Source organism: Protomyctophum bolini, assembly GCF_963924005.1.
Source record: "Protomyctophum bolini genome assembly, chromosome: 3".
NCBI classification, from domain to species: Eukaryota; Metazoa; Chordata; class Actinopteri; order Myctophiformes; family Myctophidae; genus Protomyctophum; species Protomyctophum bolini.
Genome location: NC_137864.1, coordinates 42714046 through 42858224, shown reverse-complemented (window position 1 = coordinate 42858224; position 144179 = coordinate 42714046). Strand labels below are relative to the sequence as shown.

The window sequence follows — 144179 nt, the reverse complement described above, 5'->3', positions numbered from 1 at the left end:
TAAGGTGTGACTGTAGCTGTTTTTCATTTCATTTCTGACTCCGCCCCCTGAAGGACTTCTTCGACAACGGCGAGTGGGAGATCCTCAACGCCACGGGCGCCAAGGGCAGCCGGCGGGACGAGGTGTACTGGTACCCCTTCGTCACCTACTCCTTCATCCTCAAGCGGCTGCCGCTGTTCTACACGCTGTTCCTCATCATCCCCTGCCTGGGCCTGTCCTTCCTCACCGTGCTGGTGTTCTACCTGCCCTCGGACGAGGGCGAGAAGCTCTCCCTCTCCACCTCGGTGCTGGTGTCGCTCACCGTCTTCCTCCTGGTCATCGAGGAGATCATCCCCTCCTCCTCCAAAGTGGGTCTAAACCTTCTTTCAGCCTGCAGGGCGAGAATTTGTTTCTTTTGTGGAGAGACAGCTCTGATCAGCATGGTTGTATTATTATTATGGTCCTATAAGTAGGGTTGTCCCGTTCCGATCACGTGATTTTCATGTCAAGATGCATTATTTTTTTAGGCATTTGAGCCACGGACCACCAGTTGATATGATATGATATGATACAATACTTTATTGTCAGTTCGCACTGAAATTAGTTTTGTGACCCAGCGGCCTTGTATGCAACCCATATACACATTTAACATAACACAGGACAAAAAATAAAAAATAAATACAGTTACATACATAGAGACATAAGGGCAGAGAGCAATGTCCACAGCTCAGTCTATAGTCCTGCAGGCCAAAATCCTGATTAAGCCTCAGAGTCGACTGATGGACAAAAGACCTCTTCAGTCTGACCTTATTGTATGCTGCCTGGAACACCATATCTCCTTCCTGAAGGCAGCAACCTATACTCCCCATACAAGACATGGCTAGTATTAGAGGTGATATTCCTTGATAACCTTAGCATGCTGTTATCGTGTACGTGGATGTATAAAGTTTCTGAAGTTGTCGTCCAACAACCTTTGAACAAATGTTTAGTTGTTGCAGCATTTGTGACTTTTAAGGCTACAGAAGAACACTCATAATAACAGAAGTGAAAAACAAAAGAAGAATCCGTCTACTAGCGCCAAAGGATCTTAAACGGGATTTAGCCTCTTAGGCCCAAGACTTTATATTGTGTCGTCGTTGGATGAGATTTTGTCCACAATAAATTCCATGCTGTATTGATGTGGTACCTGAGCAATAACAGGCAAATCCTATAATGGTCCATTTGTTTTCATTCGTTTTCACTTACCGCTCTATTTCTATAAGGGTCCATTTGGTTACCATCTCTCCATCATTTAGCTGGGGACCACCTGGAACCCCCTCAAGGACCACTGGTTGAAAACCACTGGGGTAATCGTAGTCTTGCGTTGCGTAGACTGTTGCCTTTTCAAATGCTTCTGTCATACAGTCTATCCGTTTCGCCTTTACAGTCGCGCACATTTACCGTATGCTGATTTAAATAGAAAACACAGCTTGTTGCTTAGCAGAAAAGGAAATAAAAAAATAAGGTTTACTTCCAGAATCTATAGCATTCAGAGATTGTGGAATAGTTGTCTGGCTACGCGAGACTAGGGTAATAGCTGTGTGTTTTTTAGGTTCACAATGCATTGGTTGGCTCTTTGACATGATGTTTTCTACCCTAGAGAACAACACATATGAACTAACTAAATGTTCTGTTCCTAAACATCCTAAAATGTTCCCCTCTCAGGTGATCCCGCTGATCGGCGAGTACCTGCTCTTCATCATGATCTTCGTCACCTTCTCCATCATCGTCACCGTGTTCGTGATCAACGTGCACCACCGCTCCTCGGCCACCTACCACCCCATGGCCCCCTGGGTGAAGAGCCTGTTCCTCCAGAAGCTGCCCAAACTGCTGTGTATGAGGGGCCACACGGACAGGTTGGTTATCATGTATGTGAGGGGCCACACTGACAGGTTGGTGCCCAGACTGCTGTGTATGAGGGGCCACACTGACAGGTTGGTTCCCAGACTGTTGTGTATGAGGGGCCACACTGACAGGTTGGTGCCCAGACTGCTGTGTATGAGGGGCCACACGGACAGGTTGGTGCCCAAACTGCTGTGTATGAGGGGCCTACTGTGGGGCAGCTGTGGCTCAGGAGGTAGAGCAGGTCGTCCAATGATCCATGGGTCGGCGGTTCGAATCCCGGCTCCTCCTACATGTCGAAGTGTCCTATAGGGCAAGACACTGAACCCCAAAAAATGAACACCAACCAGATGTGCTGGTTGGTGCCTTGCATGGCTTGAATGGGTGAATGTAATGCGCCTTGGATAAAGGTGCTATATATATAAATGCACCATTTTCCTAAGACTTTCTTTTTTACTGGGGCCAGTTTCGAATTGCATGCTGTCCGTAGGCGCTCTTTGAGAGCGGTTTTGAAGGAGCCATGGGTTTCGCATGTCTTAACCCATTCTGACCGGGAACCCATTTTGGTGTTATCATCATGTTATGCTTTAGCTATTGAAAAATAGCAGATCTACAAGCTCATAGCGCGCCACCGAGTGGCGCGCTACGAGCTTGTAGGTCTGCTATTTTTGAAAAATCGAAGAACGACTGACATTTTTTAGAATCTGATCTCAGGTCAGAATGGGTTAATCAGACCAGTGTGTGTCCACTGGAAACCTCGTATGAATCTGATCTCAGGTCAGAATGGGTTAATGGCTGTTGGTAGGGTGTTCCACATTTTACTGGGATAGGAGCGGAATTAATTTAAATCCCTTGTTTGAGCCGAATCTGGTTTTGCAAAGTGATTAGTTGAACTTGAACTCCCTCTGGTGTTTGTTGTGAGTACTGTGGACTTCAACATGGACTGTGAATCCCCATAGGCACAACTACCCAGACATTGAGCTCCGCAGCCCAGAGCCCAAGCCCCGTGGCGGGGGTCCGGGCCGGAGGGGGATACCAGGCCACGGGGGGTCTTCGGCTCAGCAGAGGGGAGGAGGAGGACCCCTGGGAGGGAAGGAGGACGAGAACCACGCCTGGGTGGCCATGTTGGAGAAAGCCACCAACTCGGTGCGCTACATCAGCCGGCACATCAAGAAGGAGCACTTCATACGCGAGGTGAACACTGCTTATTTTTTTTATTTTTTTTGGGGGGGGGGGGTCCCAGATATAAATGGCTTTAAATGGGGGTTAGTAGTCTCTGCATGTCAAACTGGGGGTCCTTTTCAAATGGGGTCTTGCCCTGAAAATTTATTTTCAGGTCAAGATCTCGACCTCGTGCGTGCCGACGCGGCCCCCAGCCTGGTACCCTAGTCAAAATATGGCCCTTGAGGAAAATTTATTGGGGAACCCTGCCTTAACCCAGTGGTTTTCAACCCTTAAAGATCTGTAACTCTAGAGAGTGTAAAATTAAACCAAATGGACCCGTATACGGGTCGATAGTGTTGTGTGATATTAGTCTGGCTTATTATAGCCAGGCTACATCAATACAGCATGGAATTGTGGACAAGATCTTATCCGACAACAAAATATTCTTTCGTTTTGGGTCTGAAAGGATAAATCTCTCTGTGGTTCAAATGATGAATAAATAATCTGCCTTGATCTGAAACGGGTTGAAAACCATTGATTTAACACATTAAGACCTGAGACTAGATTCTACAAAATGTCGTCTAAATCCTGACAGTTTTCTGAAAAACCTTATGTTTCTATGTCAGTCGTTCTCCCCTAGAACCCCTAGAATTATCAGTATTTGCCTGTTGTTCCAGGGACCTCCCAGAAGCAAAGATTTGAATTAAAAACGTTCGCTGTGAAAGAATATATATTCAATGAATTGCACCATATTTTCACAAAAAAAAAAAAATGCAGACCTACAAGATCGTAGCTCACTATGAGCTTGTAGATCTGCTATTTCTCCACAGCTATAAAGCTAATTTTACTGTATGAAACCTACAGTAGCATTCCTATGTTTGGGCAAGCGTTCTGTGAAAACAGGTGAACATGCCCAAAAGTTTGCCAATCTACAAGCTCACAATACAATGTGTACAACGTGTTGTGTGAGCTTGTACATCGTCTGTTTTCAGCCAAGCGATTTGCAGTAACGGGGAAAACGTATAAAGTATCGACCCCTGGAGTCCACGTGGTTGCATTATTAGTTTTCAGATTTTCAAATGGATACGCCGAGGATGTTACTGTGGATGCGTGTGAGATTTAATATCTGAATGTCACTTATTTTCATGCATTTACGCTCCAAATGTTTCTCCTAGGTCAGGTCAGTTCTTGTTGAACTTCAAAATAAAAGAGTGAGAGTGAGAGTGTGTGTGTGCGTGTGTGTGTGTGTGTGTGTGTGTGCGTGCGTGTGTGTGCGTGCGTGTGTAGTGTAGTGTACCGAAAATGACAGAAAATCACTTAAGGTTGACACAGTCCCATAACAACACATGTGGACATGTCTGTCTTCCCCCCTATTCCTCTCTCTCTATCTCTCCTTTTCTCTCTCTCTTTCTCTCTCTCCTTCTCTCTCCTCTCTCCTTCTCTCTTTCTCTCTCTCTCCTTATCTCTCTCTCCTTATCTCTCTCTCTCTCTCTCTCTCTCTCTCAATTTCAAAAGGCTTTATTGGCATGATAAATATGTTTTACATTGCCAAAGCGTACAATACAACAAAACAAAAGTCAACAAACATCCCAACAATAATGAACAACCAGCAATACAGTAACAATGAAAATAAATTAACAAACAGAAACATAACAGAAACTTAATGACCCTGTTCAGACAGATATACCGGTACCTGTCTCTTCTGTCCACTGGCTGTCCCTCAGTTGATGACAACTCGACACATATTTTGCTGCCAAAACTGTGCAGTTGGACTGTTCTCCCAGAACATATTGAAATGATGAGTTATTAAAGCGCCACCTGGTGGTCACCAGTTTAGGCTCTGAGTGCCAATTCTCCCATTATAAAGAAAGAAATAATTTGTAATTATATTATGCATGTAATGTGCATGTCATCACCTGTACACCAGATTAGAGGAATTTTCTAAATATGGATGAAAATTTAAAAAATATATTTTTTTACGAATTCCCAAGGGAGAGAAGTCTTGACACCCGTGGCATCCATTACTTAATAGGCAATCAGACGTCTTGACGTTTTTGGCTACTAAACAGATTTAATGGTGGATTGAAATTCTTTATATTTTTCTTTAAATTTAGGGAAGAATGATTCTCTGATGCCTTTATATTTGTCGCATTGTTGTAACAGAAAGTGTAGTTCCGTCTCCACCTCCCCGGCTTGAGAGCAGAGTGAACACAGTCTGTCTTCTCTCTGGGCAGACAGTTCTGTCTGTGTCTGCCTGTTTCTATTGCCAGGCGGTGGTCGCTGAGTCTGTACATATTGTGATGTGTTGAGAAGGGAGTATAGAATAGATGTCAGTCCAGGTATTTCACACAGACACAGATGAATGTCACTATAAGCTGGTTTATTTGGCAGCCTACTAAAAAGAGCATTGATCCAGTATTGACCATATTACGCCAGGTCTCACGGCAGACAGAACTATAATATCATAAACAAAAGGTGAACGGAGCCTACAGTCATACTGCCTGCTAACATAGTATGCATATACTGTATATTGGAAGTGACAGATCTTCCACACACAACAAAACAAAAGGGTGCAGTGCACCACCCTGTGGCACCAACTGGCACTGCATACTGACTGTTACAATAGTCTTCCTCAACTCTCTCTCTCTTTCTGGTTGCCAGGTGGTCCAGGACTGGAAGTTTGTGGCCCAGGTGTTGGACAGGATCTTCCTGTGGGCCTTCCTCACCGTGTCCATACTGGGAACTATAGGGATCTTCACCCCGGCCTTGTACTTGTACTTCAGCACACCGCCATGAACACACGCGCACACACACACACACACACACACACACACACACACACACACACACACACACACACAGAGAGACTCACACTGCACTGTATGCAGATGCACACACGTCACCAGAAGTTCATCTGTCTTGTCTTATTGCTATAGCGTGTATCTCGTCAACTATTGATGTCACACATTCACACCAATGACACTGTATAGACATTAGAGAACAGTTCCACCTCACCGCATGGCAACATGCATAATAGAGCACCGAAGTCCACGGGTTCCTGTACTTTTTGATTTGTGTTTGAAAAATAAACAAATCATCCCGGCTGTTTCACTCATATGGATATGAAGAATCAACTGACTTAAGGCTCACACATATTCTGGATTTTCGGTGGTGAGGTGACCACCGAACTACAACATGACGTCACGAGCCGCGGTGAAGAGCAAACCACCGCCACCGCTCCAGCCCTTCTCTCTGTTTTTACTCACCACCGCTCAACGTTATTTCAGCTCCGGTGGTCAGTTCACCACCGGAGCGGTGGTCACCTCACCACTGAAAATCCAGACTATGAATAGGCCTTAATACTGCTGCCAAATTAGTTAAGTTTTCACTAGCAGACTGTATCAAATATGACTGACTGACTGACTGACTGACTGACTGACTGTCGTAAACGATACAGAGACACCTCCCCGGATTTTAAGATTAAGTTATTCTCCATAGAGAAAAAACTTCTGCGAACCTCTTGGAACCAGGGAATAAGCGAGTGACGTCAGGACTTTGGTGCTCAATACACTGAGAAACAAACTCTTTGAACTGTATTTCTGCTTTAAACAGTATGTGCATTATAAGAATGCGTAAGAATGAAAGCAATAAGACAACCTACTCCACGTCTTTATATCGTTTCAATGAATGTCTGAGATTTCCATTATCGATGCATAAATCACTACTTGTTACTATCCATTTCCTCTTCCCCACTCAGCTGTATCTGTCATGATACATTATAATGAATTAAAGCTATTAATAGCATTTGAAAATGATACGACTTAAGTAATTAATTATTATACAGACTGGTGTGGCTTTGTTTGTAAAATGTTGTATTGTGTGCCTATAGTAGAGTGCTTAAAAAATATTGGTTATTATTATAGGCCTATGGATAAATTAAGTATCCAAGTACAGTGTTTGCAGCGCACCCATTTTGGGGTGGTCTTTTTTGTGGGTCCCTTCTGCCATTTTACATCAGAAATGTAGTACATTTGGATGTCTTACTCTTATGCTAATGAAGAAAGATGTTCCACAAATCCACAATACCTTGGTCCATGTCATTGGTAGCCTGGCTAATAAGCCAGACGCAAATCAGCCGTTTAGTTGGCAATTTTTTTTAAATTTGCCTGCCAGTGGATTTAGTCTGGCTTATTAGCCAGGCTATGTCTAGTATAAGCAATACTAATATTCTCATTATCATGTAAAAAATAAAAAGGGCCACAGATGTTGGTCAGGAAAAGGGCACTTTGAGGCAAAAACGGGCAGGTTCCGAAGACCCAAAAGCTTGTGCACTACAACCCAGGGGTCATCACGAAAATGTGTCTGTGGCAAGACTTGTCCGCGGGAAATGTTTGATTTTCTGTTTTACACACCATTATAATGTTCTTATTTTTTATCATAAGACCCAATTACTGAATGTCAGTCTCTAGGTTTTTGGCATTAGGAGTCAAACTAGTACTATAGTGGTTCTCAATTTTTTTATTTGCAAGGACCCCCTTAACTCTGGGAGTGTAGCCTACAAATGGGGTCCATTGGGTTTGAACACTCTCAGAGTTACAGATCTGTTTATATGGTCATGCAGGGCTATATCTATTCATGTGTTATCGCCCACTCATTTCTGTATCATGTCCGTGGCAAAAAGTTCGACCACAAATGTCCACCACAAGCCATCGCAGCCATCATGACTCCCTACTGCAATTTACAATTTACAATTTAGGCATTTAGCAGACGCTCTTAATCCAGAGCGATTTACATTAAATTAAGCAAGAACAAAAAAGCATTGGAATACATCACATAGAAAGCATTTATCATGAAACATGCGTAAGCTAAGAAAGTAACAGTGGAATATCTATATAATTAAACTATACATATAGATAGACTGTAGGCTATACTGCTACAACCAGGAATGTGGAGCAGGCTCGAGTTTGGGTGCAATGTTACAGAGTTGCCCCTAGGTGGTGGCAAAGCGTTTGTATTCGTAGGAGAGTTGACAGACAAGCATTTTGCAGAGAATTTTTTTTCACAACAAATCATTTTGGACGCAAGGTACGTACGTGGCTCGTTTTCAGCGACCTCCCTGTAACAGCCACAAGAGGAGGGAAGGAGACTCACTTAAATAACGTACATCGTACAAGTGAAGTCCCTTTGGTGAAGACCAAAATCCACATCGGCTTTGTTGTTGTGGGTATGTATCTATGAGAGGAGACGTACCGGTATTCATTATACATCCATCCGTGTTCGACTTGCCGACCTGTCACCTGGCTATAGCTTATAAGCTCCCTGGTAGTGGCTAGCCTTCGGGCTGCAGCCTGCAGCCACCACCACTCCACGGAAATTTGTTTTTTATTAGTGACCCCAATGTTACAGTAACATCATGGCGTACGTGTACATGACCTAGTTTTTGTTCCCTGTCTTGTTAAAAAGAAAGTGTGAATGCCACCATGCACTTCCTGTGTTATCAGAGTATTGATCTCTAGAGCTGGGCAATATGCCTATATACATACATCTATTGATATTGTGATATGAGTTATGAGTATTATGATGAGATATGCCGCTATTTATAGCCTATGTAGCCTACTGTATATGTCTGGGATTGTGGATATTAAGTGATAGGCCTACGGTATATTGTCAAGTTGCAGTCTATTCCTGGCTTTAAAATCTGCATTACAGTAAATTGATGTATTTTTTACCTGACTTCAATTTATTTTTAGCCTACTTTTATCAATGTATTTAGTATGGCATTACTATACTGATGTTTATCACAAAGCTTATTGTGAAAGCAACCTATTTTGTGAAAGCAGGAAATGGAATAGTCATCTGCACAATACAACAGTGGTGGAAAAAGTACACAATTGTTTTACTTAAGTAAAAGTACCAATACTGCAATTTAGAACTACTTCGTTACAAGTAAAAGTACGGAATTGAAAATGTACTTGAGTAAAAGTACAAAAGTGTTGGCATCAAAATGCACTTAAAGTACTAATAGTAAAAGTAGGCTACTCATTGTGCAGAATGTGCCATTTCACAAGTTCAAAATGTGTACAAAATCTATTGAAAATAGCAGATCTACAAGCTCACAATGCGTGACGCATTGTGAGCTTGTAGGTCAAAACTAGTTACTGTACTTAAGTACAGTACTTAAGCAAAAGTACTTAGTTACTTTCCACCACTGCAATACAATATTGATATTGAGGTCAAACATATTGTATTTAATGTAGTCCATATATCACCCAGCGAGCCCTACTCAGCATTTATTTAAGAGCCAAAGCGTGCGTGCATGCGTGTGTGTGTTCCATTTGTACACTTAACAAATGGTTAAATTGACACCAAAGATTCCCCAATGTGCAGCGTGCGTGCGTGCGAGCAGGAGCCTGGGTCCTCTGTGTGCGTGCGTGCGTGCGTGCGAGCAGGAGCCTGGGTCCAGCCATCCTCAGTGAAGGTTGAGAGAATAGTTTTTCAGGGAAATGTTTTTCCTGTCCATAAAGTGTAAACAATTATGCTCCAAACACCTGCTTCTCTTTCCCATGCAGCAAAACATCATGTATAATTCACGTGCCTTCCTTCTGTAGCGCTGTTACACAATGCAGACATGATGTGTGACTGTGTAATGGTGGGACTGTGTAATGGTGGGACTGTGTAATGGTGGGACTTGGATATGATGTGTGACTGCGTAATGGTGGGACTTGTATATGATGTGTGACTGTGTAATGGTTGGACTTGGACATGGTTAGGCACCAAGAACGACATTCAAATCAAAATCAAACTTTATTTATAGAGCACGTTTTTAAACAACCAAGGTTGACCAAAGTGCTGTACATCAGTGGCAAAACTGGAGAACAGGCAGGAGAAACACAGAATATAAACGAGAAACACAATAATAAAAATGACAAATGTCATAAAATGGACTGAGGAGGGATTAAAAGCCAGGGAGAAAAGATGAGTCTTAAGGTGAGACTTAAAAACACCAATGGAGGGGGCAGAGCGAATGTGAAGGGGCAAAGCTCTTCCAGAGCCTGGGAGCTGCAGCCGCAAAAGAGCGTGCGCCCCTAGTGCTTTTGTTAGTTATTCAGTGGTGGGGAAAAGTACGCAAATGCTTTACTTACCTATAAGTAAACATATATACTTTGAGGCAGTGTTCCTGTCTGTCTGTCTTGGATTATGGAGACATAATCTATAGACATGCAGCAGCATCCACTATTGCACTCTTAAATCCCTAGACTCTGTTTATCACTCATCAATTAGATTTATTACAGGTGATAGCTACAGTATGGTACTCACCATTTGTATCTTATAGGTTGGATGGTCCTCCCTGACAGAGAGACGACAACTGCATCGGCACCTGTTGGAGATTGTCCTAAATACATCTCATCTGTCCTGAAGTGGGTCTCTGAACTCTACCACACCCGGGCCAAGTGGTTTCCCCAAATTCAAGGTAAGTAGCCTTGCCGAGCCATGAGGCCCATAGGGCAGGAGCCTATCTCCTGTTTCTGTAGCGTGAGGCAGCTTGATGTGCAAGTACACCCCCTGGACATGACGCTAGTCTGTTGCAGGGACTTACCCCCAATCCAACCCTTGATGCTGAGTGCCAAGCAGGGAGGCACTGGGTCCCATTTTTAGAGTCTTTGGTTTTTAGAGTCAAAAGTTAATTCTGAACTTGGTGTATCTGCTTTTATAGCTTCTGTGGCCCAAATACATGCGGAATGACCTGCAAACGACATTAAAACTGACCACATTGGTGCACCCTTGAGTGGTTTTAAAACCTTGGTGAGCATACACAGACCCCCACAATATGGAACTGTTTTTAGATCGTTTTGAAATTTGTCTTGGCTTTTATTTGTAACCTTATGCAATTCACATGTATTTTTATATATGATATTGTATTACTCGACGACACTGAAGTATTTTTTACCTTACAAATCAGTGTAATTTCGAGAATAAACAAAACTTGAATGAATGAATGTATCAATAGTGACTGGACTTTTACTCTGTTGCAAGTAAAAGTCCAGTAATTTACTTGAAAAGCATAAAAATGTAGTGGTGTAAGTGTAGAATGTAGCTAAAACGTACCAAAAGTAGATGGTATATAGGCTACTTATTCTGCAGAAAGAAACAAATATTACCCAGATAAAAAACCCAGGATAGTGTTTCTTGTGTCCTAAACTACATTAAATAAGATCTGGTTGCAAAAGGGGTGATTGAACGAAGTGGCCCTTTAACTGGGTGAGGTCATGCCTTGTAAACCGTACTCAAAATGGTAGAAGTAAATGGGACTCTCTCTCTCTCTCTCTCTCTCTCTCTCTCTCTCTCTCTCTCTCTCTCTCTCGAAACAAAAACAAACTCTGGGTTTTGGTGTCCCACAGGGAAGCATACTTGGGACTTTACTTGTTGATTATTTATGATGATTTTGAAGCTGCTGTGGCATGATGTGATCTCTTTCTGTATACGTGGATGACTCAGTTTTGATGGTCGCACACCAAGACAAATCTGCGGTAGAGGACAGGCTGAGCAGTGAGCTGCAGTGAACATGCATGGCTGGCTGGCTGACTGACAACAGGCTGTCGTCCCTAGATACTGTAATAGAGTTGATTTTGACAGCTAATTTTTTATTTTAGTTTAGTCATAGTCTTTGGAGTGAAACCCCCCCCCCCCCCCCCAAGTGCCAAAGCCAACTGCAGGGAAACAGAAAATATTAGCAATAATAGCAACCCTATTTTATAAACCTAAATCTAAACCCAAGTCCTCCATGACTGCTTCTACTTCATCTCCAGGCTAGTTTTGTAGCATTCGGTTTTATTCTTTATGTTTTGTGTAATGAAAACAACGTAACGATTTATTAACAGCTGGCACAGTTATTATTATAGATTTCATATAGCCAAAATAACAAAATATGTAGGCCTAGAGCATTTTTGTATTCTAGTTTATTTTGCTAGCTTTAGTTATAATAATAATTTCTTCTTCTGTTTTCTACATGAATATAACCATATAAAATGAAATGTGAGTTAAATGCTGCAATTTGTAAAAGATAAGGGTCCCAGGACACATTACATTGGAAACCTATTTACAACACTGCATTATAGCACACATACATTAACATAATCAGCATGACACGGCCTTAAACAATATTAATGCATTATGGTAAATAATAACCAGACAGGAACACAAAAGAAGAGACATTGCCTTAAGACGGTAATCTAAATGGAACAAAATTAAATAAAAATGACATCCTCCCGTGACACCTGTCATGTGTAAGTAAAATGACGAAAAACTGACTGATATCTGAGAGTAAATTAAGTAGCCTTGAGTTGAGAACCAATGGTTTTCCGAGCCACATTTCCCAAGCAACCCCCTGGACACTAGTCTGTCACAACCTTAGAGTATATTTAAACATGAACGCGCTGGTCTGTTGACCATCATTGCGCCCGTTCATGATGAGACGTGAACGGTGAACGCTGTTTCATACTTGAACGCACGTGAACGCGTGCAATGATAGTCAACGGCAGCGTGTTCATGTGTTTGGGCCCAATCCATCCTAGAATGCACTCTGTTCCTATACCCGGAAGGAGGAGTGAAATCGCCTCATGCACTTTTGAGCAAATTAATGCAAGTGGATGGGAGGAGAAATCTAAGGTCACAGCCCTTGATGCTGAGTGCCAAGCAGAGGGGGCATTAGGTGCCATTTTTATAGTCTTTGGTGTGACTTGGCCGGGGATTGAACAGAACCTTTCCAATCTCAGGGCAGACACTCCAACCAAAAGGCCACTGAGCTATTCTGTCTTCAGAAGCGGGCTCTATAGAATCTCTTTGTCTTTCTTCTCTCTGCCGTTATGTTTCTCATCTCTCAATCTCTTTGGCTTTTCTCTCTCTTTCTTTCTCTAAATCTCTCCACGCTTTCGGTGTTTATATTGTATGCCCGTGCGTGCAGATCTATCTATCTATCTCTCTATCTCTATCTCTCTCTCTCTCTCTCTCTCTCTCTCTCTCTCTCTCTCTCTCTCTCTCTCTCTCTGTGTGTGCGTGTGTTCCATTTGTACACTTACAAATGTGTTAAATTAACACTAAAGATTCCCCTGTGTACGCAGACATTAACATTAACCCAAACGTTTTCTATGAGAAGGGTTCTCTATTCTCTACTGGCAATCAAAATCGCATTCAAAGTGCAATTTTTCACTTTTTTCTTTTCGCATGATGAAAAAACGCCATGCACGGCAACACAGAATCTAATGGACGAGGCCTCTATAGAAAACACATTACTATACAGTATGCGTCTCAGCTAGAAGCAGCTGCGGCTGATTGTTCATATCTGTGTGTACATGATATTTATGGCGTATATAGCCTTCAGGCTATATTTGTTATTACAGTATGTGCTGATATGTTGAAGGGGAGCGGGGATTGTTGTCGCTTGCAGTCGGGTCGAGGTGGACAGCTGACCCAAAGTCCGCCGACTCATCACTTCCGATGTCTCCGATGTGTGTTTGTTACAGCCACACTGACAGTCCGCTACATGGTCAAACACACACACACACACACACACACACACACACACACACACACACACACACACACGCACAAACGCACACAAGTTAATGTGCACATGGATGATTGCGTAGCCACAACCGTGAGGCTATAAACACACACATGTATGCATGCAGAGACACGTATACACAAAGTACAAACATATACACAAAGAGACACATGCACACACTGTCCCTGCAAGGCCAAGCCAAGGGGACGCTGCATGGCTTACTGTAATGCAAGCTGAAGGCAGTCTTCATGTACGAGCTCAGGGTCCAGACGAGAGGGAGAGAGAGAGAGAGAGGGGGGGGGGGGGGTATAACAGTCAGTGGACAATACAGTAGGTACCTCTGCTGATGCTCATGGACAGTTGTGCAAACAGAGGGAATACTCAGGAATTACAAAAAAGATTCAGCGACACTGACAAATTACACACCGTATAAAATAAATGAACACATTATTGTTGCTTTGTTGCTGGTATAGTGTGAGCACTGAGCAGCACAGCATAATAATAAAAAAATCACACCCGTGTGAACCGAGTGGTGCAACTCCCCTCTCTCTCTCTCTCTCTCTCTTTAGCAGGCAACAGCACCCCTACTGGTACAGTCATTATTTGATGCTCATACATACATAGGTGAACGTCACATACATAGGTGAACGTCACATACATAGGTAAACAAACACGGACAAAGCTGTTCCTTGGAACACAAAAGATAGTGAACATGATGACCGGGGAGGAAAGAGAACAGTGTGACAGACAAGACAACTTGAAATGTAAAATGCTGACGCTGTCTTCACCTCAATACAAACGCACCCGCGGCGTGTACAATCGCAAACACAGCTACTGTAGATATATGTGTGGCCATAAAAATAGCTTGGCCTGCAGATGTTTCTCCTCAGTGCTACTGACAGATAACACATTGTATAACAGACTGGCTTTTTTTAATGGCAATTATATGATGCAATATGGGCAAACAACTGGCTACAGTGATCAGAATTTACCACACCGGATGGCTAGCCGAGGTGATTAAACTTGAAGTCAATGGTGCGGAACAAAATTAAATCATGTCCTTCTATAACTTCTCATCTGCGTAGTGGTAGTAGAGAATTGCTCATAAACATGAAGTTGAAGTTGGCTGTGGGTGTCTATGTCGCTGGATTATGGCAAAATGTTGAAATCCCTCCTTTATCCATCCACCCATCCATCCATCGGCAACCGCTTATACGTAGTCGGGTCACGGGGGCAACATCTCCAGCAGAGAGCTCCAGACTTCCCTCTCCAGATAACAACAATATAGCAACTTAATTCTGGGGGATTCCGAGGCGTTCCCAGGCCAGTTTGGAGAACCCCTTATCCCTAAACGTCTTTGCCTTTTTTTTTTTTTTTTTACTATTTTGAAAATCATTTTTGAATTTTTCAATCTACATTGACACGTTGTGAGCTTGTAGACTGGTCATTTTAACTATTCAATATTTTTTTGCTAAATAGTTTAGCGGTGACAAATGGAGCCCACAATCCCTCCATCTAATCCTTGGGTCTGCCTGGGGGTCTCCTTCCAGTGGGACGTGCCTTGAGGACCTCCCTGGGGAGACGCTCGGGAGGCATATCCTTACTAGATGCCCGAACCACATACATGTACATACTGTAAGCTGGCTCCTTTCCAGAAGAGGAATCAGCCGCTCTACTCCGAGTCTCTCTCGCGTGACTGAACTTCTCACCCTATCTCTAAGGGAGATGCCAGCCACCCGTTAGAGAAAACTCCTTTAGCCTATTCATATGGGTTCATTATAACGATGTGATGCTTTTTGGGGGGTGATTACATTTTCCCTGAGTGTGTGTGTCACTCCGAACTTGTCGTGTGTGTCATTCAGGTACATTTGTCGGATTAGCGCATGCTTGCTCAACTGTATATAGTTACACAGCATCGCACCTGACAGTGACAGAGCTATGTGCAGTATGCGTGCTGTGCCTGTATCAGCATCAAGGCAGGCAGGGAGCTTAAATTCCATATTACTTGTACTATTCGTCCGTCCGTCCATCCGTGTGCGTGTTCGTGTGTGTGTGCGTGTGCAGCTATTCTCCGACTCTGTTGGACCAATCTGCATGAAACACACTCACAGTAGTAGTTAAGGAAAGTTAGCGAAATGTGTGGCAACTCTGCAAATATATCACCTGATCCATTTTTTCCAAGCCAACTCCCTTGGGAAACGTTGTGACAGACAGCTGCTGAAAGTTGGGGTACCATTATATACGGCAACATTTAAAGTAGCATGTGATGTGACGCGTCAAACTAGGGCTTTTTCATCCATTTTGCACGGAAAAAACACTCACAAGTGGCTATGGCCAAATGTAGCCCAAGGAGTGTTTTTCATGCAAAACTAACGCTTGCAATGGTTTCAGAACCATGAAATAACCCCTAGTTTGACACATCACATGTTATACTTAAAGCATAATGACATTTAGAACATGTTAAAGGTTGTTAATGGTAGCCCCAGTATCAGCATCTAGCTGGCACAAGGGTTCCCAAGGGAGTTGGGTTGGAACACATTGATAGGTGATGATAGTAGACACCTCCTTTATGAACACATTTGTGGAGAAAGCTAGTGGTAAGCTTTTTTTGTTTTATTTTGAGGGGCTCCTATACACAGGTTTATAATGTTTGTCTTTAGTTCAAAGTGTGTTTAGTAAACGCATTGACAATAAAGGGAAACTTTACGTCATAATGTGTCGTTTACGTCATATTGTGTCTTTATTGTTAATGGCGTTTAATGTTTGTGTTGGCACCATTTGTTTTACATCACCATTACATCACCTAATCAACATGAGTTAGACTTTCAACAATGTATTTATTTTCCTTTTTACACACAAATGACAATACAAACATACAGAAAACAACAATGAACATTACAAGACAATTACTAATATAAAGAAAGCAAAACAACAATAACAAAAAAACAACAACAGCACAATACTCCTCTTCAGCTCCATCCATTAAATGTGACAAATTATTGTTAGACTAGAGTTTCCACACATTTCACCATCTTTCCCTAAATTCTGTGTAGGCCAAGAAAATCCAATCCGACACACATGGGAGCTGACCTCTCTGTGATCCGTAGCACAGGAATCCTGTCCAACCACCTATATAATTAATTATGCATCGTCTCCATTGCAGTCAACCATGATGTCTGATCAGGTTTGAACTGTGGAAGGAGAACCGCTGCGGTTTTTCTCCCAGGCTTGGGAATCAAACGGAGGACTCGCTGCCTGCCTGCCTGTCAGCCATCAGAGCCTAATGGGCCTAAGTGCCTCTAACCACTCACTTATCGCTGCCCTCATTGGAATGGATTTACTGGAGACATGACGAGCCATCCATGCTTGGTGGACATGCAGTCTGGACACCACTGGGCTCAGTGACACGCAGCCATGTTGCCCACCACAGCGGGCAGCCACAGCGTCGTTGCATCGACCTATAGCCAGCTGTGTGAAGAGTGCTTCTCCGTGTGGGTCAGCTGATCCGACACCACTATACCAAAGGACAGGGAACGCAATATATCCCCACGGCATCAGAATGCCTTGTAGTCTAGGACCTGGTTAAGATAATGTACTCATGCACATCATCTAGGAGATCTGTTCTTGGCTAATTGATTGATTGATTCATTTTTTAAGATTTGTTTTTGCGGCTTACGCCTTTTATTGGTTTTTTGAAGGGACAGACAGTAGGCTGACAGGAAACGGGAGAGAGATGGGGGGGAAGACATGCAGTAAAGGCCGTGTCGGGCTCGGGAGTCGAACCCACGGCACACTGCGACTGGATTACCAGTCGGGTGCCCAGACGGTTACGCCACCGCCTGGGCAATGGGTGCATTTCAATGAAAGTACGATGCACTGCCATCGGTGTTGTATGAATGTACGCGTGAATGGGTGAATGCATCTATGTAAAGCACCTTGGATAAAGGCACTATATGAATGCACCATTTACCATTTACCCCAAAATGACCACACCATTTTAACACACCCCATGTGTGCTACATCCAACGTGGCTCTGTCTTCTCATCTGAGGCGTTGGAGCTATACACATTTTAAAAGATGATGAAAAATGTAGCTCTATAAGCAGCTTAAATTCAATGAGGGAGATATATCTCTCCCACACTGTCATCTTAATCTGTATCGCTGGGGATGCTTCACAATCATCCTGTCATTCACGTGTCAAGTGTGAATGCCAATCTGACAATCTGCAGCCAATCAGGCATTTGGACCCTTTAAATATCACTGCCTCTGACACTTACTTGTCATTCTCTTTTCCGCAACGAGCAGAACCCACCTCCATCCCCAACACCCAAAGTCTCAGATCGTCTAGATCAGGGCTTTTCAACCCTTTTCATATCAAGGCCCATTATGAATTCAGCATTTGAGCCGTGGACCATTTTTGATAAGATTTAGCCTCGCAAAACCCCAAACTAAAGATTATTTTGTCATCGTTGGATATATTGGATATATAATAAGATTTTGTCCACAATTCCATGCTGTATTGATGTTGGTACCATTAGGAGAGAGAACAGGCAAACGTTGATCAAAATAACAATTATTCTACATTTTCTAATTGTGTACACTTCTTTGTAGAATTAAGTAATGCAGATGTTTAACAATAATTTTACTCTTGAGAGCATAAAATTAAACCAAATGGACCCGTATGGGAACCCCTCACCCTTCATCGTAAAAACAACACTGTAACAAATAATGTGACAACCAGGTATAGTCTGGTGACCACCGGAGAGACGGGTGACAGCCGGAATGTAAACGGCACCCCGGGAGCAGTATGGGTTAGCGCCCCTGCCTGCATCCTCCGTGAGGAGGAAGCCCAAAAACCTTTCGATTCGAGCCGCAAGTGGAGCCTGCAGCTGGCTGTACCGCTGGTACAGCCAGCGGTGGAGCCTGCAGAACCATTGCGGTTCTCAAGAATCCACCACTCCTGAATGAAGAGTCTGGTGCAACGCACAGGTCCTGGCGGTACTCCTGGTGAGAGCAGGAGTGGACCTGGTGAGACGTAGGAGGGGCCCGGACAGGAGACAACCCACAGACAGAGATGGGTTACAAAATACAAATCCTGGGTCAAAAATTTTATCTAAATACAAAATACAAAATACATCTTCCATCCCAGCGAAATACAAATTACAAAATACAAAAAATAGTATTTCAAATACGTATTTCAAATACATGTATTTCAAATACTGCCCATCTCTGCCCACAGAGCCTAGTCCCTCCACATAGGAGGGGCCCGGACAGGAGGCAACCCACAGAGCCTATAGTCCCTCCACATACCAGAATAGTACCTCTCAGTCCCCGGCATAGTAGTTCCGGTGTGGTCCCACCGGATTGTGCGGCCCTGTCTTTCCCTAGTGGGTCTGATCGAGGGTAGCTAGTGGGACGTAAGTCGGGACTTGATCACCCCGGCTGGGTCACCCGAGTGAGGGGTGTTGTGAGACCCGAAACCCTGATGACATTGGGATACATCACTGAGGATACGTCCCAGTTGCATCCAGGCAATGTTGTTTTCGTTCTGTACACCAGGGTGCCCAAAAGGTAGATCGTGATCTATACCAGTATAAAACACAAAGGCTGTGCAGGTAGATCACATGACATGACCCTAAAATATATAATTTAAATATAAAAAAGGAATCTACCACTTGAATTAAGGTGACTTGATTGATTGAGCTCAAACCCACAACCAATTCCATTTTCCCCCTTCTATTATGTAACAGCAATGGGATTTTATTTTTTTTGGTGGGTAGAGCTCGTTTAGCTTGGCATTTTGAAAGTATCTTTCAAGTCCAAAAAGTGTGGGCGCTCCTGCTGTAGGCTACACTATAAAAAGAATACCTGATGATCATGTTTTATGGTGGGGGGGGGGGGATAAAAATCACGGAACTCCATTTTACTTATTTTTACTGTGGTTTCTAACTGAGTATAGGCTACGCCGCTACAGGGTTAGGGTGGAGCTATCCCATGCACCAGATGGTGGGGGAATTGCATAAGGACAGCAAGGCCTGCTATCCCCAGTGGGCTAGCTTGCTGTAATTGATGCCCTGCTGCACAGGTGGTGCTTAATGAAGGCGACAAGGCCCTTCATTCATTCCACCGTGCTCAGCTCCAGATGATCAATATGGCTTGGTTTAGAGGCTATAACCCAGTCTATAACCAGACTTTGGTTTAGAGGCTATAACCTCTATAACCAGACTTTCCACCTCGGAGGAACGCCTGGTCTGTGTTTCTAAGTCGCTGTGTGATCCGGTCTAGAAAAGAAAACCTCTTATTCCGGTTTGTGGTTTCCGCTTTTTTTCCGGCGTTGTTTTGTTTGTTGTTAGTCTCACCAGTCGGGATCTTTGTTTTCCGACGTATTAACAGTCCGACACTACTTTGGTCCTATACGTCCTACCCCAAACAAACCCTAACCTAACCCTAACCACACGCGGAAGCCCCGGGTTAGTCTTAACCTGCCACGCATGTCAACCGGCCACATCAGTCAAGAGAGACCTCGAAGAGGAAGGACGAGTGGGGGATGTCACTCATGTCAGAACAGGTCAGCTCCACATGGAGATCTAAGGGTTTTAGGTTTGAGGTCAGATGTAGAGTTACAGTTGCTGGCCAGCTCCATATATGCAGATCTAGGTGACGATCCAATCTTCTCCATATATGGCTATCCATGGGTTTGATGAGGTCAGTCAGTGCATGTCCTGATCTTCATATGGAGACGGACATATAGACTATGGACCACTTGGTTCATAGTAATCTGCGACCTTTTATTGGCTTTTATTGGGTAGGCCCTGATGCCCTTGATCACAGGGAATTTTGGGTACTTTGGCACTTTTGGGTACTAAAAAAATACTTTGAGCAGAGTTGCACACTATACCCTCTTTTTTATACAATTAACTAACTAATTAACTAATTAATTAATTATGATTGATTGATTGATTGTCTTGATTCATTCATTCATCCATGTCATCAGTTTGGGTTTGGGGGCCAGCTGAGCTAGGGGAGTAGCCTAGCCCTATTGTATTCGGGACGGGAGGGAGGGGCTTTGCGCTGTTGCTCACATCTTCATAAAGTTCGACAGCATTGTGGCAGCAGGAAGGGCAAGTGGCGTGGACCGTGGACGCACCGACAACATCGCTGCGTAAACAATGCATGCGGGAGACTATACAAAAAGAGGACAACCACCACGGTGTTATTATAGCCTAAATAGGGGGGCCGGCCAGTGTGAATCTCAAGGTGAGGGGAAAGACAGGCGGACGGCGACAATCAGGTCAAATTAGAGGGAGAGAGAGAGAGAGAGAGAGAAAGAGAGGGAGAGAGGGAGAGAGGGAGCTCCGCAATCTCTCCGTTGACAAGAGGATAGTTTTTACGCACCGCGTTCTCAAACTGAAGTTTGGAATCTCCAGCCGTTTTTTAGGGGAAATCTTATACGTCTACGATGGAGCCTGCAGTGAAGTGTGTCGGAGGATCAGTACTTATTGTTGGGATGTACCTGTGCGTGACACTCTTCTGTCAAGGTGAGGATCATTGTTTGAGTTTATATGAACGCGCAGCAATTGTCTTTGACTCGTTTTATATGGGCTACTTTATTATGCATTCTATCGGGTGACAATTTGCAGTGTTGATGATGATGGTCAAGTGTCCTCTCAAATAGCCGACAACAATCCCATGGGATTTCGGGGGCGGTTTTATTAAGGACTTCTAAGGAGAGGTCCTTAATTAAGCATAAGCTTAGTTATGGACCAGAGCTAATTTTCTACCACGTTTCAAACTTTGGACATGTGGTGAATAAAATACCATAGGCTACTTTTCATTGAACACTTTTTTTTTCTCCCAGTGGGAAATCCTCTGAGTTTGACGCTTTATCCATATGTGGTCCTTAATTGAGTGATAAGCATCTGCATTCGGCTATAATAGCCTTGCCCTTTATAGGCATACAGTATCAAAGTCTAGATTAAAATCCTACTACTGTAATTCTAAATCCTGTCTGGCTGGAAATTCACATCAGAGAGAGAGAGAGAAGAGACCATCTCCTGGCTCTGTGGTTTGCAGAACTTTAGGTCAGTCAGACACTAACACACAGACTAATACACAGAGCCGGATATGGAGTGGTATGGTGATATGGTGTCTGGACACATATATGGACACATATCCACTGGATATGGACACATATGGACACGTATCCACTGGATATGGACACATATGGACACGTATCCACTGCCACTGGATATGGACACATATGGACACATATCCACTGGATATGGACATATATGGACACATATCCACTGGATATGGACACTGGATATGGACACATATGGACACATATCCACTGGATATGGACACATATATGGACACATATCCACTGGATATGGACACATATGGACCCATATCCACTGGATATGGACACATATGGACACATATCCACTGGATATGGACACAGATCCACTGGATATGGACACTGGATATGGACACATTATATGGACACATACCGTACAGTATATTATGGACACATTACAGTATATTATGGACACATATCCACTGGATATGGACACATTATGGACACATATCCGCTGGATATGGACACTGGATATGGACACATTATATGGACACATACCGTACAGTATAATATGGATACATATCCACTGGATATAGATAATCTGACTGTGACTGAGGAGGATTTTCCGATATTGACTGTAATGCAGTGTTAATTATTTTTCAGCAGATTTTGGTTTAGTCGTAGTCTTTTGATTAATACACCATTTAGTCTTAGTCCTATTTAGTCTTCTGAAACTGTTTAAGTCTAGTCTCAGTCGACTAAAATATAAAAATCTTTAAGGTCTTTTAGTCTTATAGTGTTAATGTTAATTTTGCCAGAAATGATTTCGTGTTAGTCCTAGTTTTTAAGTGGTGCAACCACTTCTACATCCAGCTTTGTCCGTGTACCTGTGTACCTGTGTGTGTGTGTGTATGAGCACGAGTATGTTACATATTTATAGCAGTAGGGGGCGCCAGAAACAGAGAGAGGGGTAGTGCTCTAATGAGAGAGAGAGAGAGAGAGAGAGAGAGAGAGAGAGAGAGAGAGAGGGAGGGAGGGGAGTTGCACCACTTGGTTCACACAGGTGTGATTTTTTTAATAGCACAACATATAGTCCTATTTAGTCTTATGAAATGGTTTAGTCTTAGTCTAGTCTTAGTCTTAGAGACGACTAAAAAGCAGAAATCTTAGTCTTATGGTCACAAAATGAACACTGCTGTAATGCATTCAGCATTGGGAGGGTGAGCAGTGTATAGGCCCTCACAGCATGTTTAATAATCACCCTAATAGGTACTTTGATCTGGAGGTTTGCAGTCCTTATGGAGAGCTTGGAAATGAATATTTTATTCATCAAATGTCTTATTCATGCACACACACATACTGCCCCGCCCAGTGCCCACCAGCACGCACGCACACACACACACATTCACACACACACACACACACACACACACACACACACACACACACACACACACACACACACACACACACACAGACGCTCATCTGGCCAGTGTGTCACCTTTGGCTGTAAGCAAACAACTGGCTCTCCATTTGTTGTCTCGATACTATAGCCTCGGAATCCCAGACGTTTTTATTACAGATACAGATAACAGTAATGGAAGATTCACCGTATATATTATATATGGACTTAATAGATACATTATTAAATATGTATATATTACACTATACTACTCAGACAGAACAGTTATGATAAATCACATCAAACCCACTTGGTTCATTCCATGCAGGTCACTGGAAGACTTCAGATTCAAATCTCAACTTTATTGGCTCATGATGAACAACAATGTTCATGTAGAGCATTTCATTAGAAACAGTGCAGTCAAACTACAGTATGACCTTTTTTCCAATCACATATTCAAACGGCATGTGTGGCTGGCCAGTGGTTTCTTCTGAGATTGAGTACACTGCAGACGGGTTACTGTATGCACTGACTGGCTGCTGTCAAACAATTAACCCATTCTGACCTGAGATCAGATTCATACGAGGTTTCCACTGGACACACAACTGGTCTGATGAACCCATTCTGACCTGAGATCAGATTCTAAAAATGTCAGTCGCTCTTCGATTTTTCAAAAATAGCAGACCTACAAGCTCGTAGCGCGCCACTCGGTGGCGCGCTATGAGCTTGTAGATCTGCTATTTTTCAATAGCTAAAGCATAACATGATGCTAACACCAAAACGGGTTCCCGGTCAGAATGGGTTAATAAGACAAAGGCTAAAAATGCATTTGTTACAGACTACAATGCATTCAGAAACAAAAAAACAGTTGTGTTACTTCCTTGAAGAGATGCATTTTATTTTATTTTAGCTTACTTTTTGAGTGACGCTAGCCCCTCCTATGCCCAGCTTTGTGTGTTTGTGTGTACCACATAGCGATGATTTGATTGGCTGAGCAATGTGCGTGTACTCCATACATAGCGATGATTCGATTGGCTGAGCACGGGATGTGACGTATGATGATGTATGAATTACATTGATGATAAGAGCGCCCCTCACTTCACACAAGTGTGATTTTTCTATGCCCAGCTTTCCGGGTTTGTGTGAACACAAACATTGAAGACGAAAAAAAGTAAAGACGGAAAAAGTGAGGACGCAAATTGTGATTGGCCGGTATGATTGGGTGGGTGATGTGCCATTGGTTGAGCCTCGCATAACGATCGGGACACCCATTGTATACAGTATGTGGCTGGTAGAGAGATTGCGCAATACTCGAGTCAAGATAATACAATACTTGATAATGATAATAAGGGTGCGTTCGGAAATGCGCACCGGGAATGTGGTCAGTTTGTTGAGTGTGGTGGGCGGTGACGTCACAGAGTGCGTTCAGTGTGCCTTACTGTAACACAAACAAATGCCATTGACAATGAACAGAGAATTTACATCATATGTGTCTGAGCAAGTCAGCTGTCGGTATGTCGGTGGAAACCCTCGGCCAATGAGGGGCCACGATTCTTGGTGACGTAACTAAGTTGTATGTTGTTGTTGTTTCAAGGTTGGTACAGTATATACGGTCAATAATTGTTTAGAGCGCCCCTCACTTCACACGGGAGATTCTCCTTATTGCTGTATTGTATACTTACCTTCTGGCCACTGAAATGTCCAAACCGCTCTATATGTGGGATTAACACAGTTTGATCTAAAACTACACCAACAATGGATGTCTGAGAAGAAATATGAGGTACAGTACAACAGCTAGTGGTCCAGCATCTGTCACTGTCCTCCATGAGTTGGAACGCTGCCCATGTACTGTATCCACCTCAGTCAACCTGAAGACAAGTCCACTGACTGATTTAACCCATTCTGGGCCCCCCTGTTGGTGTTTTAAGCGTTATGTTATACTTGAGCTATTGAAAAATAGCAGATCTACAAGCTCATGCGCTATACAAGCTTGTAGATCTGCTATTTTTGAAAGATCGTGAAAATGTGGCACAAATCTAAAAATATATATTCTTTCAGAGCTTCTGGGGGGGTCCCTGGAACAACATATTTTGAGATCGGGGTCGGCGGCCAATTACATATAAATTCTGGGGGGGTCCTTGACATGAAATAGTTTGAGAACCACTGACATAGAAACGTTGTTTTTTTTTCTTCAGAAAACTGTCATGATTTAGAAGACATTTTCTTACATTTTATGGGTTAATTTAAATGGCTTAAGACTTGTCTTTAGTATGCTATGCTTCCGTCTGCCCTTCGAACCTCCCCTCGATACATCAAACTAACACAGTCATTCTTGTTGGACGCTGCCAACATTGTGTCATCTCTACCAGGAAGACGCAGCTGGGGCTGATCGAGACCGATACCTATATTTGGCCTTCAAAGAAGAGCACGATGCAAAGTGTTGACTTGATTGATTGTTTGATTGATTGATTGGTAGTACAGCACGGTGGCGGTCAAAGGCGGATGACACAGAAATCAATACAATACAATACCTTGGTAGAAAACACAGTAGCATTCTACACAGGTATATTTACAGAGGAAGGTGGAGGATTAGTTCTGAGTTTGCGTAGGGACTGGGGAGTGCGTTTTGATTAATTCCACATTATGGTGGCAGCATATATTTCCAACCCCAAATTCGAGCAGAGGTTTTGGGGGAACGAGGTCAGTTGATCTTTGTCCCGTGTTATACCTGTGCAGGCATTGCTCATAATGTATTGGTTATGTTGTGGTTAAAAACATTTATTTTCATTTTTGATTTACATGAGTATATTGTTGTATAGATCAGATCCTGCTCATGAAAGACTGACACAAATATGACAGATTATGTAAATGTTGGTTGCAAGAACATTTTTGTTGTGAGCCTTAATTCTGTTCATGAATCTGCACACAAAGCATAACCTGACAGAACTGTATTTCCATCCAGTATAGTACTGCATTTTAACCCATTCTGAACGGGAACCCATTTTGGTGTTGGCATCATGTCGTGCTTTAGCTATTGAAAAATAGCAGATCTACAAGCTCATAGCGCGCCACCGAGTGGCGCGCTAAGAGCTTGTAGGTCTGCTATTTTTGAAAAATCGAAGAACGACTGAACATTTTTAGAATCTGATCTCAGGTCAGAATGGGTTAATCAGACCAGTGTGTGTCCAGTGGAAACCTCGTATGAATCTGATCTCAGGTCAGAATGGGTTAAAGTAGGCACAAACTCTCTCAAGATCACGTATTATATGTTGTGTCTAGACCAGGGGTGGGCAACTGTGACGATGGAGAGGAGCCACTATATTTACACACTCACCCCAGAGGGGCCGCATTGCATATTACTGTCGTAGCAAAAATAGCCCATCTACAAGCTCAAAATGCGTCGCGCTTTCATTGATTTTCAAATGGATTTAGTTTTAGTTATGATAACTTTATGAACTAAATAGTACAAATTGTACACGAAAATACAATACTACTTATACTAGTTGTTAAGTACTAGTCATTTAATACTAGTCATTAAGTATAATTAAAGCAGGTCATGTTTGCATGTTTGGAATTGCAACAGCTGAGATCAATACTATATGAGTATTCTGATATTAACCTGCGGGCCGCATTAAGTGAAGGTGGGGGCCCCCGTGCCGCCAGTTGCCCACCCCTGGTCTAGACTCTAGACTGTCTCTTAAAGGCCTATTCATAGTCTGTATTTTCGGTGGTGAGGTGACCACCGCTCCGGTGGTGAGCTGACCACCGGAGCTGAAATACCGTTGAGCGGTGGTGAGTAAAAACAGAGAGAAGGGCTGGAGTGGTGGCGGTGGTTTGCTCTTCACCGCAGCTCGTGACGTCAGCTTGTGACGTCCACCACCGAAAATCCAGACTATGTACACTTGTACAGTATGAGCCTTAACTGTTTGTTAGGAATGGAGTTGGGAAGCATGAGTTAAGTCCGTTGCTCTCCCCAGGTTGGCGGAGGGTGTGTAGAGCCCAGGATCACAGTAGATGATTGACACAGGGGTGAAAAATGGGTTACAAAATCGTGGGATAAAAAAAATATATATATATAAAAAATAAAAAAAAAGGAATGGAGTTGGACCTAATGGGCTATCTTCTTTATATCTAATTTCTGAAATATGCCCAAATATGCCTCCTTGAGGCTAATCATGTGCCCACACTGGTCCTGTTGTGAAATATTTAGTGAAACCTCAATAAAAGGAGACAATAAAAAGGAAAAGCGTCACAGCTGGCTTAAACAAATCAATATATAGTTCAATATATTAAAGGCAAAACCTTGAGGTGTCCAATAGCTTTAAAATAAATAATTAGAGAAAAGAAAGCACACAACACAACAATGGAAATTGGTGGCACTATTCAATAAACAGTTGTGGATTGTTTTGTATTTTGTATGATGATTGCTACGGTTCTCAGACCTCTTTTAAGCCTAATTTATCACACAAATCTAATAATGCTGGGAGTTTGCTTTTAGGCCCTCATAACGTCATGTGTATGGCTTTAATTTGGGAAAAGCTTATGCCTGATTTATATTTAGTTTTGCACCTCATACAGTAGCCTATGCCATGTGCCAATTTTGTCAGGTTTTATTTCATAGGGAGAGCTGTGAGTCTCATTGACTCCAGTGCATTCTGCCGAACTTCCAGGTGTAGTTTAGCTCCCATGAAAGCGTCCATGAAAGTGTCATGGCACATGTCCTTTCCTTCTCTAAGCTTCCTTGCCAGGAGGCAGGAAGTGAGGCTGTAGGCTAGGGATTCCATTTTGTGTACTGTGAAGGAGTGTTTGGTGTGGTTTGACAAAGAGACTTTAAAGTCCACACTCCAAATCAGAATTTTATAAAGATATAAAGATATTCTGATGGTGGATAATTAACTGAAATCGATTATAGGAACACAGGCATCTCCATGATGGGTGAGAGGAATACAATTTATTATTTTCATGCAATGCATTTTTCTTTTGGGACTTTAGAGGATTACTTTATTTTTGGACTGTCAGGCAGTTTTTGTTGGATGTTACTTGGTTACTTTGGAATATAGTTTTATTTGAAGCATTCAAGGAGTTTTTATAAGGAACATTTTATGAGCTGAAGTAGGGACAATTATAGCCCCTCTCGGCACCCTCCGTAAAGTTGTCTGAAATGTGGATGGTACTTTACGTAGGGTTCCTATGCATTTATTCCACGCGATATGGTACACAGTACATACCCTCCATGCAGGGCACTGCAGGCTGTGCTGCGGCCTTTTGGTGGTGGTGAGATGGCCTGCACGGAGGGTATGTACATCTGTGTACCATATCGCATGGAATAAATGCATAGAGAGACCCTACGTAAAGTACCATCCAAATTTCAGAAAACTTTACGGAGGGTGCCGAGAGGGGAATTAAGATCTGGGTTTACACATTTTCTCTTAATTTGCAAATTGGAAGTCAATGCACTGATTGCCTATTTTGAATTGAATGATGAGAACAGTTCTGTGTTCTCATGTTGGTCTGCTGCAATAGTAAATACAGGGTTTACTTAACTCCATAAGTATAATTCCAGGACTCCCAACATCCAATTTATGGTTCTGATTGTTATAACAAGGCGTCACAGTGAGTCTAGATATATGCTTTGTTAGCTTAGCTTGTAGATCAGCTATCCAGTACACAGCACTAAGCCGTAGTGTTTGGCTGTTCTATACAACAGCAGCTTAGTATTGTATTGAAACGGTCTCTAAACATGAAAACCAGAGAGGCAGCGGTACTGTAAAGTCTGAGAGAGCATTAAATATGAATGGCGTTTGCTACACGGTATGGCCATAAATCATGTTCAGTGATGATGTGCATGTTCTAAGAGTCAACATGAATAACTGCCATTAACTCAAATCTCAACATGGTTGCATGGGTTCAATTTATAGACTTGTTTAAGTGCTGTGGATGTGTTTGGGAATGGCTCAAAAAGGCCATAAAGCTTGTGTTTCTGCCAGGATATGCTGTGTTGTTCATGTTTCCCATGAATGAGTCAGAATGACGCTTATCCCCTATAGAAAACACATTACAGGTTATTGTGTGAAACCTGCCAGCACACACACACACACACACACACACACACACACACACACACACACACACACACACACACACACGAGTTGTCAGGTTATTAGATGGGTAGCATAATGGGTTCCCAGATAGCTGAAAGATATAATAGACGTTGTCAAGATGTTTTCACAGTGTGGTACAATGTGCATATACTAGATAATGTCACCGGCATAAAGACTAAACTAAAAGCTTCCATCTGTGAAACATCAAGTGAGATTAACTCATTCAAAGGCAGCGAGAGAGACGGGGAGGAAGACACACCGCAGCGTGAGAGAGAACAGAACGTTCCACAGGTGGAACGCCATCAGACTGAAGTTGTCTTTGTGTTCATTTGATATTTCTCTGAGCTGTGAATGGGGCAAAGGTAACTGGTTGGAATAACCCCGCGCTACGTACGTCCAACCGGGAAATCTCCCCCTGTCGGGTGAAAAGGATCGAGTGGCTTGGACTCCTCATGCATAGAAGGGAGCATGAGGTCAGTCCGTTGCTCTCCCCAGGTCGGCAGAGGGTGTAGAGTCCAGATGACACTGGGAGAAAAAAATGGGTTGCAAAATCTTGGGATAAAGATTCTAGAAAAAAAAAAGAATAATGATGTACAATGTTGCTCCAGTCAACAAATACAATGGATGGCAAAAGCACCTCATAGGCCTGCCGCCTTCTGCATATTTCAAAACAGTAGAATTTTGTTCATAACTATCAGAGAATGATATCTGTGAACCACTATACCTATTTCAACAGCTGATATATTCTTAGATGATTCGTCTGACTATCATTCTCAATGATGTTTAGGTGTGTGTGTGTGTGTGTGTGTGTGTGTGTGTGTGTGTGTGTGTGTGTGTGTGTGTGTGTGTGTGTGTGTGTGTGTGTGTGTGTGTGTGTGTGTGTGTGTGTGTGTGTGTGTGTGTTCATGCGTGTGTGCGTGCGCCCAGAGAAAAGATTGCTTTATTTCAGAACAATACAACTGAGGCTTATTGATTGTAGAAGTATTGGTGTTATGCCCCTAGTGGGCCCTTCATAGGAAATGTATGAGGGGTCGCTAATACAATGAGAGAGAGATATATGGGGGTAATTTATTGGAGTTTTGTGTGTCCTTTGGCTATGCTCTGTCTCTGTCTGTGTAGGTGTGTTCCGAAAGACCGAAACTGAATGCACAGAGCCATAAACGGAAGAATAAGTATGTGTTTGAGTGTATATACTTCATAGTATAACAAGTTAGAATAGGGAAGGTTCGTAGTATTAGGAGAAAATAAACTAAGACATTTAAGGTGGCTGGCTGACAAAGAAAGTACTTTAATATTACATTCAAAACAATTGAAATGACACTCTGTTGCAGTGATATTATATTACAAGATGACTCCAGCTGTCTCAGATCAGGAAAATTGCTTTTCTCCCCCACACGGGTTCACGTCTACAGCTGCACAAACATTGCATATTTACAAGAGATACCAGATCAGCATTATATAGCGTTTGCCAAGGGTATAGGTTTCAATTAAATTAATTTAAAAAAGAGGCATATTTGCATATGGCCAATAACGTTCACCTGCAAACACAGGAAAATCAAATAGTCGACAATGATACTAAACAACCTAAAAGCCCATTGCTAGCATACCATGGAGGCCGCATGCTTCTTATACACCCAACCAGAAATATCTATGCAAAGTTGAAACATTGGCCTGAGGGTGGCGCTAGTGTAAACTAAAATGTCCCCAGGGATCATGAAGGCACTCTTGTGCATATTTTGGCCTAAGGGTGGCGCTAGAGGGAAGACCATGCGGGTCACAAATCAGTATAGGGTTCACTTCACCATATACGGTAGGAATGCAATGTCTTTGCAGTATTATCTCACGTGTCTCCACCAACTGAACCAAAGAAAAAATGTTTTATATATTTTTTTTACCCAAAACAGATACAAATAAATTACACAAAATTAATGATTACATGAATGATGTAAGCCAACATTATTTACAAATAGACACATAAGTCTCCAATGTAAATTATAACAAAGTAACATAATTATAATTGCCTTCAACAGCAGCTCAGTATTGAGATATCTCTATACAAAAGATGTAAAGACGAGGGAGCAAATCTGGAGATGGAGTACATAAGAAATGAATGACAAATGTAATTATGTAACGAATCATGTTCAGTGACGTTGTACACGTTGTACGATGTAGTCATCAGTCAAAACGAATAACTGCCATTTACTCAAATCTCAACATGGTCGCATGCTATAGGGCGTTCAATGTATAGACCCGTTTTAAGTGCTGTGGATGTGTGTTCGAGTGGGTTAAAAGCCATAGACGCTGGTGTTTCTGACGGCATGCTCTTGATGGTTCCCATCAACACTTGTAGTCCCCCTATAGGAAATGCATTTGCACAGCTGAAAAGGTGTTCAGTTCACAGTACATTTAAGGGCAGGCCTTCGCCATGCTGAGTGGCTGGCTGTGTCAGTCATGGATCGTTGTACAGTAGAAGTTGTATGTACTGTAGTAGAAACCCTATGGGCAGAAGAGAAAGTGCTTTTGGGGATGAAATCTATGAAGAATCTCAACACGCAATTGGGTTAATATTGCATTTTTAATAATGTTTTATCCATCCATCTTCATACCGCTTATCCGACGCCCCAGCCCATTAATATGTATTCCCAGTTACAGGCAAACAGAATGCAATAATACCCTGTTTGATAGGGGTGGGACGATTCGATATGATCTCGATAACCTATCCTATAGGGTGCCGATTTGATTAATAATGTTTCGCGATGCAATGCAATATTGTCAGATCAACATATGGAATGAATTCTGTACAGTCCATATATGGAGCAGTGTCTTGAGTGTACAGAGTTTGATGTGGTCAGATCAACATATGGAATGTCAGAACAGGTCAGCTCCATATATGGAGATCTAAAATAGATCAAAACTAAAATAATAATCACGATTCGATTTAAAAATTGTGGCTTTAAAAAATCGCGATATTACTCATGAGACAATTTTGTAACTATTTTGTTGTAAAATCACACCTGTGTACGACATCATGCACCAGGCATGCTGGCCAATCAGAATGCCTGTTGCCTTTGATTGGTTAGCTGATTTGCACGTTTACATAAGACGTACATTTTCTCTTCAATGTCAATGGCGTTTAATGTTATGATGTTTAATTCACGTCATATTCAGCAGACATTTGACCTGAATTCCCCTTTCATTGTCAATGGCAAATCTTGTGGGGACAAAGGCTGTATATAGGAGGGTCTCAAAAATAGAGGCCCCTCCAAGGTTTGAAGGCACTTTGGGATATATTTTAGTAGTGGTAGTTAATTAAAAGTGTGTTTTGAATATCTTAAATTAGGATCGGCCTCAGGGAATACCGGCCGGTTGGCCGACCATCATAATAATAATAATAATAATAAACTTTATTTGTATAGCACCTTTCATACAGAGTTGCAGTTCAAAGTGCTTCACAGGCAGGACACAAATCAGGTACTTTACAGTTAGGTCATAACATATCAGACACAATCACATAGTATGCATATAATCATCAACATAAGAGGGGAATAAAAGGTCAGGCATAGAGTTAAAAAATACATACATACATATAAGATCATGAAAATAACATTTATTAATTTAAGTCTAAGGTACCGGGGAACCTTCTATAAAGTGCTATGGGAGGATTGAGAAGGCCAATCTAAAGAGGTGTGTTTATAATTTTTGTTTAAAGATGTTGATGGAGTTGGAGCCTCTCTGATTTCCTGAGGAATTGTATTCCATAGTTTTGGTGCATAGAAGGCGAATGCGGCCTCTCCTATTTTCTTTATTGGTTTCTTTTTCCTTTTTGTGTCAAGTAAACCTGCTGTGGAGGATCTTAGTGTTCTGGATGGAGTGCATGGTGATAGAAAGTCTGTTATGTATGTATGCAGGGCCTTGGTTATTTAGTGCTTTGTAGACTATGAATAGTGTTTTGAAATCTATTCTCTGGGAGACCGGGAGCCAGTGGAGGGTGTGCAAGACTGGTGTGATGTCTTCTCTTTTCTTTGTTTTCGTTAATAATCTAGCAGCAGAGCTTTGTATGAGTTGTAGTCTGTCTATGGCCATTTTTGGTAATCCTGTGAATAGAGTGTTGCAGTAATCTATAGGCGGCTAGTGACAAAAGCATGAATGGTTTTTTTCAGCATCTGGTTGTGTTAAGAAGGGTCGTATCTTGGCTATATATTTCTGAGAAATATAGCCCCGCTCGCGTCAAAATGACTCGGCCGTAACTATACCATATAAGGAGTTCCCAATGCAGCTACTGTACCTACAGTACGCCCACATATGGAGTGTGTTCTCCAACCTCAATGTGTCCTCATGGCATCAGGCGCAAACAAAACAGCCAGAACCGGCTCCATATATGCGGCCACAAAAGAGAGTATGCCCATATTTAGGCATTTACCGATGATATCAGGACTCTCAATATATGGGTATAATAAAGGGACAAGGCCTGACCGGAGGATGCATAGATATGTTCTTTGTTTATTTATTCATCTCCCCATTAGCTGCAGTTATGGTCAGCACGGTCGCACGCACACACGCACGCGAAAGCGATACGCACACACACATCATGCACACAGATTGTGCTCGCAAACTCACTGCAGGGCAACAAGTGTGAAGAGGCATGCAAGGAGTTGGTTCTGCCTTTAGGGCAAAACAAAACAAGCACATTAAATAAAACAGTAATCCTCTCCCTTAAACCCCTGTGACGACCTCTAAGATGACAGACCGGTATCTAGACCTATACAAACGTGTCGCTTTAGTTTCTAGACAGCATTTAGGGTTCATTTTAAGGTTTTATCAGAAATAGGCCATAGGATGGTGTCATAAATATACTATAGTATATACAGTAACTGTTACTTTAAATGCATATTTTACTCGCATTTTCCTCACATTTGATCTAAAATGAATATGGCATTGGATTCCCCATATATGAAAACCTAAAGAAGCAAAACTCAAGTGTGTGTGTGTGTGTGTGTTTGTGTGTTTGTGCGTGTGCGTGCGTGCGGGCATTAGCTGTCATTTTTTAACTGGGAATACAGCAAATTTGGATACCCCATAAATCAATCCAGTATTATCTTTTTCTTTTGCAGAATCTGTCTTGAGAGATTAGCCATAAATGAACACGATGATGTGCCTGCAGGGTTGAGATCGTTGGAAATGTGACCTAGACTATTAGCGCCACAGAAGGAATCTCTCTGACCTGTACAATATATGGGATCACAAGCTTACAGTACATACTGTAGCTTGAGGCGACATCCTTGCCACAGCATTCTGTGGGACAACTGTATGTTGTTTGTGTACTGTCTGTCTTGACTCTTGAGTGTATGCCTAATTAAAGATATATAAATCTTCCAGCATACTGTACATCCATCCCACAAAGGGTGAGTGTAAAGGAGATTGCATAACACTTCTTTTAGCTGTACTCACATAAAGCACCACATTATGGGACACGCTGTACGTACGGGAGCAGCACAGACAAATATGCACTGTCTGTAGTCCTTCTGCTGCACTGATGTAAAGGCCATTTTAACACTCTCTCTCTCTCTCTCTCTCTCTCTCTCTCTCTCTCTCTGCTTGGAGGGCCGATGCACTTCAATAAGTCAGGGCCAGCTAACAATCGATGGGCGACGTACCGTAGCCCTCATTCCTCTCCACATTATTGGCTCAGTCTGTCTAAGAAGTATATATATGCCCGTCTACCGTGTCAACTTTAGGCACTGAGGCTGTGTGTGAAGTGTGTGGTGGACCAGTGCGTTTCGCTCTCGGCTTGCTCTCAGGGAGAAAGTGTTTCAGCTCCGCAGCTAGTTGACTGGCATTGTTTACTTTACTGTGCAGTTTGCAGTACTGAAAGTGTAATGTGAAAGGTTTGGAAGGACCTTTTTGTGCATATATATAAAAAATACCGCTTGCATAATGTTTTCCGGGGGGGGGGGGCTGAGAACAATACATTGGAAACGAGAAAACACTACCTGTTAACACTACACAGGTAATATGCCAATATTGATGTTTTCACATAGTCGGAGAGTTTGGGTTTCTTTGGGTTTCACCTGCCAGAGTGTCTTAATTTCTATTGTCCTGCAACTGTACTGTAGTCTACAGTATCATCCTCATGTTGGACCGTCTTTCTGGGTACTGCTGTACATCAGGCCTCTGCTGTTTAGGCAATACTTTTCTCAGATTGTTTTGGCTCAGCTTGGTTGAGTCATGTTCTCATCACATTATGTAGATTTATGGTGACACACGATTGACAGGATTGGCAGCTTTGACAGCTAGGCTCTACTGCTCTGCTGCTCTGCTGCTCTGCATCCATACAAACTAACAGTGCCAGTCAACTCTTTGTTTTTTTCTTGGCTCATTAGACCAGTAGTCAGCCATTCAGTCTTTATTGGCGTGTTCATGTTTAGGCAGACAGCTTTGCTATTGAGTTCAGACATGGTTCAATTTGGACAAGAGTCACTAGGAAGATACAGTAAATATTTGTACTATTGACTAGTGAAAAGAAATTAGATCAGTCTTATATTTGTATGTCTGTAGGAGAAAATAAACCTATCGTCGTAGTGACAATATGTCATCTCATCATCTTCATCGCTGACAGCTTGGCTCATTACTTCCCTCAGCTCGCCGCTTCCCGTGTAGAGGTTGCAGGAACTCATAGCTGTCATACTTTAAATAACATCTGTCTGAGACTCTCTCTCATTCAGGTGGATGTGCTCTAGCTTTTTTAATTGATTGGATTTAAATTGTTGAAATTCAATGAGCACACTTGTAAACTAGTCTAGGTATACTGTGACCCTTAAATCCTACCAGTCTCTAATAGGACTATAGTTTGTAAAAATGTGTCACCAAGAGGGGGGGGGGGGGGGGGCGTCTGAAAAGCTAGCGGCGCCATGTTTCTGGGATTTAAACTCTAGCCCATAAGACTCAGAATAGAGTCACGGTCTGTTTTTGTAAACATTGAGCTTGTTCTTGGCGACAACACAGTGAACCAACACCAGGATGGATAGAAAGTAAGTCGGGCTCGACATATACCTTACAAGGACAAGGAACAGGTCGTGACCAACCACGGCTGTGCTTAGATACTTTGTTGAACGTTGTGTCTCTGCGCCTGTCCTGTGCGCCGTACAGCCGAGATCCAAGCCATCCTATATGTCTCTTTGTAAGCCGTCAATCTGGGTTCCTTGACGCCGTCTCCATGCTGGAAAGCTGAAAAATCAAATTCCGTTTTGCTGGCTCATTCCCTCGACGTGACCTGCTGTGGCACTTATTTACTGAGCAAGTCTGCACCACTGTGAGATGTCAGTTTAAAAAAAGAACGTATACAAGCAATCCAATCCAATCCACTTTATTTATAAAGCACATTTTTATACAACAAGGTTGAAACAAAGTGCTGTACACTAAGAAATACTAAAAAGCGACGACAACAACAACAGTACATAGACAGGGCACATAAGGACACAATGCAGTGGAAGCAGCAACTCTTATATATGTTCAAATGCCAAGGAGTACAAGTGAGTTTTCAGACGTGATTTAAACACAGACAAGGATTGAGAAGTTCTGACATGAGGTGGAAGTTCATGCCACATGATTGTGGGCCGTGCTACACCAGAAAATGACCTATCCCCCCGGGATTTCTGTGTGTGTGTGTGTGTGTGTGTGTGTGCTAAGTCCTGCCCTATGCGGGAGTTAACTATTTCCGTAGACAACGCCCTGGTAACGTCTGTCCCAACAGCCAGGAATCTTGGTGTTGTCCTGGACAGTCAGCTCTCGTTCAAAGCTCACATCACAGCTGTCACTCGATCCTGTAGGTTCACACTCTATAACATACGACGAATTAGACCGTTCCTCACCCAGGAATCAGCCCAGCTCCTAATCCAGACAACAGTCTTGTCAAAACTTGACTATTGTAACTCCCTCCTTACTGGCCTACCAGCATGTGCACTTAAGCCTCTCCAGCTGATCCAAAATGCCGCAGCTCGCTTGGTCTTCAACCAGCCAAAATTCTCACATGTCTCCCCCCTGCTCCGCTCCCTCCACTGGCTCCCGGTCGCTGCCCGCACAGAATACAAAACTCTGATGCTGGCATTCAAAGCAACCAAAGGTATGGCTCCCCCATATCTTGCAAGTATGATTGAACCCTACAAACCCTCCCGCGCACTCAGATCAGCTAACGCAGGGAAGCTGGAAGTACCCTCACTAAAAACGCCGGGATAACGCTCCACACGTCCCAAACTCTTCTCCCTTCTGGCTCCAAAACTGTGGAATGCACTTCCCATGGCAGTCAGAACTGCAGCATCACTCCCAATCTTCCGCCGTAGTCTGAAAACCCACCTTTTCAGACTCCATCATGGCCCATAGCACTTACTCTACCCTAGATAGCACTTCTGTAGACTTAGATAGCATTTGAAACAGACTTATAGCATGTTATGTAGACAGCACTAGAATTGCATTGTATATAGTCATAGCACGCCATAGTACATATGTATAGCATAGTAGTATATATGTAAAGTTTATACGTATAAATTTCATTATATAGATATTCCACTGTTACTTTCTTAGCTTACGCATGTTTCATGATGAATGTTTTTATGTGATGTATTCCCATGCTTTTGTTCTTGCTTAATGTAAGTCGCTCTGGATTAAGAGCGTCTGCTAAATGCCTAAATTGTAAATTGTAAATTGTGTGTGTGTGTGTGTGTGTGTGTGTGTGTGTGTGTGTGTGTGTGTGTGTGTGTGTGTGTGTGTGTGTGTGTGTGTGTGTGTGTGTGTGTGTGTGTGTGTGTGTGTGTGTGTGTGTGTGTGTGTGTGTGTGTGTGTGTGTGTGTGTGTGTGTGTGTGTGTGTGTGTGTGTGTGTGTGTGTGTGTGTGTGTGTGTGTGTGTGTGTGTGTGTGTGTGTGTGTGTGTGTGTGTAAAATCAGAATGTTCATTTCTCAACCTCATCAACCTGAAATGGCTGCTCTCAGCGTGTTAAACAAGTTTACAGATTTGAGATAAAGCAATCAATTAGTTGACAAATTACTATGACTATCAGTTGACTAAGACATTATTTAGTCTAGGATATCCCTACAGTAGCAGCGGCTCAGTCAACCTATAAATCTAATGTAAATACATCTATCTCACACATTACTAAGCTACAACAATTGCTATCCTCTCAGCATGCAATGTTGAGTAGTTAATGTATCAGACAATCTGCATGCATTTCCCCCAGGCAATTTATAGTACACTATTTTCTGGGCTTATTGATTTTAGGCCAACTGCACTGCATGTTACATATCCAAGCCAGGGAATAATGACAAGCTCTTCCCCAATGTGTTTGTGAAAGTGTTTAGCGAGAAAAAAATAATAATAATTCAACTCCCCTAGGGCAGTGTTTCCCAAACAATGGGTTGAGAATAGAACCGGTTCGTGTCACTGACCCCGATGTCTGTCATGGGGATATATTTATTCATGTTAAAGACTTTCCTTCTTTGCCAACCAATTAATGAGACTCAATGGATACGAGCGAGTCAAAAGCAAAGCACAGTCTACACATAATTATTGCTTTGTTAATATATGCTCATAATAAGTTAACTGCTTTCCCTTAGGGACAGGAGGCATGAGCAATTTGAGCATCCAGGAGTAATTGCCTTAGTTATGTAAGGGGGTCTGATTATAATTTATGACCACAATTTAAATGTCTGGAGAATACATAGTAAAATATTCTAATATATGGGTTAATATATGTTAATTGACCGTTTATAATAAACGGTAGAGTAATCTTTGAATCTCTTGTGACTGGTTTTCCTGTCTTCTCCCTCTCTCTGGCATTCCTTCAATCTCAGTCTCATCTTTTCTCCCATATCTCTCTCTCTTCCTTCTTTCTACCAGTTTTTCCCTCTCCTGTAGTCCTGTTCCCTCTGCTCGCTTCTTCACCATCTCAGATGATCTCACTCACCTTTTTTAAAAGCCTCATATCTCTGTTACTGTTTCTCTTTTGTTTGATCTCATCCTCACCTCCTCTTGTATCCCTTTTATTTATCTGTCTGTCTCCCCCTCTTTCCCCGTGGACTACGCAGTATAGTCCGACATTCTGTTAGTCTGACTACGGTTAAGACTTACCCCGTGGCCGGTTAAGACTCACCCCGTGGCGTCCGCGTGCGGTTATGGTCAGGGTCAGGGTTTGGGGTCAGACTAATGAGTGGTCGGACCAGTGCCACGCTAGCTACCCCTTCCACCTCCCGCTTTAGGTGAGAGCTTCTCACCTATATACGTTTTCATTGGCAACTCACTGTCCCTCCTTCTACCTCTCCTTCCTTCCCTCTTCCTCCTCTGCCCACCTTACATAATATTCTTTAATTACTTTTCTCTCTTCTCTTTTAATTTTATTTTTTACATCTTACCCTCTTACTTCACCCTTCTTCCCACGATCTTGAACCTTTTGCATGCATCTAACTCATGTACTAGTGCTGCTTTTTGCCAGGTGCGAAGCACATGCAAACACGACCTAGCAAACACGACCTAGTCATAATTGGCTGCCTCCTAGCGACCTTACTAGCGACCTAGTCATGATTGGCTGCCTCCTAAGCCAATGGGAGTCTGACCTGAACGGCATAAAAACCCATACTCCGAACACCGCAACGCAGAGCGAGTGGCAACAGCGGCTAATGTTATGAGCTAACTGGAGCTAGAGGAAAGTCATAACAAAACACAGTGAGTGAACCAACACGTCGGAAACGAAAGAAAACGGGCGCTATACAAGAGCTTGTTGCACCTGGCAGTCATTTTCTTGTTTATGTATACGCATACAGATATCTTAGATTTTTGATTGTTTCCATTTCAGTTTTTCTCCACCCCCCATTTTCCTTCTTTCCTGAAAGCAACGACACGATGGGAAAACTAATACACCTGTAAACCCGTGAATGAGACAATCAAACGGATTCAGATTACATCCCTCTCTCTTCAATCCAATCCACTTTATTTATAAAGCACATTTTTATACAACAAGGTTGAAACAAAGTGCTGTACACAAAGAAATCAACAACAAAACAATACATAGACAGGGCACATAAGGACATAATGCAGTGGAAGCAGCAACTCTTAATCAGTACGTTCAAAAGCCAAGGAGTACAAGTGATTTTTCAGACGTGATTTAAACACAGACAAGGATTGAGAAGCTCTGACATGAGGTGGAAGTTCATTCCACAGTGTGGGCCGTGCTACACCAGAAAATGACCTATCCCCCCCCCCCGGGATTTCAGCTTTGATTTAGGGATCTAGGGATCTTTCACTCCATTCCTCTTTGTGTTGTTAATTATCATTCCTCCTTGTCTTCCAGGTTGTGAAGGAGGAGCGCACCAGAGGAAGCTCTACAAAGACCTGATGGTGAACTATAACCGCCTGGAGAGGCCCGTCCAGAATGACTCGGCACCCATAGTGGTGGAGCTGGGCCTCACGCTGCTCCAGATTATTGATGTGGTGAGTAAGTAATATCGTGTGTGTGTGTGTGTTTGTGTGTGTGTGTGTGTGTGTGTGTGTGGTGTGTGTGTGGTGTGTGTGTGTGTGTGTGTGTGTGTGTGTGTGTGTGTGTGTGTGTGTGTGTGTGTGTGTGTGTGTGTGTTTTTTAAGGCTATCCCCAAACATTCAGGGTTTGAATGTTCGCTCGTTAGGGTTAACGTCGCCCCGGAGGATCTATTTATGAATTGCAGCCTGGTTAAAAGCGCTCAAATTAATTAATTAGAACCAAATGGTTCCTGCCAAAGTTCGAGTCCTAAAAACAGGGCTAGGGTAGTGTGTGTGTGTTGCTTGGTAAAGACAGATGGGAAGCTATGGAGAGAGTGTTTTCCTGAGCATTCTTTTCTTATACATTCATTTGTAACTGATAGTAGAAATGGACCCATAGACGGTTACAAATTGTACACGGTGTACAGTTGTACACTATTGGAGTTAAATGTACACTGTGGATTTTCAGGACTTGGTGACTTTCAGCTGCATTTCATTTGAGAGTTTTGCTGTGACTGCAGTGTACTTTACTTTGTACTCATCCAGGTGGCTGTGAGAAATAAGCCACTATCCTTTGCCTTATACTTCTCCCCTCCTTCATTTCTCATTTGTAGACGGTCACTGGTTTCTGTCCTTTCACTGGACAAGACAATTCAATTTCAGTCTGTCTCTTCTCTTCTCTTCTCTTCTCTTCTCTTCTCTTCTCTTCTCTTCTCTTCTCTTCTCTTCTCTTCTCTTCTCTTCTCTTCTCTTCTCTTCTCTTCTCTTCTCTTCTCTTCTCTTCTCTTCTCTTCTCTTCTCTTCTCTTCTCTCCTCTCCTCTCCTCTCCTCTCCTCTCCTCTCCTCTCCCTGTCCAGAATAAAGGTTTCACTTACTATCACGACAATGTGTGGGACCACGTTCCGCTTCCCTTCCTTCCTGCAGAGCAACACACTGCAATCCTCAGTGTTCATTCTACTCTGAGTCTGAGAGCGTATAGTAGTCCATTGGGTTACAGTTCTCGTTGCTAAATTTGCATTCCGTCTGTGTCATGAGCCGTGACTAATTACACCTCAATCAATGCTATTTATATTGGGTTCACTGTCAGATCTGTCCGCTCTTGTTCATGTTCTCTCCACGCTCATGCACCCATCCTCTAGGAAAACCCACACATGATCCGTGACCCTCGTATGCCTGAGCACTCATCCAAAAAACCCAGACTGACACCCTGTGTGTGAGTTGGGGTTGTCAGACTTCGTCGTACGCTGTGTGTCACTTTATGCAGGCGTGTGCAGAGAGTGTTAGAGAGGCAGGGGCTGAAATCCCAAAAGAGGGCACTTTTGGCCCAAAATAGCAGATCTACAAGCTCACTGAGTTTGTAGATCAGCTATTTAGAAATTTTATAAAGAAATCTCCTGAATGCTGCCTTACCTGGAAGGAGAGGGAATTTGCATTTCTTTCACTATAGTAAATGCTGCATTCGTGGTCTGGAGTATAGGGCAGGGTAAAAGGGCAGGGGCTCATGAAGCCCCCTTTGATATCTATGTGTGCATGTCCCTGTCTTCATGATAAGGACCCCCTCTAAAACTAGATGATGCATCTCAAGGGACTATCCTCTAAATTAAATAACATTTCAATATATATATATAAGAAAAGAACATGGCGTTGATGTTGGGCTGCTGCATTGTTTCCCAGAGTGTATTATTATTCATCTTCTCTATAGCCTCCGTGTAGCGTACTGCATATAGAAACAAGTGTCTAGCGTGTAGCGTACTGCATATAGAAACAAGCGTCTAGCGCGTATCGTACTGCATATAGAAACAAGTGTCTAGCGCATAGCGTACTGCATATAGAAACAAGCATCTAGCGCGTAGCGTACTGCATATAGAAACAAGCGTCTAGCGCGTAGCGTACTGCATATAGAAACAAGCGTCTAGCGCGTAGCGTACTGCATATAGAAACAAGCATCTAGCGCGTAGCGTACTGCATATAGAAACAAGCGTCTAGCGCGTAGCGTACTGCATATAGAAACAAGCGTCTAGCGCGTAGCGTACTGCATATAGAAACAAGTGTCTAGCGCATAGCGTACTGCATATAGAAACAAGCCTATAGCTCTCCCACAGACAATGAACGACGTGGTTTCATTGTCATGATGTGTCTGAGGGAAGAGCCAGAATCTCGCTCTAGACGCTCCAATCATTGTTTTGGTGTGATATCCACGGGAGCATGATCCACTGATCCTCCATGGGGGGTCCACCTGGGGTTCCATCGTTTTGGATGTGCGTGCCTGCTTTGTAAACTTTTCTGAGGAATTCTTCATGCTTCTCGTGACATGGCTCAAAAACCTACCTAGCTCCTCCACTGCTGTCTCCAACCTGGGCTCAGTGTGTGTGTGTAATGCAGCTGCACATGCCCCCCCCCCAGATCCCTGGGGGCCCTCCCAGATCCCTGGGGGCCCCCCAGGTCCCTGGGGGCCATGCATGATCGGATTCGGATACGACTGTGAAGTCTGTTGTGAAACTCTCTACACAAGACTATAATAATACAGCAGCTGTGGGAGCTCTTATGCCAGCCTCCCTTTGGTGTCTGTCTGTCTGTGTCTGTGTCTGTGTCTGTGTCTGTGTCTGTGTCTGTGTCTGTGTCTGTGTCTGTATCTGTGTCTGTGTCTGTGTCTGTCCTGTCTGGCTATAATAGCCGGGGAACCACAGGCCCAAAAGCTCAACGGTTAAGGATTAACCTGTGATGTCATGACGTACTTTTTTGTGTGTTTTTTCTATTCACTTGGTCATTAAGGTCCACATAATGAGAGGTCTGCTCTGGTCATTAAGGTCCACAGAATGAGAGGTCTGCTCTGGTCATTAAGGTCCACAGAATGAGAGGTCTGCTCTGGTCATTAAGGTCCACAGAATGAGAGGTCTGCTCTGGTCATTAAGGTCCACAGAATGAGAGGTCTGCTCTGGTCATTAAGGTCCACAGAATGAGAGGTCTGCTCTGGTCATTAAGGTCCACAGAATGAGAGGTCTGCTCTGGTCATTAAGGTCCACAGAATGAGAGGTCTGCTCTGGTCATTAAGGTCCACAGAATGAGAGGTCTGCTCTGGTCATTAAGGTCCACAGAATGAGAGGTCTGCTCTGGTCATTAAGGTCCACAGAATGAGAGGTCTGCTCTGGTCATTAAGGTCCACAGAATGAGAGGTCTGCTCTGCTGGAAACCGCAAAAAAAGCTATGGACATTTTTGTATACCACACCATAAACAACCAATATAAGGCAAAATGTCATCATACTTTTAGTAGCATGTGACATGATGTCAAACTAGGGGATTTTCATGATTCTGAATCCATTCCAAGCATTAGTTTTGCACGAAAAACACTCAGCAATAGCCGTCATCACTGTGATGAGGACATTTAGGCATGGTCGAATTTAGGCCAAGGAGTGTTTTTCGTGCAAAACTAATGCTTGGAATGGATCCAGAATCATGAAAACCCCCTAGTTTGACATGTCACAAGCTACTTAAAGTATGATAAAAAATACAAAAATGTCCATAACTTTTGTTTTTTTGCGATATTATTTCCGGCAGAGCAGACCTCTCATTCTGTGGACCTTAATGACCAAGTGAATAGAAAAAAGATACAAATACAAGTATGTAATGAACATCACAGGTCCTCTCAAAGTGTTGGTGCTGGCCCCCCGGCTATAAGGCTGTATACTGTCTCTGGCTGCTACTGTTGTCCTCAGATGAGCCCTCCAGTCATCTGGGTTCTCCATGCGTCTGGCTATAACTCGCCATTACTTTCTCCCCGTGCATCTTTATGTAGCACATCTTCGTACGCTCGTGTGTGACGCCCCCGTCGTAACCGATGTCTGTGGCAGTGACCTTCAAGACGAACAGATATACTGACTAAAATATAATATCGGATGAGTGCTCAGGCGTGGGTCACGGATCATGTGTGGGTTTTCCTAGAGGATGGGGGCATGAGCGTGGAGAGAACATGAACAAGAGCGGACAGATCTGACAGTGAACCCAATATAAATAGCATTGATTGAGGTGTAATTAGTCACGGCTCATGACACAGACGGAATGCAAATTTAGCAACGAGAACTGTAACCCAATGGACTACTATATACGCTCTCAGAGTAGAATGAACACTGAGGATTGCAGTGTGTGTAGCTCTGCAGGAAGGAAGGGAAGCGGAACGTGGTCCCACACATTGTCGTGATAGTAAGTGTCACGCTTCTTCAGTTCCCTCGTAGTCATGCAACGGAGAGAAACGGTAGTGATAATGCAAAGGTGGATATGTATTGTATGTAGGCAGATTAACAAAAGAAAAAGTTTCATCCATGTATTATATTTTTATCCTCTATACATTGCCTGCTGATTACATTCACAACAATAAGCTATATAGCAAGGTCACATTCGTGGGTACCAGGCTTTTATTGGAAGGAGGCAGAAGGAGGCCTATATTTCAATTTTTAAGGCTTCGTACACATGTATCAGACCAACATGCTCTGTGTTTCATGGCCGCCTCAATGCTTTTCCAATGGAAGTCACGTGGTTTGACCAAACAGTTGTGTGTGTGATGGGGGGAGGGGGGGCAATCAAACACAAGTGTTTGGTCGAACGGTTCGAACCATGTGACTTCCATTGGAAAAGCATTGGGGCGGCCATGAAACACAGGCAGAGCACAGCACATTTGTTCTTTATGTGTGTATGAAGCCATGAAACACAGGCATGAGAGCACAGCACAGCTGTTCTTTATGTGTGTACGAAGCCTGACAGATCGGAATGAAGAGAACCTCATTTCATGTCAGTTTGAACCCAGTAAAATGTACTGGTTCTTGTATTGAAACCAAGTAGTATTATGACATATTGAAACAGTGCAGTTACAGTTACAGTCCGCGTGGAGGTCTACGGTAGTCCGCGGGGCTGCGGTTGTCCGCGGATACACTCAGACTCAGATGTGTTACCCATTCAATCAGGTCTGCTTATGTCACGTTTCACTGCTCTGCTCCGGTCCGCTGTTGTGCTCAGATAAGTGACCCTACTGTACATGGTCTGAGCGCAAAAGGAATGCGCATAATAGCGGCGCTTATGTGCGTCATTATTAGCATTTCGATCGTGTTTTTCTAAGACGATTTCTACGTGGATTTTATTGTTTATAAACGTGGGATGAAGTCGGATGCGGCCATGCAAAAATGATTGTGTCCGTGGATTATTATATCCTTTTATTGTTCTCGCAATTTCTTTTTAACGTGGATTCTGTCGGTGAGTACGTATACATAGCGGTTGGCAGCGAGGGTGACATGAATGGGTTAGTTTCTCAACCGAGTGCGTATAATGTGACGCAGGGCTATAATTACAACACTGACTGAAATGTAAAAAAGTCTACATCCTAAAATGTAAATCGAAAACATTTCTTCAGGCTATAACTGCGGTGGGAGAATTTCCTTTCCTTTTAACCCATTTTGGGCGGGCACCCCTTTTTGGTGTTGGCATTATGTTGTGCTTTAGCTATTAAAAAATAGCAGATCTACAAGCTCATAGTGCGCCACTCGTAGGTCTGCTATTTTTGAAAAATCGAAGAACGACTGACATAGAAACATAGCTTTTTCAGAAAACTGTCAGGATGTAGGAGACATTTTTAGAATCTGATCTCAGGTCAGAATGGGTTAACATTGGTCTACTCTAGTGTGTGATATGCATACTGTATATCTTGCCTCTGCATCACCGATGATGTGATCAGGTGCTCGACTGCACTGGATCCCAAACCTTTCCATGTCAAGGACCCCCACATTGACACTAAATGGCCCTCGGACCCCCATTTGAAAGGATATGCCAGGGACCCCCATAAGAGAAGACTTTTATGGCACTAGCAGTGATTTTCAACCCGTTTAATTTCACGGACCCCCAGTTTGACATGCATTAGTCTACGGACCCCCCCCCCCCATTTAACCCATTCTGACCTGAGATCAGATTCTAAAAATGTCTTCTACATCCTGATAGTTTTCATTCTGACCTGAGATCAGATTCTAAAAATGTCTTCTATGTCAGTCGCTCTTCGATTTTTCAAAAATAGCAGATCTACAAGCTCATAGCGCGCCACCGAGTGGCGTGCTATGAGCTTGTAGATCTGCTATTTTTCAATAGCTAAAGCACGACATCGTGCTAACACCAAAATGGGTTCCCGCCCAAAATGGGTTAATGGCATTTCTATCTCTGTGACCCCCGATTTATATTGTAAAATCAATGCTAATTTAACTCTGAGAGTGTACAAATGGAACCAAATGGACCCAAGTTGGTTCCAAATGATCATTTAGCCATGGGTCCCCTCTGGAACTCCCTCAAGGACCCCTGGGGGTCCCCGGACCCCACTTTGGGAACCCACTGCACTACTGTGCACGTAGCGGCGTGGCGGCGTGAGCTGAACAGTGATCGCTCTTCTTTTATGGAGACAGACAATCCATGTTCTAGTCGGCCTGGCCGGGCCTCTTCCACCGCCATGCCATGAAAACACAATGCTTATTCTATTCAGTCACTAGTGTTCGCTAAAACACACAGTACAGGATTCCTTTGGGAAAAAATCAATTCGCTTATCCTGAGTTTTATTGGGTGGGCGTTCTCGTGTGACAAAGCGTGATTGCTGTGTATCATAAAGTCACAGTAACGTACAGATATATAGGGAGCTATTGTTGCTTCTTGTGTGGGCCCTTGTGTCAGCCACTCTGAAGCCTTGTGTGGGCCCTTGTGTCGGCCACTCTGAAGCCTTGTGTGGGCCCTTGTGTCAGCCACTCTGAAGCCTTGTGTGGGCCCTTGTGTCAGCCACTCTGAAGCCTTGTGTGGGCCCTTGTGTCGGCCACTCTGAAGCCTTGTGTGGGCCCTTGTGTCAGCCACTCTGAAGCCTTTTGTGGGCCCTTGTGTCGGCCACTCTGAAGCCTTGTGTGGGCCCTTGTGTCGGCCACTCTGAAGCCTTGTGTGGGCCCTTGTGTCGGCCACTCTGAAGCCCATCAGAGGTGATTTATGAGGAGATTAGAAGTGCTTGTATTGAGGCGGACAGATGTGATACTGCCCCTTTTGAAGGTCCGGCGGTATAGCACAAAGGAAAGGTCAAGCACTAAACACAGCCATCTCAACGATATCATTCTAGATCATGGGAGATCATGTGCGTGCGTGCGTGCGTGCGTGTGTGTGCGTGCGTGTGTGCACAGGCAGGGAGGCAGGCAGGCACACAATGGAAGGTTTCCCCGTTTCGGTGGTGGAGAAAGACAGCTGAATGAAGAGGACCTTGTCAGTCAGAGAGGCCAGGAGGAGATACGATTGCACCGAGGCGAGGAAGGGCTCCGGCCTCCTGGCAGGGCTCGGGCATGCCCCATGCCCCCCTGCCTGTCTGGGGCAGGGTGGTGATGGACACATTGCACAACATGTGCTTTTGCACTCTAGGGCAGGGAAATGGCTGACTGAGGTACGCTCCCTTTACTTTTCTGAGTACACACACTTTATGCATATTTGATGTTGTTTTGTCTTGATATTTGATAGTTTTTCCCCCCTCTATATTCTTATAATTTAATAATGCAGCTGCATGGGTAAGCCTGTAGAGAAATCATTTCACCAACTTTACACCATATAAACTTATGTGACAAAGTGAAGTTAAAGTTGAAGTGAGGAAAAAAAGATAAAACATATCTCAGTTTTAGAGACGAGGATCAAAGAGAACAGACAAGTCTCTGAGAGACAAGGTAGACAATAATAAATCAACCATGGGCAGAGACAAATGTGGATTTGCAATTGTTGTTGCAAGTTGCAACTTGAGAACTAGAGAAACCGTTGGATGGCACTTACACCCGCCTTCTAATGAGAGAGCAAAATCTCTCTTGGAAGAGCCACCCACCGACTAATCTAATATACGGCAACCTTCCCCGTGTTTCTTCACTGGTCCGATCCAGAAGAACACAGTTTGCTACAGAGCTGACAATGAGGTTATATCTTCAAAGCAGACCAGAGGTAGAAAACTGTCGTTCCCTGATGTCATCGCTTGGGACACATGCATCAGTAAGCAGGAACTGGGAATGGCAATGAAGGACCGGGCAAGTCTGGCGTGGCATTGTGATAGATAGATAGATAGACTTTTATTTGTCATTGCACACAAAGCATACACTGAGCATACAACGAGATTTCTAGGGAGCTCCCACATAACCGTAGTACATAAAAACACTAACATAACACATAAGATACAACACAGAGTAAAGTGCACGGTGATATTTAAAGTGCATGATGGATGAGAAAGGAACCAATAAGTTATCCCAGTCCAGAGTCAGAGTGCATGATGCATATGAGGGGACAGTCAATGCTCATCTAGTGATCCATCGTTTAGCAGTCTGCCTGCGTAGGGGAAAAAGCTGTTTGTCAATCTTGAGCTACTAGCACGGATGGACTGGTATCTCCTCCCTGAGGGAAGGAGGTGAAAGAGGTGACATGCTGGGTGTGACTGGTCTCTGATGATACGCTGGGAGAGGCCAAGGCAGCGGGAGGTGAAGACGGAGGTGATAGATGGTAGAGGGGACCTTCACCACCCTCTGTAGGGCCGCCTGCTCTGCCTTTGTGCAGCTGGGGAACCACACAGACACACAGTAGGTCAGTACGCTCTCGACAGCACAATGGTAAAAAGTTTACAAGGAGATTTATTGGCAGGGCAGCTTCTTTCAGCTTCCGTAGGAAGTATAGGCGTTGCTGAGCTTTTCCAATCACTGAAGCGATTTTGGTGCTCCAGGACAGGGTCTCACTCACACTGAGACCCAGGAACTTGAACTCTGTGACCACCTCTATACTGCCTCGTTGTTAATGAGCAGAGGGGAGTGGTCCGGCCTTGACTTCCTAAAGTCCACTATAATCTCCCTTGTCTTCTTTATGTTGAGCTGCATATTGTTATTGGCACACCAAGCTGTCAGACCTTCCACCTCTCTCCGATAGGCAGACTCATCATTGTTCCTTATTATGAGCCCCACAACTGTGGTGTCATCTGCAAATGTTATGATGTGATTGGATGGGAAGGAGGGAGAACAGTCATGTGTATAATAGTGGGCTAAGCACGCACCCCTGCGGAGCACCAGCGCTGAGGGACAGAGTGGATGAGGTGTGTTTGCCCAGCCGGACGGCTTGCATGATCTCGAAAAATGCATGATGGTCGAAAAATGATGATGATGATGCAACTATGTGCCTCGCCTAGAGTAGTAACCTGTGGGGCTGCATGGGTAAATGTACTGTATTTTTTATTTATTCTCATTCTCGTATATGTGATGTACTGTCTTACCTTGTGGGCCACGAGCCTGTAATACATTTTATATATGCACATAGGCCCATTTCATTAGGGTGAGTAGGTCTGGTAGCGTTTTGAATGCATGTCTACTCTGCACATAGCCATTTGGGTAGAACGTCTAAGTGATGATAAACGTATCGTTTATATTTTACATTCGTTTGGAATCAAGTCAACAATCCAATAGAAGTTATGCAGCCTGTGGGAATGCTTATGCAACTGTTGCACTAACCACAGTGCATCATAATGTCGGAAGTTGGACTTAACTGCTTGGTATTGATTATCGATTTGTTTGAACAGTCATTTTCCATATTATTTCATGCTAAAGTAACTTAATTTAAGGTATTGAGGGTTTAGAGAAGGACAGAGAAATGACGCTTTTACTACATAATGGATTGTCAGAACAGGTCAGCTCCATATATGGAGATCTAAGGGTTTCGTAATCTCCTAATGAGATGGAGGAAACAGCATGACTTTAAATAATGATCAGCACAGGACATAAAAAGCGTGCATGGTGCCGGAGCCTGCAGGGTTGATATAGCGCAGCTACTTGGGACCGCCCATTGTTCCATACAACTGTGCTATCAGGTGTTCTCGGGGATATAGGGATTCTGCTTTGCATTCTAATGCTGTGCTGAATTAGCTTTCATTCATGTCAAGGACCCCCCGCCGCAAGTTAAAATGTATTTGGACCGAGGATCAAACGATTCATGTCATAAGTGATCTAAACGGCGGGGTCCGCTGACCCCAGTTTGAAAACCACGTGTGCAGTAGTCCTATAAAGGACACAATTATATTCATCAATAATCATCTGCACTCCTGCGGCTGCGAATTAACTATTTTCGTCTGTAAATGTTGCATACAGTTTACTGTATATTTACATTTCTTTTTTTTTTTTTTTTTTACATATGGCAGATACAGATTTGCAGGAATTGCAGGGCTCTCCTCTATAAGTGGCACACAGTTTACATGTTTAATGTCTAGTGTTGCATGTTTATCGAGCAGGGGGATATCCTTCATCTTAAAAAAGTATTCAACAGGCCGTATCAAACATAATGTATACATAACACAACCTTGTGTACATGCATGTGCATTCAAGTGCATACAACACAGCCTCTCATTTCACACCCTCCTTATGTCCACAGGACATTACAAGAGAGATTACAGTACAATATGTACACGCAAGTATTTGTAAGAATGAACCTGGGGCGTACAATTATTATTACCATTATTGATTCATATCAAATCTGAACATTTTCAAGTAAAGTATTCTCTTGGCCTCTTCCAACAACACCACGCCAGAGGGAAAGAAAATGTCTCAATGTCTTGAAGTGAGCATTTTTAGCTCCTCCAAACAAATAAGATAATACGGTAATCATCATTCATCATCAATGTACAATGTTAGCCATTCAGCAGACCCTCTTAATCCAGAGCGACTTTACAGTAAGCCAGGTGCGACACAAGGTAATACATCAAATACATATCTCTGGAAACCTCATAACTCCAGAATGTTCATTTTTCAGGAAATGAAAAATATACATTTTTAAGGAAATGAATAAAACCGTATATTTTTTTAAACGATGCAATACTGCCTCACCAAAGTTGATGTTGTGACATTAGATAGTGTCAATTACTTGCATGAGAAGGAGAGAGGCTTTGGAGTTAGCTGACAGTTTTAGCAGACAGTTTGAGGGTCTAATGGAGGTTTTAATTGTCCAATGCGTTCCTCCGGACAGCAACGATAATGCTCTCGTTCAGAGTATGCACAATTGCACATGCATACTCTGAACATGATGACTATTATAAGTATTATAATAGTCATCTAGGATCATACAAGTATGCATCATCAATTATCTGTATACATTGAAACTATAAACACTTTAGGATGCCATGTCAATAATGACCGTGCCATCTGTCTATGCTATCTCTAAATGATATTTGTTTTGCATATGCATGAGCCTGCAAGATCGTCGAGGCTAGGCCACCGTAAATACGGTCGGAAGACTTGGAGTGGAGTGGGAGTGAGTGCCGTACTAATTGCAATCAACAGCGTTTATGCAGTTCTGCAAGTGTTCTCTCCTCTCCTCTGCTCAGAGAGAGAGAGAGAGAGAGAGAGAGAGAGAGAGAGAGAGGATAGATTTTATGATTAAATTTAGAATTAAAATGTATATATATCTGTTCTGCACAGTGGCTTGTCCAGAACTAATAGGGCAATGTTCCAGCAATGGGTGATGTACCAGCATAATGCAATTATCTCACATCTCACTGACTCCACAATTGTTACTGTGACCCACCTAACGAGATGGGTCAGCGTGGGGGTATAAACGGTATGGCATCCGTGTGGATCTCTGGATACACGACGCGGCCAGTTTATCACTCAATAATTGGACAATGTTTCAACCACCAATGCCAGTTATTAAATGAAAAGTTAAATATTTAATGTGAAAATCCGGCAGTTTGAAAGGCTGGCTCTAGACACAAACGTGGACAGACACACCTACTGTACAGACTGCTCCATTCCTAGGACGGCTCCACTTCCTACAGAGCCACGCCTAAAAGAAGAAAAATAAACTGCTCCATAGAGAGAAAGACGTGGAGTTGTCATCTCATTGTTATCTCCCATGTAATCCCTGCAGACTGTCAGATTCCATGCTGTTTGCAGAGGCAAACGGGAGACAATACTTGTACACATGCACTGCCACAGCGTGTGCCTGCAAACAGGAGTCGCTCCCTGTCGTGTACTGTACTGTTAAGGTTCTGCAAAACAAGCAATTCTCCCACCCAAGCCTTTTTGTTCTCTCACACTACACAATACAATCCCAGTAGTGTACAAGTGTAACCCGTGTCAGGTGTGACTTTCATTCCTGTCGAACTTAGTCGGTGGTGCAGTAGTATAGGACTAGTAAATGGTGCATTTATATAGCGCCTTTTATCCAAGGCGCTTTACATAGTGCATTGATTAAATTCACCCATTCACACACACATTCATACACCGATTGCGGCGGAAACCATGCAAGCCTTGCAAGGTACCAACCAGCACATCTGGAGCAATGTGGGGTTCAGTGTCTTGCCCAAAGGACACTTTGACATGTAGACACTAGACAGGAGGAGCCGGGATTCGAACCGCCGACCCCACGGATCATTGGACGACCTGCTCTATCTCCTGAGCCACAGTCGCTTGTCATGAACAAGCTGACTATCATGCACTTGCTGTAGCAGAGTGGGTACGCAGAGGCTGTCCTGACATGGCTTGCAGTGTTTTTGGCGAGTCAACTCAGTGTGTACACTACAGCCAGCACTGCTGGAACCGATGCTTAACCCGGAACCCCATTTGGTGTTTTAATAAGCATTATGTTATTCTTAGCTATTGAAAATTAGCAGATCTACAAGCTACGAGCTTGTAGATTTTTAACTCAAATATTAGCTTACTGTACATAATATTTTTGGGGGTCCTTGACATGAAATGTTTGAGAAACATGACATAGAACTGACATAGAAACATAATGTTTTTCAGAAAACTTTAAAGATTTAGAAGATAATTTGTAGAATCGTCCTCGGGTCTAAATGAATACCTGGATATTGCAACACACGTTACGCATACGTTGATTAGACATAACAGTCCGACAGCTATTCCTCCGACAACGCCGTCGCTCCTGACATGCGTGGCCGGTTAAAACTCACCCGTGGCTCCCGATATGCGTGGCAAGTTACAACTAACCCATGGCAGGTTAAATCTAACCCGAGTTCAGACCAAAGTGCCCTTATTTGCAACACTCTGTGGGGGAGTCTGAGTCTGTGATGGAAGTATGTCTAGATAGGTTGTGTTTATGAATGGACACGTCCTACTGAATGAATGGCCACTAGACATTTTCAGAGGTGTTTGTTTGCACTGCTGACAGAATGAACTTGAAGCTGGGCTGAATGCAGAAACAATTGCAGAGCGTCTGTCTGAACCAACGTTTGACCAATCACTAGTTCGGGCTCCCCCCCAACATGCACTCATCCGAGCCATCTGATCCCATCAGCCATCTGCTGGGTGAAGCAGTAAAACAAACGTCCCCCTCCCTCCCCGGGGGGCCAGTAAACACTCCCTTCTTGCCTTCCTTTGTAGGTCAACCTGCTCGTGTCACACTACTCCTGTATGAAGTACACACAGTGTTCGACCTATTTGAGTTCATCATCTTATTTTAGTCCCAAGGTTGTTGGAGGCAAGGAATGCATCAAACGCAAAGACTCACGACACACACAAGAGCACTGCTATGTTACCATGTTTACCCAGGGTAACTGGACTAAGCTCAAGAACTTGTTTACAGCCAGGCCCTGCTCATAGAACATTTCATGGTAGGGGTTCAATGCCTTGTCCAAGGGCACTTCAGCGGTGGTAATTTTAACGTGCCGGTCCGGGGATACGAACTATAGCGACCTTCCGATATCAAGACCGCTCCGCAAACCGTTCGGCCACCGCTGCCCCTATAAGGAGTATAAGGAAGTCACAAGAAAATTCCCTCAAATAAATTAACTGTTAGATGAACTGTTAGATGAACCAAGACCTTCCTAGAAAGAACATTATAATTTATGTAATGATTTATAATTAATTAACTAATTAATATAATTATAATTAATCATTGCATTTACATTACAGTCATCACGTAAATCACCGTGGTGAATCACCATTATAATAGGCTTTCAATACAGCAATTACTAGGATTAATTAATGGTTTGTTAGTTGGTGGTGGTCATTGATTCAGGTCCACAAGGCTGGAAGGAACTCAAGTGAATCTGTCATGTTACGTTTAGTTAGTTTTGGTTCCAGAATGTTGATTTCGTCGACTAATACTATGACAAAACAATGTTAGGAAGGGACTATAGTGGACGAGATCCAGTATAAGTAATTTTACACTTGGTTGCATGTTGAAAATAGCAGATCTACAAGCTCACAACGTGTCGCAGTGTGACACGTTGCGAGCGTGTAGATCTGCTATTTTCAGCAAGTGTAAAAATGAAAGAATTACGACGGCATCAAGGACTAAAATCTTGTGATATTTAGTCAACTAAAACTAGACTAACACGAAGACATTCCAGGTGACTAAAATGTGACTAAAACTAAATGAAAACTATTCAAGAGACTATGACAAAAAATCTAAATTTGCTGTCAAAATCAACACTGCCAGAAAGCAGGAGTCAGGCACACACACGGCTTTGCAACTTTGCATACACGGGTCTATTGTGAAGTGTTGGACGACGGGCACAGCCAGAACAGTAGAGTGGGGACGCCACGGAGAGCCGAGCTGTCATTTTGGAAAATAGGCTGGCACGACGCTGGCAGGCAGGTGGTGTACACAGAGAGAAGCGGTCAGTCAGGCAGAGAGAGACTCAGACATTAACCTCCCATGGTACAGGGAAGCATGGGAGTGTAATGGAGTTCAAGCAAACATATATTGAAAGATAACTTGAACTGACTGAACGAAACACTGAAAGACTATACTAGAGTGTAGAGCTGGGGTGTATACAGTATAACTACTATAGGAGCTTGGTGAGTGGAGAATGGAGATGGGTTGCAGGTGTGCAGATTGATTGGCATCTCAGGAATGGAGTGCCGCGTCGAGACAGACAGACACGCAGGCACACAGACAGACACACAGAGAGACAGAGACAGACACACAGAGAGACAGAGACAGACACAGAGAGAGACAGAGACAGACACAGAGAGACAGACACAGACAGACAACCATGGGGGATGATTCTTCTGCAAGCAGAAGAAACACTGGTTTTCAACAGGATTGTACAACCGAACCATCACAAAACTATATACTGTAGGCTTTGAAAGAGCTCGCTTGAAGGCATTAAGTTAGAATTATTGCATGGAACTCTTTCTGGTGGCCGACCCTGGTCAGCCTTATAGTCCTGCGTTCTCCCGATGTGCTGGTTGGTACCTTGCATGGCTTCCGCTGCAATCGGTGTATGTGAATGGGTGAATGTAATGAATGTAATGCACAATCTATGTAAAGCGCCTTGGATAAAGGGGCTATTTAAATGAACCATTTACCAATTACCATTTAACTTTCACCTGCGTGTTTGTTTATTGTTCGACGGCTGCATCTATTCTGTCCAGGCCAATGTTTTTTTTTTTATGTCAAATTTCTATCAAAGTTTTATCTGTGTTTTATCTCAGACAGTGACTAAACTGTAAATATAGGACTATCTGTTTCTGAATCTTATCTCAACTCTTCCAGACTCTTTCCTCCTCCTCCAGGGAAATAGTTTGAGTTACGCTCCACTTAAAGTAATTATGTCTCTCTCTCTCTCTCTCTCTCTCTCTCTCTGTCTGTGCCCTGCAGGATGAGAAGAACCAAGTGTTGATTACAAACGCCTGGCTGCAGTTGGTATGTCTCCTCTTCATACGCATACACCTGTTTTTTTTGCTTGTTTCTACTTTGATAGTCTAGTCACACTTTCACACTTCGAGTTGTGTTTGTTTCTGTGTGGTGCGTGCGTGCGAGCGTGCGTGTGCACGTACAAGCATAATTATGCATTCAACATTGGTTTCTTGTAATACCGATTTGCTCCCTCAAATGTTTGCTCATATTTCAATGCATACTAAAGAAAGAGGCGAACCAAGAAATCCAAACCAATAATGTAACAGTTTGTCAGTTGTGAACATGGATTTTTTTCCAGTTGTTTTATTTAATTATTCCTTCTTTTATTGATTTTGTTTTACTTTACTTCGTTTCAATTTATATGTGTGTAGGCTCTGTAAAGGTGCTAGAACACAAGCAGATGTTATATTATTTATATTACTTATGAAATCATGTGGCAAAAACAAAAGAGCAACTGCAATGGACCCATGCTGACAGTGGCTTACTATTTTTGGTCAAACTTTAGGTTAGATTGAAATTGTTCAGAGTCACATTTGAGGCTAAATGGATTGATGGCTGTGAAATGTAATATTCATTACATCTATCTTTTTTTGAGCGGTGCCTATAACCTCTCCACTGGCCACATATGTCTGTCTGTATGGGCGGCTGTTGCTCAGGAGGTAGAGCAGGTCGTCCAATGATCCCTGGGTCGGCGGTTCGAATCCCGGCTCCTCCTCCTGTCTACATGTCAAAGTGTCCTTGGGCAAGACACTGAACCCTACATTGCCTCCAATGAGTCGGTCGGTGTGAGCTCGCCACCGTCGGTGTGTGAATGTGTGAAGTGAGGACGCTGGCGTCGACTGTCCGCCGCTTCACCTCCCAATGTATGAATGAATGAACCATTGTAAAGCGCAATTCATTTATTATTATTATATGTCTGTCTGTATGTACAGTATGTAGGCCTTATGTATGTACTGTACTGTACAGTATGTCTGTCTTGAGCAGCCTAAAAGGGCCATTCACACTGAGGTATGCATATACTGTATAGTGGAGTAAGCAATAGGTCTATTAAAGTTAATTAATAGGCCTATTAGCTATGATTCATTGCAGTGTTGGTGAGGTTAAGCTACATGTAGCTGACCCAACAATGCATATAAAAGGGTGGCATAGGAAAGGTAGGAAAGGTAATCAGGAAATCTATACGCACTAATAAAATCCATAGTGTTCATTTAAAAATCCGGTCAATAGGACTTAATTGGTACACTTTAAATTAACACTGATGATTTCACCGCGTCGGCTCTTCTGTGTGTCATTACCGCGGAATACTAGTCCCTATTAGGACGGCCCTTTAACCCATTCTGACCGGGCACCCATTTTGGTGTTAGCACTATGTTATGCTTTAGCTATTGAAAAATAGCAGATCTACAAGCTCATAGCGCGCCACCGAGTGGCGCGCTACGAGCTTGTAGGTCTGCTATTTTTGAAAAATCGAAGAACGACTGACATTTTTAGAATCTGATCTCAGGTCAGAATGTGTTAATCAGACCAGTGTGTGTCCAGTGGAAACCTCGTATGAATCTGATCTCAGGTCAGAATGGGTTAAGGAGGTCAAGAGACAAACCCACCTGCACTATTGGACATATCCAATCCAATCAGGCTGACGAGCCTCACAGAGCTTTTTGAATGACTGAATTATTCACCTGCGCTGACTGGGATGGCAGACGGGGGGCAGCGCCGCGCACCGCACCGCAGACACAGCACATTTCAAAGAAGACCTTAGCAGTACACTATTACCAAGCTCACTGACACAGTATTCTAGATCAGTCAAGTTCCCAAACTTTTTCATGTCAAGGACCCCCACAATTATACTCATTAGCCTGAGGACCCCCCCATTTGAAAATACATGCTGAGGACCCCCATAAGAGACAATGTCATGGCTCTAGGGCCCCCGGTTTGACCTGAATTAGGCTACGGCCCCCTATTTAATGGTATTTATATCTCTGGGACCCCAGCATATATTGTAAAATCAAACTTAATTTAACTTAAAAAGAGTGTACAAACTACAAATGGAACCAAATGATTTATTAAAAAAAAAATCATGTCATATGAAAGCAGGGAATCATAGTTTCAAATGGACATTGGTTGTTCAGTTTGACTGGTTCCATTTGTACACTCTCTGAGTTACAGACCCATAGGGGTCCATTTGGTTCCAAACTATCATTTAGCTGGGGACCCCCTGGAACTCCCTCAAGGACCCATGGGGGTCCCCGGGCCCCACATCAGAATCTTCACAGCCCACCCATCAGACCACTTAGCCCCGCAAGCAGAACCCGAATGTAGTAAAGTTTCTGACACTTTTATGACTTTACCCATTGGGTCCTGCTCCACGCTGGGCTGCCGCCAGTTACGCACACACAAATACAATGTAAACACGCCATGAGACGGACTTCTGCGCGCTTTTACCATGTTTATTCATGTATTGACTTACGAATGTGCGAACTATAAGTACCTTACATACCATACCGACACATCTCCTGTGTCGCGGAAGCCGTTAAGTATTTTTAATCCATGATTGATTAAAAATGTCGCTTCTTCCTACCTTGTTTATTGACACCTCATTGTACCGCCTATCTGGCTAGCTAGTGGTGCTACAGCTATGACGGAGCAGATCAGAGGCAGGGACGTAGCCCGCAAAGCCAACCGCACATCGGGAGGCGGTACAATAAACGGTAAATAAACAAGAAGAAATCAAAGCGACATTTTTAATCAAACATGGATTAAAAATACTTAACGGCTTCCGCGACACAGGAGATTTTATCAGAGGTATGTAAGGTACTTATAGTTCGCACATTCATAAACAAACACAATAAAAAGCGCGGTAATAGCGCGCCGATCGAAGAAAGGTTGAGTTTTTTATATCCGCGTTCCAACAATCGCATTGGAAAATCTTAGCATGACCAGGGACCCTACCTAAAGCGACATCAAATTTCATAAAAGCTTTATGTAGGGTTCCGAGAGGGGCTACAGACCACTCAACACGGGACAGATGGGTGGGCTGCATGCATTTTCAGGGGATGTTTATTTGAATGGTCAATCGAATTGGATCAGTGGAAACAACATGGTAAACTTTGAGTTCTTATTTATTTGCGAACAACATTTTCAAGGTTTCAAAGAAACTTTTTATGATTAAAATAGTAGTGTTTTGCTCCTAGAACACGGGTTGGTGGTGCTATGGTTTTCGCACGCACGCGCACACGCACGCACGCTTGTCATTAAAAGGAATTCACGACCTACCATTATTCAGTTTTCCGGTTGATGGCTCTGAGAGAAATGTGCAATGGCAGCAGATTTATAGGAAACAGACCAACACACACATTAAACATACATAAGTATGTCACTTTATCTAACGGGGTTGACCCATCTCACCGGGAGGCGGGAGCAATTAGGAGTTCAGAGTCTTGCTCAAGGACACTTCGACATTAACTCTGGGGGAGAAAACATTAACTCTGGGGGAGAAAACATTAACTCTGGGGGAGAAAACATTAACTCTGGGGGAGAAAACATTAACTCTGGGGGAGCTTGCGATCGAACTTGGAACCGGCAACTCTACCCCTGAGCCACTGAGATTATTATTACGACACGTACAGTAACCACTTCAGCCCCATATCCATTTCGGCCATTTAAAAATAGCCGATCTACAAGCTCACAATGCGTCGCCGTGCGAGGCATTGTGAGCTTGCAGATCGGCTATTTTCTAAATATTTTTATACATTTGAAAACTTGAAATGGAACATTCTGCATACAGTGTACATTGTACTTTTGTTACTTTAAGTACATGTTGATGCCAATTTGTGAATAACTTTGTACTTTTTTTTACTCAAGTACATTTTGAACTTTTACTTGTAACGGAGTAGTTCTACATTGCAGCGTTGAAACTTGATACTTTGACTTAAAGGACCACTTCACCACTTTTCAACCTATCTTCATATAGATTTCTATAGTTTCTATGATGTCACTGTAACTGTTTCTGAACTGCCCACACAGCCCTCCTATGAGACACAGACAGAGTAGGAAGAAATTGCACAATTTTTTTCATGATTATTAGTGAGGACCTATTATATGAAGATAGGTTGAAAAGTGGTGAAGTGGTCCTTTAAGTAAAACATCAAAGGATAGGTCTATACTCTCTCCACCACTGTTTGGCATGCATGTGTTGGCTGTAATGCGTCCTGTTCTGTTTCCTGGCCAACTGACATGAAAGAGGAGAGGCTCCCGATGGGCCACAGATTGAGATGACACGCGTAGTGAGGAAGCCATTAGGTGCAAAGGACTGAAAACACATGTCAGCAAAGCCTGTAAACGGAGCCCATTTCTTTGATTATAACGTGCGACCTGAGGCGGACACAATGGAGGTCACACGCACACGCAAACAACATATACATATTTATATGCACTTCACACACACACACACACACACACACACACACACACACACACACAGACACACCTCTACTCACATTATTATGCACGCACGCACACACGCACACACACACACGCAATGACTCATTAGTGGCCACATCAGCAACACATCATTCATTTTATATAGGGAGTATAAGTATATGCCCTATGGCCACAACATCTGAGTGCATGTGACTATATATAGCATACTCTGACACACTGGAGACACACACACACACACACACACACACACACACACACACTCACACTCACACTCGCACTCGCACGCACACAGTATTCTTGGTGAGTCCCAAACACGCTGCCATAAGCTGCTACTAACATAACATATCAGCTGACCTACATGACCAATGTCATGAAAAGGCATGTATGTCCCAGAGCATGCATGTACCATACTGTATATGTATGTTGTAAAGTGTGTTCATTGGGTTAGAGAGTGGAGACAAATGGAATGCTAAATACGCACCTACATTCTCTCTCAGAGAATGACAGAGAATGTAGGTTTCAACATTTTAAATTTGTCTTCACTGCACTGTCTTCAAGTGCAGTGAAATAGTTTATTCGGAAACCAACAACATTTCGGCCTTCATCAGACTATCTTCATGAACAGAAATGAGAAAAATCATCTTTTGTAGGCTGTCTAACCTAAGGTGGACCGATCAGGTCAAACCAAAATGTGACCACCGCTGAAGTGCCCTTGGACAAGGCATTGAACCTCTACCATGAAATGTTCTATGAGCAGGGCCTGGCTGTAAACAAGTTCTTGAGCTTAGTCCAGCGTTAAATGTCCCTTTTAAAGTGCCAGTTTGAAACACCAAGGACTTTAGGCTACTGTGTAGGCAACTTTCACAATGAATAAAGGCAGCTCACTGAAACGATACAGGCTGCATTGTTGGTGTCACAGACACAATAGTAACTCAAAACAGCACTTAAAGGCAATAACAGAACACTGCAATACACTGCCTACTGTACCTGCAACAAAGCAACGAGCTGCGATGAATGTCTTCAGTAACGAGCACAATTTATGCACGTACTGTAAATATACAAGCATGCAAAATGAAACCTTTCAAAAACCTATTGTTAAAGAAGTGTATGCAGAACAAATGCAATTAGTGTATTTCCAAAGACTCCCAACAATGGCATAAGCTATGTGGACACGCAGGAAATGTTGAATAGGATGCATTGTTTTTGAAAGAAAGAATAAACCTACTGTACAAGTTAAAACCATTAAATCAAGACAGGGTGTTAGCACAATATTTAATAGGAAGGAGAAATGGTAATATTATTATAAAAAATATAGCTCATTGCTTGTCATTGTATTTGTTCCATAATCCCATTACATTCTTTGGACCATTTAGAAATGTGTGCTCTCGGGGGTTGGCAGAGGGAGTGTAGCGCAGCGCCCAGGATTACATTAGATAATTGACAACTGGGTGAAAAAAAATGGGGTTACAAAAATCATAGGATAAACTTTTTAACCCATTTTGAGCGGGAACCCCTTTTAGTGTTTAAGCATTATGTTATACTTTAGCTTTTGAAAAATTGCAGATCTACAAGCTCATAGTGCAGTGCCGCGCTACGAGCTTGTAGGTCTGCTATTTTTTTTTTAATCGTGAAAATGTGGCGCAAATATTTTTGGGGGTCCTTGACATGAAAATGTTTGAGAACGACTGACATAGGAAACTGTCAGGATTTAGAAGGTATTTGTAGAATCGTCCTCAGGTCGAAATGGGTTAAAGGGGAAAAAAAATGCAATCTCTTATATAGTAGCAGCTTATAGGACTCCATCACAAAGGAGATGGAAGGGATCAGATCAGGGCCTGACTGACTGACTGACTGACTGACTGACTGACTGACTGACTGACTGACTGACTGACTGACTGACTGACTGACTGACTGACTGACTGACTGACTGACTGACTGACTGACTGTTGGCATGCGTTCACAGCCAGGCTTCATTATCAGTGATTCATTATCCACATTGGCAGTTAAGTTATGCTTTATCGCTCCAGGTGGGGGAATCCGTCCTCTGCGTTTGACCCGTCTATCCTGTGAACTGTTAGGAGAAGCAGGCGGCCACTGAGCAAAGCAAAGCATAGCAAAGGTACTATGTTTACCCTGCAGGGTAACTGGACTAAGCTCAAGAACTTGTTTACAGCCAGGCCCTGCTCATAGAACATTTCATGGTAGGGGTTCAATGCCTTGTCCAAGGGCACTTCAGCGGTGGTAATTTTAACGTGCCGGTCCGGGGATACGAACTAGCGACCTTCCGATATCAAGACCGCTCCGCAAACCGTTTGGCCACCGCTGCCCATAAAGCAAAGTGCCCATGGATGCAGTCACCAGGCTGCGGCTCTATAAGATATAGATAGATAGCTTTATTGTCATTCAGCAGATACATAAAATGCATAATAGAAAGAAATGTCGTTTCACTGGCTTTTACTATGCTAGTTAAAAGAGAGCTAAAATACTATTAAAATCTAAAATCCACTTTTAAAAAGCACCATTAGTTCATTGAGAGACCAGGCCAAAGCCTATAGCTCAAGGACACACTTGGCAGGAGTTGGTTTGATAATTAGATCAGTGGGTTTTCCCAAACTTTTCAGCCCGTGACATAAAACAGAATTTACGATATTCGCCCCCAGCCAGGACCCAAACAATAGTGAAAATAGCAGATCTACCAGCTCACAATGTGTCGCTTTGTGCCATGTCGTGAGGCACCGGTGGCCGAATGGTTTGCGGAGCGGTCTTGATATCGGAAGGTTGCTAGTTCGTATCCCCGGACCGGCACATTAAAATGACCACCGCTGAAGTGCCCTTGGACAAGGCATTGAACCTCTACCATGAAATGTTCTATGAGCAGGGCCTGGCTGTAAACAAGTTCTTGAGCTTGGTCCAGTTACCCTGGGTAAACATAGTACCTTTCCTTTTGATGTTTATATATGTCGTGATGTGAAAACTGGTCCTGGGGCTGGGGGGGATGCAGCCATACAGGCATCGACAGTAGCAGACACGTTGTGTGAAAAGAGTGTGAAAAAAAGACCCAACACCTTCCAGACACGCAGGACACAGAGAGAATAGATGTGTATTCTTCTGATACACTGTCTGTCAGCCTTGAATTGGGCAAAAATATATTAATAATACACAAAAAAGCAGCTCGACTGAGGGGGGAGGCAGAACCGTAAACAAGTAAGGCAAATGCCTTTTAGGCCTCACTCACACCTTTCGATCTAGCATACAACATTGATGCATGCTACAGTAGATGTAAAGAAAGGGTTTGTTTACAATACATCTTGCCCCAATGCATTTCCAATGGAAGTCACATGGTTTGACACATGTGTGTTGTACGGCTTTCGGCTGTGTTTCGACTGCCCCCCCCCACCCCCTCATACAACACAAATGTTGTGTCAAACCATGTGACTCCCATTGGAAATGCATTGTGTGCTCTTGCATCAGTCAATACGTCTCATGCATCAGCTATACATCAATCTGTTGCGAAGGTGTGAGTCAGGCCTTACTTTGCCTACAGTAAATCCACGCCTGCTTTGAGTGCTTATAAGTGCTGTTTTGAGTTACTATTATGTCTGGGACACCAACAATGCAGCCTGTATTGTTAAAGTGAGCTTCCTTTATTCATTGTAAAGGCCTTGGTTTTTTCAAACTGGCACAAACATTTAACATTGTCACCTTAAATGACTGATGTCACGTTGGATTTAGCTGATCATTTCTCAGCAGGAAACCAGTGGACTGTGCAGTCCAAGTAGGGAATGAGGCATTACCCAGGTGATGGAGTTTAAGTACTGGCTCCCGGTCGCTGCCGGCACAGAATACAAAACTCTGATGCTGGCATTCAAAGCATATGGCTCCCTCATATCCCCCCTACAAACCCTCCCGCGCACTCAGATCAGACCAACGTAGGGAAGCTGGAAGTACCCTCATTAAAAATGCCGGGACAACGCTCCACACGTCCCAAACTCTTCTCCCTTCTGGCTCCAAAACTGTGGAATGCACTTCCCATTGCAGTCAGAACTGCAGCATCACTCCCAATCTTCCGCCGTGGTCTGAAAACCCACCTTTTCAGACTCCATCATGGGCCATAGCACTTAGATAGCATTTCTGTAGACTTATATAGCATTTGATACAGATTTATAGCATGTTATGTAGACAGCACTATAATTGCATTGTATGTAGTCATAGCACGTCATAGTACATATGTATAGCATAGTATAGTATATATGTATAGTTTACATGTATAGTTTCATTATATAGATATTCCACTGTTACTTTCTTAGCTTACGCATGTTTCATGATGAATGCTTTTTATGTGATGTATTCCCATGCTTTTTGTTCTTGCTTAATGTAAATCGCTCTGGATTAAGAGCGTCTGCTAAATGCCCAAATTGTTAATTGTAAGTATCTCGGGGTCTTGTTCACGAGTGAGGGGAGGACGGAGAAGGAGATCAGCCAGAGAATCAGAGCGGCAGGGGCGGTATTGCAGTCCCTGTACCACTCACTGTTGTGATGAAAAGAGAGTTGAGCCAGAAGGCAAAAGCTATCCGTCTACCGAGCAATCTCCGTGACCTACTCTCACCTATGGTCATGCAGTGTGTGGGTCTTGACCGAAAGAATAAGGTCGCGAATACTATACAAGGCAAGCGGCCGAGATGAGTTTTCTCAGACGGGTGGCTGGCATCTCCCTTAGAGATAGGGTGAGAAGTTCAGTCACACGAGGGAGACTCGGGAGTAGATCCACTCATGCTTCTTCGACTTGAAAGGAGCCAGCTTAGGTGGTTCGGGCATCTGGTTAGGATGCCTCTCTGTCTGTCTGTTTGCCTGTCTGCCTTGTCTGTCATGCGTGCGTGCATAAGTGTGTACATTATGTGTGCATGACCTCTCCATACGTTATAATGCAATAATTAGCCTCCTTTTAAAAGGCTGCTGACATGTGTTTTCAGTCATGCACCTAATCACTTCCTCACTACACGTGTCATCTCAATCTGTGGCCCTGGTGGCAGTGTTGTTTTTGTCAGTCTTTTGAATAGTTTCCATTTAGTTTTAGTCACATTTTAGTCACCTGAAATGTTTTAATGTTAGTCTAGTTTTAGGATTTTAGTTAAAGTAAAAGAACCTGAAACTGATTGTTTTCATTTTACTTTTGCTAAGAGTAGATATTATCTCCTCTTTAACTAGGACAGCAGGAGTGTATCTAATTAAGCTCAGAGTCATTTTAGATTTGTGTGCAGGGAACATTGGAATGTTGGCATTGGCTATTTTCATCATTGCATTGCCAAATAAGGTGTCAACACAAACAGGAACCAACGGTCAAACCTACTGCAGGCGCTGAGACACACAAACACATGCACGCAGGAACGCACACAGGCAGACACACACACACACACACACACACACACACACACACACACACACACACACACGCACGCGCGCGCGCACGCAGGAAGCATTGGAAGCATTCCCCACAATAGTTCACATCTCTTTGAGAAGATCTCTGTCGCTTTGCTTTGAGAAGATCTCTGTCGCTTTGCTTTGCCAAACAAGGCATCAACTATAACACCATCAGCAACAAGTAGACTATCATACAAACACATTTCTCAGAAACGTTAAAGTAAAAGTTGACACTTTCTCTATGTCTGCATGTTTTGGAATGAGGCTCAACTCACATTGATTTCCATTTGTAACAGCTAATGGGGATCCTAAATAAACCAAATCAAACTTTTATATAATGCAGTTGCCAGTTGGTGCTGGATGTTGTACAAATGCATCATCAAAAATACTCAACTGCTCAAATGCACCACGTCTCTGATGTGTGTATACCTACATGTGTACGTACGTCCGTAATCCACATAACTCGCCCCACCGACTTTACATTTGACACACACACGTTCCACATTAACACAGGGAGTGCAGTGCCCGGTGTCAATACGCCCATATATAGGCATGACATGTCACAATGACTCTATAGTCTCTCGAGACAGACTGTTGACTGTCGCATCAAATTCTAAGGAAAAGAGGCCGCTGTTTTTCCTTTGTTCTGCCAATGGGTATACCCAGATTGCTATAACTCGGACATAACTGTGGACAAAGCTAATAATACACCCACTTATGGGCACATAATGGGGTTGTCCAGAGCCACAGACTCCTCAGTGACATCACGGGAGGACTCGATGGACTGTGTCTAGTTCCATAAATGTTTTACTTTATTCAGTATTTCAATATCAAGGTTGTATGTGTTTATTTACCCCCCTCCCCCCTTTGTCTCTCTTTCCTTCCCTCTGTCACTACCTTGTCTTAAAGGAGAATGTCATGCTAGAAGGCTTTCTCACCTTTAGTTGCAGTTGTTTAGTCCCCCACAAAGTGATCCAGACGTTATTTTGTGCAAAAACGCATTATTGGCTATTTCCCCTACCCGACCATAAGCCCTCAATGGGGCGTTGGGTTTTAGTGCTTATTTCCATCGCTCGAAAATCCATTTTGTTTGTATATATCCTTTCTTCATAATGTAAATAGTATCCCAAGCGGCACACTTTACCGTTTACTCCATCGTAACGCTGTTGCTGTGTTCCAGCCGTAAAGCGTGAACTCTAATCTATCGTCGGGGCGGGGAAATGGCCAATTCGGTATTTAAGTCCGATGTAATTTTGTAGTCCGGGTCCAACTGGCACCAGCTCCGTCCGCTTCTCATTGTAAATGGTAATATCTAAAAGCGTGATTTCTTTTTTAGAATTATTTTATTATTATGCCATTGAGGGTTAAAATGGGTCTTAATGCTTCCAACTCGAGAATTATTAATGTTCTGTTAGTGTCCATGACAAAGAAAATATAATTATGATGTGGAGACAATGAAGACTATTATTATATTTATTATTGAAGGTGGTAACAGTCCATTTGCTCAGTACAATATATCTGGGGCATATTTAGAATGTGTGCAGGGTTGAGTATGTTGAATCTAGTTTGCATGAATATGATCTCTAATGGAGGATTTAGTTGACACAATGAAATAAAATGGCGATAGTATTCACAAAAGTATAGGACCCGGAAGTATCTCTGGAGGGGGCGCTTATGTCACGGCTAAAATACTGAATACAAGCTCGTAGCGTGCCACCGAGTGGCGCGCTACGAGCTTGTAGGTCTGCTATTTTTGAAAGATCGATGAACCACTGACATAGAAACATAGCTTTTTCAGAAAACTGTCAGGATGTAGAAGACTATTTTTAGAATCTGATTTCAGGTCAGAATGGGTTAAATCTTATACAGTCTTTATCATGATCCTTTTGCCTGGTGTCTGTCTCACTGCAGTACTGGACGGACGTCTACCTGCAGTGGAACGTGGACAATTACCCCGGCGTTCAGACCCTGAGGTTCCCCTCCAGTCAGATCTGGGTGCCCGACGTCCTCCTCTACAACAGGTACTGTTAGTTGTACTACTCTGTGTTTGGTGCCTCCTCTCCTCTACAACAGGTACTGTTACTACTCTGTGTTTGGTGCCTCCTCTCCTCTACAACAGGTACTGTTACTACTCTGTGTTTGGTGCCTCCTCTCCTCTACAACAGGTACTGTTACTACTCTGTGTTTGGTGCCTCCTCTCCTCTGACCTCACTTCCATCACTCCGTGTCTGCTTCCATCTCTCCTCTGATCTCACTTCCATCACTCTGTGTCTGCTTCCATCTCTCCTCTGATCTCACTTCCATCACTCTGTGTCTGCTTCCATCTCTCCTCTGAGAGGTGGATATCAAAAGCAGAGGCATGGATTCACCCAATTCTCCTCGCAAAGCTTCATGCTCGCGGTACCATTCCACCTTTCACTGATAGAACCATGTATTCATTTATTTCATCACATTGTATATCGGCATTCAAAGTGCACGCTTGGATTATGCCTAATAAATTGGAACAACACAGACATTAAGCCTATAAATTGGGTTTCTGTACGAAGCAAAACACAATGTAGATTGAATTATGGTCAAACTATATACTATGGGATGATATTTCTAGCAAGATTACAACAATATAATAGGCATTGTTCTGATGGGGTTCTGTGGCAGATCTATGCATCAACGCTCCTGTTTCACGTCTCTCTTCAGGCTTAGTTGTTTGTACTGATCAACCCATCTTTCTCATTGTATTGGCTCTATAGCTTATGTCAGGTCATCGTGTCAATGAAACAGGAATTATTGTTTATTCAATAATACACAGGGTAGACGGATACAATAACCGTAGTCATTTAAAAAAGGTCACCCTTGTGGTATGCACAGAAAATCCCGAGAAGCAAATTCATAAAGAATGGATTGTCATTACGTTGCAAATATCCATGTGGCAAATTATAAATGATGGCTTTGCGCAGCACTGTTTATTTGTGTGCAGATGAATCATTGACGAGTAGTTTGTGGAGCTGGATCTTTGATTCTGTGGAAAACAAATAATTAAAAAAGTTTGAATAGATGTGGACCTTGTTTACAAAACACATATTAATCTTTTCTAGACCTGTACAGTATGTGCCCGTCCCAGTCGGCCACCGGCCTACTTGGGAACGATGCAACTTGGGAACCTAATGATGTACGTTGTCATGGCACCCGTTTTAACTGGCAGTCAGTGTTAGCCTGGATCCAGACCAAGAGATGCAGTCCACTCAGACAGTGGGCGGGGTGTTGCACTGTGAACCTATAATTTCTTCGGTACAAAAATGTATTATCCAATGAGAATCGGTGGTGGGGGTGGGTCTAACGAACAACCAATCAGCGCCGAGGCCCGTTTTCAGCGTCATCACACAGCGCAACACACATGAGGAAGGAGGGAAAAAACAACAACAATGGCTATTGGTTGAGGGAAATTCTAATGCTAATCCCCTGCTCAGACAGGAGACAATGTCAGACTGAAGCTTCAAGAAAGCTACAGTCTGATAATCAGGCTAAGCCAGTGTCCCACATGGAGATCTATTCTGTGTATGTGCCTGTGTGTGAAGACTGCAAACTGAAAAGTGTACTTTGCGATCAATTCGACCCACTGGCAGAGCCTGATTGGTTTAGCCTCAATTGGCTGAGGCAGAGGCTGGAAATTGCACAGGTGAAAGGAGTTGGCCTCATTAGGCCCACTGGCAGAGCCTGGCCCAGGTGAAAGGAGTTGGCCTCATTAGACCCACTGGCAGAGCCTGCCCTGCAGAGCCTTTTGTGGTGGTTCTGGAGAACCGTGGGTCCGACCGACTGGATACCTGGCACTGCACTCCCTGTTGGGGGTGTGGAACGCGTGTGTCGAATGTGAAGTCGGTGGGTCAAACGGTTCTTGAGTTACGTGCATTACAACCATACACACGTACGCAGAGACGTGGTGCATTTATACTGATGGAAATTCCACTGCTGTAAAGTCAAGTCAATCCACTTTATTTATAAAGCACATTTTTATACAACAAGGTTGAAACAAAGTGCTGTACACAAAGAATACTAAAAAAGCAACAACAACAACAGTACATAGACAGGGCACATAAGGACACAATGCAGTGGAAGCAGCAACTCTTAATCAGTATGTTCAAAAGCCAAGGAGTACCTTAGAAGGCCTTCAGTAGAACCAACATTATCATGCTGCAGCATCGACACGTGTTTTCACGTGTCTGTTTACATACACGTGTCTGTTTGTTTTGCCCAATCACACACTGAATCTTTCTCATGTCCCCACAGACAATAATTGTAATAGGGCTAGATTGGGCTTGGAACAACACAATATATGAGAGAGTTGATTGATGGAACTGGCTTCGGTATTTCCATTAAGTTGATTGAGGATCCTTCTATCAGGCAGATTGAGATGCATTTCTAGCGTGAGTTTGTGCGTGTGCCGTGAATACAGACCTGAATCGCCAGGACATATTTTCTTAATGGCTAGTGATTCAGGGCATTACATTCATACATTCATAGCCAGGCTATGAATGTAATGCACAATCTATGTAAAGCGCCTTGGATAAAGGTGCTATATAAATGCACCAATTACCATTTTAAGTTCAACTGAGGTAGAGCGGAATTGAGTTCAATCCCTCTAATCGACAACTAACAGTCCAAATGGGCTCACTGAAATACCCAAAATGACACACAGGCACAAGAGCAAACACAAGGAGAGAGCAGGGAGGACAGAATCTGATGAGCAATTTGGAAAATTAGAAGGCTAGGAAGAGAGGAGAGAGAGAGAGAGAGAGAGAGAGGTCTGTTCAGTTTCGCTGTTTTCTTGCATCAGGGGAGGCTTGCGATATTTATTCATGTTAAAGATTTATGGTCCAATGTTCTTTTGCCAATCAATTATAGAGGCACAGAGATAGAAAGTGGCAGACCAAGATGATGATGATAAACTGTTAAGTTTATCACCAAGCACTATAATTGTAACTGTATTGTTCATCACTGTAGTCGTCATAGATATGTGGTGTGTGTGGACACTGCTAGTGTGGACTTTGAATGATTTTAAACTTTATATTTTGTGATATACAGTAGATAGGCCTATACGTAGTTTTACTACTCGGTGTGGAAGCCAAATTATTGCAAATTATTCTCAATCATTTTCAATAGTTTCACCAGACTTAAATTGTGAATTGATGCCATTTTGCTTTAGCCATTGACCTTTGGTCACAGATGACAAAAAGAAAATATTGTTCTGATGCACTTTTCACTTTCATCTCCTTGACCTCACCTCCATACACAAAATATTGTGGCAGCATCAAATAAAAGAAATAAAAAGTTGCATAGTCCTATGCTAACATGGAAGCGACACTGATACAAACCACATAACCTGAACCAAGTTTTAATACAACAACAAGACAAACATACGACAAGACAAGACAACATGGCATGGTCATTGGTCACCCTTCCAAAACACAATGGACGTGGCAGTGCATCCACACATGGCTCCTAATAATAAATATACTGAACAACCCAGCTACGTCGGGAATCTAATGTGGCAAAATTATGAATATAAATTCTTTCAGAGCGAACGTTTTTTAACTCAAATCCTTGCTTCTGGGGAGGTCCCTGGAGCAACATATTTTCAGATCGGGGTCCGCAGCCACATACAGAACATTCTGGGGGTTGTTGACATGAAAAAGGTTACTGATATAGAAACATGGGTTTTACAAAAAACTGTCATGATGTAGAAAACATTTTTTAGAATCGTCCTCAGGTCTAAATGGGTTATCTTTGCCCCCTTCTCCAACAAAACAACGTTGGTGGTGCTAGAACTGGTTCTGTTTTAGATTCTTGAAACCTTTGGTGCTTTCACGGAACCGAGTGCCATTATTTGGTGCCAGTTACGAACAGCTTTTAGGGTTGTGAACCAATACATTTTCAGTGGAACACTCTGAACTTGATTATTTTTTTGAACTAAAGTGCTAATTTTGCAAAGTAATGTTCTGGGAAATGAGCATGGATGATTAATTCTGTTTTTCAACCTCCCTTGGCCAATTGAATAGCAACTGATTATTGGGCACAGGCTGTGAATATTTATTATGTAAATTTGGCCTCTATTTCCTTGTATTGTCCCAAAAATCAGGAAAAGTGCAAAAGTTCAAGCTATCTCTCTCTCTCTCTCTCTCTCTCTCTCTCTCTCCAACTTCCTGCATTAATCACATGAGTAATTGTTTCACCATTAAACTGCCAACAGATGATGGTAGATGATGAGTCAGCGTGACTCATTTTGCCAGATCTGAATTAGCACGTATAGTCTTGTGTTTTAAACCATTTAGGACTGACGTCGAAATAAAATAAAAAATCTGAAAAATGACAGTTTTCTGAAAACCCTATGTTTCTATGTCAGTCGTTCTCAAAGATTTTCATGTCAAGATTATATGTATTTGGCCACTGAAAATATGTTGTTCCAGTGACCCCCCGGAAGCAAAAATGTTTGCTCTGAAAGAATACATATTCAAACATTTTCAGGATAAAAAAAAAATAGCAGACCTACAAGCTTGTAGATCTGCTATTTTTCAATAGCTAAAGTATAACATAATACTTAAAACACCAAAAGGGGTTCCCACCCAAAATGGGTTAAAGAGGAGGTGGGTCCATGGGCCAGTTTATGTTTCAGATCAGAATGGATGTAACAGAGATACGGTAAGCATTAAAATATGTCCTAAAATGTCTCCAGATACATCAGAGGGGATGGGGAATGTTTTGTTGACCAATTTCATTTGCACTCACTCAGAATATGTCCAAACCATTTAACGCTCCTAATTGTTAGGACAGGTTAAATTTTAACCTGTCCTAACAATTAGGAGCGGTGGGCGGCAGCACCAGGGGAGGGATTAGTGTCTGTCTTGCTCTGAGAAAAGAACAAAAGACCTGTTATGTGTCCTTCAGCAAGTTGCTCAAGGACACGAGTCACTTGTTCTTTTCAAACCTGTAAATCAGTGTTTTCTGCGATTAGTTCACAGGTTCTACTGATACTTTGACGTGTCTGCCCTATTATACTGATCGTATACACATATCCTCATTCATGGTTATGTATACCTGACCCCATGACCTGACCGCATACATTTGACAATATTGGCACAATACTGCAGATTGAGGAACAGTGGAGAACTGATTTGACTATAGTATATGTAGTACCATTCTTGTACTTTTACGACTTAATTATTTCACACACACTCCTGTTCAAATCAGTTTTGAGTTTGAGTATCTTCTGAGTTCTGATGGAATACTGAGGTCTACTTCTTTTTTTTGTTGTGATTAGTATTTTATTGGAACACAACACCCACAATACCAGTCAACAGTAACAACAATACAGAGCAAACAAAAGAAAAGAAAAAAGGGTTTGACACAAATCGACAGTCACATTACAAAAAATAAACACACAACTAGGAGGGAAGGTCTGAGGTCTCCCTCTTGCTGTGATGCTGACACTGCAGCCACACAGCATATCGATTAGAAAGGGGAATGCTACCCAGTCACATTCATCAGACCTGCTCAAGTCTGTACCTTCCTCTGATGTCAATATCTGACATAGAAGTGAGACGAGAACATTATTGTTACACCGTACGTCGGAGATTATTTATCCGTCCGTGCGCAGGGTATAAATTGTCTGATTCGAATGGTGTGACTGTAATGCACATAGCCTATGCTTTGATTTGTATGTGTAAGGTGTAAATGCCATGCCTGCAATAGTGCATGCATGTACGTGTGTACATAATACTGAGTGATGCTTTCATAATACTCATGTGTCTGAAGGGCATGTCCCCGGTGTCAGACGGCCATGTTTGACGAGTGAATGAGATGATGATCAATATAACATTAACAACACTGTGCAGATATTATACTGATCCCTCCACACCCTTCTTTTTTAGTGTTTACCTCTGTCTGTCTTTCTCTCTTTCACCTTTATACGGTCATTTTCCATTTGCTCTCTGTCTCTCTTCTGTGGATTTACCCATTTCATATATATTCTACTTCATAGCATGTGGCATCATTCTTTTCTCTTTCTCACATGATCTTGAGGTAAGTCATGGTGGAGTATTACTGTATTCTACCGTATGAATGCTATTTCGGTGGTGTGGGAACATATTCTGGTGGTGCAGATGGGTGGTGTGTGGGTATACATCGTGTGGGTGTATGTACAATGTGTGGGTGGAATTGGTTCATTGTCTGGGTGGGTATACAGTATTGTGATGTAGCTGTAAGCGCAGTGTACACTTTGGTCTGATCAGCGTGAGTTTCAATTCAACACAATATCTGTGATGCGACAGCATTATGTTATGTATAGCCTACTGTCATTCGCCCTTCATCTCATTTCATTCTGATATCCATGAGATTCTTCACCAGCATTCCCTCTGGGAACCAGAGAGGTAATTGCCTGGAAAATTCATAAATGACTCTGGTTTTTCCATTTCCCTTATATTTCCCTATTGACTTCCCTCCTCTCTTGTGTCAGTAATGGTTGACGTCTTAACTGTTGTTCACTCACATCAACTTGTGTACGTCTCCCCTTGTAGTGCAGATGAGAGGTTTGACGCTACCTTCCATACCAACGTCCTGGTCAACGCCTCAGGAGCCTGCCAGTACATACCACCAGGTGAGAGCCATCTACCCTGATGTGTTAAGGGCCCCACACACCGTCTGCGAACGCCGCGCGTCAAAACAGCCGCCTCCGTTATTTTCAATGAACCTATCCCACACCGGCGGCGTCCGACGCGCGTTCACGCCTCGCCTGACGCTCCGATACGCCACTGTTCTATTTTCCAGGCGTTGCCGCGGCAATGCCTGTCCTGTGTCGCTGCGCACCTGGTGTGTGTTGGGCTTTACCCTGTTTGATTTTGACAGCAAGTTTTTTTTCGACAGTCAGTCTTTTGAATAGTTTTCATTTAGTCAAATTGTCAATATATTTAGTCTTAGTTTTAGTCATCGTAGCTTCGTTTTCATTTAGTTTCCATTCGGTTTTCGCTAGTGAAAAAAGGTAGTCGACGACCATTTTTCATCATAGTTTTAGTCGACAAAATCAACACTGGTGGCCATGTTCCCAGTTCCATCCTGGTCTCCCCCCGAGGTTGTGTCGAAGTGTCCTTGAGCAAGACTCTGAACCCCTAATTGCTCCCGATGAGCAGGTTGGTTCCTTTCATAGTTTCCTCTGCCATCGGTGTATGAATGTGTGTGTGAATGGGTCAATGTAGTTTAAAGTGCCTTGGATAAAGGCACTATATAAATGCACCATTTACCATTTTGCCACGGTCCTGGCGTCACCGTTGTTGGCATCATCGTGAATACTTTCACCCACTTTGATCATCAGCCTCCTTTCTCTCACTCATCATCAATTCAACAGAATTATTGTAACCTTTGTTAACAACCCTCATTATGATCGTTATCATAATTGCGTATCAATTGCAAACTTCCTCAGTGTATTCCCATCACCCCTCCTCCAGGCATCCTGAAGAGTACCTGCTACATTGACGTGCGGTGGTTCCCGTTCGACGTGCAGAAGTGTGACCTGAAGTTTGGCTCCTGGACCCACAACGGCTGGCTGCTGGACCTCCAGATGATGGAGGTGGACATCTCTACCTACATACCCAACGGAGAGTGGGACCTTGTGGGTAAGAACAACAAGGACATACGCCGTTGCTCTCCCCTTGTCCCCCATATATGGGGACTAGGTTGGTGGAGGGTGTGTAGAGCCCAGGATCACATTAGATGATTGACACAGGGGTGAAAAATGGGTTACAAAATCGTGGGATATTCTTTTTTAACAAGGACATACGGGCAGGGTCAGATGGACAGTGGTGGAAAAAGTACTCCCAGTTTCTTTAAAAGTACCAATACTGCAATATAGAAGTACTCCATTACAAGTAAAAGTCCAGAATTCAAAATGTACTTCCCAAGTACTCATTATGCAGAATGTCCCATATCAAGTTTTCAAAATGTATACAAATCTTTTGAAAATAGCAGATCTAATAGCTTTAGCTATTGAAAAATAGCAGATCTACAAGCTCATAGCGCGCTATGAGCTTGTAGATCTGCTATTTTTCAATAGCTAAAGCATAACATAATGCTAACACCGAAAGGGGTTCCCGCCCAAAAGAAAGAAAAGCCAGAAAGCCAGTACAGAAAGAAGCCGCTTCAAGCCAGTAGAAATAGTGTTTGTTGCAGATCGTGCATATTTTTCATATGCTCTAAAAGTACTAGAGTCAAGAGAATAGGCAATAACAAATACAAACGACACTAATGTTACCAATTACAGCCTGAAGTTATATCAATTAGATGAGCTGAATGTATAATTGTTTTACTGTAATGTGGGTTTAGAGTACATGAATACAACCAAGATTTCTGGCTCGGGTTGAGCTTTTTACCATTTTCGATTGACGCAAATCACTGACTTTTAATTATTCTTCATTGGCTCGAAAAAACAATTACTTGGAGTTTTGTCTTTGTTTAATTGAATTCTGGCACATCTAATCATTGATTTTGTCCAATGCACTTTCTCTGTGCTCGTTTTGGAATAATATATTCTCCCGGTGAACACGGAATATGTAAATGTGCAAGAATTACGGTCAAACAGCTGCTTCCCATAATCAACTCCAGTGGGAGCGTCGGGAATGATGACGATGATGAAGCCGAAGAGGCCTCGGGAGACTTGGGGGAACTCTGCGTGTCAATGTCTGCTCAGATGTGTAATTACTTATAGACGGGAGCAGACCCTGCCAATTAACCCATTTTGGACTGAGGTCGATTAAAAAAAAGGCTTCTAAATCCTAATTTCTTTCTGAAAAACCCATTTCTATGTCAGTGGTGCTCAACCTTTTTAATGTCAAGGGCCCCCAGAATTATCTCTATTGGGCCACGGACCCCCATCTCAAAATATGTAGTTCCAGGGACCCCCCAGAAGCAAATATTTTAGTTAAAAATGTTCGCTCGGAAATATATATTCAATGATTTGCACCACATTCTTACGACTTTTCTAAAATAGCAGACCTACAAGCTCGTAGCGCGCCACTCGGTGGCGCGCTATGAGCTTGTAGATCTGTTATTTTTCAATAGCTAAAGCATGACATATGCTATAAACGCCAAGAGTGGTTCCCGTCCAAAATGGGTTAAGTAGGATTTCAAACCAGTTTAGCACGAAGGTCCCACAGGGTCTTTCCAGTTTAGTACTGTGCCAGAAGGTCCCCACAGGGTTATCCCAGTTGGTCTTGTAATATGCATTGGTTGGTTGACGATGTCATATGCATCACAGAGATCGGTATAAATACCTTTTCCTCGGCAGGGAGGATGTTAGCCCTGAAGCATCCTGTCATAATCATGACAGCATGCCTATATATCGATCACAGCCAGTGTTTCAGAGTGCCACACTCCTCGCGACAAATAAGGGCGCGTGGCTGAAAGCCAATGGCAAAAAAAACAGCTCGGATAAAACTGCCATTTATTAAACAGCAATGCTATAATTGATGTCCCAGCTAATTTCTAACACCTGTGGCCCACGTGGTGAGTACTTTATATTTGAAATCTGAATGTTTACGTACACGTTTTACACTGTAAATGTAGCGATCACGTAAAACAGGTAGAAGCTAAGCCAAGTACGAGCGTCATGTGAACCATGGCTAGGAGGATGTAGGCTATTGTATTATCTGGTTGTCCAAGAGAGGCCAAAGTGGTGGAAATGTTACATTTTCATGGCCCCCGCAATCCTGCCCTCACAGGCTCCTTTTCCACCAGGTTGAACCGGTTCAGTTTTTATTTCAGGGTTCAGAGTGTTTCCACTGAAAATGAATTGTTTCAGAACCCTAAAAGCTGGTCCAAAAAATGGCCGCGGGTTCCGTGAAAGCACCACGCTTCCAAGAATGTAGTACGGAACCAGTTCTAGAACCTAGAGGTTCTTTAGGTGGAAAAGGGGCCACAGTATTTTCTTCTGAGCTGACCAATTTGTTTTAGCTGCAGTAATGTGTGTCTCAAAGAATATTGTCTTGAAGAGTTTTGACTCTGACCTCATCTACAGTACAGCCCTCATCTGAAGGGAGCTGTAATAAAGAGCCTTGTAAAGGGCAATGCTATAATTGCTTTTGGCTTTGAAATGTAGTCCGTTGTATTTTGCATGCTTGTTGCTCCGTATGAATTTGGATATCAGTGGGAGTGTAAAGAACTGAAAATGTAAAGAACTTTTATTTTCACATCATTCATCATTATTCCCTGTATGGAAGCCTTCAAGGAATGACATTGTCATGATAATCTCAAGGCTAGTAAGGTTTTCCTTACCCATTTTCTATTCTAATTCCTAGATATTCTGATCGAACATATGATTATAACCCGCCTATTTTGATGTATGGCATGAATTTAATATAATATTCAGCAAGTATAGTAGATGGCACGTGGAGTTCGGCTGTATTTTATACTTTGGCGTGACATACGACAAAGTAGGACATTAGTTTAGCATAAAATGATTAAATACAGAGATTGATTGCCCAGCAGCAACGATAAAAGGTCATATAAAACATAGTAGCTAGTAATAGGGATGTCCGATACCTCCATTTCTGTGATACCAATAACGATAACCAGTGAACTCGCGTTGTGTTTATAGCTATCTAGCTATATATCTCTTGTTGTGTTTATAGCTATATCTCATGTTGTGTTTATAGCAGACTCCTCACTCAAATGTGCACTTTGCAGTTTGGGGCAACTCCAAAGCAAACTCCACATGCCCCAACATTTTATTTACCTGCCATAGTGTCAACCCCTTATTACCGGTAACAAGAACACTCGGCGGATTTACCCTTTTTGCCGACTTCTCAAGACAAGTCGGCAAACCGTGGAGAATATTCGGCAGAATCTGAAGAAGAGTCGTCGCGCGGCGAATCTTCTTAAGATTCTGCCGAATATTCTCCACGTTCTCCAATCTCGGCAAAGATGAAGAAGAGTCGGCGACCCGAGTTCTCCAGTATTCTTATTACCCCTGTGTCGGATCTGTGCTTAGACTGGCATATTAGCCGATACAGATATGACCCGATCTATGACAAATAAGTGCCGATACTGATAATTTTCCGATACCGATACAGTATCGGGACATCTCTAGTTAGTAGCACAAGTAGGCTACTCAGTGAGTGGGTGGGTGGGTGGGTGAATGAGAGTCAATTTCCAACTCTGTCCCCATGACAGCAGTCAGCAGTGCTGTATGGTACAGTTACAGTATACGCATTAACAGTACCTTGTTCGAAGCGCTGTCATGGCAGCCTGTCATCCAGCTACCATGTCATGTACTATACCAGTAACATGTAGAAATAGCCAGATGCTTAATTAACACCTCTATTGCCTGCCAATGGGCAAGGATCAACTTTGGTAAAACGTCACTGAGGTTGTACTGTGGAGATATCGTCAGAGCCCTCTCAGGTTGTTCCTGTGGCTTTCTGTACTCCATGTCGATGAGTTTAGTATCTGGGCCGGTTCTTCAGTCGTGATCATGGATGCTCTTGATCTCTACATCCCACTGTACATCATGGACAGACTGTACATCATGGATGCTCTTGATCTCTACATCCCACTGTACACCATGGACAGATGGGATATTTGGATGCTCTTGATCTCTACATCCCACTGTACATCATGGACAGATGGGATATTTGGATGCTCTTGATCTCTACATCCCACTGTACACCATGGACAGATGGGATATTTGGATGCTCTTGATCTCTACATCCCACTGTACATCATGGACAGATGGGATATTTGGATGCTCTTGATCTCTACATCCCACTGTACATCATGGACAGATGGGATATTTTCAGACGCATATTCCTGAGTGATTCGATCTGGGAAGCTAGAATGCTGGTCAATGATCAGAGAATTCAGACCACTTTGTTGCTCAAGGAGAGCTTTTTTTTTTTTAAATGAGAAGGTATAACATCCAGGTCTTCTCATGAGATCTCAAAATGTCTTCTTAATGGGTAATATTTTTAAATAAAATACAATCTGTGTGATTGTTTGGTTGCTGTCACTACTTGTAAGAGTTATTGGCAGAGTGAGGCAATTCTCATTTTTTCTAATACTTTTGAGTGGATTAAACAAGCCGGGTAGGACGACGAGCAAAACTAATTTGACAGACACAGTGTCGAGTATAAACTACTAATCATTAAACTAATCATTGCTGTATAAGACAATTATAAAAAACTAGAGCTGTGCCTGCGGGGCCTCGTCGGGTTACTGGCCTACCCAGATATTATGCGTTGGGGCCTCTACAGCGGTGCCCGTTGGGCACTGGCCTACTTGGAACGATGGAATCTGCTATTTGTTGTAAATGTTCCCCCCAGAATAGAGGGAATGCACATGCATAAAGTGAATGGCAAATCGAGTGGCAAAGTGAGTGTCAAAGCGAGTTTAATGACATTTAATGCAATCATATTGGACTTTTCTGTTTGGATGTATGGGCTGTCAAGGCCAGAAAGTAGTTTTTGGCACTCAGTAGGCGTTCCCACATAACGTCCTGGTTTGATGATGATGTCACACCCTCTCTATAGGGATACTATTCATTTGAGGTGTTAAGGTGAACACTGAGCTCTGTGGAGGCCTAACTATGCAGTAGGCTAGTGTAATATACAACATCAGTGTACGTGTATGTGTTAATGCCATTATGTGGACACAATACAATACAGCACGGCTCATAATGCTTCGAGCTGTTGATACAACTCCTGGTGGGACTTGATAATGGAATTGAAAATCGGTCTCTCCACAATTTTACAGTCTTGAGGGTGTAACACTTCTTTCATGCAACCTCAAACACCCAAACTTCAAAAGCCCTGTGTTCTGTGATGAAAGAAAGAGGGAGGGTGGAGGGAGAGGAAACCCACAGAGAGACACAAATAGTGATTTCTTCCCCCTGTGCGTACCACCACCCCCCCTCCCCCCTAAGCCCTTTTCATGTCACATCCCCTGGAGTGTTAGACCAATCAATGTCCTTTAGAAGGCGCTGCGCGCAGATGTGGAGGCTCTTATGTGTCCGTGTTAATATGTATTGATCCTGCTCAAGCGGTGGTGCTGTAGAGGTATAAAGGCCCCAGCGGTCCCACTGCCATATGGAGGAGTCTGCAGGAATCTAGGTGTATTAACACATTTTGGACTGAGGTCGATAAAAAAAAGGCTTCTAGATCCTAACATTTTTCTGAAAAACCCATGTTTCTATGTCAGTGGTGCTCAACCTTTTTCATGTCAAGGACCCCCAGAATTATCTCTATTGGGCCACGGACCCCCCATCTCAAAATATGTAGTTCCAGGGACCCCCCTCCCAGAAGCCAATATTTTAGTTAAAAATGTTCGCTCTGAAATATATATATTCAAAGATTTGCGCCACATTTTCACGGCTTTTCAAAAATAGCAGATCTACAAGCTCATAGGGCGCCACTCGGTGGCACGCTACGAGCTTGTAGATCTGCTATTTTTCAATAGCTAAAGTAGAACAGAATGTTATAAACACCAAAAGGGGTTCCCGCCAAAAATGGGTTAAACGTGTCATGTGCCTTCCTTTGCACGTTTCCCGACTACCTCTCCAGAGGTCGTCCTCAGACGAGCCCTCCGTCGTCACTTCAATCCCATCATCCCGGTTTTCTCCATACATTTGGCCAGCTTGTGCTAGCTGGTGCTTTGGGCTCCTGCGTCTTTCTTGAGTACATCCAGATTTAACGTCGGACGTCCTCGTGTTCCCACCGTACTAATTTGCTGGCTGGCTGGGTGTCGTTGGCAGTGCCCTAGTACAGTAGTTTAATTCTCCTGGCTTGCATGCTACCCAGCGACTTTCTAAACGGAACAGTTTCTGCCATGGCATTGACAGGTTTATACAACCATGAGAGGAGAGACTGAATGTACCTGAATGTTACCAAACTGTGCCCAGCAAGTAATTCATTGTAATGTATTGTACCCCTCAACACATTATTCACACACACACACACACACACACACACACACACACACACACACACACACACACACACACACACACACACACATACACACACACACACACACACACACTCACACGTCTCTCTGTGGTAGTGAGAGCTCAAATCATCTCTAAATCACATTTGGGTGTCGGTCTGAGGCCACACACACACAAACACACACACACACACACACACGTGTGCGGCTGCGTGCACAGACAGCGCACATTCAAAAGGTACCCAGCTGTCTGCAAAAGTGGACCGGGGCTCTGTGTGGTGACAGCTGGCACTGGGACGGTTCACTTACCTCGGGTACAGCCGGGCACCAAGCCATGCCAGAAACACACACACAGGCATGGTGACTAAAAACATCACTCTGCCCGCACGCACACACGCACGCACACACGCACGCACACACACATTAGAGAGACTTAAAGAAGACATTGATTGGCAGAGAGAGGTATATGATTATGAAGCTCGTAATATAAAAAAATGCATTAACCACATAAACCCTCAAGACTTGTTAAAACGGACCTCGAGTTTTAACTGTAATTGGACCACTTTTCTTCCGTCTACACCCAATCGATTTGCCAGAAATAGCTGGTCACGTTGTGTGGTGTATTGTGAGCTTGTAGATCTGTTATTTTTTGGGGGAAATAATAGCCCATAACAGGCACCGGTAGGCTGTGGCTCAAGTGGTAAAAAATAACGAGCATGCAGCTATCGGTATTTCACAAATTAGCTTCGATGTGACTCAATTTAAAAACAATCAAATCAAATCTCTGCAAGCGGTGACATTACTCACCGCTCGGCTTCACGTTTCGAGAGAGAGAGACTGAAAGTGGTTCTGTGTCATTTCACATGAACTACAATGAGATGATCTACTATGAAAATTAAATGACAATTACAGGCCAACGCACTGCAAAAGTTGATTAGAGATTAGTTAATGATGCCCAAACTGAATTCAGACAGCTCAGGTCCATGCAAAGACACACGCATGCACGCACGCACACACGCGCACACACACACACACACACACACACACACACACACACACACACACACACACACACTCATATTTAAAGCTTTTTAATCAAGTAAATGCTAAAACTATTTATACGAATATGCGTGCTTTGGAGTTATTGTGTAATCCATCAAAGACGTGCTTAGATTATATTGAAAAAGACGCGCGCACACACATACAGAGAGAGAGAGAGAGAGAGAGAGAGAGAGAGAGAGAAATGGCGGGCAAGGCAGTGCCGAGGAAAGGGGAAGGTGAAATTGGTTTTGTGTTTTTCTTTAGCTTTCACCATGCGGTCCAATATAAGGTCCCAGGTGATGTTAGATAGACTTCATTAGTGCCGTGAATCACTCAACAAGACAGATTGCACCGGGCCAGAACAACATACCAAGCTGGTATTAATCAGTGGCGATAGACACTGTACAGTAGTTAAGACTGCATGCAGGCTTTGGATGGATGACGGGGCAAATTGGATGTTTTAAGTGACGATGTGATTGTCATTTCCACTCTATCAGCCGCTTTTAATAAACCCAGTGTTGGATTTACTGTGGAGGTGGGGGACCTCTTTGATGCTTGATATATATATATATATATCCCCCTTTGGTCATTCATTTGTATCGCCGGTGGTGGTTGATATGTTTTATCCCTGCTTCTTGTCAGACTGATTTAAAATGTCCAGCAATTTAGACTTATGTGTGTGTCAGTGTTTCAATTCAACAATTTCTGTTTCCAAAGTGGCTGCTCTAGCCACTTGTACACAGCGGGCAGGAAAGAGAGTTTATTCCATCAGAGTTTCTCTATTTCAGATGCCAGTAAGTGAAGCAAAACAAATTATAATAAAAAAATGCATCTATAATATATGATTTCTATGACCGAGTTAGAAAATAAAATGTTCCTCATCCTACATTACATCTGTCATGACTCAAAGCACGGTCCAGACCACTCACTCAACTATACAATACGAATCCAATCTGCCAATTGGTATAGGGGAGGATCTGATATGGATTCAATCCATATTAGATCCTCCCCTATTCTAATTGGCTAATTGGATTTGAGTTTTTTTTTTTAATCATGTCATCTAACTGGTTCCAGCTGGGCTCTTTTACATTTTAGCACGCACCTCAGTACACAATGTGCACCTCAGTGTTAATGTAATTCTGACTAGTGTACAAATGGAACCAAATGTTCCATTTGCACATTCTTAAGAGTGCCTTGCATGGTTTCCTCCGCCATCAGTGTATGAGCATCGCGCTTGTCAGAGACATGCGCAGAGCAAGTGCAGTCAGGAAACTCAGTGCAGTTGCTGCTGACCGTTAATTGGGCCACCTCAGCATCACGTTCTCATTCACATGATCAAACCAATCACACACTCATTCCATTTTCATAACAGCTATTTAAACTGGAAGTTTGCACTGCTCAATCTGCTTGCATGCTTGCTGCTGCTGCACACTGATGCACTGATGCACACTTTCACTCCTGAGTGTATAATCGCTTGTTGTAGTGTAGAAAAGTATTCCATAGCGGCCATCACAACAACAGACCAGGCAGCGCACGGCTTCTTCCTCCGGCAGATTCGCCATCGTAAACAATGGGACTCAATTTCCCATAACCCTTTGCGTGTCGTATTGGATTGGAAAAAACTGATAAAAAACGTGGATTAAACAATGAAAACATAACTCTGGCAACTCGCGAATAGCAGGGAAAGTGCTCTAACTCGGGCGCAACTCGTGAATAGTAGTCCAAGTCCAAAAAGCGCTACATAAATGCACCACATTTGACCACATTATTGTATCTCTCCGCCACCTCAGGTGTTCCCTCCAAGCGTAACGAGCTGTACTACGACTGCTGCAAGGAGCCGTACCCCGACGTGACGTTCACGGTGACCATGCGGCGGCGGACGCTCTACTACGGCCTCAACCTGCTCATCCCCTGCGTGCTCATCTCCGGCCTGGCCCTGCTGGTGTTCCTGCTGCCCGCCGACTCCGGGGAGAAGATCTCACTGGGTACGGAAAGCACTGGTGTTGTTTTTGGCATGCAGGAAAGTTTGGTTTTAGTTTTAAGTACCAGGTCTTATTCCCTAACTTGAGTAAACTAAAGACCTGGAGGCGTGATCAATGCTCTTTGGCCACTCAGAATAGCCTATTTTCAGCATGCAACCAAGTGAATGAAATTACTTATACTGGATCTCTTGTCCACTAGTCCCTTCCTAACATTTTAGTCGCTTAGTTTTTATTTAGTTTCCATTTAGTTTTCCTCAGTGGAAAAATGTAGTCGACGAACATTTTTCGTCTTCGGTTTAGTCGACGAAATCAACACTGAAGTAAAGCACTGCTTCTCTCAAGCCTTTTCATACTTTCATATACTTGCCTGCCCATATAGAGCCCCATTGTCAACCCAGACATTTTGAGTGCCCTAAAGTTTTATGTTAGAAATGTTGAGTATGGGTCCCCAGCATTTAGAAACTGCCGGGTGCTAACTTGCATTATGTTTCATAATTAGCATAATAAGCTGGGGTACCATTGACATGCCTATATAAGGCACATTTTTCAAAATTCCATTAGGCTTCAAGTGGCATGTGATATGTCAAACTAGGATTCATGATTCTGAATCCATTCCAAGCATTAGTTTTGAACGAAAAACACTCCTTCGGCTAAAAACGGCCATAATAGCCGTAATCACAAATGTTATCTTGATCATACTAAAAGCGTCACACAATTATCAAAAACGGCAGATCTACAAGCTCGAAACGCAGCGCAAAGCAACGCATTTTTTAAATAGTTGATGTGCTATTTTGTTTGTTTTGTTTTCATCCTGAAAAGCCACAGCTTTGGACATAAATGTGAGGTTTCCAGCCGACAGGGACGATATGCCTTTGGACATAAATATGAGGTTTCCAGCCGACAGGGACGATATGCCTTTGGACATAAATATGAGGTTTCCAGCCGACAGGGACGATATGCCTTTGGACATAAATATGAGGTTTCCAGCCGACAGGGACGATATGCCTTTGGCTGCAGACACCTATCTGAAAATATTTAGTGTAGTGCTAGTTCTAAATTAAATACAAATGTTTGATATTGGCAATAATTATATTCAAACAGTATACTATATTTATAATTATTATATCATCTATACCAGTGGTTCCCAAAGTTTTTCATGTCAAGGACCCCCAAATTGACACGTATTAGCCCGCGGACACCCATTTGAAAAAGATATGTCAGGGATTTACACAGCCCTAGCAGTGATTCTCAACCTGTTTAATTTCAAGGACCACCAGTTTGATATGCATTAGGCTACAGACCCCCCATGTAATGGCATTTCTATCTCTGAGACCCCAATTCATATTGTAAAATCAATGTTAATTTAACTCTGAGAGGGGACAATGGACCCATAAGGGTCCATTTGGTTCCAAACTATCATTTAGCTCCTCCTGGAACTCCCTCAATGACCCCTGGGGGTCCCGGGACCCCACACACAGATGTGTTAGCGCGGACGGAGGAGTAATGAAAGCTGATCAGTCTACATCCGCTGCACACTAAATCCCAGGACTGTTGTGAACCCTTTCATGTTTCATTGCTCTATGCTAATGTTGACATTATGGCCGTGAATTAGTGTGCGGGCTAGATTCTATTCATTACCAGATGAATTAAAAAAAAACACTGGTGTAAGCATGGCAATGTAATCACCCGGACAAAGTGGCAGATCGTACCAAAATGCCATTAGGTGTGACACAAATTAATGAAGAAAGACTGAATGCAATTTTTTGAAAACAACCTTCCATTTGCACACACGCACATGCCACGCACGCACACGCACACACACACACACACACACACACACACACACACACACACACACACACACACACACACACACACACACGTCAACCCATTCTCGTCCTATCTGCCTCCAGGCATCACAGTGCTGCTGTCGTTGACGGTCTTCATGTTGCTGGTAGCAGAAATCATGCCCGCCACGTCAGACTCTGTTCCTCTCATAGGTAAGATGCACTTCTGCAGTTCTGCTCGCATATATCCACTGAACATTACTTGTTTTTTATCAACAATGAATATTCATGTGGTAACCTGATGTGGAACCATGTGTTCTACTAATGAATATTATTACTAAACACATTTCTCGATTATTGTAAATGAATAGGGTGAATTATTTTTGATGAGCGGTGTCTTTATTCCTTATTGATATAAGGTGTTGCAAATCAACCTGCTAGGTTCAAGTGTGCATTTGTCTTGGCTGGACTGCAACAGGGCCAGGCCTATAATTAAAGGTAGAGTAAGTGATTTCACTTAATTCAAATATCACTTATTTTTTTGTTTTGTTGTGATAATCCTCTCTACTATAGAGTGTGTTGACCATATAAGGAGTTCCTCCCTGTCCCCAGTTAACCCCTGGGGGTCAAAAAACCTTAGGTTTCGTTTTTGACTCTCTATCCTGATTGGACGAAGGCTTAGGTCCCACAGCCAAAAACGAAACCTAAGGTTATTTGAGTGAAATCACTTACTCTACCTTTAAATAACACACACTATTCACAATGGGACATATAGCCTATTCTAAATAACCGTGTCTCAAGGGTTGTCTCAATTCATAATTTGCTTGTCAAGGAGAAAAAAAGTACATATTGCAGATTGCTAGTTTTATTTTCATGTACTAAAAGCAACGGCCCCGAGAGGGCATTAATTAATGCCTGACATCAAAGATGTTTCAAAACATAAATCATGGGGTTGTCAGCTTTGTTTTGACTATATGAGTGGTACACGTATAGTGTTCCTCCTCCTGGAAACTCTGAATGGGTTGCCCATCCAATACGGTAGAGAGTTTTCTTCTGCACTGTGGAGTAACCGCAGGGTCAACAAGCACTCGCTCAGATTTGATCCTCCCAATCTCAACGGTTTCGCTGCTCGATAAAGTGGAAAAAGGGAATTTACCGCCGTGTTGTCCCCAAAAGTCCAAGCAGCGAGGTAAACGTACACCTGAGTCTGTCGTATCCCCCCTGCGTTTCATCATTTTATTAAAACCCATTCTGACCTGAGATCAGATTCTAAAAATGTCTTCTACATCCTGATAGTTTTCTGAAAAAGCTATGTTTCTATGTCAGTCGTTCTTCGATTTTTCAAAAATAGCAGACCTACAAGCTCGTGAGCTTGTAGATCTGCTATTTTTCAATAGCTTAAGCATACATAATGCTAACACCAAAAGGGGTTCCCGCCCCAAAATGAGTTAAACCAGGGGCCATATTTTTTGAAAATATGAAAATACCTTACGACCGACGGCATCTCCTGTAATACTGTATGTACCTTTGGACCATAACAATATTATTTTGTTGGTATACTGTAGTCAAATGTAACCAGGTGTAAAAAGGTCACATATTAATTCTATACACACACAATATGAATTTGATTTATGGTCCATATTATTTATGGCGGGCCACATAAAATAATATGCCCATAAAATAATATGGACGATTGTCCCCTTTGGACGAACGCTGTGTTAACCGTAATAACACGGATGAACTGCAAGCATCATGTATGATCTCAGCATGAATCGAATAAAAGCCCCAGAATGTCGTCATATACTGTACATCATTGGTCCCAGACTGCTGGCCACATGTAATCCCAGATCAACACTGCTATTATACCCTGTCTTGTTTAATTGAAGACCCGACCCCGATCTCACCCAAGCAATCCCATATACTGTACATACACTACTGGAAAACCCTAAAAATCTGTAGATATTATTACACTACTACAGTACTGTTTTGACCGTAAAACAGGGCTTTCATGCTGTTATCTCAGTTGGGGGGAAAATGCTCTCCCCACAACATTATTCACCATTCTGCGTGTGCCTATAGAGCGCCGCAGTCCCTCCCCCTTTCAGAAAAACGAGTGGCCCAGGAAATGAAAACCCAATGCATTCTCCCATAGGCACTTTTTATTTAATTTATTTAAAGACAGTTACGCCGCTGACAAAGCCAACTCGGATCGTGACAAATCATGACAATGAACACAATGTTTTGGGCCGATCAAATCATTTATAAGACGACAAACAAAACAAATAGTGTTGTCTCCTGACTTTCTTTTTTTCTTTCTAATGATTTGATCGGCCCAAAACATTGTGTTCATTCTCATGATTTGTCACGATCCGAGTTGGCTTTGTCTGCGGCGTAACCGTCTTTAAATAAATTAAATAAGAAGTGCCGATGGGAGAATGCATTTGGTTTTTCATTTCCTGGGCCACTCGTTTTTCTGAAAGGGGGAGGGACTGCGGCGCTCTATATCGAGTTGCAACTCGGACGGGGCCTATTTTTCAATAGCTAAATTATAACATAATGTTTAAAACACCAAAAGGGGTTCCCAGTTCCCACCCAAAATGGGTCAACTGTCAGTGTGATGTGATGTCAGTGAGAGATATGAGAGAGAAAGGCTATGAAAGCAAGAATCAATTACCCAGCCGAGGTCAGTTCAGGACAGGGATCTCAGACTGACTGCCCATGGCGCGCCGGCTCAACGACTGGACGTCAGATGCATGTATGGTCAATGTTTTAATCACACATAAGACTGACACAAACATTGTTATAGTCAAAGAGAAACAAACTCGGGTGTACTAATTGTGCCAATAAGGAATCAACCTGTGGCTGCTGGTGTTATAAACCTCCTTCTGTTTATTGTGTCCACAAAGTGTTGTTGGTAATTGGTGAGGCGAAAACGTTTGAATAATCAATGTAAGGTCTCACCTGTGGTTTGGCCTGGAGGAATATATGCATCCTGCAGAAATGGTTTACAGAGAGAGAGAGAGAGAGAGAGAGAGAGAGAGAGAGAGAGAGAGAGAATGGAGGCAGGTGGTGATACAAAGTGCTATTAAAGACAGCAGAGGAGAAAGGGCTTCTAGGTAATGAGAGCTGGCAGCTCTGTGTGGAGCCAGTAGCTATTAGCTCAGCTCTGTGTGGTGTAGTGTGGAGCCAGTAGCTATTAGCTCAGTCCACTTTATTGGAAGGGACACTTACATCAACACACTGCAGACGAGACGGAGGCAGAAGTGATAGATGAAAGATTAAATTAAATGGTTCTCAAGTTAATCCGTGTCATTTATTAATCAAATTATGTTGAAATGTTATATGTATACGACGGAAATATGAAGGTTTTTGCCCTCAAGTCGCGATGCTGACACTACATATGTGTGAATTAATGTAGGTGTGTGTGTGTGTGTGTGGTGCGTGAAAAACTAAACGTCTATCAACAGCTGAATTGATATGAATGGAAACGACTCTGGCAATTATGTAATAATTGTGACAGCGTAAATGCCAGCGCTTACCAATGCTACAGTACTTTCCTTGAAGATAAATACTTGTGATTGATTGATTGATTAATGTATTGGAGTTTAGACAGAATGTTAAAACAGTACTCATGGTTAAACACTCCAAAAGGGATAGCACCAAAAAAGTCCTTGCAGTCTGTTTCCATTCAGGGCCCATTCAATCAATTCATATAACAAGAATAGTAACAACAACATTTATTGATTTTTGAGGAAAAATACCACCCTGTATCATTTCCTCTCCCTTGGACCATCTGAAAGGTGGATTTCCAGGCCTGTTTTAAAAGATGCAAAGTGAACTTCTAGGAATGATGTTCAGATGATAAAAGGAAATATCCACACTCTCTCTCGAGTGTAGTTTATTAGGAACTTCTTTATTTGTAATACACATCTCATGTTCTGTCTGTGTTACTATATTCTCAGCCCAGTATACTTTTTCACGAAATCTCTAAAAAGAGAATACCAGCACTCGCGGAAATGCATGTCCTTTAAGGCATTTTATTCGTTTATATTAATTGGCATAGTATGCTATGTATAGTATGTATATATATGTATAGTATGCACAACGTACGCGTTTCGGCTTGTAGCCTTCGTCGGCGGTGCATGCTGTAAACAACAGTACTTTGCCAGTACCATGATGATGATAATGTCCGTGTTCCTGTCCTCAGCCCAGTACTTTGCCAGTACCATGATGATGATAATGTCCGTGTTCCTGTCCTCAGCCCAGTACTTTGCCAGTACCATGATGATGATAATGTCCGTGTTCCTGTTCTCAGCCCAGTACTTTGCCAGTACCATGATGATCGTGGGCCTGTCCGTGGTGGTCACGGTCCTGGTTCTGCAGTTCCACCATCATGACCCACAGGGAGGGAAGATGCCCCAATGGGTAGGCGGCTGCATGACTTCTTAATATCACGTTTTATTCTTTATAATATTATGTACAGTACGGAGTCAAATGCTGAGCGTTATGTGAGTGAGCAACAATGTTTACACTCTCAGAGTGAAACGTCAGCACTCTAGCACTCAGGATTTTTGCTGCACACACACGCGTGCACGTGCGCGCAATGATTTAAAGGGTTGTACAGATATTTTTCAATTTAAAACAAAATAATGATAAATACAAAAATGATAAATAAAATAATTACCGGTAAACAAATTGAAGACGAATATGATATAGAGTTGAATTCAGCGTTCTTTCTTTATTATTGTTTAATTGTTCATTATTTTTTGTTTGTTTTTTATTTTCTTGTTTTGTTTAAATTATTATAAAAATTAGCCTACTGTTGTATATGCCGATCATCAGGTATTCTTTTCTTATTCTCCTTTATAAGGAAATTACTGTATATTGTATGTGCAAAATGAAATCAAATGGAAAAAGTTAAACAAAGCTGAGATATGCCCTAAAAAAGAACGCACTCAGAATGCAATCCTTCTCACAGTTGCTCCGTGTGTGGTGTTGTGACTTTGTTCTGGTGAGCTGTCCAAACTGTCTGTGTCCAAGCCGAGGTTCTGGTGAGCTGTCCAAACTGTCCAAGCCGAGGCATCATTGACATGCTCGACATCCATCCAGTCTAGTATAGGGTAATCTCTCAAGACAGATTCAGAGCTCCGCAGCTGAATCGGTCAGCAAAGCAATCTAGAGTTTGCTGTCAGTAGGAATGTAAACAAAGACGCACCACCGGAAGAGGAGCGCTGAAGGAGAGTGAACGCCGGTCCGACATCCGGTCTCTACACGGGGAATTGGGGCGGTTCCCCCAGAGTTCAAATTCAAAGGGGGAAAAAAACACTTTTTCCTTATTTATTTTTTGCTTTGGGTTCCCAGATTGCCTCGAGGGTAATGTGAGTCAGAGGGAAATCATACTCTCATGCTGAACATTCCGATATTTCTTCTTTTTGTTCATCCACCTCTTCATCCATATTTCTTTATCTCCTTTTTGTTTATCCATATTGTTGTCCCTGACATTCTGTCTGCCTCCGCTGTCATCTCTCTCTCCTCCAGGTCCGGATCATCCTTCTCAACTGGTGTGCCTGGTTTCTCCGCATGAAGAAGCCCGGCGAGGACCGCAAGATGGCCACCGGCTCCAGCAGCGCCACCTCCTCGACCAACGCCTACAAGTACTGCCACCCCGCCCCGCACCACGCCAGCACCACCAGCATCCCCATGACCACCATTCCAGGCCAGGCGTCCAACCCGTCGACCACCACCTCCACCACCACCACCACCACCACCAACGGGAACATGAACCTGTACTTTGGCTACCACTCCATGGGCACGGACAACCCCGCGTTCCCCCCCACGAGCACGGACTCGGGCGTGGTGATGTGCGGCGGCGGCGGCGGCGGGCTCGGAGGCAGCCAGACGAACGGGTCGTCGTCCCCGCACGACCTCCCCCTCCAGACCAGGACTTTGCTGCTGGAGCACGTGCCCGAGGTTTCCCGCATCCTGGAGGAGGTGCAGTACATCGCCAAGCGCTTCCGCGACCAGGACGAGGGCGAGGCCGTCTGCAGCGAGTGGAAGTTTGCCGCGGCCGTGGTGGATCGCCTGTGCCTGGTGGCCTTCTCCCTTTTCTCCATCATATGCACCTTCACCATCCTCATGTCGGCTCCCAACTTCTTAGAGGCCGTTACCAAAGACTTCACATAAGGATGAACGCCACCCCCCCCCCCCCCACACACACACACACACAAAAACACACACACACACACACACACACACACACACACACTCACACTTTCTTTTTCTCTTTTTCTTAGAGGGATCCCAGGAAGGCTTGGCTAATTCTAAAGGAAACATATTAACACTAAAAACGATATGCCGCACAAACCTCCCTAGGCTACTACTGTTCCTACTACTACTCTGTAACCACGTTCAGTCCGTTTTTAAATCCACCGTTTACAAGTTATGACACCTCGACGCCAAACATTTCCCCCCCGTTTTAATATATTTGTCAATAATACATCTTTACGTGTTGGTTCTGTGGCTATACTCCATCTCAAGATGGCTTCCCTATAGCTGTATAGTCGCACCTTGTGTATACAGTAGGTAGCTTGTTGCTCTGTAGCAGGTCGAGGCTTGTTAATAATGTAGAAGCTCACTAATGCACTTTTCATCTCGATCCATCTTGGACCGAGTCAGTTCACACTGTCCTCCTTTGAACTAATAGGCTGTTGCTGCACTTTCAAAAGTTGAGAATGGTTAACATTTTTGGATGTGAATGTGCATAATTATGATGTGGGCCACTTGTTTTTATCGGCTGCCCAACGATGCATTTTGTGTCTGCTGAGTCTGCTCTCTTATGAGATTGAGATTGCCGGCTCAACAGGTCTGAAGATTGCCCGTTACTTAGCCTGAAGTGAGCTTTAGAATGAGCTTTGCACAGACGGAGCCCCTGGGTGAGGTGAGGTTGTGAGGTTGGGGGGGGGGGGGGGGTGGAGTATCTTTCATTTTCAGCAGGAAAAAGCGCTTTTGGCAGCTCTTTTTTATTCATAAACAGGTGGACAGTGTGAACACAGACTTGGCCAACACTACTTTTTCTATAGCCCCATCATAGACAATTCCACATAGCCCTTCATGTCTATGTCCTACATTCATGCGTCGTTCGAGTGTCCTACAAGTCACTCATTTAGACTAATTTACACAATCTTAAAATGTATAAATATATTACGTGATTGTCACCTTAGAGCACCACTGAAAATACAAGAGCACCACACTAGTCCATTCTTAACCCTAGAACGCTAAACCTTAATTTTAATGACATCACTAAAACCTGGGTATTTTTTAATAACCGAAAATATATCAAAATATATTAAAGTACAGCAATGGTGGTCAGGATCAGGACTCAAACATGCAACACACTGTCAGGCTGTATTACCAGCCTACAGGTGCCTGGACCGTTAGGCTGGCCCGGGCCAGAATCACATAATTGTCGGGATAAGAATCACCTGGGTTTAGTGTTCTAGTGTTAAGATATTTGATATTTGTCTTTTTATTTAAATGTTGTTTCTTTTGCGGCTTTCGCCTTTATTTTATATTATTTTATAGAGAGACAGACAGGCTGACTGTCTGGGGGAGAGAGATGGGGGGGAGTGACATGCAGTAAAGGCCGTCGGGATCGGGAGTTGAACCCGCGGCACACTGCCAGACTCGGGCCAAGGTGCCTGGACCGCTGAGTTTATATGTCACCATGGTTTCTGTCCCGTTTGCCGTAGAGCTCACCGCTTCCTTCACTGTACGCTGTACAGTTTACTGTACAGTGATCCTCTGCATTTCTGTCTCACTGTCGCCTCGCCTCCCGTTTGTACGCGAGAACTCCTGGGAACTCCTGATTTGCATCGGTCTCACAGCCCAACACTTACGTCATGGACCGAGAGGAGATAGGGCCATGAACTGGGGGGGGAAAAGGGATTTCACTGTGATTTTAAAGACTTTAAAGACCAATTTTGTTTGTACAGTATACTTGACTATATGTGTCAATTGAGCTTATACATTAGCACAGTGATTCCACGAGGTCCTGTAACAGCTTCACTGTTCAGCATACCCCCTAAATATACAGTAGTATATTCTATATCTTTACTGTATTATACACTTTGGCTATTAGTAAACATTATTGCGTTAAACAAGGTTACATGGTTGGTTACGGAAGACATTGGTGTCGTTATATTCTTGAGAGATCATGTATGATCAGTGTCGGATTTGTGGTCGGTTGCAGAACATCGAAATGGTGTAGCAATTGGACTAAATGCAGACTAAATCCCCCTACCAAAAAAAATAAAGAGAAACGAGAAATAAAAAGAAAAGAGAAAAATGTTCTATAATGTATTGGATGTGACATTGCTTTTGGGGATGTGTTTATACTAAGCCTTTGTATTGCTGATTAGCTTTTTAGTGCATTTGCTTTTTTTAATACTCTACTTTAATAATGAAAGGCAAACATTTCCCTCCTGTAATCTTGCAAACAACAACATGCCACACGGATTACTGGCTGACATTTATACACGGATGTGTGTTCAACCGTGTCACCATTAATCTGATGTGTCTGACATTAATCCCACCCAAAACTTCAATCTGATCCTCTTGTGTGGTTGTGCACTCGGGACAACTTGGCAGATGTTGTGGTATAGTGTGAACGCTGCGGTACCGTTACCGGAAGCAGTTCATACAAACAACCATTCCCGGGACCGCATGGAGGAAGTCTCGGGACAGATTGAAGTGTACTTGGATACGGATCGCTGCAATGTGAAAGCATTGAATACAGTTGAATGAAGCATACTCGGGTGCAGAAGAATCAAGGCCAATGTGAATCATGGCCAGCGGGGACCAGGCAACCGTATTCGGGAACAGTTTGGGCAGTGAAATCCACTGCCTTAAACAACACTTGCACAGTCCTCCTGTTGGTCTCTATGACACAGAGAGCAAGGATGATCAGACGATTGTCTAGACAAGAGATGTAAGATTATTTAGGCTCTGCAGGACACAGGTGCTGTAGTCAAAAACCTCAGGGAAATCCCTTCACAGTCACACTGCTGTCTGGTGTTGTTGACTGAGGTGACCCAGAACTGAACAGACAATCCTCCTGCCAGGTAAATGTCCTAAAATAGTGCCACACACTCCACACGCAGTGAGGGTATAAATGCTACATCATTCGACCACGGAGTGAAGCACATTGACACACAAGGGCAGCGGCGTCGAGTCCGGGGGTGCTTGAGGGCTGAAGCACCCACTGACACTATGGGCGCGTTCGGAAATAGCGCTCTGTGTAATGCAAACTAATAGGCGAGTGCGCTCCCGCACTGGGGGGCGGGGCAGGAGGGCACCCACTGCCGGTATAAGAACTTTCCGCGCCTGTCAGCAAGGGGACAAGCAGTGTATAGGCATCCCCGTTCCTCTTATCAAAACACTGCTCCAGACTCCAATGTAACATTCTGAAGCCCGCTGTAAGTACAGTATACTATCTGTGGTGTGTGTGGTCTGCCCACCAAAGAATAAAAATATCATTTGTCAACTAGTGCCAACAATTCAAATGATAGAGTTGATCAAAACTATAATCTCAAACACCCACAATCGGTCACAACTCACCAGCCCTGATTACTTTTAGAGAGATGGGGGGGGGGGGGGGGGGGGGGGGGATTACCAGCCTAGGTGCCTGGACCGCTTGGCCGGCCCAGGCCACTGTGAGAGGTCTTTCTGACCCATTTTGAGATGTTTACGTTGATAATCTTTGCCCATGAAGCTCTAAAACCGTTCCCCTTTCCATGACTTTTCCTAAATGCAAATAATCTGCAAATAATCCGGCATATTTATTAATTAAACCGTATTTAGCTGTTGGTTTCATGTCAAACTGACCGCTGGAACCCTTTCTCCCCCACGGGAGTGAAAGTCACACCTCCATTCAGCCCATTATTCAAGTAGTCAATATTTAAAAGACACAAGAATGGCTCTACGAACCCCACTGGGGGGGAGAAGGTGTCAAAGGAGCTCCAAGGTGAGACAGAGTAGCCAATAAATAACATTGCAGGGGGAAAAAAGATATTTTTGACCTGAAGTCAGCGTGTGTGTTACCTGGCATTACTACAGTCATGCAGTGATATACCATATACAGACATGCACATGCACACTGTACCTATACCCGCCAACTCCAGCTAAAGATCATATGATCCTCATACCAGCACAATTCACTGGCCCCCAATACAGAAAAATAAAAATACTAAACAAACTAATTTAATCCAAATATAACCAAATCTCATTCAGCAAACAATAGCATTTCATATGGGAAGCAGTGATCCAGCCAAAAAAACAGCACAAAAATATATCTAGGCTAATCCTGGTTATAAGACAAAGCAAGGCAGTTAATAAAAAGAACAACAAAAAAGCCATCCACCTCTTTTATGCTACTCGCTCACCCGCATTGATACAAATGTCTGGAAGATATGTGGACTATCTTGGGGATGGAGGGGGGAGTGTGTGACATGACATGTGTCACTAGCTGCACCGTTTGATGTGTCTGACTCTGCACCATCTGCAGAAATGGGTCACTTAAAATGTAAAAATTTAATCTGCCGTCACGATGAATCAGTGGATGTGGTCCCTAAAAATGGCAACACCTTAAAGGCCTATTCATAGTCTGGATTTTCGGTGCTGAGGTGACCACCGCTCCGGTGGTGAGCTGACCACCGGAGCTGAAATAACGTTGAGCGGTGGTGAGTAAAAACAGAGAGAAGGGCTGGAGCGGTGGCGGTGGTTTTCTCTTCACAACGGCTTCGCATCACGAGCCGCGGTGAAGAGCAAACCACCGCTCTAGCCCTTCTCTCTGTTTTTACTCACCTGTGGTCAGATCACCACCGAAAATCCAGACTATGAATAGGCCTTAAATTTGACCTTTTTCACTGCCAAAGTGGCACACAATATTATCTCAACGTCGCCCTCCTCTCCGCTACCACATTTGGATGAGGAGAGTGGCAAATGTTGATTGTGTAATATTGTGAATTGCACTCCATGATGTGCATGATTCTATACTAATTATATCTACACATCGACTGTTAGAGCGAGATTTCTTGATTTTGACACCAGCGTCTCACTCATTTCTACAGTCTTATAAGGACTAGAATCTCACGCGGCGCGCCCGCGTCTTAACGTACGCCACGCGGTCCATGTTGTTTCTCCGTCAATATCGTGTGTCCGAGTGAGACACGCGCGCACACACAAACCGTACTTTTTGAACGAAGGCAGACAACGATGTGACCTTTAGCCATTTTGTTCTTGTTTTTTCTCCTTGATTAAGAGAGAGAGAGAGACAATCCAAGTGCATCCATGGTGTTCTAGTTCGATGCGATACAGAAAAGTGCTCTTTTCACTTTCAACACAGAGCAAGGGAACTGCAAAATCTCAGCTGGGCGTAGGGGAGTCGCACTGTGATTACCCAGTAGTCGCAGACCCCACATCGCTGGCCGAACGGTTTGCAGAGCGGTCTTGATATCGGAAGGTCGCTATAGTTCGTATCCCCGGACTGGCACGTTAAAATTACCACCGCTGAAGTGCCCTTGAGCAAGGCATTGAACCCCTACCATGAAATGTTCTATGAGCAGGGCCTGGCTGTAAACAAGTTATTGAGCTTAGTCCAGTTACCCTGGGTAAACATAGTACCTTTCCTTTCCTTTCTTTGTTCGGTCAAGATGGTGACGTATCGCGGCGACAAAGGCGTGAACGGCACTTCCGCATACTCCACTAGTTGTATATAATATACAACTTGGCCACCTGAACAGGCGCACAAAGTTCTGAGCTCCATGGGCACAAATATGTGGACGTGGAATTCTCCCAAATGTAATAATAGATTATATGATTCCCACAATGACGAAAATATATGATTTCTGCTAGTCGAGATGATGCTGTTTTCCTGCAACCACCAGTAATGTTGTGACTGGTGTGAGAGGCCATATGATTTTAGCTGTCAAGGTTCATTTTGGCAGAAGGTTGCAGCCAGTGTTTTACAGTATTTCACACAGGTGAAAGAATGTTCAATGTTGCAAAGCTTTTATTTGTACCACTGGCCCAACGGGCAAAGGAACATTGGACCTCTACTGACACCTTCGAGACGTGGCTACGCAAACGGCGAAAGAGCCAAAGGTGTAGATATTTGGTGGGATAAACCCACACACATGTTGACAACTAATGGACATATTTGAGTTGTTTCTGTGAGTAGCATTTTAGTTTGACTCTTATGGTGTACAAAATATATCATATTGACTGTGAACAATGCGGAGAGTGATACAGTTGTGATGATAATGTCATTACAAAATCCAGGACATTTTTATTCTGTATAAAAATATAAATGAACACAATATTTAAGATGCAGTAACCATGATCTTTAAAATAATCAAAATGTCATTCTGTTGGTATCTATGGTAATATGATTGGGTTTATGGCGGATTCATAATTTCCTTGATTAATCCAGTGGAGAACAGATCAAAACGCCAGTTTGATGATTTAGCTGTACATCACTGTGATTTGCAGGCCACTATTGATCACGATTGTTGTAATATTGGTTAACTTTAACCAATACGATTACAATACGAGTGTCTTTTTCTTTGTGGTCTGTACCTCTCTACTCAGTATCAGTTCCACATGCTTTGAAATGTGTACATTAATTAACTGTACATGATTGTTTTGAAGAAAATAAAGGAGTAAACTTGTAAATAATAGTCGCTGTAATTGCTGTATGACTTCTACTATGTCTATGACAAAACCGTTCTGCAAAAATCAGACCAGTCTGAAGTGAGTGGTGCTGTGCTGTGCTGTGCTGTGCTGTACTATACTGTACTGTACTGTACTGTGCTGTGCTGTGCGGTGCTGTGCTGTGCTGTACTATATTGTACTGTACTGTACTGTGCTGTGCTTAGGAGTCATGTCATGTCATGTCATGTCATGTCCTGTCATGTCATGACCGAAAGAAATAGGTCTGCGAAACCAAAATGGGTGCCCAACCCATATTGTTTGGGGAAACTATGGGGGTGCGTTCGGATATATAGGCACACTGAGTGCACTGCCAATACAAACTAATAGGCGAGTGCGCTCGCGCTGCACATTACCGAGTGCACCCAGTGTTGTATCAAGAAGACTCCCCATCAATCAATAATAAAGTGTACAGTACGTGCTCATTTTATGGCTCGGACAGCACACTTGTGTGTGAGTGATGATGATGTGCATCACAAAGTCATTACCCAGACAGCTGAGTAAACTTTTATGGACATACAGCACTCTCTGCAAAGGTTCTCTGCTCTTTATTCTATTGACCAGCTCAGCTCAGTATAATAAGGACAACTCATGAATGTATAAAATACTGTTTATTGTCTCCACCAGGCCGAAGGCATGGGGAGAGTATGCACTCCGTGTGTGTGTCTGTGTGTGTATCCGTCCATGTTATTTTTTATTGTCGACAACCATGAAAATAGTTTTTCATGATTTTCATCATGAAAATAGATATTCCACTGTTACGTTCTTGGCTTATATGATTCATGATAACTATTTCTTATGTATGTGATGTATTGCCATGCTTTTTTGTTCTTGCTTTAATGTATAAATCGCTCTGGATTAAGAGCGTCTGATAAATGCCTACATTTTTAATTGTGCCAAAGTCTGTGCTATTGCCATTGACAATGCATTGGGCGTTTAAGTTAAATAACTCAAAAACTACAACATAAAAGCAAAAGGTTTCTAGGTGTAAGTTGTATAGGTACCTTAAGTAGGCCTAGAATTGGCTTGTTTAATCTGAAATTGAATCCAACATAGCCTGGCATTCAATGCAGCCGGATAACGTCAGTCAGTAAAACAAATTAAAAAAAGACTAGCGTGTGTGTGTGTGTGTGTGTGTGTGTGTGCGTGCGCGCCTTCGTGCGCGTGTGTGCGTGCGCGTGCGTCTTTGCAGTTGGGGTTCTGAGCGTGGGGGGGGGGGGGGTTGTCTTGAGCTGAGGTGGGATCCATAATAATTAACGCACGTGCATGTCTTAAGTCATCAGGTCGTGCGCGCCACCTCTTGGTCACACGGTCACACCACCACACACACCGTCACTGACACGCGTCACACGCCCAAATACAAGCACGCTGCTAGTGTTTGTTTGTTACAACAACAGCCGTTTGTTTTAATATTAAACACGTCGGAATGTAACTTTCATTGACATGAACATGGAGTTAATGAGAGTCGACAGTGTTTTTTACCAGCTGGTGGAAAAACTAAAACGAAGAAACACCAATAAGTTCTACAAAGAAGAAGCTGATCAAACAGAAGTTAGGCCGTTATATCATCCAGCTGAGCTAGCTCCTCAACAGGTGAGTGTTTGCTGCCGTGTTAGCTGTTAGCTTTAAGATCAGTGCTTTAAAACCTTTTACACATCGGGACCATTGTTTATGTATTCAGCATTTGAGCCACGGAACCACCATCTGATGACATTTAGCCTACTCAGACTCATTTGAGCCACGGAACCAGAGGCGCAAAATCCGTCCCCCCCGTCCCCCCCACTACCCTAGGGGAGGGGGGGATGGGGGGGTCTAACCACCAAAACGTGGGGTTATGGTTAGGGTCGGACTACAGAGAGGTTGTTCCAGTGACTCAATCATTGAGTCACTGGAAGCTAAACTATCTGCAATTTCCCCGAAAAATAATTAGCCTATATCTATACAAGCTCCATTAGCAGGCAGCAGCATGTTTTGTCTAAATTGTCTTTGTGGCCAACAAATGTTGCTACATTTGCAAACAGTGCTGTTGACCATGTTGTTACATGGTCCATATAACATACCACCAGACCACCAACAGACAATGCCAATATGCTATATTAACATTAGAACGTTTTAAAGACAGATTAATTATTGACGACAATGCAACCTGTGGGTCCAACGTCACTGAAAACTTTCATAATGGCAATTAAATTTACTCACGAGTGCTGATGTGAAATGGAGGATGTAAGAACACACTTTTGTTGTATTAGAGCAGGGTAAATATGAAGTTTTGCGCCAAGGTCTTGTTTATATTCCTCTTTACATAGGCGGCTGTATGTTATTGTCGCAATTTGGTCCGTCTGAGATCTGAGTGAGGGGGCCTTCCTGAGTGAGGGGGTTTCTGACGGCGTCGCTTACTCGCTTCCCCTCTGTCAGAGGTGGAAGCTACGCGCAGCCGTCGGGAACCCCCCCAAACCGACTGTCCCCCCCCCCCTCCAGAAAAGAGGTCTTTCTGCTACAGAAACTGTCAGACGAAGACCAAAAACACTAGCGGGGTTCCTATGTTGCGTTATATTTTTCGAAAGAAGCAACAGCTGTACCTATAGTCTCGTACCAGGCCCAAACTCATCTGGGGGGGACCAATGTGACGCTGGCAGGGGACGCGTCCCCCGCGTCCCCTAGGCTATTGCGCCCCTGCACGGAACCACCATCTGATGACATTTAGCCTACCCATTTGAGCCACGGAACCACCATCTGATGACATTTAGCCTCTCAGACCCAAAACTAAATATGTTGTTTGGATAATAGTTTGTCCACACTCCCATGCTGTGTTGATGTTGGAACCATATAGGGGAGATAACAGGCAAACTTTGATTAAAAATGCTATCTAGACTTCTGGTAAATTAATTGGCCTATTAAACATTTTTTTCTTTTTTTCTTTTTACTGTTGACGCGGCGATATTTGGACAGCTTGTAGATCTGCTATTTGTATGCATTTCATACAAATCTTCCCCCTCATGGGTCCACAGTTGTGCAACATTGTGATTTGGATTGGACACACACGCACGCACACGCTCAAAATGACTAATTGACATCACCAGCTGTTGGATTGGAACCAGGGGGGCAGTCAGACGGATATTTTGTGAAGCCACTAAGGAAATGAAAGTTCATATAATGGCCTGTTGTGGCGCTCTCACTGGGCTCAGAAAAACCCATAGCCCCATAGAAGTCCATGTATTTTGGCCCAACTTCACCTAGACTGTATTACCTTAATAAACATGGTCATGAATACTTTTTTCTTCCAGTCACTAGTTTAAAGTCTCATTTCTAATGTCATAATATTCTTTTTGGAAAATTATGGTCCCATTTATTAAAAAAATGACCATAAAGTCGCGCATGTTCTGAGGGGCGTGGCTACCGTTACAGTCTATGAACGGGATCCCCCTCCCACTCGAGTCAAAATAAAAACCAACGAAGAAGAAGGGGGGAAGTCCCGCCTCGTTGTCTGGGCCAGCCAATGGCCAGCTGGGCCAAAACGGATCTAGAAAGATGGCGACTTACAATACAAGGACTGACAGGCTTCATTTTAAGTTCACGTTAGACCCGCGGAACGCTTTGTCCATATTTTTTACAGTCTATGATTGGAACTAAGTGACTGTTGAGTAGTGTTGTGTTTCGTTCCTTGTGTACAACATATAGACCATGTCTAAGTAACAACACGAGAGAACTAAAATGTTTTTTAATGTGTTAATTTATTGACACTGTGCGGAAGCTAAATTATTTGTGGGTCACCGGCCTGTCTGATCTGCAGTGTTGTTGGCAATCCTGTTGATTGGGAAGGTGCCAAAGCACTGTAGAGGGGCGTTCATGTTCATAGTTGTTTGGTGTTTAGTCTTGAGTGGTGCAACCACGGCCATTTTATAAGTTAATGGCAAGGTGCTAACAAGGTGCAACTTCCCATCTTCCCATTTTAAATCACAACTTAAAACATTTTTATATTCACAAACCTTTGCATCAGACATGATCTTGCACCTTTCCTTTTAGATTATGCTGTCCTATATGCCTGTTTTATTATTGATGTCTTCTGCACTGAATTGTATTGTATTGTATTGCATTCGTGAAGCACTTTTATTGGTACAATGAGAGTTGTTTTTATGTGCTATATAAATAAAATTGATGGCAGCCCATTCATCCAAACAGAAAAGTCCTATCTGATTGTATTAAAAGCTTGAATTATTCTCTTTCTATCCTCAAAGTGTTTGTTTCATAAAAATCCACTGTATACATTGCTGTGAGCTACTTTGTGTCCTTGCAGGTGATTACTTTTCCAAGTGCTGGAGTTTGGGAGTGCTTGTTAGATATCACTCAACTGTTTTGAATTTGCACATGAAATGCAAGAGGCGGCAGGACGCTGCTTTACTGAAAACGAGTGCTTCCAAACTGATGGCAAGATGGCCGCGGTCTGGTCAATTGACCTGTTGCAGATGCCATGTTTCCATCAGAGTTTGGAAGCACTCGTTTTCAGTAAAATGCATCTTGCATTATGTGCTAATTCAAAGCAGGTGGTACGATGCAGGGCAGTTGAGTGATGTCTAACGAGCACTTCCAAACTCCAGTCCAGCTGCAGTAATCACCTGCAATGACACAGAGTTACTCATAACAACATGTCTACAGTGGATTTTTTTATGAAACAAACACTTTTGAGGATAGAAAGAGAATAATTCAAGCTTTCCGTACAGCTGCAATGTTGGTGAGTTTGACCTTGTTTAATACAATCAGATAGGACTTTTCTGTTTGGATGAATGGGCTGTCTATGGGAAGTTGAACCTTGTTAGCACCTTGCCATTAGAGTGTGTGTGTGTAAATATATAGTGTGTGTTCACCACCAGGTGTCACTGTTGCACAGCCTAAAGGCCTATTCATAGTCTGGATTTTCGGTGGTGAGGTGACCACCGCTCCGGTTTTGAGCTGACCACCGGAGCTGAAATAACCGTTGAGCGGTGGTGAGTAAAAACAGAGAAGGGCTGTGACGTCATGTTGTTGTTCGATGGTCACCTAACCACCGAAAATCCAGACTATGAATAGGCCTTAACACACAGACGGATACAGTACAGCACCACTCACTTCAGACGGGTCAGATTGTGTTGGGAGTTTGGAAGCACTCGTTGTTGTTAACTGGCGGCGCTTCTGCCTCCTGCATTATGTGCAAATTCAAACAGGTGATATGCAAGGCCGTTCAGTGACTTGAAACGAGCGCTACCTGCACAGCATTTCTTGACAGAAAGTAGCTCATAATAAATAACATGTCTACGCTGTTTTAATCAAGTACATTTTGAAATCCGGACCATATATCGAAGCATTGATGCTTTTGCTTAAACGGATAGTTCACAATGGTTTTAACTTGAGCTGTATGAAATACTTGCCATTAATATAGTTGTTGCAACTGTATTGATCGATTGCCAGAGTCTCGTGGAGGGAGTTCTGCTCTGGTTTTGGTGAATATTAAAGGGACACTTCACCCTTTTTTGCAAAAACATAATATGTTAATGACGATTAGAAGATTTAGAACACTTTCCGTGGTGTCTTTATGTGTGTAATATGTGGTTTTAATATTTGAGCAGTGGGCCCAGTGTCTCTGATGTCATGGACACTGGGCTCACTACCTTCCTGGACTACAATTCCCATAATGCTTTGTGCACTGCTCCTCCTTGTGGATAGGGGGAGGGCTGTCTTACTGAGACAACAACATGTAGTCCAGGAAGTAAGTGAGCCCAGTGTCCATGACATCATAGACACTGGGCTCACTGCTAAAATCTAAAATATTTAAAACCACATATTACACTCGTAAAGACCCCCCAGGAAAGTGTTCTAAATCTTCTAAACATGTATTGTTTTGCGAAAAGGGTGATTTTGTGGGGGGCACTGGGGTAAACAAAATGTTTTCTACCACTGCCTTTTCGACCAATGACAAAGCTTCTAGGAACATCTTTGAATGCCGATCGTAGCCCCTAGATGTGTCACAGAGACATAACATTTTTTGAGCGTTTTACTCATATCTGTCTGTCTGAATATACCAAAAAAATAAAATCTAAAAATGTCCTTAACATTTTGAGTAATATTGCTTCTAGCAGCTTTAATTCTCAGGGCTTCTTGGTAATCCAGTCCCAATGCAATGCCCATATATGGAGTGTCACGGCAGCCTCCGTGTCGCTCTGTTCTCGCTTGTGTCACGAGGTGTGACGGACTGATGCCCGTATATGGTGGAGTGACTGATGGGTCACGCCACGGGTTCTGCCGGTTTTCATAGTAATCTACGGTCACAATTATTATGCAGAATGTCCCATTTCACACACGTTTTCAAATGTATAAATTGTATACAGATATTTTGAAAATGGCAGATCTATACAAACTAAACAATGTGTGACATCGCATGCTTGTAGATCAGCAATTTTCGAAGTGTATATAGGGCTTAATGTGGTTGATGTGTGTTTTGTACTAATGATCTAAATCAGTGGTTCTCAACCAGCTAAATGATGGATAGTTGATAACCAAATGAACCCTTATAGAGCGTTGCAGTTTTCATGAAGACGAGAGACCTGGAAAAGAATAACGTTCATTTTCCTCATAGACTTCAAAAAGTATTTATTTAAAGATAACTCATGACGAGTTGGCTTTGTCCACGGCGTAAACGTCTTTAAATGAATACTTTTTGAAAAGTCTGAGGAGAGAAAAAAAAAAAATTCCGGGTCTCTCGAGGGAGCGGGACTGTGACGCTCTATAGATCTTTAACTCTTGAGAGCGTGAAATGAAACCAAATATTTGGTTTAATTTTACACTCTCAAGAGTTAAATTATTGTTAAACATCTGCATTACTTAATTTACAAGAAGTCTACCCAATTAGAGAATGTAGAAGAATTGTTATTTTGATCAACATCTGCCTGCTATATCTCCTACAGTATATATATATATATATATATATATATATATATATATATATATATATATATATATATATATATATATATATAATAATAATGGTACCAACATCAATACAGCATGGAATGATGGACAACATCTTATCCAACGACACCAAAATATTCCTTAGTTTTGGGTCTGAGAGGCTAAATGTCATCAAATGGTGGTTCCGTGGCTCAAATGGCCCCTCACTTCACACAGGTGTGATTTTTTTTTTACACATTGAGGGCGGGAATCCCTTTTGGTGTTAAGCAATATGTTAGATCTACAAGCTCATGTGCCGCGCTATGAGCTTGTAGTTTTGCTATTTTTTGAAAAATCGTGGAAAATGTGGCACAAATCTTTTAATATATTATTTCAGAGCGAACGTTTTTAACTAAAATCTTTGCTTCTGGGGGGCGGGGGTGGGGGGTCCTTGGAACAGCATATTTTCAGATGAGGGTCCTTGACATGAAAATGTTTGAGAACCACTGAGATAGAAACATGAGTTTTTTCAGAAAAATGTCAGCATTTAGAAGGCATTTGTAGAATTGTCCTCAGGTCTAATCCTTTTTTCTTTGTTTATTTTTAAAGGAAAACGATGCATGGAGCCCTTGTCTGGAACTCTTGTCTGGAGCCCTTGTCTGGAACCCTTTTCTGGAGCCCTTGTCTGGAACCCTTGTCTGGAACCCTCCTCAGAACGGCGGTGGGGGATCTGGAACCCTCCTCAGAACGGCGGTGGGGGAGAGGTACAGATTTGGCTCCCTGCCTCTCCCCGGCCTGTAGCCCCGGCAGACCGGTGAGTGTTGTTACAATGTTACAATGATGTTGTTACACTGTTACAGTTGTATTATTACAGTGTTCACTGCGCAAAAAGTTCCAAACCTACAGCAATGCACCCAGGGTGCCGGCCCGGTTCCCGCGTGCCGCCCGTGTCCGAAATGGTTACCGTGTGGGGGTCCCTAGTCTAATGTGTAGTGTAGTGTAGTGTAGTGTAGTGTAGTGTACTGTACTGGCACACCCAAAATCATCATATTTACAGTTAATATGTGAGTGTGTTTGTGTGTGCGTTAGGTTGTGCACAGGTGGTGAAAACAACAATGCTGTTTTGGTGCTCACACCCAGCCACCCAAGGGAGTGACACCACTCAAAAACAGTTTTCCAGGGAATTTGAGTTCTTCGGTCATTCCTTAAAGGACAACTTTAGTTTTGATCAACCAAGGTTCATGTTTTAGGTTATCAGAGAAAGTAAAAGATGAATGTTATTTTTTTTTCATTTGCTTCTTTCTTTAGGGGATTTTAGCTCTTTTTGACAGGGGGGCGGGGGCATTCGAGCATGTGGGCTAAATATGTATTTTTGTACAACATTTTATGGTGATTTATTTTTTTATTATTTACTATAGTCCTACTAGATCCCAGGAAATTGCATCTGGCCACAGAAGATCACAGGATCTACTGAATGTGAAGGTAGCCTACTGGGGGGGAGCCACACTGTGTCATAGGCTCAATATGTCAGTCACATTCAGTAGATCCTGTGATCTTTTGTGGCCAGATTTCTTGGTCTAGTAGGACAATAAATCGCCATAACATTTTGTAAAAAAATACATATTTAGCCCGCCCCCCCTGTCAAAAACTGCTAAAATCCCTAAAACGAAACAAAGCTGCAAATGAAACCTTTTAGTTTCTCTAATAACAACCTAAAACATGAACCTTGGTTGAAAAAAACTAAAGTTGTTCTTTACATGTTGAGGTATTTGCACTTGAAAGTTTTCCCCCAATATGTTTTACCTCTACTACAACTACATCTCGGATCCAAATATTATACTTTTACCTCCACTACATTTATTTGAAAACATTTGTTACTAGTTACTTTGCAGATTTTTTTTAAATATTTATTACAAAACATGCATTAACCACTTCAGTCCTGTATACATGTATACAAAAGTAGCCGATCTACAAGCTCGCATTTGAAAACGTGTATTGGGACATTCTGTAGAATTACTATACTTTCTACTTTTGGTACTTTATGTACATTTTTAAAACCAAATATTTTGTGCTTTTGCTTAAGTACATTTACAATTCTGGACAATTTTTTTCAACCAATGTTCATGTTTTTTAGGTTATTAGACAAAGTAAAAGATGAGCATACATTTTCTTTCATTTGCTGCTTTCTTTCGTTTTAGTGATTTTACCTATTTTTGACATGGGCGGGGGCCATTCGAACATGGGGCTAAATATGTTATAGCGATTTGTTTTCCTACACTATAGTGAAGTCCTACTAGACCCCATAAAATTACATCTGGCCACAAAAGATCACGGGATCTGTTGAATGTCAAGGGTGAGGTGACAAACTGACATATTGCGCCTATGACACACAGTATGGCATCCCCCCCCCAGTATCCTCCTTCACATTCAGTTGATCCCGTGATATTCTGAGGCCAGATGTCATTTCCAGGGGTCTAGTAGGACTATAGTAAATATTATTAAAGAAATCGTCATAACATTTTGTAAAATTTTGGTTTGAAAACTAATTTTGGTTGAAAACAACTAAAGTTGTCCTTCAAGTCAGAAATGAGAGTATTTATTCCAACACTGCGTATGAATACCTTTAAATAGTATTCATCATTGCTGTTAGAAAGATTGTATTTTTTTTAGCTACAGCATTGCAGTGGTAATACCTTGCACTGCGAGCTGTTGTGAGCTTGTAGATCGGCTATTTTCAATTTGTCATAGCACACCTGGTCAGGCTCTGCCAGTGGGCCTAATCAGTCCCCGGCCTCACCTGTGCAATTTCCAGCCTCTGCCTCAGCCAAATGATTGCCATGGCAACCCCACACCTGCCAATTGATTACTTAACCAGTTCACTTTTCCTAGTCAGTTTGCACTCTTCAAGCACAGACAGACAGATACAGAGACCTCCATAATTATACAGTATGGGCACAAAAGGGACCCGTTAAAACGGGTGCTATGACAAGTTGACAACGGGTATTATTAGGTTCCCTAGTTGCATCGTACTCAAGTAGGCCGATGGGCACGTATAGGTGTAGTCATTTCTAACACTTGTTTTTTGTTGTTTTTTTGTTTATTTATTTATAGGCATTATTTATTAAGGAAAATTATGCCGGCTGCCCTTGATGTCTGGAATGCTCCTTGGGAACGCCAGGGGAGTGACCTCCGAACGCCGGGGATAGGGTCGAGATGCCTGGGGGGTCTCCCCGCCCGGTCAACGATAGTGGGCGCGCTATGTTGTCTGGAATCCCCATGCAAACAAGCTCAAGCTGGTACATTGAGGTACATTAGGCCCGTCACAAGTATTCATAAATTATTTAAATTACAATAAAAAAATACATGAATAGTGAAAGTATCAGATCTACGAGATCAAAACAGTTTTGAGCTCCTAGATCTGCTACTTCCACTACTTTCTAACATGGGAACGATTGACTATTATCCCAAAAGTATTGCGATTATCACAAATACTTATGTAGTAATTGTGATGGGCCTAAAGGTGTGTGTGTTGGGGGGGGGGGGGGGGGGGCACACAGGGGGGCGTCCTTCAGCGCCCCCCCCCCCCTGTGTGTCTGTGTGAGCGAGCGCGCATGTGTGTGCCGTGTGTGTGTTGAAGCTGTGTGAGTTTTCCCTAACTTGTTGTTTCCTTCCCGCCAGGTTGGCCAAATGTTGTATTTTCTGTTTGATTAACCTCTTTTCGTAGTACTTTTCAGGTGGCAAACGTTGAATTTGTGTCACTCTTCTAGTGACATAAATGAACAGATATTAATCAGTGCAGCTCCGTACCGTATTACCCTACATGGCTATAAGGACGTTGTGGTGATGTGGATGTTAATGCACGCGTGCGTGCCTGTATGCGTGCGTTTCATTCAATGAAACGATTGACAAATTTAATTTCTTCAAGAGAATCTGCAAATTTTATTTAATTTCCCATCATTCCTTGGAGTCCCATCATGGCAAGGTAACTATATTACCTATACTATTTGGATTAAGGGCATCTGCTAAATGCCTAAATTGTACATGGTTGATTAAATAATATTAAATATATATACACACACAGCAAGGTGTTTGTATGTATATTTTTTATTTTATCAACAATGTACAATTTACAATTTAGGCATTTAACAGATACCTTTAATCCAGAACAATTTACAGTAAGCAAGAACAACAACTAGCTAATAATGAGCATCTGTCTCTTTCTTTCACACGTCACCACTACATCTGGGCCCCAGAAGAAAGCATCACAGGAGGAAGGTCTGCCACACCGACAACTGGCCTTGCTGAACACACTGTGTACTGGGGTTGGTATTACGACATGCGACACATAATGTACAGTACAGTACAGTACTGTTCACCTATAACGACATGCGACACATAATGTACAGTACAGTACAGTACTGTTCACCTATAACGACATGCGACACATAATGTACAGTACAGTACTGTTCACCTATAACGACATGCGACGCATTATGTACAGTACAGTACTGTTCACCTATAACGACATGCGACACATAATGTACAGTACAGTACAGTACTGTTCACCTATAACGACATGCGACGCATTATGTACAGTACAGTACTGTTCACCTATAACGACATGCGACACATAATGTACAGTACAGTACTGTTCACCTATAACGACATGCGACGCATTATGTACAGTACAGTACAGTACTGTTCACCTATAACGACATGCGACGCATTATGTACAGTACAGTACAGTACTGTTCACCTATAACGACATGCGACACATAATGTACAGTACAGTACAGTACTGTTCACCTATAACGACATGCGACACATAATGTACAGTACAGTACTGTTCACCTATAACGACATGCGACACATAATGTACAGTACAGTACAGCACTGTTCACCTATAACGACATGCGACGCATTATGTACAGTACAGTACAGTACTGTTCACCTATAACGACATGCGACACATAATGTACAGTACAGTACTGTTCACCTATAACGACATGCGACGCATTATGTACAGTACAGTACAGTACTGTTCACCTATAACGACATGCTACACATAATGTACAGTACAGTACTGTTCACCTATAACGACATGCGACACATAATGTACAGTACAGTACAGTACTGTTCACCTATAACGACATGCGACGCATTATGTACAGTACAGTACTGTTCACCTATAACGACATGCGACGCATAATGTACAGTACAGTACAGTACTGTTCACCTATAACGACATGCGACACATAATGTACAGTACAGTACAGTACAGTACTGTTCACCTATAACGACATGCGACACATAATGTACAGTACAGTACAGTACTGTTCACCTATAACGACATGCGACGCATTATGTACAGTACAGTACATCTGCAAATTTTATTTAATTTCCCATCATTCCTTGGAGTCCCATCATGGCAAGGTAACTATATTACCTATACTATTTGGATTAAGGGCATCTGCTAAATGCCTAAATTGTACATGGTTGATTAAATAATATTAAATATATATACACACACAGCAAGGTGTTTGTATGTATATTTTTTATTTTATCAACAATGTACAATTTACAATTTAGGCATTTAACAGATACCTTTAATCCAGAACAATTTACAGTAAGCAAGAACAACAACTAGCTAATAATGAGCATCTGTCTCTTTCTTTCACACGTCACCACTACATCTGGGACCCAGAAGAAAGCATCACAGGAGGAAGGTCTGCCACACCGACAACTGGCCTTGCTGAACACACTGTGTACTGGGGTTGGTATTACGACATGCGACACATAATGTACAGTACAGTACAGTACTGTTCACCTATAACGACATGCGACACATAATGTACAGTACAGTACAGTACTGTTCACCTATAACGACATGCGACACATAATGTACAGTACAGTACTGTTCACCTATAACGACATGCGACGCATTATGTACAGTACAGTACAGTACTGTTCACCTATAACGACATGCGACACATAATGTACAGTACAATTTACAATTTACAATTTAGGCATTTAGCAGACGCTCTTAATCCAGAGCGACTTACATTAAGCAGTACAGTACAGTAAAGTACTGTTCATCTATAACGACATGCGACGCATTATGTACAGTACAGTACTGTTCACCTATAACGACATGCGACGCATTATGTACAGTACAGTACAGTACTGTTCACCTATAACGACATGCGACGCATTATGTACAGTACAGTACTGTTCACCTATAACGACATGCGACGCATTATGTACAGTACAGTACAGTACTGTTCACCTATAACGACATGCGACACATAATGTACAGTACAGTACAGTACTGTTCACCTATAACGACATGCGACACATAATGTACTGTTCACCTATAACGACATGCGACGCATTATGTACAGTACAGTACAGTACTGTTCACCTATAACGACATGCTACACATAATGTACAGTACAGTACAGTACTGTTCACCTATAACGACATGCGACGCATTATGTACAGTACAGTACAGTACTGTTCACCTATAACGACATGCGACGCATTATGTACAGTACAGTACAGTACAGTACAGTACTGTTCACCTATAACGACATGCGACACATAATGTACAGTACAGTACAGTACTGTTCACCTATAACGACATGCGACACATAATGTACAGTACAGTACAGTACTGTTCACCTATAACGACATGCGACACATAATGTACAGTACAGTACAGTACTGTTCACCTATAACGACATGCGACGCATTATGTACAGTACAGTACAGTACTGTTCACCTATAACGACATGCGACGCATTATGTACAGTACAGTACAGTACTGTTCACCTATAACGACATGCGACACATAATGTACAGTACAGTACAGTACTGTTCACCTATAACGACATGCGACACATAATGTACAGTACAGTACTGTTCACCTATAACGACATGCGACGCATTATGTACAGTACAGTACAGTACTGTTCACCTTTAACGACATGTGACGCATTATGTACAGTACAGTACAGTACTGTTCACCTATAACGACATGCGACACATAATGTACAGTACAGTACTGTTCACCTATAACGACATGCGACGCATTATGTACAGTACAGTACAGTACTGTTCACCTATAACGACATGCGACGCATTATGTACAGTACAGTACAGTACTGTTCACCTATAACGACATGCGACACATAATGTACAGTACAGTACAGTACTGTTCACCTATAACGACATGCGACACATAATGTACAGTACAGTACTGTTCACCTATAACGACATGCGACACATAATGTACAGTACAGTACAGCACTGTTCACCTATAACGACATGCGACGCATTATGTACAGTACAGTACTGTTCACCTATAACGACATGCTACACATAATGTACAGTACAGTACAGTACTGTTCACCTATAACGACATGCGACACATAATGTACAGTACAGTACAGTACTGTTCACCTATAACGACATGCGACGCATTATGTACAGTACAGTACTGTTCACCTATAACGACATGCGACGCATAATGTACAGTACAGTACTGTTCACCTATAACGACATGCGACACATAATGTACAGTACAGTACAGTACTGTTCACCTATAACGACATGCGACACATAATGTACAGTACAGTACAGTACTGTTCACCTATAACGACATGCGACGCATTATGTACAGTACAGTACAGTACTGTTCACCTATAACGACATGCGACACATAATGTACAGTACTGTTCACCTATAACGACATGCGACGCATTATGTACAGTACAGTACAGTACTGTTCACCTATAACGACATGCGACGCATTATGTACAGTACAGTACAGTACTGTTCACCTATAACGACATGCGACACATAATGTACAGTACAGTACAGTACTGTTCACCTATAACGACATGCGACACATAATGTACAGTACAGTACAGTACTGTTCACCTATAACGACATGCGACGCATTATGTACAGTACAGTACAGTACTGTTCACCTATAACGACATGCGACGCATAATGTACAGTACAGTACAGCACTGTTCACCTATAACGACATGCGACACATAATGTACAGTACAGTACAGTACTGTTCACCTATAACGACATGCGACGCATTATGTACAGTACAGTACTGTTCACCTATAACGACATGCGACGCATTATGTACAGTACAGTACAGTACTGTTCACCTATAACGACATGCGATACATTATGTACAGTACAGTACTGTTCACCTATAACGACATGCGACGCATTATGTACAGTACAGTACAGTACTGTTCACCTATAACGACATGCGACGCATTATGTACAGTACAGTACTGTTCACCTATAACGACATGCGACACATAATGTACAGTACAGTACAGTACTGTTCACCTATAACGACATGCGACGCATTATGTACAGTACAGTACTGTTCACCTATAACGACATGCGACGCATTAAGTACAGTACAGTACAGTACTGTTCACCTATAACGACATGCGACGCATTATGTACAGTACAGTACTGTTCACCTATAACGACATGCGACACATAATGTACAGTACAGTACAGTACTGTTCACCTATAACGACATGCGACGCATTATGTACAGTACAGCACTGTTCACCTATAACGACATGCGACACATAATGTACAGTACAGTACAGTACTGTTCACCTATAACGACATGCGACGCATTATGTACAGTACAGTACTGTTCACCTATAACGACATGCGACGCATTATGTACAGTACAGTACAGTACTGTTCACCTATAACGACATGCGACACATAATGTACAGTACAGTACAGTACTGTTCACCTATAACAACATGCGACGCATTATGTACAGTACAGTACTGTTCACCTATAACGACATGCGACGCATTATGTACAGTACAGTACTGTTCACCTATAACGACATGCGACACATAATGTACAGTACAGTACATTACTGTTCACCTATAACGACATGCGACGCATTATGTACAGTACAGTACTGTTCACCTATAACGACATGCGACGCATAATGTACAGTACAGTACTGTTCACCTATAACGACATGCGACACATAATGTACAGTACAGTACAGTACTGTTCACCTATAACGACCTTCGACGCATTATGTACAGTACAGTACAGTACTGTTCACCTATAACGACATGCTACACATAATGTACAGTACAGTACAGTACTGTTCACCTATAACGACATGCGACACATAATGTACAGTACAGTACAGTACAGTACTGTTAACCTATAACGACATGCGACGCATTATGTACAGTACAGTACAGTACTGTTCACCTATAACGACATGCGACGCATTATGTACAGTACAGTACAGTACTGTTCACCTATAACGACATGCTACACATAATGTACAGTACAGTACATTACTGTTCACCTATAACGACATGCGACGCATTATGTACAGTACAGTACTGTTCACCTATAACGACATGCGACGCATTATGTACAGTACAGTACAGTACTGTTCACCTATAACGACATGCGACACATAATGTACAGTACAGTACAGTACTGTTCACCTATAACGACATGCGACGCATTATGTACAGTACAGTACAGTACTGTTCACCTATAACGACATGCGACGCATTATGTACAGTACAGTACTGTTCACCTATAACGACATGCGACGCATTATGTACAGTACAGTACAGTACTGTTCACCTATAACGACATGCGACACATAATGTACAGTACAGTACAGTTCACCTATAACGACATGCGACACATAATGTACAGTACAGTACTGTTCACCTATAACGACATGCGACGCATTATGTACAGTACAGTACTGTTCACCTATAACGACATGCGACGCATTATGTACAGTACAGTACAGTACAGTACTGTTCACCTATAACGACATGCGACACATAATGTACAGTACAGTACAGTACTGTTCACCTATAACGACATGCGACGCATTATGTACAGTACAGTACTGTTCACCTATAACGACATGCGACGCATTATGTACAGTACAGTACAGTACTGTTCACCTATAACGACATGCGACGCATTATGTACAGTACAGTACAGTACTGTTCACCTATAACGACATGCGACACATAATGTACAGTACAGTACAGTACTGTTCACCTATAACGACATGCAACGCATTATGTACAGTACAGTACTGTTCACCTATAACGACATGCGACACATAATGTACAGTACAGTACAGTACTGTTCACCTATAACGACATGCGACGCATTATGTACAGTACAGTACAGTACTGTTCACCTATAACGACATGCGACACATAATGTACAGTACAGTACAGTACTGTTCACCTATAACGACATGCGACGCATTATGTACAGTACAGTACTGTTCACCTATAACGACATGCGACGCATTATGTACAGTACAGTACTGTTCACCTATAACGACATGCGACACATAATGTACAGTACAGTACAGTACTGTTCACCTATAACGACATGCGACACATAATGTACAGTACAGTACAGTACTGTTCACCTATAACGACATGTGACGCATTATGTACAGTACAGTACTGTTCACCTATAACGACATGCGACGCATTATGTACAGTACAGTACAGTACTGTTCACCTATAACGACATGCGACGCATTATGTACAGTACAGTACTGTTCACCTATAACGACATGCGACACATAATGTACAGTACAGTACAGTACAGTACTGTTCACCTATAACGACATGCGACACATAATGTACAGTACAGTACATTACGTCTCACCTATAACGACATGCGACACATAATGTACAGTACAGTACAGTACAGTACGGCTCACCTATAACGACATGCGACACATAATGTACAGTACAGTACAGTACTGTTCACCTATAACGACATGCGACGCATTATGTACAGTACAGCACTGTTCACCTATAACGACATGCGACACATAATGTACAGTACAGTACTGTTCACCTATAACGACATGCGACGCATTATGTACAGTACAGTACTGTTCACCTATAACGACATGCGACACATAATGTACAGTACAGTACAGTACTGTTCACCTATAACGACATGCGACACATAATGTACAGTACAGTACAGTACTGTTCACCTATAACGACATGCGACGCATTATGTACAGTACAGTACAGTACAGTACTGTTCACCTACAACGACATGCGACACATAATGTACAGTACAGTACAGTACTGTTCACCTATAACGACATGCGACACATAATGTACAGTACAGTACAGTACTGTTCACCTATAACGACATGCGACGCATTATGTACAGTACAGTACTGTTCACCTATAACGACATGCGACGCATTAAGTACAGTACAGTACAGTACTGTTCACCTATAATGACATGCGACGCATTATGTACAGTACAGTACAGTACTGTTCACCTATAACGACATGCGACACATAATGTACAGTACAGTACAGTACTGTTCACCTATAACGACATGCGACACATAATGTACAGTACAGTACTGTTCACCTATAACGACATGCGACGCATTATGTACAGTACAGTACTGTTCACCTATAACGACATGCGACGCATTATGTACAGTACAGTACAGTACTGTTCACCTATAACGACATGCGACGCATTATGTACAGTACAGTACAGTACTGTTCACCTATAACGACATGCGACACATAATGTACAGTACAGTACTGTTCACCTATAACGACATGCGACGCATTATGTACAGTACAGCACTGTTCACCTATAACGACATGCGACACATAATGTACAGTACAGTACAGTACTGTTCACCTATAACGACATGCGACACATAATGTACAGTACAGTACAGTACTGTTCACCTATAACGACATGCGACGCATTATGTACAGTACAGTACAGTACTGTTCACCTATAACGACATGCGACGCATTATGTACAGTACAGTACTGTTCACCTATAACGACATGCGACGCATTATGTACAGTACAGTACAGTACTGTTCACCTATAACGACATGCGACACATAATGTACAGTACAGTACAGTTCACCTATAACGACATGCGACACATAATGTACAGTACAGTACTGTTCACCTATAACGACATGCGACGCATTATGTACAGTACAGTACTGTTCACCTATAACGACATGCGACGCATTATGTACAGTACAGTACAGTACAGTACTGTTCACCTATAACGACATGCGACACATAATGTACAGTACAGTACAGTACTGTTCACCTATAACGACATGCGACGCATTATGTACAGTACAGTACTGTTCACCTATAACGACATGCGACGCATTATGTACAGTACAGTACAGTACTGTTCACCTATAACGACATGCGACGCATTATGTACAGTACAGTACAGTACTGTTCACCTATAACGACATGCGACACATAATGTACAGTACAGTACAGTACTGTTCACCTATAACGACATGCAACGCATTATGTACAGTACAGTACTGTTCACCTATAACGACATGCGACACATAATGTACAGTACAGTACAGTACTGTTCACCTATAACGACATGCGACGCATTATGTACAGTACAGTACAGTACTGTTCACCTATAACGACATGCGACACATAATGTACAGTACAGTACAGTACTGTTCACCTATAACGACATGCGACGCATTATGTACAGTACAGTACTGTTCACCTATAACGACATGCGACGCATTATGTACAGTACAGTACTGTTCACCTATAACGACATGCGACACATAATGTACAGTACAGTACAGTACTGTTCACCTATAACGACATGCGACACATAATGTACAGTACAGTACAGTACTGTTCACCTATAACGACATGTGACGCATTATGTACAGTACAGTACTGTTCACCTATAACGACATGCGACGCATTATGTACAGTACAGTACAGTACTGTTCACCTATAACGACATGCGACGCATTATGTACAGTACAGTACTGTTCACCTATAACGACATGCGACACATAATGTACAGTACAGTACAGTACTGTTCACCTATAACGACATGCGACACATAATGTACAGTACAGTACATTACGTCTCACCTATAACGACATGCGACACATAATGTACAGTACAGTACAGTACAGTACGGCTCACCTATAACGACATGCGACACATAATGTACAGTACAGTACAGTACTGTTCACCTATAACGACATGCGACGCATTATGTACAGTACAGCACTGTTCACCTATAACGACATGCGACACATAATGTACAGTACAGTACTGTTCACCTATAACGACATGCGACGCATTATGTACAGTACAGTACTGTTCACCTATAACGACATGCGACACATAATGTACAGTACAGTACAGTACTGTTCACCTATAACGACATGCGACACATAATGTACAGTACAGTACAGTACTGTTCACCTATTACGACATGCGACGCATTATGTACAGTACAGTACAGTACAGTACTGTTCACCTACAACGACATGCGACACATAATGTACAGTACAGTACTGTTCACCTATAACGACATGCGACACATAATGTACAGTACAGTACAGTACTGTTCACCTATAACGACATGCGACGCATTATGTACAGTACAGTACTGTTCACCTATAACGACATGCGACGCATTAAGTACAGTACAGTACAGTACTGTTCACCTATAATGACATGCGACGCATTATGTACAGTACAGTACAGTACTGTTCACCTATAACGACATGCGACACATAATGTACAGTACAGTACAGTACTGTTCACCTATAATGACATGCGACACATAATGTACAGTACAGTACTGTTCACCTATAACGACATGCGACGCATTATGTACAGTACAGTACTGTTCACCTATAACGACATGCGACGCATTATGTACAGTACAGTACAGTACTGTTCACCTATAACGACATGCGACGCATTATGTACAGTACAGTACAGTACTGTTCACCTATAACGACATGCGACACATAATGTACAGTACAGTACTGTTCACCTATAACGACATGCGACGCATTATGTACAGTACAGCACTGTTCACCTATAACGACATGCGACACATAATGTACAGTACAGTACAGTACTGTTCACCTATAACGACATGCGACGCATTATGTACAGTACAGTACTGTTCACCTATAACGACATGCGACACATAATGTACAGTACAGTACAGTACTGTTCACCTATAACGACATGCGACGCATTATGTACAGTACAGTACAGTACTGTTCACCTATAACGACATGCGACACATAATGTACAGTACAGTACTGTTCACCTATAACGACATGCGACGCATTATGTACAGTACAGTACAGTACTGTTCACCTATAACGACATGCGACACATTATGTACAGTACAGTACAGTACAGTACTGTTCACCTATAACGACATGCGACGCATTATGTACAGTACAGTACAGTTCACCTATAACGACATGCGACACATAATGTACAGTACAGTACAGTACAGTACTGTTCACCTATAACGACATGCGACGCATTATGTACAGTACAGTACAGTACTGTTCACCTATAACGACATGCGACGCATTATGTACAGTACAGTACAGTACTGTTCACCTATAACGACATGCGACACATAATGTACAGTACAGTACTGTTCACCTATAACGACATGCGACGCATTATGTACAGTACAGTACAGTACTGTTCACCTATAACGACATGCGACGCATTATGTACAGTACAGTACTGTTCACCTATAACGACATGCGAAGCATTATGTACAGTACAGTACAGTACTGTTCACCTATAACGACATGCGACGCATTATGTACAGTACAGTACAGTACTGTTCACCTATAACGACATGCTACACATAATGTACAGTACAGTACAGTACTGTTCACCTATAACGACATGCGACGCATTATGTACAGTACAGTACAGTACTGTTCACCTATAACGACATGCGACACATTATGTACAGTACAGCACTGTTCACCTATAACGACATGCGACACATTATGTACAGTACAGTACAGTACTGTTCACCTATAACGACATGCGAAGCATTATGTACAGTACAGTACAGTACTGTTCACCTATAACGACATGCGACACATAATGTACAGTACAGTACAGTACTGTTCACCTATAACGACATGCGACACATAATGTACAGTACAGTACTGTTCACCTATAACGACATGCGACGCATTATGTACAGTACAGTACAGTACTGTTCACCTATAACGACATGCGACACATTATGTACAGTACAGTACAGTACAGTACTGTTCACCTATAACGACATGCGACGCATTATGTACAGTACAGTACAGTTCACCTATAACGACATGCGACACATAATGTACAGTACAGTACAGTACAGTACTGTTCACCTATAACGACATGCGACGCATTATGTACAGTACAGTACAGTACTGTTCACCTATAACGACATGCGACACATAATGTACAGTACAGTACAGTACTGTTCACCTATAACGACATGCGACACATAATGTACAGTACAGTACAGTACTGTTCACCTATAACGACATGCGACACATAATGTACAGTACAGTACTGTTCACCTATAACGACATGCGACGCATTATGTACAGTACAGTACTGTTCACCTATAACGACATGCGACGCATTATGTACAGTACAGTACAGTACGGTTCACCTATAACGACATGCGACGCATTATGTACAGTACAGTACAGTACTGTTCACCTATAACGACATGCGACACATAATGTACAGTACAGTACTGTTCACCTATAACGACATGCGACGCATTATGTACAGTACAGCACTGTTCACCTATAACGACATGCGACACATAATGTACAGTACAGTACAGTACTGTTCACCTATAACGACATGCGACGCATTATGTACAGTACAGTACTGTTCACCTATAACGACATGCGACACATAATGTACAGTACAGTACAGTACTGTTCACCTATAACGACATGCAACGCATTATGTACAGTACAGTACAGTACTGTTCACCTATAACGACATGCGACACATAATGTACAGTACAGTACTGTTCACCTATAACGACATGCGACGCATTATGTACAGTACAGTACAGTACTGTTCACCTATAACGACATGCGACACATTATGTACAGTACAGTACAGTACAGTACTGTTCACCTATAACGACATGCGACGCATTATGTACAGTACAGTACAGTTCACCTATAACGACATGCGACACATAATGTACAGTACAGTACAGTACAGTACTGTTCACCTATAACGACATGCGACGCATTATGTACAGTACAGTACAGTACTGTTCACCTATAACGACATGCGACGCATTATGTACAGTACAGTACAGTACTGTTCACCTATAACGACATGCGACACATAATGTACAGTACAGTACTGTTCACCTATAACGACATGCGACGCATTATGTACAGTACAGTACAGTACTGTTCACCTATAACGACATGCGACGCATTATGTACAGTACAGTACTGTTCACCTATAACGACATGCGAAGCATTATGTACAGTACAGTACAGTACTGTTCACCTATAACGACATGCGACGCATTATGTACAGTACAGTACAGTACTGTTCACCTATAACGACATGCTACACATAATGTACAGTACAGTACAGTACTGTTCACCTATAACGACATGCGACGCATTATGTACAGTACAGTACAGTACTGTTCACCTATAACGACATGCGACACATTATGTACAGTACAGCACTGTTCACCTATAACGACATGCGACACATTATGTACAGTACAGTACAGTACTGTTCACCTATAACGACATGCTAAGCATTATGTACAGTACAGTACAGTACTGTTCACCTATAACGACATGCGACACATAATGTACAGTACAGTACAGTACTGTTCACCTATAACGACATGCGAAGCATTATGTACAGTACAGTACAGTACTGTTCACCTATAACGACATGCGACACATAATGTACAGTACAGTACATTACGTCTCACCTATAACGACATGCGACACATAATGTACAGTACAGTACAGTACTGTTCACCTATAACGACATGCGACGCATTATGTACAGTACAGTACAGTACTGTTCACCTATAACGACATGCGACACATAATGTACAGTACAGTACTGTTCACCTATAACGACATGCGAAGCATTATGTACAGTACAGTACAGTACTGTTCACCTATAACGACATGCGACACATAATGTACAGTACAGTACAGTACTGTTCACCTATAACGACATGCGACGCATTATGTACAGTACAGTACAGTACTGTTCACCTATAACGACATGCGACACATAATGTACAGTACAGTACATTACTGTTCACCTATAACGACATGTGACGCATTATGTACAGTACAGTACTGTTCACCTATAACGACATGCGACGCATTATGTACAGTACAGTACAGTACTGTTCACCTATAACGACATGCGACGCATTATGTACAGTACAGTACTGTTCACCTATAACGACATGCGACACATAATGTACAGTACAGTACAGTACTGTTCACCTATAACGACATGCGACACATAATGTACAGTACAGTACATTACGTCTCACCTATAACGACATGCGACACATAATGTACAGTACAGTACGGCTCACCTATAACGACATGCGACACATAATGTACAGTACAGTACAGTACTGTTCACCTTTAACGACATGCGACGCATTATGTACAGTACAGCACTGTTCACCTATAACGACATGCTACACATAATGTACAGTACAGTACAGTACTGTTCACCTATAACGACATGCGACGCATTATGTACAGTACAGTACAGTACAGTACTGTTCACCTATAACGACATGCGACACATAATGTACAGTACAGTACAGTACTGTTCACCTATAACGACATGCGACACATTATGTACAGTACAGTACAGTACTGTTCACCTATAACGACATGCGACGCATTATGTACAGTACAGTACAGTACTGTTCACCTACAACGACATGCGACACATAATGTACAGTACAGTACAGTACTGTTCACCTATAACGACATGCGACACATAATGTACAGTACAGTACAGTACTGTTCACCTATAACGACATGCGACGCATTATGTACAGTACAGTACTGTTCACCTATAACGACATGCGACGCATTAAGTACAGTACAGTACAGTACTGTTCACCTATAACGACATGCGACGCATTATGTACAGTACAGTACAGTACTGTTCACCTATAACGACATGCGACACATAATGTACAGTACAGTACAGTACTGTTCACCTATAACGACATGCGACACATAATGTACAGTACAGTACTGTTCACCTATAACGACATGCGACGCATTATGTACAGTACAGTACTGTTCACCTATAACGACATGCGACGCATTATGTACAGTACAGTACTGTTCACCTATAACGACATGCGACGCATTATGTACAGTACAGTACTGTTCACCTATAACGACATGCGACGCATTATGTACAGTACAGTACTTTTCACCTATAACGACATGCGACGCATTATGTACAGTACAGTACAGTACTGTTCACCTATAACGACATGCGACACATAATGTACAGTACAGTACAGTACTGTTCACCTATAACGACATGCGACACATTATGTACAGTACAGTACAGTACTGTTCACCTATAACGACATGCGACGCATTATGTACAGTACAGTACTGTTCACCTATAACGACATGCGACGCATTATGTACAGTACAGTACTGTTCACCTATAACGACATGCGACACATAATGTACAGTACAGTACAGTACTGTTCACCTATAACGACATGCGACGCATTATGTACAGTACAGCACTGTTCACCTATAACGACATGCGACGCATAATGTACAGTACAGTACAGTACTGTTCACCTATAACGACATGCGACACATAATGTACAGTACAGTACAGTACTGTTCACCTATAACGACATGCGACACATAATGTACAGTACAGTACAGTACTGTTCACCTATAACGACATGCGACGCATTATGTACAGTACAGTACTGTTCACCTATAACGACATGCGACGCATTATGTACAGTACAGTACAGTACTGTTCACCTATAACGACATGCGACGCATAATGTACAGTACAGTACTGTTCACCTATAACGACATGCGACGCATTATGTACAGTACAGTACAGCACTGTTCACCTATAACGACATGCGACACATTATGTACAGTACAGTACAGTACTGTTCACCTATAACGACATGCGACACATTATGTACAGTACAGTACAGTACTGTTCACCTATAACGACATGCGACGCATTATGTACAGTACAGTACAGTACTGTTCACCTATAACGACATGCGACACATAATGTACAGTACAGTACAGTACTGTTCACCTATAACGACATGCGACGCATTATGTACAGTACAGTACAGTACTGTTCACCTATAACGACATGCGACGCATTATGTACAGTACAGTACAGTACTGTTCACCTATAACGACATGCGACGCATTATGTACAGTACAGTACAGTACTGTTCACCTATAACGACATGCGACGCATTATGTACAGTACAGTACAGTACTGTTCACCTATAACGACATGCGACGCATTATGTACAGTACAGTACAGTACTGTTCACCTATAACGACATGCGACGCATTATGTACAGTACAGTACTGTTCACCTATAACGACATGCGACACATAATGTACAGTACATGCGACGCATTATGTACAGTACAGTACAGTACTGTTCACCTATAACGACATGCGACACATAATGTACAGTACTGTTCACCTATAACGACATGCGACGCATTATGTACAGTACAGTACAGTACTGTTCACCTATAACGACATGCGACACATAATGTACAGTACAGTACAGTACTGTTCACCTATAACGACATGCGACACATAATGTACAGTACAGTACAGTACTGTTCACCTATAACGACATGCGACACATAATGTACAGTACAGTACATTACGTCTCACCTATAACGACATGCGACACATAATGTACAGTACAGTACAGTACGGCTCACCTATAACGACATGCGACACATAATGTACAGTACAGTACTGTTCACCTATAACAACATGCGACGCATTATGTACAGTACAGCACTGTTCACCTATAACGACATGCGACACATAATGTACAGTACAGTACTGTTCACCTATAACGACATGCGACGCATTATGTACAGTACAGTACAGTACTGTTCACCTATAACGACATGCGACACATAATGTACAGTACAGTACAGTACTGTTCACCTATAACGACATGCGACACATAATGTACAGTACAGTACAGTACAGTACTGTTCACCTATAACGACATGCGACGCATTATGTACAGTACAGTACAGTACTGTTCACCTATAACGACATGCGACGCATTATGTACAGTACAGTACTGTTCACCTACAACGACATGCGACACATAATGTACAGTACAGTACAGTACTGTTCACCTATAACGACATGCGACACATAATGTACAGTACAGTACAGTACTGTTCACCTATAACAACATGCGACGCATTATGTACAGTACAGTACTGTTCACCTATAACGACATGCGACGCATTAAGTACAGTACAGTACAGTACAGTACTGTTCACCTATAACGACATGCGACGCATTATGTACAGTACAGTACAGTACTGTTCACCTATAACGACATGCGACACATAATGTACAGTACAGTACAGTTCACCTATAACGACATGCGACACATAATGTACAGTACAGTACTGTTCACCTATAACGACATGCGACGCATTATGTACAGTACAGTACTGTTCACCTATAACGACATGCGACGCATTATGTACAGTACAGTACAGTACTGTTCACCTATAACGACATGCGACGCATTATGTACAGTACAGTACAGTACTGTTCACCTATAACGACATGCGACGCATTATGTACAGTACAGTACTGTTCACCTATAACGACATGCGACGCATTATGTACAGTACAGTACAGTACTGTTCACCTATAACGACATGCGACGCATTATGTACAGTACAGTACTGTTCACCTATAACGACATGCGACACATAATGTACAGTACAGTACAGTACTGTTCACCTATAACGACATGCGACACATTATGTACAGTACAGTACAGTACTGTTCACCTATAACGACATGCGACGCATTATGTACAGTACAGTACTGTTCACCTATAACGACATGCGACGCATTATGTACAGTACAGTACAGTACTGTTCACCTATAACGACATGCGACACATAATGTACAGTACAGTACAGTACTGTTCACCTATAACGACATGCGACGCATTATGTACAGTACAGCACTGTTCACCTATAACGACATGCGACGCATTATGTACAGTACAGTACTGTTCACCTATAACGACATGCGACACATAATGTACAGTACAGTACAGTACTGTTCACCTATAACGACATGCGACACATAATGTACAGTACAGTACAGTACTGTTCACCTATAACGACATGCGACGCATTATGTACAGTACAGTACTGTTCACCTATAACGACATGCGACGCATTATGTACAGTACAGTACAGTACTGTTCACCTATAACGACATGCGACGCATTATGTACAGTACAGTACTGTTCACCTATAACGACATGCGACGCATTATGTACAGTACAGTACAGTACTGTTCACCTATAACGACATGCGACGCATTATGTACAGTACAGTACAGTACTGTTCACCTATAACGACATGCGACACATAATGTACAGTACAGTACAGTACTGTTCACCTATAACGACATGCGACACATTATGTACAGTACAGTGCAGTACTGTTCACCTATAACGACATGCGACGCATAATGTACAGTACAGTACTGTTCACCTATAACGACATGCGACGCATTATGTACAGTACAGTACAGCACTGTTCACCTATAACGACATGCGACACATTATGTACAGTACAGTACAGTACTGTTCACCTATAACGACATGCGACACATTATGTACAGTACAGTACAGTACTGTTCACCTATAACGACATGCGACACATTATGTACAGTACAGTACAGTACTGTTCACCTATAACGACATGCGACACATTATGTACAGTACAGTACAGTACTGTTCACCTATAACGACATGCGACACATTATGTACAGTACAGTACAGTACTGTTCACCTATAACGACATGCGACACATAATGTACAGTACAGTACTGTTCACCTATAACGAAATGCGACGCATTATGTACAGTACAGTACAGTACTGTTCACCTATAACGACATGCGACGCATTATGTACAGTACAGTACTGTTCACCTATAACGACATGCGACGCATTATGTACAGTACAGTACAGTACTGTTCACCTATAACGACATGCGACGCATTATGTACAGTACAGTACAGTACTGTTCACCTATAACGACATGCGACGCATTATGTACAGTACAGTACAGTACTGTTCACCTATAACGACATGCGACGCATTATGTACAGTACAGTACAGTACTGTTCACCTATAACGACATGCGACGCATTATTTACAGTACAGTACAGTACTGTTCACCTATAACGACATGCGACACATAATGTACAGTACAGTACTGTTCACCTATAACGACATGCGACGCATTATGTACAGTACAGTACTGTTCACCTATAACGACATGCGACACATAATGTACAGTACCGTACAGTACTGTTCACCTATAACGACATGCGACGCATTATGTACAGTACAGTACAGTACTGTTCACCTATAACGACATGCGACACATAATGTACAGTACAGTACTGTTCACCTATAACGACATGCGACGCATTATGTACAGTACAGTACAGTACTGTTCACCTATAACGACATGCGACGCATTATGTACAGTACAGTACAGTACTGTTCACCTATAACGACATGCGAAGCATTATGTACAGTACAGTACAGTACTGTTAACCTATAACGACATGCGACGCGTTATGTACAGTACAGTACAGTACTGTTCACCTATAACGACATGCTACACATAATGTACAGTACAGTACAGTACTGTTCACCTATAACGACATGCGACGCATTATGTACAGTACAGTACAGTACTGTTCACCTATAACGACATGCGACACATTATGTACAGTACAGCACTGTTCACCTATAACGACATGCGACACATTATGTACAGTACAGTACAGTACTGTTCACCTATAACGACATGCGAAGCATTATGTACAGTACAGTACAGTACTGTTCACCTATAACGACATGCGACACATAATGTACAGTACAGTACATTACGTCTCACCTATAACGACATGCGACACATAATGTACAGTACAGTACAGTACTGTTCACCTATAACGACATGCGACGCATTATGTACAGTACAGTACAGTACTGTTCACCTATAACGACATGCGACACATTATGTACAGTACAGCACTGTTCACCTATAACGACATGCGACACATTATGTACAGTACAGTACAGTACTGTTCACCTATAACGACATGCGAAGCATTATGTACAGTACAGTACAGTACTGTTCACCTATAACGACATGCGACACATAATGTACAGTACAGTACATTACGTCTCACCTATAACGACATGCGACACATAATGTACAGTACAGTACAGTACTGTTCACCTATAACGACATGCGACGCATTATGTACAGTACAGTACAGTACTGTTCACCTATAACGACATGCGACACATAATGTACAGTACAGTACTGTTCACCTATAACGACATGCGAAGCATTATGTACAGTACAGTACAGTACTGTTCACCTATAACGACATGCGACACATAATGTACAGCACAGTACTGTTCACCTATAACGACATGCGACGCATTATGTACAGTACAGTACAGTACTGTTCACCTATAACGACATGCGACGCATTATGTACAGTACAGTACAGTACTGTTCACCTATAACGACATGCGACACATAATGTACAGTACAGTACTGTTCACCTATAACGACATGCGACGCATTATGTACAGTACAGTACAGTACTGTTCACCTATAACGACATGCGACACATTATGTACAGTACAGTACAGTACAGTACAGTACTGTTCACCTATAACGACATGCGACGCATTATGTACAGTACAGTACAGTACTGTTCACCTATAACGACATGCGACACATAATGTACAGTACAGTACAGTACAGTACTGTTCACCTATAACGACATGCGACGCATTATGTACAGTACAGTACAGTACTGTTCACCTATAACGACATGCGACGCATTATGTACAGTACAGTACAGTACTGTTCACCTATAACGACATGCGACACATAATGTACAGTACAGTACTGTTCACCTATAACGACATGCGACGCATTATGTACAGTACAGTACAGTACTGTTCACCTATAACGACATGCGACGCATTATGTACAGTACAGTACAGTACTGTTCACCTATAACGACATGCGAAGCATTATGTACAGTACAGTACAGTACTGTTCACCTATAACGACATGCGACGCGTTATGTACAGTACAGTACAGTACTGTTCACCTATAACGACATGCGACACATAATGTACAGTACTGTTCACCTATAACGACATGCGACGCATTATGTACAGTACAGTACAGTACTGTTCACCTATAACGACATGCGACACATAATGTACAGTACAGTACAGTACTGTTCACCTATAACGACATGCGACACATAATGTACAGTACAGTACAGTACTGTTCACCTATAACGACATGCGACACATAATGTACAGTACAGTACAGTACTGTTCACCTATAACGACATGCGACACATAATGTACAGTACAGTACAGTACTGTTCACCTATAACGACATGCGACACATAATGTACAGTACAGTACATTACGTCTCACCTATAACGACATGCGACACATAATGTACAGTACAGTACAGTACGGCTCACCTATAACGACATGCGACACATAATGTACAGTACAGTACTGTTCACCTATAACAACATGCGACGCATTATGTACAGTACAGCACTGTTCACCTATAACGACATGCGACACATAATGTACAGTACAGTACTGTTCACCTATAACGACATGCGACGCATTATGTACAGTACAGTACAGTACTGTTCACCTATAACGACATGCGACACATAATGTACAGTACAGTACAGTACTGTTCACCTATAACGACATGCGACACATAATGTACAGTACAGTACAGTACAGTACTGTTCACCTATAACGACATGCGACGCATTATGTACAGTACAGTACAGTACTGTTCACCTATAACGACATGCGACGCATTATGTACAGTACAGTACTGTTCACCTACAACGACATGCGACACATAATGTACAGTACAGTACAGTACTGTTCACCTATAACGACATGCGACACATAATGTACAGTACAGTACAGTACTGTTCACCTATAACAACATGCGACGCATTATGTACAGTACAGTACTGTTCACCTATAACGACATGCGACGCATTAAGTACAGTACAGTACAGTACAGTACTGTTCACCTATAACGACATGCGACGCATTATGTACAGTACAGTACAGTACTGTTCACCTATAACGACATGCGACACATAATGTACAGTACAGTACAGTACTGTTCACCTATAACGACATGCGACACATAATGTACAGTACAGTACTGTTCACCTATAACGACATGCGACGCATTATGTACAGTACAGTACTGTTCACCTATAACGACATGCGACGCATTATGTACAGTACAGTACAGTACTGTTCACCTATAACGACATGCGACGCATTATGTACAGTACAGTACAGTACTGTTCACCTATAACGACATGCGACGCATTATGTACAGTACAGTACTGTTCACCTATAACGACATGCGACGCATTATGTACAGTACAGTACAGTACTGTTCACCTATAACGACATGCGACACATAATGTACAGTACAGTACAGTACTGTTCACCTATAACGACATGCGACACATTATGTACAGTACAGTACAGTACTGTTCACCTATAACGACATGCGACGCATTATGTACAGTACAGTACTGTTCACCTATAACGACATGCGACGCATTATGTACAGTACAGTACTGTTCACCTATAACGACATGCGACACATAATGTACAGTACAGTACAGTACTGTTCACCTATAACGACATGCGACGCATTATGTACAGTACAGCACTGTTCACCTATAACGACATGCGACGCATTATGTACAGTACAGTACTGTTCACCTATAACGACATGCGACACATAATGTACAGTACAGTACAGTACTGTTCACCTATAACGACATGCGACACATAATGTACAGTACAGTACAGTACTGTTCACCTATAACGACATGCGACGCATTATGTACAGTACAGTACTGTTCACCTATAACGACATGCGACGCATTATGTACAGTACAGTACAGTACTGTTCACCTATAACGACATGCGACGCATTATGTACAGTACAGTACTGTTCACCTATAACGACATGCGACGCATTATGTACAGTACAGTACTGTTCACCTATAACGACATGCGACGCATTATGTACAGTACAGTACAGTACTGTTCACCTATAACGACATGCGACACATAATGTACAGTACAGTACAGTACTGTTCACCTATAACGACATGCGACACATTATGTACAGTACAGTGCAGTACTGTTCACCTATAACGACATGCGACGCATAATGTACAGTACAGTACTGTTCACCTATAACGACATGCGACGCATTATGTACAGTACAGTACAGCACTGTTCACCTATAACGACATGCGACACATTATGTACAGTACAGTACAGTACTGTTCACCTATAACGACATGCGACACATTATGTACAGTACAGTACAGTACTGTTCACCTATAACGACATGCGACACATTATGTACAGTACAGTACAGTACTGTTCACCTATAACGACATGCGACACATTATGTACAGTACAGTACAGTACTGTTCACCTATAACGACATGCGACACATTATGTACAGTACAGTACAGTACTGTTCACCTATAACGACATGCGACACATAATGTACAGTACAGTACTGTTCACCTATAACGAAATGCGACGCATTATGTACAGTACAGTACAGTACTGTTCACCTATAACGACATGCGACGCATTATGTACAGTACAGTACTGTTCACCTATAACGACATGCGACGCATTATGTACAGTACAGTACAGTACTGTTCACCTATAACGACATGCGACGCATTATGTACAGTACAGTACAGTACTGTTCACCTATAACGACATGCGACGCATTATGTACAGTACAGTACAGTACTGTTCACCTATAACGACATGCGACGCATTATGTACAGTACAGTACAGTACTGTTCACCTATAACGACATGCGACGCATTATTTACAGTACAGTACAGTACTGTTCACCTATAACGACATGCGACACATAATGTACAGTACAGTACTGTTCACCTATAACGACATGCGACGCATTATGTACAGTACAGTACTGTTCACCTATAACGACATGCGACACATAATGTACAGTACCGTACAGTACTGTTCACCTATAACGACATGCGACGCATTATGTACAGTACAGTACAGTACTGTTCACCTATAACGACATGCGACACATAATGTACAGTACAGTACTGTTCACCTATAACGACATGCGACGCATTATGTACAGTACAGTACAGTACTGTTCACCTATAACGACATGCGACGCATTATGTACAGTACAGTACAGTACTGTTCACCTATAACGACATGCGAAGCATTATGTACAGTACAGTACAGTACTGTTAACCTATAACGACATGCGACGCGTTATGTACAGTACAGTACAGTACTGTTCACCTATAACGACATGCTACACATAATGTACAGTACAGTACAGTACTGTTCACCTATAACGACATGCGACGCATTATGTACAGTACAGTACAGTACTGTTCACCTATAACGACATGCGACACATTATGTACAGTACAGCACTGTTCACCTATAACGACATGCGACACATTATGTACAGTACAGTACAGTACTGTTCACCTATAACGACATGCGAAGCATTATGTACAGTACAGTACAGTACTGTTCACCTATAACGACATGCGACACATAATGTACAGTACAGTACATTACGTCTCACCTATAACGACATGCGACACATAATGTACAGTACAGTACAGTACTGTTCACCTATAACGACATGCGACGCATTATGTACAGTACAGTACAGTACTGTTCACCTATAACGACATGCGACACATTATGTACAGTACAGCACTGTTCACCTATAACGACATGCGACACATTATGTACAGTACAGTACAGTACTGTTCACCTATAACGACATGCGAAGCATTATGTACAGTACAGTACAGTACTGTTCACCTATAACGACATGCGACACATAATGTACAGTACAGTACATTACGTCTCACCTATAACGACATGCGACACATAATGTACAGTACAGTACTGTTCACCTATAACGACATGCGACGCATTATGTACAGTACAGTACAGTACTGTTCACCTATAACGACATGCGACACATAATGTACAGTACAGTACTGTTCACCTATAACGACATGCGAAGCATTATGTACAGTACAGTACAGTACTGTTCACCTATAACGACATGCGACACATAATGTACAGCACAGTACTGTTCACCTATAACGACATGCGACGCATTATGTACAGTACAGTACAGTACTGTTCACCTATAACGACATGCGACGCATTATGTACAGTACAGTACAGTACTGTTCACCTATAACGACATGCGACACATAATGTACAGTACAGTACTGTTCACCTATAACGACATGCGACGCATTATGTACAGTACAGTACAGTACTGTTCACCTATAACGACATGCGACACATTATGTACAGTACAGTACAGTACAGTACAGTACTGTTCACCTATAACGACATGCGACGCATTATGTACAGTACAGTACAGTACTGTTCACCTATAACGACATGCGACACATAATGTACAGTACAGTACAGTACAGTACTGTTCACCTATAACGACATGCGACGCATTATGTACAGTACAGTACAGTACTGTTCACCTATAACGACATGCGACGCATTATGTACAGTACAGTACAGTACTGTTCACCTATAACGACATGCGACACATAATGTACAGTACAGTACTGTTCACCTATAACGACATGCGACGCATTATGTACAGTACAGTACAGTACTGTTCACCTATAACGACATGCGACGCATTATGTACAGTACAGTACAGTACTGTTCACCTATAACGACATGCGAAGCATTATGTACAGTACAGTACAGTACTGTTCACCTATAACGACATGCGACGCGTTATGTACAGTACAGTACAGTACTGTTCACCTATAACGACATGCTACACATAATGTACAGTACAGTACAGTACTGTTCACCTATAACGACATGCGACGCATTATGTACAGTACAGTACAGTACTGTTCACCTATAACGACATGCGACACATTATGTACAGTACAGCACTGTTCACCTATAACGACATGCGACACATTATGTACAGTACAGTACAGTACTGTTCACCTATAACGACATGCGAAGCATTATGTACAGTACAGTACAGTACTGTTCACCTATAACGACATGCGACACATAATGTACAGTACAGTACATTACGTCTCACCTATAACGACATGCGACACATAATGTACAGTACAGTACAGTACTGTTCACCTATAACGACATGCGACGCATTATGTACAGTACAGTACAGTACTGTTCACCTATAACGACATGCGACACATAATGTACAGTACAGTACTGTTCACCTATAACGACATGCGAAGCATTATGTACAGTACAGTACAGTACTGTTCACCTATAACGACATGCGACACATAATGTACAGTACAGTACAGTACTGTTCACCTATAACGACATGCGACGCATTATGTACAGTACAGTACAGTACTGTTCACCTATAACGACATGCGACGCATTATGTACAGTACAGTACAGTACTGTTCACCTATAACGACATGCGACACATAATGTACAGTACAGTACATTACGTCTCACCTATAACGACATGCGACACATAATATACAGTACAGTACGGCTCACCTATAACGACATGCAACACATAATGTACAGTACAGTACGGCTGTTTCCTGTCTCCTTTTACTGTTACTGTCGATCAGTGTCCCTCGCGGGCGCGGCGGTGGCCGGCGGGTCCGAGGTGTCCTCCTACCCATGAGGTCACCTCAAACTTCTTGTGCCTAAATTATTTGACCTTCGTTGCCATCCCTTATGGGAAGCAGCGTAGTCAGACAATTTCCCTGGTTGGATGTGGCTGCCGAGTTGGCCGAGCCTGCCTGTGCCGCATACAACCAGTCTTTGCCCGGCCCGCGGCGGCTCAAGGCCCCTTAAGCAGTTCCCCGACCCGTGCTCTTTGGGTGCGGAGCGGGGCTTTCTGCTCCTTCTTGGTGGTATTTCCGAACTGTGCCCGCAAGGGTTGTTGATGGATGCGAGGGGCGCTCTCGTTGCTTGATCCGGCATGCCGTTCATGGATCCGCCTACCCGCCATGGCGGGTGGGGGACCCATGGGCTTGCGTGGGGGTCGGTGCGGGGGCGTCCGCCTTGTTCGATCGGCAGTTCGCCTAGTTTCGGTCGGGGGGAAGAGCACGGTGTCAATCCGCATGAAGCCCGCATGTTTGCTAGGATCTTCGGATCGCAGGCAACGTTTGCGGCGCACCCTCTTAGAGGGCAGTGCCGTGACCTAACGTTCACTGCAACCCTTGGGCTCTGCAGGGACGCCTTACGCTCGTAACCCGATTCGGGTAAGGCTCCTCCGTTGGGAGGGGAATATACCACCAATCTAGAGCTCCAGGTTGTGCTTGGTCGGCGGGCGTCTGGGCTCCGGCCCTCGCCCATCTACACTGCGTACAACCACTCTTTGCCCGGCCCGCGTGGGCTCAAGGCCCCACAGTAAAGTAGAGGCGTCCTGGCCTACACCCGTAAGGGAGTGGGAGAGGGGCGCCTTCTGCTTTGGTCCTGGCTGGATGTGGCTGCCGAGCGTTTGGACTTCGGTCCTCGCCCGCCTGTGCCGCATACAACCATTTAAACCGTCTCGGTGGGTTGTGTATGTCCCTCGGTATCCTTCGGAATCCCTGTGGTTCCCCATTTGGGGTGTCGCAGTGCCTAGGCACTTCGTCCCCTTGAATTCAGATTGGAATTGTCCTTCGGAATCCTTGTGATTCCGCTTTTGGGGTTCGCAGCGCCTCTGCGCTTCGTCCCCCTGATTTCAGATGTAGAGTGATTCCCCCGTCCGGTCGATTTTGGGTCGGAGCCGGCTCTGCGCCGGGTACCGCATACATTGCGGTCGCAACTGTGATTGCATTCTAAATAGATACATTGTGGTCGCAACTGTGATGGCATTATAAATAGATACATTGCGGTCGCAACTGTGATTGCATTATAAATAGATACATGCTTTAATACATAATGTACAGTACAGTACAGTACAGCTCACCTATAACGACATGCAACACATAATGTACAGTACAGTGTGGGTGATATAGCCTACAACCAGCAAACCCCTTCGTACAGTATACAATTCTTTCATGGACCTTCGAGCACGGATCACCCTGCCATCAGAGATGGACCGGAGTCCCCCTCCCTAGCTCCACCGCCACCATCGGCGCAGCAGCGACCATGGGCCTCAGCCCCCCAGCAGCCCTTGTCTGGAACTCTTGTCTGGAGACCTTGTCTGGAGCCCTTGTCTGGAGCCCTTGTCTGGAGCCCTTGTCTGGAGCCCTTGTCTGGAGCCCTTGTCTGGAACCCTTGTCTGGAGCCCTTGTCTGGAACCCTTTTCTGGAGCCCTTGTCTGGAACCCTTGTCTGGAGCCCTTGTCTGGAACCCTTGTCTGGAGCCCTTGTCTGGAACCCTTTTCTGGAGCCCTTGTCTGGAACCCTTGTCTGGAGCCCTTGTCTGGAACCCTTGTCTGGAGCCCTTGTCTGGAACCCTTTTCTGGAGCCCTTGTCTGGAACCCTTTTCTGGAGCCCTTGTCTGGAACCCTTTTCTGGAGCCCTTGTCTGGAACCCTTTTCTGGAGCCCTTGTCTGGAACCCTTTTCTGGAGCCCTTGTCTGGAACCCTTGTCTGGAACCCTCCTCAGAACGGCGGTGGGGGATCTGGAACCCTCCTCAGAACGGCGGTGGGGGAGAGGTACAGATTTGGCTCCCTGCCTCTCCCCGGCCTGTAGCCCCGGCAGACCGGTGAGTGTTGTTACAATGTTACAATGATGTTGTTACACTGTTACAGTTGTATTATTACAGTGTTCACTGCGCAAAAAGTTCCAAACCTACAGCAATGCACCCAGGGTGCCGGCCCGGTTCCCGCGTGCCGCCCCGTGTCCGAAATGGTTACCGTGTGGGGGTCCCTAGTCTAATGTGTAGTGTAGTGTAGTGTAGTGTAGTGTAGTGTAGTGTAGTGTAGTGTAGTGTAGTGTAGTGTAGTGTAGTGTACTGTACTGTACTGTACTGGCACACCCAAAATCATCATATTTACAGTTAATATGTGAGTGTGTTTGTGTGTGCGTTAGGTTGTGCACAGGTGGTGAAAACAACAATGCTGTTTTGGTGCTCACACCCAGCCACCCAAGGGAGTGACACCACTCAAAAACAGTTTTCGAGGGAATTTGAGTTCTTCGGTCATTCATTAAAGGACAACTTTAGTTTTGATCAACCAAGGTTCATGTTTTAGGTTATCAGAGAAAGTAAAAGATGAATGTTAATCTTTTTTTCATTTGCTTCTTTCTTTAGGGGATTTTAGCTCTTTTTGACAGGGTGGCGGGGGCATTCGAGCATGTGGGCTAAATATGTATTTTTGTACAACATTTTATGGTGATTTATTTTTTTATTATTTACTATAGTCCTACTAGATCCCAGGAAATTGCGTCTGGCCACAAAAGATCACAGGATCTACTGAATGTGAAGGTAGCCTACTGGGGGGGAGCCACACTGTGTCATAGGCTCAATATGTCAGTCACATTCAGTAGATCCTGTGATCTTTTGTGGCAGATTTCTTGGTCTAGTAGGACAATAAATCGCCATAACATTTTGTAAAAAAATACATATTTACCTCTACTACAACTACATCTCGGATCCAAATATTATACTTTTACCTCCACTACATTTATTTGAAAACATTTGTTACTAGTTACTTTGCAGATTTCTTTTTAATATTTATTACAAAACATGCATTAACCACTTCAGTCCTGTATACATGTATACAAAAGTAGCCGATCTACAAGCTCGCATTTGAAAACGTGTATTGGGACATTCTGTAGAATTACTATACTTTCTACTTTTGGTACTTTATGTACATTTTTAAAACCAAATATTTTGTGCTTTTGCTTAAGTACATTTACAATTCTGGACAATTTTTTTCAACCAATGTTCATGTTTTTTAGGTTATTAGACAAAGTAAAAGATGAGCATACATTTTCTTTCATTTGCTGCTTTCTTTCGTTTTAGCGATTTTACCTATTTTTGACATGGGCGGGGGCCATTCGAACATGGGGCTAAATATGTTATAGCGATTTGTTTTCCTACACTATAGTGAAGTCCTACTAGACCCCATAAAATTACATCTGGCCACAAAAGATCACAGGATCTGTTGAATGTCAAGGGTGAGGTGACAAACTGACATATTGAGCCTATGACACACAGTATGGCATCCCCCCCAGTATCCTCCTTCACATTCAGTTGATCCCGTGATATTCTGAGGCCAGATGTCATTTCCAGCGGTCTAGTAGGACTATAGTAAATATTATTAAAGAAATCGTCATAACATTTTGTAAAAAAAAAAAAAAAAAGTATTTAGCCCCATGTTCAAATGCCCCCGCCCCGGCTAAAACGAAAGAAAGCAGCAAATTAAAATGAACAAATTAACACATCTTTTACTTTCTCTAATCACAACCTAAAACATGAACCTTGGTTGAAAACAACTAAAGTTGTCCTTCAAGTCAGAAATGAGAGTATTTATTCCAACACTGCGTATGAATACCTTGTTGTGAGCTTGTAGATCAGCTATTTTCAATTTGTCATAGCACACCTGGTCAGGCTCTGCCAGTGGGCCTAATCAGTCCCCGGCCTCACCTGTGCAATTTCCAGCCTCTGCCTCAGCCAAATGATTGCCATGGCAACCCCACACCTGCCAATTGATTACTTAACCAGTTCACTTTTCCTAGTCAGTTTGCACTCTTCAAGCACAGACAGACAGATACAGAGACCTCCATATACAGTATGGGCACAAAAGGGACCCGTTAAAACGGGTGCTATGACAAGTTGACAACGGGTATTATTAGGTTCCCTAGTTGCATCGTACTCAAGTAGGCCGATGGGCACGTATAGGTGTAGTCATTTCTAACACTTGTTTTTTGTTGTTTTTTTGTTTATTTATTTATAGGCATTATTTATTAAGGAAAATTATGCCGGCTGCCCTTGATGTCTGGAATGCTCCTTGGGAACGCCAGGGGAGTGACCTCCGAACGCCGGGGATAGGGTCGAGATGCCTGGGGGGTCTCCCCGCCCGGTCAACGATAGTGGGCGCGCTATGTTGTCTGGAATCCCCATGCAATTGTACGGCTCAAGCTACATTGAGGTACATTAGGCCCGTCACAAGTATTCATAAATTATTTAAATTACAATAAAAAAATACATGAATAGTGAAAGTATCAGATCTACGAGATCAAAACAGTTTTGAGCTCCTAGATCTGCTACTTCCACTACTTTATAACATGGGAACGATTGACTATTATCCCAAAAGTATTGCGATTATCACAAATACTCATGTAGTAATTGTGATGGGCCTAAAGGTGTGTGTGTTGGGGGGGGGGGGGGGGGGGGGCACACAGGGGGGCGTCCTTCAGCGCCCCCCCCCCCCCCCCCCCCCCCCCTGTGTGTCTGTGTGAGCGAGCGCCCATGTGTGTGCCGTGTGTGTGTTGAAGCTGTGTGAGTTTTCCCTAACTTGTTGTTTCCTTCCCGCCAGGTTGGCCAAATGTTCTGTTTGATTAACCTCTTTTCGTAGTACTTTTCAGGTGGCAAACGTTGAATTTGTGTCACTCTTCTAGTGACATAAATGAACAGATATTAATTAGTGCAGCTCCGTACCGTATAACCCTACATAGCTATAAGGACGTTGTGGTGGCGTGGATGTTAATGCACGCGTGCGTGCGTGTATGCGTGCGTGTGTGCATGTGTTTCATTCAATGAAACGATTGACAAATTTAATTTCTTCAAGAGAATCTGCACATTTTATTTAATTTCCCATCATTCCTTGGAGTCCCATCATGGCAAGGTAACTATATTACTTATACTATTTGGATTAAGGGCATCTGCTAAATGCCTAAATTGTACATGGTTGATTAAATAATATTAAATATATACACACACAGTAAGGTGTCTGTATATATGTTTATTATTTTTAATCAACAATGTACAATTTAGTCATTTAACAGATGCCCTTAATCCAGAACAATTTACAGTAAGCAAGAACAACAACTAGCTAATAATGAGCATCTTTCTCTTTCTTTCTCTCAATGTTACAGAGCCAATAGGTTGAAGCTATATATTAAGTGCCAGAACACATACTACAGATCTTGACTCCTAACCACTATTGCCAATGAAGAACCGTACAGTCATGCTACATGGACTGCTCATAAAAGAAGATTGATGTATGAGGAAAATATACCAGGATCCCTCCAGAACCTGCACATCAACTAGGCAGTGAGCTTGGCCAGGACGGAATCCACAGTAAGAGAGGGCAAAAGTGCTGGGCTGGATGGCATTCCCCCGATGGTCATCCCGGTGCCTAATGCTGGAGACCTCTCAAAACGACACATAATGTACAGTACAGTACAGTACGGCTCACCTATAACGACATGCGACACATAATGTACAGTACAGTACAGTACGGCTCACCTATAACGACATGCGACACATAATGTACAGTACAGTACAGCTCGGCTCACCTATAACGACATGCGACACATAATGTACAGTACAGTACGGCTCACCTATAACGACATGCGACACATAATGTACAGTACAGTACAGTACTGTTCACCTATAACGACATGCGACACATTATGTACAGTACAGTACAGTACTGTTCACCTATAACGACATGCGACGCATTATGTACAGTACAGTACTGTTCACCTATAACGACATGCGACACATAATGTACAGTACAGTACTGTTCACCTATAACGACATGCGACGCATTATGTACAGTACAGTACAGTACTGTTCACCTATAACGACATGCTACACATAATGTACAGTACAGTACAGTACTGTTCACCTATAACGACATGCGACGCATTATGTACAGTACAGTACAGTACTGTTCACCTATAACGACATGCGACGCATTATGTACAGTGCAGTACAGTACTGTTCACCTATAACGACATGCGACACATAATGTACAGTACAGTACTGTTCACCTATAACGACATGCGACACATAATGTACAGTACAGTACAGTACTGTTCACCTATAACGACATGCGACGCATTATGTACAGTACAGTACTGTTCACCTATAACGACATGCGACGCATAATGTACAGTACAGTACAGTACTGTTCACCTATAACGACATGCGACACATAATGTACAGTACAGTACAGTACTGTTCACCTATAACGACATGCGACGCATTATGTACAGTACAGTACAGTACTGTTCACCTATAACGACATGCGACACATAATGTACAGTACAGTACAGTACTGTTCACCTATAACGACATGCGACGCATTATGTACAGTACAGTACAGTACTGTTCACCTATAACGACATGCGACGCATTATGTACAGTACAGTACAGTACTGTTCACCTATAACGACATGCGATGCATAATGTACAGTACAGTACAGCACTGTTCACCTATAACGACATGCGACGCATTATGTACAGTACAGTACAGTACTGTTCACCTATAACGACATGCGACGCATTATGTACAGTACAGTACAGTACTGTTCACCTATAACGACATGCGACGCATTATGTACAGTACAGTACAGTACTGTTCACCTATAACGACATGCGACACATAATGTACAGTACAGTACAGTACTGTTCACCTATAACGACATGCGACGCATTATGTACAGTACAGTACTGTTCACCTATAACGACATGCGACGCATTATGTACAGTACAGTACAGTACTGTTCACCTATAACGACATGCGACGCATTATGTACAGTACAGTACTGTTCACCTATAACGACATGTGACGCATTATGTACAGTACAGTACTGTTCACCTATAACGACATGCGACACATAATGTACAGTACAGTACTGTTCACGTATAACGACATTCGACACATAATGTACAGTACAGTACTGTTCACCTATAACGACATGCGACACATTATGTACAGTACAGCACTGTTCACCTATAACGACATGCGACACATAATGTACAGTACAGTACTGTTCACCTATAACGACATGCGACGCATTATGTACAGTACAGTACTGTTCACCTATAAAGACATGCGACACATAATGTACAGTACAGTACAGTACTGTTCACCTATAACGACATGCGACACATAATGTACTG

At 42.7% G+C, this 144179-nt stretch overlaps 2 protein-coding genes across 2 annotated transcripts in view; both read left to right on the top strand.

Moving 5' to 3' along the window:
* Positions 1-5820, top strand: part of LOC308312786 (neuronal acetylcholine receptor subunit non-alpha-3-like) — a gene marked incomplete at its 3' end in the record, with an annotated part of 25626 nt that extends 19806 nt beyond the window's left edge. The window contains exons 6-9 of the mRNA XM_080759501.1: positions 54-347; positions 1684-1874; positions 2820-3054; positions 5686-5820. Of these exons, the coding sequence (XP_080615627.1) occupies positions 54-347; positions 1684-1874; positions 2820-3054; positions 5686-5820 (855 nt within the window). The remainder of the gene's footprint in view (positions 1-53; positions 348-1683; positions 1875-2819; positions 3055-5685) is intronic.
* Positions 5821-28274: 22454 nt separating this feature from the next.
* On the top strand, positions 28275-93146 carry LOC308312448 (neuronal acetylcholine receptor subunit alpha-7-like; the record flags this gene model as incomplete). The annotated part of the gene is made up of 10 exons (XM_080759055.1): positions 28275-28359; positions 40499-40638; positions 56285-56329; positions 68093-68202; positions 74746-74825; positions 75670-75837; positions 84985-85179; positions 87090-87176; positions 91279-91388; positions 92502-93146. The coding sequence occupies 10 exons, from the start codon at positions 28275-28277 to the stop codon at positions 93144-93146; spliced, it is 1665 nt and encodes a 554-aa protein (XP_080615181.1).
* Positions 93147-144179: the final 51033 nt, after the last annotated feature.